Source organism: Nannobrachium achirus, assembly GCF_963921795.1.
Source record: "Nannobrachium achirus genome assembly, chromosome: 23".
NCBI lineage: Eukaryota > Metazoa > Chordata > Actinopteri > Myctophiformes > Myctophidae > Nannobrachium > Nannobrachium achirus.
In genome coordinates this window covers 11,999,261-12,143,439 of record NC_137830.1, presented here as the reverse complement: position 1 = coordinate 12,143,439, position 144,179 = coordinate 11,999,261, and the positions used below count along the sequence as shown (strand labels likewise).

Here is a 144,179-nt window from a genome sequence, read left to right as displayed (position 1 = left end):
CCGCGCGAGGTGCACCAAAACCCAATTATCATTGCGTTTATCGTGCGCTTTAAATAGAACGATTGCATTCACCACGGCTTCGTAACTCACACGGCGTTCCGCCGGCCGCGCGGCCCTGGCCCGCTCTTATTGTACTTTTACTCCACTACAGACTTTAGTTACTAGTTACTTTGCAGCCAGGTATAAATTATTATACTATAAAACATGCATTAACCACTTCAGCCCTATTTTATACCTAGGCCGTTTGAAAATAGCCGATCTACGAGGTCACAAGGCATCGCGACACGTTGTGAGCTTGTAGATCTGCTATTTTCAAACATTTTTGTACATTTACTTTTGGTACTGCAAGTACTTTTTGATGCCAATACTTTCAAACTTTTATTCAAGTACATTTTGAATTACAGACGATCTAAGCTCATAACGGGTTGCGACGCGACACGTTGTGAGCTTGTAGATCTGCTATTCTTTGGCAAATGTTCCACCCCAGGATAATGGATTTTGATTATCACGATAATATCGTAAATCGCGATTCCTTTTGTCACAATCATCGTGATATGACATTTTCATATCGTCCCATCCCTACTCCAGACTACGGTACCTCCCGAGGCGGTTCCGGGTATGTTGTGGTGATGCGTAACGGCGAACGGTACGCAGTGTTCACACTATCACAACATCTGCCGAGTGGTCTCGGGTGCGCACCTGGGACCGCAGTGGGAATCCGCGCTAAGAGGGAACAAATGGAACCAAATGAACCCACAAGGGTCCATTTGGTTCCATTTGTACACTCTACAACACACGACTGTAACAGAGTATTTCTGCGTTGTGGTATTGCTTTTACTTGTAAACAAAAAACAAGAATATCTGATTAAAACAGTCTACCTTGCAAAGTCTACCTTGCAAAGACACATCCAAGAGCACGCACACGCACGCACGCACGCTCGCACGCACGCACGCACGCACGCACGCACGCACGCACGCACACACGCACGCACACACACAGATTTACGACTCCATTATTCAAGTGGCTCTCATTTTATGGAGGACAACCTTCCCCTGAACCTGCTCTCCATTCACTCCTGCTTTAATGAGAATGTGCATGCCCACTACTGCATCATTCAGCTACATATTATATGGATATAGATATACGATCGATCGATCGATTGACACACACACACACACACACACACACACACACACACACACACACACACACACACACACACACACGCACACACACACACACACACACACACACACACACAGTACACTGCATTTATAAAATGCTACATGCAGACGTCTTACCATCTCATATTAAAAATGCAGTGCATGGCTATCTCTATAGCCAATAACAGATTGGTGGAATTGTTCCATTATTGGGAGGTGAAGCATTGTCACAGACTGATTACATTTTGTTTCGTGCGGCTACAACACAGTGACTCGGCAGTTTCCCTTTTCCTTTGTAAACAAAACGGTGCAGTTTAAGATGACACCGGGAGAGGAGACCCTCTTCTGTTTTTAATTTAGAGCAGTGGTTCTCAACCTTGTCAGGCCACGGCCCCCAAAATAATCATATTTTAACTGGGGACCCCCCCCCCACCCTGACAAGCACTAAGAGTTGAGACATTATATTTTGTTAAATGCAGTTCTATTGTGAAAATAGCAGATCTACATGCGCTGCGAGGCGTTGTGAGCAATTTGGCCGGTGTTTAATTTGTCATTTTAGAGATATTAGAAAGTCCTTAAATATTCACTTTAGAAATGTGCAGATACCCTCTACTTACACTTTATCTTGGTTTGTTTACTGTTGAGTGAGAAAACAATGTTGCACATTAAGTTAATCATCTGGGGACCCCCAACACATAATGTGGGGACCCCCCTGGGGGTCCCGACCCACAGGTCCTTTTGCCAATTAATTCCTCCCACACTTTTGACCTCTACTGGTGAGGACCCCGTCCGATACTCCAAATATCACAAGTAACTATACTGTAAGTACTTTTACTCAAGTACTGTGCTTATAAGTACAACTTTGAGGTATTTGTACTTCACTTGAGTATTTCCAATACTCCACTACATCTCGGATCCAAATATTGTACTTTTACTCCTCTACAATTATTTGAAATCTTTAGTTACAAGTTACTTTGCAGGTATAAATTATAATATTATAAAACATACATTAATCCACGTTAGCCCTATTTCATACCTTGGCTATTTGAAAATAGCAGATCTACAAGCTCACAACGCATCGCCATGCGACACGTTGTGAGCTTGTAGATAGGCTATTTTCAAACATTTTGTACATAAGTATATTTTTACGCCAATACTTTCGTATACTTTTACTCAAGAGGTGAGCTTGCTTTACCCCAGGGCTCTATTACATGTACCCTCTTTCCCATCTTCGCTCTGCAGTCTGCACTATAATGTCTTAGCCGAAAATAACCAGCCTGCAAGCATCGCAAGAAGAGGTTCTCGCTGTCTTATCTCAAGACTAGTCTCGCATAGCCAGATAACTATTCCACACTCTCTGAGTGCTAATATCGAGTCTGGAACTACACCCCCCGAAAAGCAGAGAACGGAAGATGTCATCTGTTCGTATTTTCCGATCATGAAAACATCTTAACATTTTATATTTGAATTTCCGTTTCTGATAAGCGGCAAGCTATATAATTTATGCTTTGATCCGCCTCCATTTTCAGAGCTTCCGTATACCAGACTGTATGACGGAAGCATTTGAAAATTACTTTCTCTCTCTACTTTAAAGGTATATTCAGTGATTGTATTTCATTCAAATAAAAATATAATTGGTACATTTTCCATTCATTCTCCTCACTAGAATGTGTGCTGACCATATAAGGACTTCCACCATGGCCTGTGTTACGAGCATAGCTAGATTTGGTTTTCAAAGGTGGCCAGGCAGTCCTCGACCAATCAGGGTAGAGTATGGCTGTAGTTATGTTATGATGTTTAGTTATGATGGTCAAAATAAAAGTTTTGAGAACCACAGTCGCTCTGAATTAAGAACGTCTGCTAAATGCCTAGATTGTAAACTACTGAAATGCCACAGTCTCGTAGTAAATCAGTATCATACATATCCCGAAACTGGAGACGTAGGCCTACCGATATTCAGTGATTGGGTCTAATGATCAAAACGAGAACATTATAATGGTGTAAAAAAAAAATCTATAAAAAAAATAAACATTTCCACGCTGTAAGGCCAGTAAGGGACAAGATGACCCCCGGCCACTTTCATTATCACTGAATACACCTTTAAGCCTCTCTCTTCCCAAAAAGCATAACCCTTCTAAATGAGCGACACGCTCATTCTCATGCCTACAAGTGGAGTTATTAAACACAATTGTTGCCAAGCATTAAAATCTTCAATGTCTTCCATTGCCAGAATCTTTAAAATCTTACCTTTTAATGTGCACGGGTCATGCACGGATGATGCACCACACGTGTGCATGCCATTCACAGCTTTCGAACAAAAAACATCGCTTGGAAATCCATTCAGGCAAAACATAGGCTATGGTGTTTTCTTCAAATGTAAACAAACATGGCTGCCATGGGAGCTGCCATGGGCTGTTCTGGGAGTCAAACATGCATTTCGCGATCGCGATCAAGCCAAAACCGGAAGTAGGAAGTAAGGAGAGTAGGGAGAGCAAAAAAAAGCTATACACAAACTCTGGAAACTCAGGGTTGGCACCATATGTGTTTGTGGCTAAGAGTTGCTTGTACAGCTCAACCCAACTTCCTTTGCCTTTTCACCAGGCATGTGCACACATTGACATCAAAGGGGGCTCTGCCCTTTTATCCGTCTGTAAAAAGTGCCCTCTCCAGATCATGAATGCAGTTTTTTTTACTATGGAGAAAAAAATGCAAATGCCCTCTTTCCATGCCATACCTGAATGCAGCATTCAAGAGAATTGCCTTTTCCAAACTCTCCTGAACTTGAAATCAGCTTCTTATGTTGAAAGAACTGTCCTCTCTGTGTAGAAATACATGCCGTTATGCCACATCTCCAGTATTGACTTGATTATGCTTTGTTCAGTGTGGTATCAAGCACCGAAAATAGCTTGGAGGTCAGCTATTTTCGATGTTTTCACCAAAAGGCCCTTTTAGAAATTTCAGACCCTGCCTCTGTAACATTCTCTGCACATCCCTGCTTTTCACTATTCATGCTCGCTCTCTCCCGGTCCTGCTTGTGAATGGTTTCAAGGGGGCCTTTCAGATCACCGGTTGGAGTGGCTGCTTTGCACGCACGCACAAGCACACGCACACGCAAACGCACTCATAAAAAGCAAACATCCCCAAAAAGTGCTGAGTCACGTCGTTTCATCAAAGCGCAGAGCAGAGGCGGAAGGCCTGACACGCGCAGAGCGAGGGAAGTGTGACGGCCGGCCGCTAAAAAGGGGCAAAACGGGCACTTTAATGATGTGGCGAGGCGAGGCGTTGCTCTGCAGCAGGAACGCTGCGATGTACTGGCTATCGGCGCATCCTCTCTCTCTCTCTCTCTCTCTCTCTCTCTCTCTCTCTCTCTCTCTCTCAATCTCTCTCTCTCCTTCAAAGCTTCAAAACATCAGGCAGCCTTGAGCACAGATTAGGAGGGAAAAAAAACAACTGTATAATATGTTGCTATTCTAGGAAAAACTGGCGATGCAGCTTCACACGATGAGGGTCCCCTTCACGGAGCCCCCCACATACCTCAGACTGCCACAGTTGTCTTTGAAATATCCCAGTTCATTTAAAAGATCATATATTTTTTACTTTGGTATACTAAGCATAATTGTGATGCCATTACGTTTGTATTTACACTCAAGTTAAATTACAATACAGGCCTTGTTTGTTTGCTTGTTTATTTTCACTTACAAGAAAAAAAAGAAAAAAAAAATCACAAAGATACAATAAAATGTGAAGGAAAATGCCTTAAAACCCTCCAGGGGCTTGCAAAGTGGCATTCATATTTGTACATTCATAAAATTCCATCAAAGTAGAATACACTGGACTTGAATGTGAGAGGCAGGGGCTGAAATTTCTAAAAGGGTCGTTTGGTGAAAATATCGAAAATAACTGACTCTCAAGCTCACAACTCTCACAATGCGACACATTGTGAGCTTGTAGATCAAATTGACGAAATATGTAGGGCTGATGTGGTTAATGTATGTTTGTCATAATAATAAAAATCTGCTGACAAAAAAAATAATATAGTGGAGTAAAAGTACAATATTTGGATTTGAGATGTACTGGACTAGAAGTAATAGTATTTACAATTGAAAATACTCCAGTAAGTTAAAATTACCTCAAAATTGTACTTAAAGTGTTAGTGAATACTTGCCATTAAAATAGTGGTTACAAATGTATTAATTCATTACCAGAGTCCCGTGGTCAGAGTTCTGGTCAGTTTTAGATGAATATAAAGTAGTTCCGGTTATTTGGCAGGGGCTCATGGCCCAATCATTAAAAATAGATGAATCCACAAAACTAGCGTCATTTGTATTGTTGACCTATTTCTACCAAATAGACCAAGTTTCGTTCAACTTTGACCCCTCTCTCACATGGTACTATTTTTTGTGTCCAGTATCACTACGCTGCTGCAACGTATTTCCCCAAAACAAGGTGCTTTGCAGTCAGCTGATCAGAACGAAACCTCGCTCTATATGGTAGAAATAGGCCAACAATACAAATGACGCTAGTTTTGTGGATTAATCTATTTTCAATGATTGGGCCACGCCAAATGGCCTCCACCCCATTGGAACTACTTAATATTCATTAGAAACTGACCAGAACTCTGACCACGGGACTCTGGTAATCAATTAATACATTTTTAACCACTGTTTTAATGGCAAGTATTTCACACAGCTTTATGTCAAAAATAGGTGAACTATCACTTTAAGTACAGCGCTTGAGTAAATATACTAACATCGACCATATTGCAGTAGCTACTTTTACAGTACTTAAATAAAAAGAAACGGGTTCGTTTTGACTTTCCTTCTCTGCCCATGCATGTCTGTGTGGAATGTCACGAGTCATGCCATGTAAGCCCTACAGCCACTCCCCCCCCCCACCCCCCTCCCCCCCTCCCCATCGCTATGGAAACGCTGATGGAAAGCTGATAAGAGTCAGGGTGCAGCGGTAACGCCTCCATCCCATAATGCCGTGGCATCCTGTCAGAGCCACCCACACCCCCATGGCGCTCCTAAGAGCCGGGGCTTTGATCGACGGCTTGCTGGCTGCGCGCCCTGCCCCTGCGGGCCGCGCCCGGAGACCCTGTGTCTCATGTCATCCATCCATCCATCCATCCAGGGGTGTCACAAGGGGGGGGGGGAGTGGGACTGAGTTACTACGGCCCATGGTGGAGGAGGGGCCTTAATTATTTTACACTTTAGCTCTTGAAAAATAGCAGATATACGACACGCTGCGAGCTTGTAGATTTGCTATTTTTGAAAACTCGTGAAAATGTGTGCCTATCTTTGAATATATGTATTTTTTGAACATTTGTAACTAAAATGTTGCTTTTGGGGGTCCCTGGAACTAAATATTTTGAGATGGGGGGGTTTGTGGCCAAATACATATCATTTTGGGGGTCCTTCACATGAAAAGGTTTGAGCACCACTGACATAGAAACATTTATGAGGATTTGAAATATTCAAAGACTTGCACCGATTTTCAAGATTTTTCAAAAATATCCTTGTACCCAGGGCCCAGAATTTGGTGCGACACCCCTGCATCCATCACCTTGTCTCCTTTCCCTGTCGCATTGGTGGACAGCAAGTGCAACTAACACCCACAAGGCCTATTTGATTGCGAAAACAGCAAAACTATACAAGCTCACAACGTGTCGCAGCGATATGCGCTGTGAGCTTGTAAGTTGGCTATTTTTCAAAAAAGTCAGTGATACTTCTCTTTCAGCACTGCTGACTGGCGCATATGGTCCTACCCCCCCCGACACACGCACACACACACACACACACACACACACACACACACACACACACACACACACACACACACACACACACACACACAGACCACCACCCTAGAGGAAGCCATTAGGCTCCATGCGGGCGTGCTCAACCCACAAGGTCCTGTGGTGAAGAGTTTCTCAGCAAATGGCACGTTATGTTTGCTATAAGACTTCTGTCCTCGTTGCTCCTAAGCCCCGTCAGGTGAGCGCCTGCAGTCCGTGCACGCTCACACCTCTGTGTTGCTATGTTTACGAGGACATCGACGTTCTTTCAACCCTAAAGCCGAAGATAGCCGATCTACTGTACAAGCTTGTAGATCTGCTGTCCTCGACACACATACTGTATACCCAGATGTCCTGTATAACTGTGTAAACCCTGAACCTAGCCTCTATATGTGTGAGCCTAACCTTAACCCCAACCTGAATCTTTTGAGCGGTGGTCACAACGCTCCTATACGTGGCCGTGTGTGTGGGTCTGTCTGTCTGTCTGTATGTATGTATGTCTGTCTGTCTGTCTGTCTGTCTGTCTGTCTCCGGGTCTGTAGCCTGCAGTAACCTTTTCTGACCACACATGTTAAGGGAGGGGCGCTGTTGCACACACACACACACACACACACACACACACACACACACACACACACACACACACACACACACACACACACACACACACACACACACACACCACCGCTCAGTTCACACGAGTGTGATTTTTTAACAACAAAATAACCGTTAACAGTAAGACGCCTAAGGGGCGAGAGGCGAGGTCGCGCCATGTCTTGGCCATCTGGCCAGTGATGTATATCGGATATCAGGGATCTCCATACAGTATATGGGCATAATAGGGATATGGTTCCCCTGGCATCACAGGGATCTCCATATATGGGCATAAAAGGGATTCGGTTCCCCTGGCATCACAGGGATCTCCATATATGGGCATAAAAGGGATTTGGTTCCCCTGACATCACAGTAATGTCAGAGCGTGAGAGTCAATCAACAAAAAAGACAAACGTTACCCATACAGATACGGTCAAGATGTGACGGTTCTGATACTAAACTGCGACCTACGGTCACAATAAGAAAGAGAGGTTGGACCACCAGACCCAAAGTTCAGTGTACATAAAAAGTACTCACATTTCCACTTTTTTATGGGCACACAGTACACACCAACAAATTAACGCTTATGCATTTCGGATATGAGCCTTCATCAGAGCAACCGTTACAGTATGTCCTCTGAAGACCAGGAAAATGGTCCTTCACTCACCAGTATTACACACACACACACACACACACACACACACACACACACACACACACACACACACACACACACACACACACACACACCCACACACACATGCTCGTTCTCTCCTTCCCGCTATCAGGCATAATTTGATTTTACCACTCCATTGTTTTCTCCCTGGTGGCAGTTGACATGGGGTAATGAAATTAAGCCCCCCGCCCACCCCCCACCCCTCCCATGAGCTGCAGCAGCTGCAGCCTGCCTTTCTTTTTTATTTCTGTTTTCTTTTTCTTCCTTTTTTTTTTTGTGTTACAGGACCACTGGCTTTTATAGCGGTGAAAAGTCAGCACTTCTCAGCGAGTCTCACAGAAGTTGTTCCTTTTTCTTTTTTTGCGTCTCTCGCCTCCTTGGATGGACGACGCACTGCTTTTTAAAATCGTCAGCGTTAATTTAACTAATGAGGTTGTACAAATGGAACCAAGCGGCAGTGGTGTAAAGTAACTAAGTACTTTTACTTAAGTACTGTACTTAAGTACAATTTTGAGGTATCTGTACTTTACTTGAGTATTTCCAATTTCTAATACTTTTACTTCTACTCCACTACATCTCGGATCCAAATATTGTACTTTTACTTCGCTACATTTTTTGAAAACCTTAGCTACTAGTTACTTTGCAGTTATACATTATAATATAAAAAAAAACATATATTAACCACTTTAGCCTTATTTTATCCCTTGGCTATTTGAAAATAGCCGATCTACAAGCTCACAACGCGTCGCGACGCGTCGTGAGCTTGTAGATCTGCTATTTTCAAACATGTTGTACTTTTACTTTTGGCACTTTAAGTACATTTTGATGCCAATACTTTCATACTTTTACTCAAGTACATTTTGAATTCAGGACTTTTACTTGTAATGGAGTGTTTCTATATTGCTGTATTGATACTTTTACTTAGGTATAAAATCATGTGAGTACTTTTTACAACACTGCCAAGCGGACCCCGTTCCATTTGTACGACCTCAGAGTTACAGACCCCTGGCGGTCCTCGGACCCCATGGTGAGAAACTGTAGTGTACAGATCTACAGTACAAAAAAACTGCTCAAAGCTCTTTGGCATTTCCCCCTCTATCTCTCTGACTGTGCAAAACATAACTTTACACACGCACAACACACACGCACACACACACACACACACACACACACACACACACACACACACACACACACACACACACACCAAAAGTAATTTCCATTTATTTTTTTTATTTTTTTTTATGAAATAGCTTTTTCATTGGGCCATTGGTCCTGGAGCGGAGGAAACTAAATTAAAAGGGAATTGCGGCACACGGTTGAACAATAGAAGCCATTAAGCAGGAGAGAATGGCTGACGAGGAGGGCTCTGTCTGTGTGCTGATACAGTAAACAAATGAGCACAGCCATTATCCCGCAGTTATGGCCGATTTTGACTTAGCCGCTCGCCAATGTCGAGCACACCGAACATAGCAGAGCTAATACTGTATACAAGGCCCAGTACGCGTCGCGAACGCAACGTGTTGTGGGCTTGTAGATCTAGCTAATTTCTGTTTGAATCTGAATTATTCTGAACACAGCCCTGGCACCATGATCTCTGTGTTGGAGCACGTTTCGGGGGGATTAACAGTGTTTATGATCATCTTTGACCTCTTGTGCTCAAATGATCGTCTCTTCTGTGCATTCTCCCCACGTTTGTGTGCATTTAGAGAGAGTATTGTTGTTCCGTTCAATGTTCTAGTTCGATGTATGGTTCTGCTCAATTTCACAACAGGTTGAAAACAACTCACAACTTGAATATAACTTTAGTTCTCAAGCGTGGTACTGTGGTGGGATTGTTGCGACCGTAAGGTCGCAGTTTAGTATGAAAACCTCCACCGGCCGTCCGTCCGTCCGTCCGTCCGTCCGTCCGTCACACACGTCACACCTTTGCCCTGCTCAATGTATACGTGTAACGCCTGATACTGAGGTGATGTGTCACTGTGACATCACAGATACTGAGGTGATGTGTCACTGTGACATCACAGGTGAGATCGCAGTGATGTCAGATACTCAGAGCAGGGATCTCCATATTTAGGCATAAACAGGTGACATCACAGTGATGTCAGATACTCAGAGCAGGTATCTCCATATATGGGCATAAAATGGATTCTGTTAGGGATCTCCATACTTTATATGGGCATAAAAGGGATTAGTGATGTCAGATACTCAGAGCAGGGATCTCCATATATGGGCATAAAAGGGATTAGTGATGTCAGATACTCAGAGCAGGGATCTCCATATATGGGCATAAAAGGGATTCAGATGGAGATTCAACTTCAATGAGTAACAATGGCAAACTGTCAACTGCCCGTATGTCTTGATAATTGGTAAAACAAACTTTTGGCCTATTTGTGGCTTATCATCACATCCAACCATCTTAAGATACTCAGCTAGTGGGGAATGCTCTCTTCCCTGGTGAGAATTGCCCCTTTATATAGGGCTTGTTTGTGTATTGTATGACATCACGCCACATCATCAGCTGTGGACTCTGTGATGTCATCGTATCTCCATATATGGCCATCTCCGTATATGGAGATATAAGTCGTCCATGCCCAGGTATGGGCTGGTGAGGTCAGACTTTGTGTGATGGGTAGGTTATCTCCATATATGGAGATTCAACATTCCAGGTGTAACTATGGCTGCCCGTATGACGTGAGAGGTGGAGGCTGTGATATTTGTGGAGATAAGCGACCAACGGTCGCTTATCTCCCATTTAGGGAGTCTTACTGGTATATAGGCCTATATAACATGTGGGCTGTCATCAACGTGATTGTTTTTTATAACTCTGATTAGATCTATCTGGCGCTGTATGCATTTGTGTGACAGATCTGTTCTTGCGATCTCAGCAATGCGATAGAGTGCGCAACCGAGTGTAAATCAGGCAATATTAACCTGGCAAAGACCTGCACCATGGATTGTCTGACAGTAGTGTAGCCATGTTGGGGGGGGGGGGGGGTGTACATGAGAATGATGAAAAATTAAACACCATCTTTTGGCACCATTTTGAGAGCCGTGGCTAATCACTGACACGTATGACCCTCGTCTGTTTGGATTAGCATACATTATGCATGTTGAGGTGAGCATGTGTATCATGGCTGAGCGGTGGCTAGCCTAACAGGAGGATAATAAGCAGAACATGTCTCACACAGACACCTTTCAAATAATAGCGAACGCGCGGCTCCAAGGCCCCCAAAGTTCAAAACAGACGATTGCATAAATGCATGCATAATGTCCTGTTTAATTCAGCCGTGCAGAGCACGCTCATATCAGCATTGAGACAACAGAGAGGGTAAGGCGTGCGTGCGTGCGTGCGTGCGTGCGTGCGTGCGTGCGTGCGTACGTGCGTGTAATGTACATATACTGCAACTGTCCTGTCCTAGTAAACAAGATTCCCAGTGAAGCTGCAAAGAAGCAATTAAATTCTGAAGCTTTTAAGTTTCCGTATTGAATGCAGATCTAAAAAGAGCAGTGGTGGTCTGGTGGAAGACATAGTCAGATCTTTTTTTTTTACTCAACTTTAAGTATCAATACCGTAGTATAAAAATACTCTGTTTTACAGAGTAGGTCTGCTATTTTTGAACGGCCAACGTATGAATGGATTGTGATGCCAGCTATGTTAACTGCTTTTACTGGGGACCCCCTGGAACGTCCCCTTAAGGACCCCCTTGGGGGTCCTCGGAGAATTGCCGCATTGCAGATCTACAAGTGTCACGATGTTACGCATTGTGAGCTTGTAGATTGGCAATTTATTTTCGAATAAGTAACAAACTATGGTGACTAAGGCTGTCAAATAATTGCAGTGGAATAAAAAGTACAATATTTGTCCCAGATATGCAGTGGATAAAGTATAAAAAATAAAAATACTCAAGTGATTGTACCTCAAACGTGTACCTACTTACTTGAGTGAAGTATGAGTAAATGTGTGTCCACCACTGAGGAAATCGTCCTCAGTAGAGCTGTTCTCCGCCATCTCCGGTATCTTATTTTTTCTCTCCTTCCTGGCAACACAGCGGGTTCATATAATTCTCAGTTAGTACATGTTTATGGCTTGCCGCCGACCTCAGGGAGCTGCCATGTTGGAAATTCATGCTGGGCCCGGCTCTCCCCATGCAGAGAGGAATCCATTTGGGTGAGTAATGGGTCAGAGCCATTGATTGTGGACACATAGCATTTCAAGCAGCCGGCCCACAACTTGTCAAAACGTGATGCTATTTCACCGGCGCCTTCGACAGCCTGTATACCAAGCTCATTTCTGCCTCTATGATCGCTTTACAGTTGTTTGTTTATTTCCGCTAATCAACGCCCTACTTCATATCAAACTGCAGCGTTATACAACAGCATCAAAAGTAGCAGATAAACAAGCTCGAAACGCGACGTGATTTGAGCTTGTTGTAGATCTGCTACTTTTGCCTTTTTTGTATTAGAATCCTGAAAAGTAACAGTTTTAGACTTGTCCAGAGCCAAAATCATTTGTTTCAATCTGACAGACAATTAGGCTAAGCGAACGGATTTCGCGGTCATGTGATACCCCGTTGCATTTTGGGAATTGCAGTGTTTCTCTTCACAGGCAGGTGGCTCGTACAGTAAACTTCAGCTTACTGTAGATTACTGTACCACGCGTCGAAGGCGTCGAGGGCACACAGAGACATCAAAGAGTTTGACGCGTTGGCACGTTGTTGACCTCCTGAGTTAACTGAATGACAGGAAGTGATGCCCACAATTGACACAACCCCTTTACCAGTAAGCTCCATGGGAATAGGTTTTGTATGAATGTGTGCAATGGTGTAAAGTAATCAAGTACATTTCCTTAAGTACTGTACTTAAGAACAATTTTGAGGTATTTGTACTTTTACTCAACTACATTTACTTGAAAGCTTTAGTTACTAGTTACTACAGGATTCTTATTACAAAACATACACCAGTAAGACTCCCTAATCAGGAGATAAGCGACCGTCAGGTCGCAGCGTGATTTTAGGGGAAAATGTGTAGGAGCAGTGTCCAAAAATGTGTTTGAAAAAATCGGCCTGATGGTGGCGCTATATGGGACAGATCCATGTTGATGAGATGAGTGTAGACATACTGTGTACCGATTTGCGTGATTTTAGGGCAAATCTGTAGGAGCAGTGTCCAAAAATGTGTTTTAAAAAAATCAGCCTGAAGGTGGCGCTAAATGGGACAGATCCATGTTGATGACATGAGTGTAGAGCAAGTGTGTACCGATTTGCGTGATTTTAGGTAAAAATGTGTAGGAGCAGTGTCGAAAAATGTGTTTTGCAAGAATCGGCCTCATGGTGGCGCTAGAAGAGGGCCATGTGATAATTGATGGGTGGAGGTTGTGGTTTGGCAGCCAAGGAGTGTGTGTGCAAAATTTGGCATGGATCGGGGCAACGGTGGCGGAGATATGAGCAGGGCAAAAGTGTGACGTGTGACGTGTGACTGACGGACAGTTGGTCGAGGTCCCCCTGTAGTACAGTTGTAGACAGTAGACAGTTGGTCGAGTTGGTGTGTGTGTCTGCATTATGTGAATGAGTTGATAGGCCTCCTGTACCGTACAGTAGGCCTACCGTATGTAGCCCCCTTGTGGCCATATGGTGGACGTCACGGAGAAATGCTGAATACAGTAGCTGCGGCACTTAGCCAGCATTCTGCCACCAGGGGCGTCACAAGGGGTAGGAAAGTGGGACTGAGTTACTAGGGCCCAAGGTGGTGCAGGGGCCTTAATTATTTTATACTTTAGCTATTGAAAAATAGCAGATATACAAGCTGCGAGCTTGTAGATCTACTATTTTTGAAAAGTCGTGAAAATGTGTGCAAATCTTTGAATATATGTATTTTTTAAGCGAACATTTGTAACTCAGATTTTGCTTCTGGGGGGTCCCTGGAACTAAATATTTTGAGATGGGGGTCCGTGGCCAAATACATATCATTTTGGGGGTCCTTCACATGAAAAGGTTTGAGCTCCACTGACATCGAAACATAGATTTGTCAAAAAACCTCAGAAGGATTTGAAATATTCAAAGATTTTCATGATTTTTCAAAAATAGCAGATCTACAAGCTCGCAGCGCGGCACTCGGTGCCGCGCTGTGAGCTTGTATATCTGCTATTTTTTCAGTAGTTAAAGCACAGGGGCCCCACAGTGAATCCTTGTACCCGGGGCCCAGAATTTGGTGCGACACCCCTCCCTGCCTGGCACACACAGCATTCTGCCACCCTCCCTGCCTGGCACACAGCATTCTGCCACCCTCCCTGCCTGGCACACAGCATTCTGCCACCCTCCCTGCCTGGCACACAGCATTCTGCCACCCTACCTGCCTGGCACACAGCATTCTGCCACCCTACCTGCCTGGCACACACAGCATGGTTGAAATGTGCTGGGAGCCTGCATGTCAATGTGATAAGGAACATTCCACAGCAGGGGGTCCTCAGAGGTACTACAGGGGGGCCGTGAATCTTTGTGTAGTTTTGTTTTTTCGTTTTTTCCCTCAACCACAAGCATCCCTATATTATGTCTGGGAACATTCAACCGAAAGTAGCCGATCTACAAGCTCACAGCGCATCACACTGCATGCGAGATCGGCTATTTTCGGTGCAGGGCTAAAGGTCAAGTTCACTAAAATATTGAGGGTTTTAAGTGGTTAAATGTCTGAAAATACATGTTAACATGGATCCAACACAACATTGATGATATTAGTGCAGTCAATCTGTGACACAATTTTATACAATAAGCCCCTGCTTTGTCTCTCTCTCTCTCAGCTTGGAAGTCCTTGACCTGAACAAAACATTGAAGACCCCTGCTCTATAGTGATACGCAACGCTTTTCATTTCAAGGACCCCCACTTGTGTTATCTCTGACCCCAATCTACAACCGCAAGATGCTCCCTGAGAGTGTACCGATGGAACCAAATGGAACCTCATGGGTCCATATTTGGTTCCTTGAAATGAAATGGGGACTGAGAATCACTGACCTAGATAGTGGATAACACCGTCATTTGATTGGTTGGAAAGCAATCTCAAGCTTATAGCTTGAAGCTGGCGGGGTGTTAGACACAGTTAAGTGTAGGCATGGGCTGGGTGTGGTTCGATTAATCTTCAGGGTAACTTGGGGAACTGGGGAGGGTTTCTACAGGGGCGTCACACCAAATTCTGGGCCCTGGGTACAAGGATTCACTGCGGGCCCCCCAAGAATGTTAACTATTGAAAAATAGCAGATATACAAGCTCACAGCGCGGCACCGAGTGCCGCGCTGCGAGCTTGTATATCTGCTATTTTTGAAAAATTGTGAAAATGTGTGCAAGAAACCTATGTCAAGGACCCCCAAGATGATATGTATTTGGCCACGGACCCCGATCTCAAAATATTTAGTTCCAGGGACCCCCAGAAGCAAAATTTGAGTTAGAAATGTTCGCTTAAAAAATACATATATTCAAAGATGTTCACACATTTTCACAACTTTTCAAAAATAGCAGATCTACAAGCTCGCAGCGCGGTACTCGGTGCCGCGCTGTGAGCTTGTATATCTGCTATTTTTCAATAGATAAAGTTATTAGGGCCCCTCCACCTTGGGCCCCAGTAACTCAGTCCCACTTTCCTACCCCTTGTAACGCCCCTGGGTGTCTTTAATAGAGATGGCAGCTTAATATCCCTGCATATCAGTCAATTTGTTGTGCGGGTGATTTATGTGCGTGACTGAGGCTGACAGGGTTTTCACCCACACATCCACACAGTGGACTATTATATTGGTGACAACGCTTTTTAGCTTTGCCCATGGAAGCTGGAAATTATTTACAATAAGCACCGCTGAGAGCACCAGAATTCAAGCAGCCCGTTAAGGTCAACGTGCCTGAAAACCAGACCGCCCGAAACAAACCGAAACAAAGATTCAACTTCACACATCGCACATTATAAAAGGCCTACGAGTTCCAACCCACCTGCAGCAAGCAATATGGAAATCAAGAGAGACAAACTTTACTCTTATGGCTGAACTATACACAACTACGTGCCGGTCTTGTGGACAGAAAATAGCCACAATACAAGTTGTGAAACGAATTCACAACGCAACATGCTTGTATCGGCAATTAACTGTGCGCGACACAAAAATAACATGTATCGCGTAGCAAGGCACGATGGCCCACATCAATTAAACGCAACAGAATAGCCTTTTTCATGGTGAAACTTAATTTCCACAGCGGTTGTTCTCAAGCTGAACTTGAGTGTCCATATAGTAACTGAAACAGCAATCTAGAACCTTGAGCATTTTGATAAGTCTATTGTTGTGGATGTAAAGTAACTAGAAAGTCGCGGCGCTAACGCGCCGCTCCTGTCTACCCACCCTCGCCTCGTTGTTAAAGCGAACGCAGTTAAATGTAAGCAGTTGAAATGATTGATTACCTGTGTGTTTCTGCTGAAGTGTTGTGTCCGGCGTGCAGATGAAGACTGAAGAACTAAAAGTCAGTGCGTCGAAAGCGAGCATCCATGCACGTCCGTATGAACACAGCAGCTGAGAGCGACATGGGTTCTGAAGGCAAAGGTGAATTCAGTGACGTAACGGCGGCTCCGGCAGAGAAGTATAGGTTCCACTTGCGCAAAGGCACGTCGCATCCGCATACGTCATGGACGTTTACTTGAGAGACACGAAAGAAGGAGAGACTGTAAAGGATAAGTTATTGTCGTCTCAGAAAGAAGGACAGACCTTTCAGGAAGAAGGATATGTGACGTAGCACCGTTCGCGGTTGAGGCAGAAAAGCGGAGCAAAGAAGGTAAAAGAATGCATAAAGAGTCAATAAATAGCGACGGTCCAAAAGCGAGAGTTATGATTGTGCTGTCGGTTTAATGGTTTTGGGAATTGGGCCGTGGGTGTGTGCTAACATAGCTGCAGTGTAGCAGCGGGATACAGTACAGGGGGCGTGATTAACTTCTCAGGGAGTGGCTAACTTCTAAGTTGTATATAAGGATAAGTAGTCAACAGTATATACCTAGCCTCGCATAGCCAGACAATATCACACTGCGTGGATATAGTCTGGTGCTCAGCCATTCAAAACATTATTCGGCGGGCGGTTACAAAAACGATTCAAGTGGACTCTATTGGATTAGACCTACTGTACAACCTATCAGAGTGGGAAAATCGCGCTCTTTCGAACGACCATCATTTCGACCGGAGGGTTAGCGACTCACTCCACGGAGCTTAGGGTTAGGGTGAGGGTTAGAGTCGGGTGTCGAAAAGATGACATGTAGTAACAGCGACACGCTCCCATCAGAGTAGCCCAAGAAAAACACTTTGGGACGATACAAACACAGTGGAAACAGCAAAGGTGATACGCCCTCCCCTACAACCAATCAGAGAAGTGCAAAGGTGATACACCCTCCCCTACAACCAATCAGAGAAGTGCAAAGGTGATACGCCCGACCGTACATTTGCATACTGGGCCCTGGTTGGTTCCTCGCGACTTGGGTGCTGAGAAAACATTACAGAGCAGAGCAGCCCTAGACCCTATCTGCTGCCTTGTGTTAGCAGCCCTAGACCCTATCTGCTGCCTTGTGTTAGCAGCCCTAGACCCTATCTGCTGCCTTGTGTTAGCAGCCCTAGACCCTATCTGCTGCCTTGTGTTAGCAGCCCTAGACCCTATCTGCTGCCTTGTGTTAGCAGCCCTAGACCCTATCTGCTGCCTTGTGTTAGCAGCCCTAGACCCTATCTGCTGCCTTGTGTTAGCAGCCCTAGACCCTATCTGCTGCCTTGTGTTAGCAGCCCTAGACCCTATCTGCTGCCTTGTGTTAGCAGCCCTAGACCCTATCTGCTGCCTTGTGTTAGCAGCCCTAGACCCTATCTGCTGCCTTGTGTTAGCAGCCCTAGACCCTATCTGCTGCCTTGTGTTAGCAGCCCTAGACCCTATCTGCTGCCTTGTGTTAGCAGCCCTAGACCCTATCTGCTGCCTTGTGTTAGCAACAGGGGCGTCACACCAAATTCTGGGCCCTAAAAACCAGACGCGGGCCCCCTATGAATGTTAACCATTGAAAAATAGCAGATATACAAGCTCACAGCGCGGCACCGAGTGCCGCGCTGCGAGCTTGTAGATCTGCTATTTCTGAAAAATCATGAAAATGTTTGCAAGAAACTTATGTTTCTATGTCAGTGGTGCTCAAACCTTTTCATGTGAAGGACCCCCAAAACTATGTGAATTTGGCCACGGACCCCCATCTCAAAATATTTAGTTCCAGGAACCCCCCAAGAAGCACAATTTGGGTTACAAAAATACATATATTCAAAGATTTGCGCACATTTTCACAACTTTTCAAAAATAGCAGATCTACAAGCTCGCAGCGCGGCACTCGGTGCCGCGCTGTGAGCTTGTATATCTGCTATTTTTCAATAGCTAAAGTTACTAGGGCCCCTCCACCTTGGGCCCATGGCACATAAGAGTCTAGCTGAGCTAGGCTATATAGTAATAGTATATAACCGAGTATGAATTCAACCAAATTCACCCCAGAGCATGATTGCATTCCCTCCCATGAGCAGCTGGCCATGCACCTGCAGATTAGAGAGCAGCAAGTGTGTGAGTGTGTGTGTGTGTGTGTGTGTGTGTGTGTGTGTGTGTGTGTGTGTGTGTGTGTGTGCGCGCGTGCGTGCGTGCGTGCGTGCGTGCGTGCGTGCGTGCGTGCGTGCGTGCGTGTATAACACACAAATGTTTAACTAAAACATAATACAGGTCCTTAACTGAAGCTGGAGCGCAGCCCACATCAAGGGCAGGTTGCAGACGTTTATTATAGAGGCTACAGCTCAAGGCAAGCCACGTTCATTTGTATACCTCATTTCATGCATACGGTACAAGCAAATTAAAAGTGCTTTATACACGGCATAAAAATGCATTGCGTTTTATTTTATTTTTTGTAATAACTTTAGAGAAGCCAATTATTTTTGACCCCTTTTTCTTCCCAGTTCAGTGGTTATGCCCATTCATTCCTCCCACTGCTTGCCACTGCTGCTCTACCTCCCTACTAGCCTGGTTAATAAACCAGACTGCACAACACCACCCCCTGTTGGTAGTGGTGGTGTTGTGTAGTCTGGCCCTTCACATTAAATAATCTTTTTCCACCAGCCCTCAGAGAGGGCGAGCCAATCAGGGCTGTAGGCTTGGGGCACGTGGTGGGTGGTGGCCTGGTTCAAAACCATTCAGCCAATCAGGCGAGTTCCCCCTCCACTCTTATTACAGACATCTAACAGATTGTAGTCTTTGATGCTTTCAGTGACTAACGAGCTATTGACACTTGCATGGCTCAATCAATTACAGCAGCTCACAAGCCCTTTGAAGTTCAGAGGGAGCAATTAAGAGCAAGTCAACTTAACATTTTTTTAAACCACCCCCTGCCCGCCCCCCCAGAAGTGGAATGTCTGCCCGAAATCTCAGACTCTCTTCCCAAAACGAAGTGTGTGATAGAGTCTGACGCTTGCAGTCAGGCTACCTCCCTACCGGCTCACCTGCCAGTGAGGAGCCCCCAGCGGGAAGATGCACTGCCTCCGTTATACTCCTTGTGTTTAATTAGAATTATTGAATGCTTTGAGTGATGATTTCATCACTTTTTTCTTATTTCCACTCAACGGTATATTAAAGGGCCACTTCACCTCTGGGACAACCCGATCTTATTTTATTGTTGTTTGGGACACGATCAACACAATCCTGAGTTATTTTTTGTGTTCAATCTGTTTTTTTTTAGATATTTTAGTATTTCAGCATGTACTAGTGATGTGTTTTGCATCATATGATGCAAAACGCAAAACTGATGATGCAAAATGCATCACTTGTCATGCTGAAATACTAAAATATCTAAAAACACAGACTGAACACAAAAATAGACGTAATTTCCAAATGGAAATGTAGTCGTTATGCAGAATGTTTTGTAAAAAATCGGTGGCAGATCGACAAGCTCGCGTCGTGTCGCAGCACGATGCGAGCTTGTAGATCGGCTGTTTTTCGAATGCACAAAGTTTAAAATGATGGCTTAATTGGTTAATGTTGTATGTTCTGGAATAATAATCTTAATCTACAAAGTAAATGGCAACAAACTTTTTCAGATAGCCGCAGTGGAGTGGAGTATAATATTTCCCTGATATGTAGAGCGGGGCAAAAGAAATAAACATTTTAGAAAAATGGACGTTCTCAGATTAAGTAAAAGCACCTCAACATCGTGCCAAAGTGCAGTACTTGAGTTGTTGTACTAAATTCCACCACCGCATGCAGGCTGACAGCTGGATCGACAAGCATCAAAAAACGCGCATGACATTTTTAAACAGTCATCAATTATAACGCGCAGTGGAAATACACTTAGCGTCTAACGACGTACATCCCATAATGTAATCAGCCCACGCTTCGCTTCCGTCTCCTGCCCCAAATGGCGGTTTAATTATTCAGCCCATGCCAACGTTGTGATTACACATCCAGAAGGATTGGATTGAAGCTCGGCACTTGTTTATCTGCCGACTTTGTGTCGGCACATAATTTGGCAGAGAAAAGTGAATTTAGTTGAAAAGTCCTCCGGCTGGCCTGCCTCCCGGCTGCAGTGCTGACTGACAACCCTTTTCTTTCCCTTCCTGCACGCTGCCTGGCTGAAGCTAAAGTCTATCTATGTGTCACAGAAGTGCTGACGCCCAGTTGGTGGAAGAAGTACTTCGATTGTTTCGTTTTCTTTTTTTTTCAACTTAAAGGAGGAATTCACCACTTTTGAACCTGTCTTCATTTAATAGGTCCTCACTAATGTTCATGATAAAATAGCACCATTTTTTTCTACTCTGGGTCTGGGTCTCATAGGAGAGCTGTGGGCGGGTCAAATGGGTGGGTATCCAAGCTAACAGAAACTGCAGGCTTTCTATTCCTGAAAAGTTACAATGTTAAAGTGGAAGCCATTGTTCTCGCGATAATAAAAATCAAAATATTTTGTTTAAAATAATTCTGTCAAACGATGATGTCACTGGTGAATGGATTTGACCCACCCACAGCTCGACCCAGACTGAGTAGAATTTTTTGCTATTTTATCATGAATATTTGTGAGGACCTATTATATGAAGACAGGTTGAAAGGTGGCGAAGTCCTTTAAGTAAAAGTAGCAATACCACAATGTATTGAACATTGCAAATACTCCAGTCAAGTACTTCTGCTGACGCCTCGTCGCTCACAATGTCTCAAACGCCTAGCCTCGCAACAGCCAGACTCTCCCAGGGGAGAGTCTGGGAGTCCTCCATAGACAACGCATTACACGATGACGTAGTTACTTACTTTGACTGACAGGTCCAGTCAGTAGCCACCAGCGCATCAAAACATCGTCGGCAGATCATCAATAACGTCTTTTCCAGACAGAAATTCCAAAGGTACAAACTTGTTGTTCGTTTTTAAGTTATGAGATGCCGTTGATTTCAGATAAAACTTCGCTTAATGCAGCTTTTATTTGCGATTTGTGAACTCGCGTCGGACATTGGGTCCGCCATGTTTGTTTACAAAATGCGAGAGCTGTAGCAGCCGCTCGACCAATCAGGAGCGCTGTGAGGCGGGTCGCTCCAAATGCAGCCATTTGATTGGAAATTAGAAACCCAAGTTCTAATAAAGAGGCTCTATGGGAGGACCACCAGACCGAGAAAGGAAGCACATTGGTGATGACGTAGCTCGGGATGGCCTGCGAGGCTATCAAACGCCTTCCTCTCCTCCTTTCCTCTCATCTGATATTGACTACAGGCCTTTTATTTGTAACAGAGTATTTTGTGCTTTTGCTACTTTTACTAACCCTGCTGAATCTGCTACTGACATCAATTCCATCTCTGTGTCTGTGTCTATGATTGTGTCATGCATTTTATCTATTTTGATCTATCATTTTTTGGGGAGACGTTTCTGGTGTGCCGTCGACCTGACATGACACGACAAAGTACAGAGGATGACATGTGTCAGGCGGGTTGTGAGGCAAGATTAAAACGTTGCGTTTGATCCGCACATTTGTGGCATACGCACAGCGACTGCTTGAGAGCGAACTGTGGCATCTGCCTTTTTCCCCTTTGGTCTGTGGCTTAACCCATTTAGGCCTAGAATTATTGAATGCTTTAACCAGTGAAAAATAGCAGATATACAAGCTCACAGCGCGGCACCGAGTGCCGCACTGCGAGCTTGTAGATCTGCTATTTTTGAAAAAGTCGTGAAAATGTGGGCAAATCTTTGAATATATGTATTTTCAAAGCGAACGTTTGTAACTCAAATTTTGCTTCTGGGTGGTCCCTTGAACTAGATATTTTCAAATGGGGGTCCGTCGCCAAATAAATATAATTTTGGGGGTCCTTCACATGAAAAGGTTTGAGCACCACTGACATAGCAGTCTCTCAAGAACAGACTAACTGAGCTCCAGTCAAGTGAAAAGGACCTTTTCTTTGACGATGGCTGGCCAGATTGCTGACATAGAAACATACGTTTTTTTCAAAAATCTTAGAAGGATTCAAAAGACACTTATAGAATCGGGTCAAAATTCTAATTTTCACGATTTTTCAAAAATAGCAGATCTACAAGCTCGCAGCGCGGCACTCGGTGCCGCGCTGTGAGCTTGTATATCTGCTATTTTTTTATATTTAAAGCTTAAAATATTGCGTCATAATGTGTTCAGGCCTAAATGGCAGTACGTCCTTGCGCTACATTCCCCACTGCTGCTTTGTCTTCATTAGCATATTGTCGCCGTCAGGGGGAAACCTTGTAGTCCTATGTCCAAAAACATTTCAGCAAATGGAAAAAATGTGTTCCATTGGTTCCGATGTAGCTTGTCTTTTAGTCAAAAGCTCCCGTTAATACTCTTCATTCGTTAAATATTTACAAAATGCTTCCTGGCGTCCCTATTATTTGAGCATGTCTGCATATGCTCACAAGCTCATTATACTGTATGTTTGTCCTTCGCTTGCGAAGATGACCAAGTGACTTCACAGTGTCTTGTGAGTGCGAAGATGGCTGGTGAGGCCGCTCCTCGCACGGAATGTGCTGTTGCAGTGCGGGCATGTTATGGTTGAGGGTCGGCTGGGCGAGAGGGAGGAACTGGCTCTGGTCTTGCGGAGCTGTCGCTTCTGTTTGGCTTCATGGATGCGACGCTTTTCAAACTCTGCCACACCATGCTTGACTGCAGAGCGCCAGTTGGAGAGGTGTTGTGCATCGGTCTCCCGCTGTCTCTGAATCCAGACCACAGCTTTTGAGACTGGCCTTTAGGGGTGTCCTTAGCGTTTCCGCTGGCCGCCGCGTGAGCTTGTAGAGCAGTTATGTTCACTACTTTGGCATGACATTGTCATAAGGTAAAGTATAAAATAGGCATTGGTTTATTAATCTTTTTAACGTTTTCTGCAGCAGCCATGTTAAGTGGGATCGCAAACACTTTTGAGATTTTTCAAGTGGGCCCTGATCCACAGCCACTGGCTTAGAGCAGGGGTTCTCAACCTGTGGGTCGGGACCCCCAGGGGCATCGCCAAATTATTTTGGTGGGTCCCCAGATGATTAAAGGAGTAGTTCACCCCCAAAATGACTTTTTTTCTATTGATTAGTCACGCCATGGAGAGTAGAGTTCAATAATATTTTTTGGTTTTTGTCACATTCCTAAGACAAAAATTTGATTCAAGTAAATTTACCCCCATTGATTCCGGATGGTGACCCGTTTCTAAACGGGTCACCATCCGGAACGAATGGGGGTAAATTTATTGTTATCACATTTTTGTCTTAGGAATGCGACAAAAAACTAAAACTATTATTGAACTCTACTCTCCATGGCGTGACTAATCAATAGAAAAAAAGTCATTTTGGGGGTGAACTACTCCTTTAACTTAATGTGAAACATTGTTTTCTCACTCAACAGTAAACAAACCAACATAATGTTTAAGTGTATAGAGGGTATCTGCACATTTCTAAAGTGACAATTTAAGGACTTTTTAATACCATAAGATGACAAATTACAGTAGTCATTGGCCAAATTGTCAAATATTAGAGGCTGAAATTGTGAAAATAGCAGATCTACATGCCTATTTTCACAATAGAACCGTGTTATACAAAATGTAATTCCTCAACTCTGATGAGAGTGGGGAGGTCCCCAGTTAAAATATGATTATTTTGGGGGTCACGGCCTGAAAAGGTTGAGAACCACTGGCATAGAGAACATCAGCACATGGGAGGCCTGCCGGGGAAGCACATGCACACTGCACCCAGGGGATGGAGAGAGAGGGAGGGCAAAGGGGAGGGCCGGTGCTCCTGCACCATGGAGGTTCTTGTTGCTTCGCTCCATTTGTCTTCTTCACAATGAGTACACACTTGTGAACATCCTCCACTACCTGTGGGAGCAGGCTGTCCTCGCTCGCACGCACGCACGCACGCACGCACGCACACATTGCATTGCATTGCTTCGCATCTCAAACATAGGCTTGAGTACACACTTGTGAACATCCGCCACTACCTGTGGGAGCATGCTGTCCTCACACGCACGCATGCACGCACGCACGCACGCACGCACACATTGCATTGCATTGCTTCGCATCTCAAACATAGGCTACATTGTGGGCTACAATGTAGACATGATCAGTCTACATTTTCCCAAAAGGAAATGGCATGTGTTAATTCAGTCTAACCAGAGGAATAAACCATATATCCCCACCGACTATAAAAAGGAATGACCAGTGGGGGGAACACAAGAACACACGCCCCAAAACACACTCACCCCAGGTCAAATCTGGTGACCTGAGATCTGCCGGACCCACGCATTTCGGGCCACCGTTTACCCCAGTCAAATCCGGCGACCTCGGAACGGTCAGACCCATTCGTCCAGGTATTTCTGGCCACCAGAACGTATTCTGCCACGTCTGGCTTCTGTCGGGAACAGAGAGAATACGGGACTTGGCGACGTTCGGCACGGTGACTCACTCGCCCCGTGCCTCTCGTGGCTCAAGTCTACTTCATGCAGCTTTTTCTTCCGCCTAACTACTTCTTAAAGGACAACTTTGTTTTTTTTTACAACAAGGGTTCATGTTTTAGATTGTAATTAGAGAAAAGATGAGTGTTAAAATGTTTTCATTTACTGCTTTCTATTGTTTAAGTGATTTTAGTATTTTGATTTCAAGTGGGTGGGGGGGCATGCATACAAGTGGCTAAATAGTCTTTTTAAAAATTCTTTGTTAACCCATTCTGTGCCCCAGAAATTAACGGATTAAAATGTCCAGAGTGCCTCTCGCTGGCTCCATTAACGGCCTGTCTCTTATTTTGAAGGCCAGAAGTCCATAGCGTTAACACTTCCGGTCTGACGTCATCGCGTCATGACGTCATGACGTCATGACGCTCGTCGTCCACGTGGTGTTGTGTAATGGCGGAACGGAGCTTTTCAACATGTGTTTTATTAGCGAGCATCTATTGCCATCCTCCCATTTGAAAGTGTTGTTTGGAGATAATGGACATTAAAGATGAGATTCCCCGTCTGCCTCAATGTTATGGGATTACTATTTTGTGCTCGTGGATCCGTGATGATGAGAAATCAGCGACGGAGATCGGCTCGGGACCTTCCGCCATTGTACCCGGTAGGATAACCGCCGTTACAGTAATATATTACTTTTCGCGAGTATACTCGGGATCGGCACTCTGGGTACTCGAGTACTTTTCACGAGTATTCTCGGGAATGGCACTAAATCGGTTAATATTTACACCAGCCCCCATAAGTCACATATGCCCATGAAAGATTGCGGTGCATCTTGGGAATGGGCTTATTGTGTCTAAAAATACATGCATGCAAATCAAAATGGTTAAAATCGCTAAAATCATAGAAAGAAGTAAGTGAAAACATTTTAACACTCATCTTTTCTTTTCTCTAAAAAACTATCTAAAATATGAACCCTTGTTGTAAAAAAAAACAAAGTTGTCCTTTAACGGGCCGAGTGGTCCGTCTCACCATGCGGGGGCCAGAGTTCTGCGCAAAAAAACGGGGAGTGTGTGTTGGGGGAGAGCGTTCCCGTTACCTGTGTTGGGAGAAAAGAGGAGAAACGTGAGCCAGAAGTCATCCCGGCCGTCATACACCCTGTCGGGGAGCACATAGTAAACATGACCGCTCGCCCAGCAAAGGACATTTTGCTGTCTTTCACAAACGAATGTCGCCGCTCGTCACTCGAGCGTGGGTCTCTCTCTCTCTCTCTCGCGCCTTCTGGGGTTTTTGATTGATTGATTGAAGAATTTATTAGAAGTTTGCAATAGAAAAAAGTACAGTTTCATGACAGTACAAATCACTGGTACAAGGTCAACTAAAAGGAGATCCTAGAAAGCCGAGGCTTATTTCCACAGGAACCACACTTTAAGTATCTCATATAACATTGAAAGACAGACGGATAGAACATAGTACTTTATCTAGGATAATATCAGTTTCAAAAGCATAACATCAAATACAAAAGGCAGAATACAAAGAAAAAGGGGGGGGGGGAGCATGGGGGCTTAGTCTATTTACAAGTCACGGGTAGCTGCTGTCTGAAGGTGACTTTTCATACCAATTTTGAAGGAGGCTAGGGATTTGCTCTCCTTTAGGGCTTGTGGAAGGGCGTTCCACATGTTGATGGTATAGCAGGAGAACGAGTTAGCGCCTTGTTTAGTGTTAAATCTACGCTGATGATGATTAGTGGAGCTGCCTCTGGTGTTATGATCGTGAACATCCTTGACCTTTAAGAAGTAGTTTGTCAGGTACATGGGAATCTTGGAGGTGTAGTGTATCTTGTACACCAGGCCCATTGCAAGATGCTGTACTCTGTCAGCTACTTTGAGCCACCCCACGCTTTCGTGGTGATGCTCGGTAAGGTGGGTCAGAGGAGGGAGACCAAGCACAACCCTAATTAGTTTGTTTTGGGCTGTTTGGAGCTTTAGCTTTAAGGCAGCTGGGGCGTCGCGATACCAGACAAGGACTCCGTAATCTATGAGGGGCCCAATAAGAGCACCTCCTAGTGTCTTTCGGGATTTAATATTGATCAGTGGGGCAACTCTTTGCAAGAAGCGAATTCGTTGATTGACTTTATTGATTACCTTGGTGGTCATTTTTTCACTGGATAGGTTAGCCTCCAGGATGCAACCCAGGTAGCAGATGTGTGACACTTCCGGACATCACCATGGCAGGACGTGTTTTTCGCTCACGCTCCGGAACCAAAACACCAAAGGCTTGGTTCATCCCACATTTTCTCCTATTTCTACTATGGATCACGGATTTATGCTATAAATCACCACAGATCCTAACACCAATGGAATACGAGAATCTTTTATGGGAAATGGACAAAACGGACGAAAAACACAGTGAGTTATATCTTCTTGCCAAAACGGTAGCTAAGCACCCGAGCTTTGGATCTCATGTTATTCAATCTTTGCTGGCTGCTAACCGGAACAAAAGGGACAAACCCCTGAATGGTTGTATGAGTCGATCTTTGATCTTCTTATTATTACTGCAATCAGGAGATTTAGAATTGAATCCAGGGCCTGTAACTACCAGACAGATGACCCGAAGACTAGCTGCTCTCGCTACTGCAGCTGGATTGACGACGGCAGATCCTTCTTTGTCTGTGATCAGCGAAGCTAACGATGCTAACTTAGCTAGCTCCTCACTGATGAATCCTGAGGGACTAACAACGGGCTACTCCAGATGTCCTGACCAGCCGACCTCCGACGATCACACGGCAGTCGCCTCCGCGGACTCACGGATCGTCGAAGGACCCCCTGGCTCACGGACCCCCGGTGAACCCTCGGCGATCGCCCCCGCATGACTAGCTCAGCACGAGACCAGCATCATCAACGCTAGTCACACAACACATCAACAAGCGTACTGGGGACGCTTGTGTTTGCTGATGCTCTGTCGTACAAGTCAGAGGTGACCGACGGTGACAGTGACGGATTGACAAGGCCCCTGACAGGCCGTTCCACTCCGGCTCCCTCCGGCTGCAACGGAGACGGACAATATCCGGCGTCACAAATCTGTCAGAAAGCGCTGTGCTTGCAGGGTGCGGCCGGCCCACCCCGGCCCGGCCCGGCACAGACAGAACGCCGTCAGGCTTGTTATTTTGTGAGCTACACTTTGAATTAAAACGCCAGGTTTTGTGCCTTATTTCATCTCCAGGCGTTGTTTTTTTTTTCTCTTCTTTTCATGTCGCTGGAAGAAAACGGCTGTCACTGTGACTGCAGCCTAGAGCGCTGGCTGCATCGGCAGAAGGATTTCTGTTGTTGTTGGTTTTCTGTCCAGGGGCGTCACAAGGGGTAGGAAAGTGGGACTGAGTTACTGGGGCCCAAGGTGGAGGGTCCCTAATAACTTTATCTATTGAAAAATAGCAGATATACAAGCTCACAGCGCGGCACCGAGTGCCGCGCTGCGAGCTTGTAGATCTGCTATTTTTGAAAAGTTGTGAAAATGTGTGAAAATCTTTGAATATATGTATTTTTTAAGCGAACATTTCTAACTAAAATTTGGCTTCTGGGGTCCCTGGAACTAAATATTTTGAGATCAGGGTCCCTGGCCAAATACATATCATCTTGGGGGTCCTTGACATAGGTTTCTTGCACACATTTTCAAGATTTTTCAAAAATGGCAGATCTACAAGCTCACAGCGCGGCACTCGGTGCCGCGCTGTGAGCTTGTATATCTGCTATTTTTCAATAGTTAACATTCATGGGGGGCCCGCAGTGAATCCTTGTACCCAGGGCCCAGAATTTGGTGTGACGCCCCTGTTTCTGTCACCGTGGTTTGAATTAATGATGGTCATCGTTGCTGTCGGGGTGGAAACCTCATTATGTCACAAAAATTCTAAAGTGGCAAAACAACAGCCGATCGACGAGCTCAAAACACAATGGGACGTAGATCGTAGATTGCCTATTTTCGCTGCTTTTGTGTGACACTGTTGTATGACGAAGTAGGGCGGGCTGCATGCTGTAAAAAGTAAAAATGTGGAGATGAGATGTTTGACAGCAACGTCCTGCTAGAACGCTGAGGTGTCCACTTCAGATTCACACAAAAGCTCCCCGTTCACATCATGAAAAGGAAATACTGTCTTTAACACACTCAGTAAAATGCTTCGTACATTTATCCATTTGTAACTGATATTCTGGTGGCTTGCATTCGGTGAAAATAACAGATCTATAAAGCTCACAACGTATCGGCTATTTTTGGTCGATGCCTCTGTGTTTCAAGGACTAATAGTGCCTTGCTCAGGGACCGGGGGCCGGGATGTGAACCGGCGGGGAACCTTCCGTTTTCCCATGGTGGTCTCTCTACTCCAAGGGTATTCAACAGGGGGACCGGGACCCCTTGGGGGTCCACTCAGAGTTACTACAGGGGGTCCTCCAAATCTTAACAACTTGAACCCTAGTGTCCATATTCTGAGAACTGTAGCCAAAAATAGCAAATCTACAAGCTCACAACGCCTCGCAGCGCGAGGCGTTTTGAGCTTGTGGATCGTCTATTTTCGGCAAAGAGGTTTGGTGTAGAGGTAAGGGGAAAACGAGCAGACTAAGTACAGAGTGAAAGTCAAGTTTATTAAGTAACGTTGAAGACCCCTGCTCTACTCATTAAGCTATGGCTGCCTCCGTCGTGCTTTCAAGGTCGTGGCAAATATTTTTGGGGGAGCCAGGGATCGAACTGGAAACCTTCCAGTTTCCAAGCCAAATTATTTTGCGAGATCCCCAGATGATTAGCTTAATGTGAAACATTGTTTTCTCACTCAACAGTAAGCAAACAAACATAATGTTTAAGTGTACAGAGGGTATCTGCACATTTCTCAAGTGACAATTTAAGAACTTTTTAATACCTCTAAAATAACAAATTGAAGATTGGTCAAATTGTCAATTATTAGAGGCAGACATTGTGAAAATAGCATATCTACATGCTCACAACGCCTCGCGCTTGAGCACGTAGATCCGCTATTTTCACAATAGAACCGTGTTACACAAAATGTAATGTCTCAACTCTTAGTGCTCGTCAGGGTGGGGGCTCCCAAGTAAAAAAACCGAGGGCGGTGTGGTTCCAACACTACTACTTCTTCCCTGCTAGCATGCAAAGCGCTGTTTCCGCTGTGCAGAACAAGTCTCGGGGAGAAAGCTCTCTCTGTTGTCTGTGTTTTTGCTCTCTGAGCAAATATTATGACCTTTTGTTCCTCTCGCTGCGTGGTCCCCTCTACCCCGAGCCTCTGTGCCAGCGCTCGCAGCGCCCCGTTCACACCATGCAGTGTCAGAACAGCTCACCCATGACATTAAGCCATTTAGAACGGGTACACATTTTGTGTATCATTATTTCTTTGCTTTAACTATTGAAAAATAGCAGATATACAAGCTCACAGCGCGGCACCGAGTGCCGCGCTGCGAGCTTGTAGATCTGCTATTTTTGAAAAATCGTGAAAATTTGAATTTTGACCCTATTCTATAAGTGTCTTTTGAATCCTTCTAAGACTTTTTGAAAAACCTATGTTTCTATATGTCAGCAATCTGGCCAGCCATCGTCAAAGAAAAGGTCCTTTTCACTTAACTGGAGCTCACTTAGTCTGTTCTTGAGGGACTACCATGTCAGTGGTGCTCAAACCTTTTCATTTGAAGGACCCCCAAAATGATATTTATTTGCCCACTGACCCCCATCTCAAAATATTTAGTTCCAGGCCCCCCCCCCCCCCCCCCCCCAGAAGCAAAATTTGAGTTACAAACGTTCGCTTTGAAAATACATATATTCAAAGATTTGCACAAATTTTCATGACTTTTTCAAAAATAGCAGATCTAGAAGCTCGCAGCGCGGCACTCGGTGCCGCGCTGTGAGCTTGTATATCTGCTATTTTTCACTGGTTAAAGCATTCAATAGTTCTTGGCCTAAATGGGTTAATATCTACACGGGAGGGGACGCGCTCCGAGCTCTCCTGCAGCCCGCTTCAACTATTACTTTTAATCTGATGTCGTTTTTTAACCTGAACTGGGAAATAAACTGCAAAATCAGTCATCCATGCCCTTTAACCCTGCAAGGCCCAGCGTTGCTTTTTGGCAACATTTTTTAAATCATTTTTAAAAAAATGTTATAATTAGTTTTCCTGTTCTTTTTTCACATTAACATCACCATTAAATCCTATTGTTTAGTATTACAATGCCATTGGCCACGCCCACGACATTTGCATATAAATACCCCCCACAGAGACTGACATTCACACCTCCCAGAGAAGTTGAAATTCCAGCGTCTGGATGAACAACATCTCACTTTTTAACTGAAGCAATTCCTCACTAAAACATAAGTAAAATGCCTGTAATATTTTTTTTTCATGATCATTAGAATGTATAGAACACGTATGTTAATATTGTGGAAAAACATTATTAATTTTTTTAAATTTAATTTTCCTGTGATTAGGACTCCTACAACACCATCTATTTTTTTTTTTTTTTTTTAATTTTGGCCAGTAGAAATTAATTCGGGTCTTGCAGGGTTAAAGGGGCCACACCATGCTTTTAACATTTTTTTTTAATATAAATATTGGTTCATAATACGGTTTTATACAGGTTTTAGCATAAACAACCACTTGGATATTGAAATGTCAGGTTCTGTCTGTCTCTATACTCTCTAATTCCAAGCCATTTCAGATACAATACCAAAATGTCCTTTGTTGGCAACGGGGCGCTGTCTTTGGGCTAAAATTGGAATGATATGTATCCAATTTTAGCATGGCACCCTAATCTTTCCCTGTATCGTTCCAATTTTAGCAACACTTTACCCCGCTCACCCCATAGTACCATAGTCTCAATAGAATCCACCCCAAAAGTACCGCCCCCTTCTCTTCAGTTGCCAGGAAACTGAAGTGGAGGGCCGGTACTATTAGTCGGTGGCCCCAGGGCAATAAAAGGACCGTCTGGTTCAGATTCTCGCAAATTCGCCAAATTTGGCACAGATGTTGTCCATAACATACTTAATCATTTTAAGATGGGTGCCAAGATGGGCACCCCATGGTACTGCCATAATTGAGCAATGCAATTGGTGTCCCATTAACTTTACATTACAGGGGAAAAAAGCAAAAAAATAATATGCTTTAAGTAGCATATAACTGGTCAAACTAGGGGGTTTTCATGATTCTGAATCCATTGCAAACGTCCGTTTTGCATTAAAAAAAAACATTCATAGGGCTAAAACGGCCACCACGAAAGTGTCAAAAGTGATGACTCATCACTTTTCATCACTAAACCATAGTCTTGTAGGGCAGTTTTTTAGCCCAAGGAATGTTTTTTGTGCAAAACGGATGCTTGCAATGGATTCAGAATCATGAAAACCCCCTAGTTTGACCAGTTATATGCTACTTAAAGCAGATTCTTTTTTAGCTTTTTTTCCCTGTAATGTAAAGTTAATGGCACACCAATTGCATTGCTCAATTATGGCAGTACCATGGGGTGCCCATCTTGGCACCCATCTTAAAATGATTAAGTATGTTATGGACAACATCTGTGCCAAATTTGGCGAATTTGCGAGAATCTGAACCAAAATATCCCTGGGGCCCCCAACTATATGGAAAATGGGCCCTGGTGTGATGTCACCCTTTTTAGGAGAGAACCATTCGGACACACCCACTCAGAAAATCTCAGAAACGAAAACCAAGGCTTAGAGTTAATGAATTGTATTTTTGGGGGGTGGAAAAACACACTGGGAATAATAAAATACATGAAAAAATATATTTTTTTGAATTTTATGGTGTGTCCCCTTTAACAACTTTCACTATATCAAAACATTTCTACAAGCTCACACTTCTGCTGTTTTTGCTGTGTGACAGGAAAAACAATCATAAACACTTGGAGATGAAAGATTTCTGCCCAACAACAGTGTTTTGCACCCTGCTGTCCCTGGCATTACTAGTGGAAGAAATATGTAACAAAAACAGGCTAATGTGTTCACTTCCGGCAGAAAGCGTGACAATTTGCACCTAGGGGTATTTTTATGTGCCGAATTCAAAAATTGACGGTCCCAAGCACTTTTCCCATGCGATCTGGTGGCTCTAATTCACTTACCATACTAGGGAAAAAAGACCCCCCCAAAAATCTTCTTTAAATAGCATGTGAGGGGTCTATCTAGGGGGTTTTCATGATTCTGAATCCATTGCAAGCATTTGTTTTGCACGAAAAACATTCCTTGGGCAAGAAATGGACCCTACACAACTGTGAAAAGTGATGACTCATCACTAAACCATAGTTTTGTGGGGTCCATTTCTTGCCCAAGGAATGTTTTTGTGCAAAACAAATGCTTGGAATGGATTCAGAATCATGAAAACCCCCTAGATAGACCCCTCACATGCTACTTAAAGAAGATTTTTGGGGGGTCTTTTTTTCCTAACCCTAACCCTATGGTAAGTGAATTAGAGAAAAGTGAATTTGAGAAAAGTGCTTGGGACCGTCAATTTTTTTATTCAGCGCACAAAAATACCCCTAGGTGCAAATTTTCACGCTTTCTGCCGGAAGTGAACACCTTTTTCACATATTTCTCCCACTATACCCTCTTCAAGTGAACAGGCGTGTCCTTGAGGCATTGGCACAGGGCGAGGCCTTTTTACTTGATTGCTCTCTGGCACCGCAGAGGCACCTTAACCTGTTATCAGTGGTGTAAAGTAACTAAATACATTTAGTACTGTACTTAAAGGAGTAGTTCACCCCCAAAAATGCCTTTTTTTCTATTGATTACTCATGCCATGGAGACTTGGAGTTCAGTAACAGTTTTAGTTTTTTGTCGCATTCCCTAGACAATAATTTGATTACAATAAATTTACCCCCATTGATTCCGGATGGGGACCCAAGTGCATTTGGGTAGATTTACTATAATAAATAAATTAATGTTTTGTCTTAGGAATGCGACAACAAAAATAAAAATACCATTGAACTCAAGTCTCCATGGCATGAGTAATCAATAGAAAAAACATTTGGGGGTAAACTACTCCTTTAAGTACAATTATGAGGTATTTGTGCTTTACTTGAGTATTTCCAATGTTCTATAATTTTACTTCCACCACTGACTATATATTGCTTGGCAGAAATTGGCGTATTTTATGTTCATACTGAGGTACTGGACTGTGTTGTTGTTGTTTTTTTGTCTCTAAGAAATAAAGGCCATTGTGTTGTGTATAACTCCAGTTGTGTTCTGGGGTGACTGCACCCTGTGAAGCATTTACACAACCCAACAGTTTTTACTCCAACCCACAGTGAAATGGGAGTCACTGACATACATTCTCTCTCCACAGTATAGTCTGTAGCAGGGATGTGCTGGCCATTGGGAAAAGCGGGACAACTCCCGAACGGCCGGTTCATTCCTGGCCAATAAAATGTTGGACTTTGTTCCGTTTTGGGGGCTGGGCGGCCAACAAAGTAAATCGTCACTGTCAGGCAGAAACCTTGTATCTCCAAGTTTCAAATGTGTAAATTTTTTCGCAAAGCAAAGCCCTGCTTCATCATACAAGGCCGTCGCACAAAAGTAGTGAAAACAGCAGATCTACAAGCACACAACGCCTCGCGGTGCGAGGCGTTGTGTGCTTGTAGATCGGCTGTTTTCACTAGTTTCTATCATTTTTTAAATGATAAATACAAAACAAAAGGTTTAAGACGTACAAGGTTTCCACCCGACAACGACAAAATATAACTCATGTAATTGGCCCACTGGCTTGTCACTTGTCATGATCTGAAATGGCAAATCTTTGAGTAGCAGCAGCGCTATAGAGAGAGATCTCTCTCTATAGCGCGCAATGAGGGCCTCTACAACTCTTTTCCCGGGCTGAATCAGGGGCCCAGCACGTCCCTGGTCTGTAGTTCATCTGATAGAGTTTACTAGATTGTTAAACTTTTATTTTGTTCAGAGTTAAGCCCTTTGAACACAGGCACGTTTATCCGCACGGATAAAACGGACAATTTCATTTTTTTTTAAAGAAAACAATGATTCTCTACGACCTCATGCACACCGGATCCGAATTAGCCGTGCGACGAGTGGCTGCGGCCGTGCGTTTCTTTCTCGATCGAACCCAGTTCGATTCGTGCGTCTTGTCGCATGCGGTAAAAAAACTCATCACTCCTTTTATGACTCCTTTTTGGATCCGCAGCGCCAATTTCGCACAGCCTTGCACACCAAATCCAAAGCCTTTTATTCATGCAGCAAACGAAAAAAACGCAACTGTACTGTGTGCAAAGGGCTTTAGTGTTAGGCTGTATGAGTTGCTGCACACACAGTACACTCAAAAAAATAATCTCTCAGTTGAACACATTTTAAATGTGTGAAACTTTTCCACCCATTTTATATGAGTAAATTTATATATGGGATATATGTAGTCCCAAGTCAAATCTACATTCAATGCAATGCATGTTGTTCAATTAGTCCAACTCATTTTCATTAACTTAAGCCAAGTTAATTATATGAACTTAATTAATTTACGTTTGTCCAACTCAAACAAATGTTAACGTAAATGTGTTGGTTCAACTCATTTTTATGGAATTAAGCTAAGATAAATAAAATACTTTTACATTTGCATAAGAAGAGTTCGGTTTCAGGTTTTCTTCCGGATGATTTGTTTCAAGTTTTACAATATCAACATACAGATGCATAATGGATATATGCAATAGCAGTGATTATTGAATAATCAGAACATTTAAGAGAAAACCAACGCAATAACCTCAAAGTTACCATGAGTTCTTCTCTTTTAGCCTAGCATGGGGAGGGAGCTCAAGCTTAAACTAGCAGCCTAGCAGTTAGGGTTAGGGTTTAGGCTCAAATACTGACAAATCAAATTCTGACATATGACAGTCATCTTGCCAAGGCAGACACATTGATATGATACATTTAGCATTTTTAGCTCCCGAAAGCTTAAACATTTCCCTGAAAACCTAGAAAAATGCTGTTCCCAGCATGCTTTGCATAACATGTGACCAACTTATTTGACCAATCAAGGGAAAGGGCTGGAGTCACTTCTCAGATCTGTAAAATGTACTTAATAAAATTGAGTTGGATTCAAACAATATTCTCAGAATGATTTCAGCCTTAAAAACTACTCAATAAAATTGGTGAGAGGCGTGGTTTATGGGACTCTGGGAGTTTTCATTGGAACTCATTTTCAATGTGTTTTTAAATTCCATTACTAAGATTTGAGTTACATGAATGTAATATAAATGTATAATGTTAAATGAATAGATTTTGTATAAGCACTATTAATTACATTTGAGTTGGAACAATTTAATAAAAATGCATATATTGTAAATGTATATATTTAAGGTAAGCACGATTAATATTTGTTCAGTTACATCAATTCAATACATTTGCATATATTATAATTAAATACATTTAAATAAAGCCAACATAATGTAAATGTATCACATCTGGCACTATTAATAATATTTGAGTTATATCAATTAAATGTATATGCTTATGCCTTGAAGTGAAGTAATTAAATAAAGCAAACATAATTTATATGTGTCACATTTATAGGGGGGTTGAATCAATTTTTTGAGTGTAGTGTAACAACTTTAAAACCTGAACATCACACAAACACTACCTTGTTTGTGTCTTTAATGGTGAAAACTAGTTTCTGTTGTACTCTGGAGTACATGAGGGTAAATGGCAGGGTTGAATTTTGGAAAACGAAGGGGGGAGGGGCATCTACTTAGGGATCGTTCACCCCCCAATTGACTTTTTTTCCCCCTATCGATTACTCACCCCATGGAGACTTGAATTCATGGATATTTTTCCGTTTTTTATCGCGTTCCTAAATCAATAATTTGAGGAGACTCTTTGTGTATCCATAGAGAACAAAGAAGGCTCTTTGTGTCTCCATAGGGAACCACTGCTGGTCATCAAATTGTTGGTTTAGGAATGAGACAAAAAAAAAAAAAGAACTCCACTGGGTGAGTAATCGAAAGGGGACAAAAAGGGTGAACTATCCCTTTAAGTCCTGTATACGTCTTCAAATACAGGAATGTTTTTGAACTAGGGATGCCAGGGTTAATATGGTTAAGATACATATTATAATTCTATAGTATACACTAGTCTACATTTCCCAAAATGAACTGCATGTACAGTATGTTATTCAGTCTGATCAGAAGCAGGGGTTAAAACATAAAACCATAAAGGTTTATGACGGCGGGGGGGTGGTTGGCCTGGGGTTCATCCAAAAGCAGAGGCATGGACCCCCGCCCCAGGAAATCCATCCCTATAGCAAATGGTATATAACAGGGGTCTTCAACGTTTTCAGGCCAAGAACCCCTTAATTGAGAGAAAGATGAACAACCTTTTTAGAAATTCCATGTAGTTTCATTGTTTGACAGCATATCCTCAGTATATTTTGGATTCATGTCAATTTCAGATATTTAACCACTTGAACTGTCAATATACAGTATAATTAACTTGACCTTTCACTCTGTACTTAGTCTGCTCTTTTTCCCCTCTACACGAGGCGTTGTGAGCTTGTAGATCGGCTATTTTCGGCTAAAGTTCTCGGAATATGGGTGCTAGGTTTCGAGTGGTTGATATAAAAAAAATAGGGAAAAAAAAGTTTCTATCACACAATGATTTGGAGGACCCCCTGTAGTAACTCTGAGGACCCCCTAGGGGTCCCGGACCCCCTGTTGAAGACCCCTGGTAGCCTATATAACATGTTTGTTTTGTTTCTGAATGACAAGCCCCGGGATGTGTATTCAAATATTCTCTAACTGCAGTGACAGTAGGGATGGGACAATATGAACGAATATCACGATTATTGTGACAAAATAAATCACGATTTACGATATTATCGCGATAATCAAAATCCATTATCCTGGGGCGGAACATGATTTGCCAAAAAATAGCAGATCTACAAGCTCACAACGCGTTGCAACGCAACGCGTTGTGAGCTTGTAGATCGGCAATTTTTTTGGCTAAGACATTTGATAGAGAGTGAGAAAAAGACTGTATCAAGTACGTATACGGTAAGTACCTTTTACCAATTATAGAGGGTTTATATGGTACCAGATATGCAGCTCGGCAAATAAAAGGTGAATTGATCCCAGTGCATGACGGATGATGATATCACGATAAATTAAATCTCCACGATACGATTATCGCGAATGTTTTTTTGTTGTTGTTTTTTTTCACGATAAACGATAATATCGCTTATCGTCCCATCCCTAAGTGACAGGTGTTGTTTTGGTCTCGTTTTCAAACGTGTCCTTGGTGTGTGTGTTGGCAGACTTGCGGCGGATGACAGCAGGCTTCATGGGCATGGCGGTGGCCATCATTCTGTTCGGCTGGATCATTGGAGTGCTGGGCTGCTGCTGGGACCGAGGCCTCATGCAGTACGTGGCCGGCCTGCTCTTCCTAATGGGAGGTGAGTCTCTGACACTGTTGGTTCTCAGACAGACTGGGAGTTCCGGGGACCCCCATGCAGGGGTCCTTGGAGGAGTTCCAGGGGGTCAGAAGCAGAACCGCTCCCCAGTGGCCAAATCTGTCACTATATAAAGTAAAAGAAAAAGTTTGATGCATACAATTCATAATTCTTTTTTTTTTTTTGCTCCCCTAAAACATGATGATCAGGTATTATGATTATACTAGGAGGAAGATTGTGTTTTTATGTGGCCACACCCACCAGTTCATTAAGTATGCCTGGTTGTGTGGTGGCTGGTGACCCAGCTGAGGTTAGCCACACCCACAGTGTTGAGTTTAAGGTAAAAGGGGAGGGGATGAGTTTATGATGTCATTAAATCTGTGTTTTTCGACTGGGCCTTTTGACTCAGAGGCTTTCAGCTTTCAGGAGGTAAACAAAAATACACGGGGGAGACAAATCTGCACATTATAACCCCACCCGGTGGCCTATTAGAGTAATGTTAACTTCATAGACACATACAAAACAGAAAAAGTACAAAACTATGGCACCACCTCTTTAAAACATTTTTCAAATGTATAAATGGTATGAAAATAGCAGATCTACAAGCTCACAATGCGTTGCATCGCGGGTGCGTCAATAGGTTCATTAGGTTGGTTCACGTGAACCTATAAACTAGACTTCTAGAGGCAGAAACTTTTACAGACATTTTACTCGTGGGACCAAACAAACGTGCAGGTGTACAGTAGTACATCATATCATGCTGTGTAGAACTAGAAAGTGGGACTGGTGTGCCGTCGTTGGAACTGCATATACAGTATATATATATAGCCGCAGTTACACGGCAAGCAAAGGGTACGGGGCAAATGCACGCATTCGTCTTTTTCACACATCTGGCTCGCGTTGCTTGTCGGTTGCATCTACAAACGGAAGCGCTGCCTGAGAGACCCTGGTGGCACAGCAGTGGGAGATCTCGTTAGTGTAGCGGGCAATGTTGATTAATGCATGAAGTCAGGTCGCGTTGCTCGCAGGGGTGTCGCATGGACTTCTGGGCCCTGGGTACAAGGATACACTGCGGGGGCCCCCCGTGAATGTTCTTCATAGGGGGAGGGGGTTTAACCCATTTAGACTGGGAACACATTATTTTGTGTTTTTTACTATTGAAAAATAGCAGATCTACAAGCTCGCAGCGCGGCACTGTAGATCTGCTATTTTTGAAAAATCATGAAAATCTTTGAATATCTCAAATCTTTCTAGTTTTTTGAAAAAGAAAACTATGTTTCTATGTCAGTAGTGCTCAAACTCTTTCATGTGAAGGACCCCTAAGATGAAATGTATTTGGCCACGGACCCCTCTCTCAAAATATTTAGTTCCATGGACCCCCCAGAAGCAAAATTTGAGTTTCAAATGTTTGCTTAAAAAATACATATTCAAAGATTTGCACACATTTTCACAACTTTTTCAAAAATAGCAGATCTACAAGCTCGCAGCACGAGGCTTCGTGAGCATGTCGATCTGCTATTTTCACAATAGAAACATGTTATACAAAATCCTCAACTCTTAATGCTCGTCAGGGTGAGGGTGGGGGGTTCCCAGTTGAAATATGATTATTTTGGGGGTCGTGGCATGAGAAGGTTGAGAACCACTGGTATACACAAACATACACGGAAACAGACTATTGTTCACACACTAATCTGGCTCTAACACACTTAATGTTCTCCCACTTCCCAGGCTCCGTCAGTATATCCTGCCCCATTCAGTTAGAGGAACGGGCTGACATTCTATGCACTGTACAACTTTTGCCACGGCAGGAGCCAAAGCACAGACTCAATTAAGATGGGGCCGGGGATTATTGCTGTGCCCTTCGGTTGCATAACGAGCAGGCAATTAAAAAGCCAATTAGGTTCGGCGGTAATAAAAGTGCAGGGGGGGAGGCCCGGTCCGATTACAGTGTCCAAATCCCAGCCAACACACGCAAAGGGGCACGAGGGGCTTGAAAATGAGGCCAAATTTAGCCTCTCTATCAACATTAAATCAGCTAAATGAGCACAGCCACCAAGCGGTGGATCTATTTGGACTGAACATACTGTGCAAATGATTCAAATGATACAAACAATGCCTTTGAAATACTGAACAGTCACTGAACAGAGCGGGCGTTATGGTGAACTGTGCTTTTTAAAGGCCAAGGGATATGTCATCAATATTCTTTTAGCCTTTAAAAGTTGCTGCAGTGATATTCTGGGGGGGGGTTAAAACAAAAAGGTTAAAGGTCTATATTCTGATAGTTATCATTGCAGAGTGTTTGTTCAGTAACAGGGGTCTCCCCATCTCAGGAGACCCCGGTTACTGAACAAACACTTTGCAATGATAACTATCAGAATATAGAGCTATTTAACACTTACTTTTAACAAAACAATGTATCACCACCTTTAATGTAATTAATTCCCAACATGGAATTTCCACATTCATTAAAAATGTACATACAGTGAGCGTAACACTATCGTTTTGACTTGAATTCCTAAATAGCACATGTAGTATTATAAAGAGCTTAAATTAAATGAACCTTTTGAAAGTTCCTTTCCCCCAGGCAGCACTGCAGTTGCTCTCGGTACGCCGTACAGCCTTACATGCTATGTTAACACACCATGGATTAAAATAATTTAAATTAAGATCACGTTTTAAACACTTTATAGGCTAGTTCAATGGGGGGCATAATGTGTGATAATATACAGTACGTACAATAAGCTGTGTTTGGATAAAATGTCTACTTGCGCTAACATAATACATTTTTAATGCTCTATTCCAGTGCCTGTGGTGGGAAAAGTACTCCCATTCTTTTTACTTAAAAGTATCAATACTAAGTAGAAATACTCTCTTACAAGTACACGTCCAGAATTCAAAAGTACTCATTATGGAGAACGTCCCATTTCACAAGTTCTCAAATAAATGAAAGATATTTGAAAATAGCCAATCTACAAGCTCACAATGCGTCGCATCGCAAGTTCGCAACGCATTGTGAGGTTGTAGATCGGCTATTTTCAAAAGGCTAAAATGTATATAGGGCTGAAGTGGTTAATGTACTGTAATGTAATGTTTTAATAATAATCCAAATTTGCAAAGTAACTAGTAACTAAAGTGCTCAAATAAGTGTAGTGGAGTAAAAGCGCAATATGTGGATCTGAGATGTAGTGGAGTAGAAGTAAAATTATTGGAAATTGAAAATACTAATTTAAAAGTACAAATACTTCAAAATTGTACTAAGGTCAACATTAAGCACCCCAGCAAGCACCGTCAGGACCTGGACCAATCAGTGACGTCTCAGTTGCGGCCAGATCAAGTCAAACCATGACTAGTCAGATCTGGCCCAGAATATCACCTGATTTCAACCAACATAAATCCTGCCCACAAAAACGGACGTCCTGGATTAATCAGAGAGGGTCGAATGAGGCCAGATAAATATCATAACTAGTCAGATATGTCCCAGAATATAACCTTATATGCTCATATTTCAACTAACATTACAAACAATAACAACTAGTAAGACACCTCAGGGCGTCAAGCGAGGTCGCGCCATGTCTTGGCCATCTGGCCAGTGATGTATATCGGACCAGTTACCCATGGAGACCCCTGGTACCCATATATGGAGATCCATGTACTGTATATGGAGATATGCTGAGAGAGCCCAAACATGCTTACTCAGTTATTCATTATGTGAAAGTCCTATGATGTCTATGACATCTGACATGCCCATACATGGAGATCCCTATCTGTAGAACCAGCCACACAGATATGGGTTAGGCCATATATGGCCATGTCTTGGCCATATATGGATTCTGTTGTGGTTTCTGTGGTATGTGGCCGATGTGGCCAGAGGCGTAATTTGACCAATATCTAGGGTGTTGCGGGCATGAGCAAAAAAGGTTTATTCCCCACACAACAGTCTAACAAGGAGCTGCACATTTTACAATGCAGTGAAAGACACATGTTTTTTTTGGTTTATTAGGTTCAAGCCACATTACATCAGCATCGACTTGAGTTCAATAATGTGTTTTTTCTTTTTTTTCCGCATTCCTAAATTTGATTACGATAAATGTACCCTCATTGATTCCGGATGGGGATCCAAATCCATCCGGAATCAATGGGGGTAAATTTACCTTAAGACATGTTTTGTCTTGGGAAAGTGACGAATACAACAAAATATTATTGAACTCAAGTCTCCATGGTGTGAGTAATCAATAGAAAAAAAGGTCAGTTGGGGGTGAACTCCTCTCCTTTAAGAGAAAATGTTTTCTAGGACTGCTTTTAAAAATATATATACATATTTCTTAACATCTTTCCCACTTTGTGGTTGCTTCCCGTACAGGAACATTCTGTATCATCTCCCTGTGCACCTGCGTGGCCGGCATCAACTTCGAGCTGTCCCGCTACCCACGCTACTTGTACGGCCTGCCCGACGACATCGGCCACGGCTACGGCTGGTCCATGTTCTGCGCCTGGGGGGGCCTGGGCCTCACCCTCATCGCCGGCTTCTTCTGCACGCTGGCGCCCTCCGTCCAGCCCATCCCCCGCTCAACCTGCCCCAAGTCCCGACAGGAGAACGGCACCGTGTGCTAAAAAGAAGAAAAAAAAAACACCTGGTTCTCGACGTCGGGTCCAACCGAAAGGCAGGAGGGGGGGTTCCAAATGGACCCCTTACTGGGTTTCTGTAACCTTCTGAGAAGGTTCAAATGGAAACAAACTTCGATTAGAGTTAAATTAACGCGGGAGGATTTTACGGTGTAGATTTGGGTCCCAAAAGAGAACATTTTGATTCCGTTTGTGCACTCTCAAGAGTTACAGACCCATAAGCGTCCATTTGGACCCCCTGGCGGTCCCCGGACCAGACGTTGAGAAACGGTGTTAAAAGGGGAGGGGGACAGGCTCGTTACCCCGACTCCTCCCACCTCGCCGACCTCGACCCCGGAGCACCGACCGGGGGCGGCCATGAAGAAGAGATTATTAACATCCCGACGACTCAAAACACAGATCCACCAACAAGACAAAACGGACCCCCGACAGTCTCCATGCGTTTCATCCATCAACTCATCTCCACTCTCTCCTGGTTGCAGATATAAAAAAATTAAAAAAAGTTTATTCTTTTTTTATTGTGTGTGTTCAAAATAACAATGGGTGTGTTCATGATCTGCCTATCTTGAAGACAACAGAAAAAAAAAGATTAACTAACTGATAGAAATATAATCAACAAATCGAAGTTGTGCTTGTTTTAATGTCGTGGAGCGGATGCTGAAATGGATGTACCGTGACATGGCCTTCTCCGTGGAGAAATGAGACGAACATGGCAAAGCGGGGAGGGAGGGGGACGACGACAATGTACCGGAGAGACACTGTAAACGGCGACATCTCGGATCGTGCGGTGGTCTCAAGAGGAACAGCGTGAGCAAAGAATCTGTCTGGCTGCAGTGCCAACCGTTTTCCTGGATGGGCGTTACCATAAACACTTAAACCTACTGTGAGTGTGTGAAAAAAACTAAAAACTAAAAATCAAACGTAAAAACAAACACAGTGCTGAAGTGTAAAACGTCCACGGTGTTTTAAAGAACGACTCGGTTCTCTCATGGAAAACGTGGCCCCCTGGAAGGCTCCCGAGGGACTCTGTGGATGAGGAATGTGACTTGCCAAAAAAAAAAGAAGAAAAAGGACAAAAGGCTTGGACTGAGTACCATCGGTTTACTGTACAGTATGCGGGGCCCCCTCTAGGTTGACTTGGGGAACGTGGGGGAGCGTGGGGACGCCCCACTGTTGTACATTGCTGTACAGAATAATTATCAAGAAATCACAACCAGGAAACTTTCATGTCAGAAAACATTTAATTTGATTCAATTTTTTCTTCGCGTAGAGCGCTCCTCTCCCTTCAAGATAACCCCCCCTCCCCCGATTCATCAAGCATTTTATACATGAATTCCGATTTCATTCCGAGTGCGATTTGTTTGTTAACGGCTGTATGAGAAGTGCGACTGACATTTGATTGATTTGTCCCCCCCCCCCCATTCTAGTCATAGAGATGTGTGTGTGTGTGTGCGTGCGTGTGTGTTTGTTTTGCAGTCTATATAGGGAGGGGGAAAAAGAAAAAAAAGAAAAGAAAAACTAAGTCAGTTGTAAAAATAATATGACAATAAAGTCAAGCTCTGCCTTGAGGATATATAAAAAGGTAAGGGCTTTTGGTGAACAGGAACAATGAAGAAATGGAAAGATGCAGTATCCTGTTTCAACTGCACACGCCCGCACTTCTGCCTTTGTCGACGCGATGGGGACTCACCCGGTAAACGAGGTTGACAAGGGTGGGCCGTTTGCAGTGGGGACTCCCTCTTTCCCAGGTGCTTCGACCAGGTGGGTGTGGTTTTGAGCTTAGGTTTAGGCATAAATCATTTCTGTTGGGGTGATAGTTTTACCGAGTTTAAGGTCAGTGAACTAGGTACATACTGTATACTGTACTTAAGTACTGTACTTAATTACATTTTTTGTTGAAGTTTGTACTTTACTTGAGTGTCCAATTTTCAATACTTTTACTTTCTACTCCACTATATGATATCTCAGAGGCAAATATTCTACTTTTACTCCACTAGACCACTACATTTGAAAACTTTAGTTATTAGTTAGTTACTTTGCAGATATAAATTAGAAATAACATTAACCACTTTAGCCCTATTTTAGAACTAGGGCTATAGGCTATTTGAAAATAGCTGAACTACAACGCAATTTTCAAACATGTTGTAGCCTACTCTTGGTACTTTTAAGTACATTTTGATGCCAATACCTTTGCACTTTTGCTCAAGTGTATTTTGACTTCCGAACATCTGCTTGTCACAGAGTATTTCTACTCTGCAGTATTGATTTACTCCTACTTAAGCTATATGAGGTTAGGGTTAGGAGGGTTAGGTTTAGGCATACAACCACGGCCACCTGGTCGAAACACCTGGGAAAGAGGGAGTCCCGTTTGCAGGGGTTGAGGGTGGGTGGGTGAGGTTCAACAGTGGAGCACGGCTGTCTTGAGCATGTCTGCGGAGGCTGGAGCTCAATGCATCTCATGGGTACACACAGGGGCGTCACAAGGGGGGGAAATGTGGGACTGGGTTACTTCAGTAGGGCCCAAGGTGGAGGGGCCTTCATTATTTTATGCTTTAACTATTGAAAAATAGCAGATATACAAGCTCACAGCGCGGCACCGAGCTTGTAGATCTGCTATTTTTGAAAAGTTGTGAAAAGGTGTGAAAATCTTTGAATATATTTATTTTTTAAGCGAACATTTGTAACTAAAATTTTGCCTCTGGGGGGGTCCCTGGAACTAAATATTTTGAAATGGTAAACATAGGTTTTTCAAAAAACCTTAGAAGGATTTGAAATATTCAAAGACTCGTACAAGTTTTCATGATTTAAAAAAAAATAGCAGATCTACAAGCTCGCAGCGCAGCAATCGGTGCCGCTCTGTGAGCTTGTATATCTGCTATTTTTCAATATTTAAAGCACAAAATAATGCGAAATAATGCGTTCCCAGTCTAAATGGGTCAAAACCCCTCCCCCTATGAAGAACATTCATGGGGGGCCCGCAGTGAGTCCTTGTACCCAGGGCCCAGGGTTTGGTGCGACGCCCCTGGGTACACAACACACAGCGGCGTTATTCCTGGAGAGTCTGTGTGCATCATCTCTGACCGTGGAAACTATGCCATCTCTCTTCAGCACAGCTTCCCTTTCCTCCGGCTCCCATTTCTTTTTTTTCTTTTTTTCTTTTAGAAGCCGGAACGTGGCAGAATTTTCCTCGTTTTTTTTTTTCACCTTTTGAGTGGAGGGGCAAAAAAGAGATGCAATGCAAGTGTATTTGTATTAACACATTTTATGCAGAAAAGGCTAATTCAAAGTGTTAGGACACAGCATGCGCTGTTAACAAAGAACAGGAAATAAAAGGCCATCATTCTTCCCGACCTAACTAACCCGAACCTGTCGAAGATGGGAGATCAAATATTGGAAAAAATCAGAGATTTCCTTGAGGCCCTCGCCTGACAATTTTGCATTAAAGCCAGCTCTGTCAGAGGACCAAAATCTCTGTCAGAGAATATTTAAAACGGAACGTTTCACTGCACATAATGCAAGGTCATCACAACATCATCCCACAACAGCAAGTAAAGTAAGGTTTGTGAGGCAACATTCTCGCAGAGATGCACATTTCCTGTTACTACTCAACCCAGACATCCATTGAGCAGCTAGTATTTCCATGTCCTGGCTGAGCGGATACGGAGCCTGTCCAGAACCCCATGTTGATGCATGCTGTCATGCTCATTTTGTCCTTCCCTGTGACCTCTGCAAAACATCACGTTAGCAGACCTGTGGGGACTAGAGTGGCAGTACTGTCTGTACGTCATATCTTAGGGGTGTCACAATTCTCGAAATCCACGATTCAATTTGATATTTGTTTCGATTACATTTTATTTTTTTACATTTGTATCCCACGACTTTTGTAACCCATTTTTCTCACCCAGTGTCTAATGTAATCCTGGGCGCTATACACTCCCTCTGCCAACCTGGAGAGAGCAACACGGGGAGAACATGCAAACTCAACACAGAAAGGCCCTTTCGCCAACCCCACTCGATTAAAAATTGTTAACCTCTTAAACTCTATGCTTAGTTGAATGGTGTCCCCCAGGGCCCCCTCCAGTTTGATGTGGTTCAACACACTGCTGAGAAAACAGTGTTGTAAAGGCAGGTACTATTCAAGCATTTGTTAGTAATGTGACTTCTGATTTCAAAGGTTTGATTCTTGCTCATTTCAGTCGATAATAGATTTCTTTGTGACACCCCTAATATAACTTTATATCAAAAGCCTAAAGACAAACAAGTGCAGTAGGAAAGTAAATGGGTTGACATTAATGTATTTTACACAGTCAAATCCTTAGTGTTAATTTAACTTTGAAGAGTGTACAGCTCTTTCCCAAATTAAATTAACACTGCAGATTTTCACTAGATAATAGATGTATCAATGCATATGATATGATGGAACTCTCCCACACACAAATCAATGGATTATAATGGGACCGATGGTCTCACGTTGCCAGCTGCCAACTGATAGATACATCTGTTGACATCAGAATCCAACATAGTTTCTAGAATAGTGGCAAGCACGGCGACAAGAATATAGAAATCACCTGCCCATTGTGAAGGACCACCCCCAAAGACTTTGTTTCTACGATCTTTTAAAGCGGTGGTCCTCAACCTTTTCAGGCCGCGATCATAATAATAAAATAATCATATTTCAACTGCGGACCCCCCCCACCCTACGAACACTAAGACTTGATGCATTACATTTTGTACAACACGGTTCTATTGAGAAAATAGCAGATCTACATGCTCACAACGCCTCGCAACTTAGTGATACTAGCGCTAATATTTGACAATTTGGCCAATGTTTAATTTGTCATTTTAGAGGTATTAAAAAGTCCTTAAATTGTAACTTAAGAAATGTGAAGATACCCTCTATATACACTTAAACTTATGTTGGTTTGTTTACTGTTGAGAGAGAAAACAATGTTGCACATTAAGTTAATTATCTGAGGACCCCCCAAAATAATGTGGGGACCCCCCTGGGGGTCCCGACCCACAGGTTGAGAACCACTGTTTTAAAGTATAGTGTACGATCAAAATTAGATGACAGGATTCCAGAGTGGGCAGCTTCTCCTATTGCCATTAGCATCAAATCTCACACACACACACACACACACACACACACACACACACACACACACACACACACACACACACACACACACACACACACACACACACACACACACACACACACACACACACACACACACACCCACCTCAATCATGCATTTGTTAATACAGTCGATAAAGTGATTATAAGGATGCATATAGGGAGCATTAAAAAACGTTTTGGAAGAAAGAAAAAAACGGGGCCTAGTTTAAACTTTGTGGTCAGCCTATACATTCCCCCCTTAATAAATGCTCCTTTGGACAAAAGCTGATAATGCAACTGACCGTGAAATTACTTGAAGTTCTTTGGACACGTTTCAAGAGCAGAGTCGTGAAAAAAATAAAGTTTAAACACTTCCCGGAAAAGAATAAACCCCTCCTCACTAGAGGAAACCTCCCAGAAAGCGCTGGCATGCAGAGGATTTGTGCTGTAAAGTTGATAACAGTATAGTCTTGGAAATAAACAGAACCTATTGGGTCCTTATAAGCACAAAACAACCTTGCATAAGATAGTGCTCCTTGACATACTTACCACCCGCAATTTATATCAGTCCACCAAGATTACACAACAAGACGTCCAGAAGGCCAGAAACTGCAGACATATGCACGCAGACACACAGACACAAAAGCACAGTTTCTCGACTCTTGGCTTTTCACAGAGAAATGCTCCATTCCACTCCCGAATGAAACGGAACAGCCTTGGTTAGAATGTGGGTGGGCTCCGAACACACTGCTGATGATTCTATACCATAGGCTACCACATACAGTACGTACGGCACACAAAAGCACATTATTGGAAGAATAAGCTGAAGCCGAGACACCTGCTGATGTATTTACACTATGGGATGATTTCAGCGCGCCACACCAAGCTAAAATCTCCAAAGAGTTCCCTACGTTTCTCCCGCTGTCTCGTTTGAAAAAGTCGCACGTCAAAATGGAGGAAGTCGAGTTGGCAAAAAAGGAAAAAATTACGAGTTTACAGAACAGAGGCTCTCATCATCAAAATAGCTTAGACTCTAGAATATAGATCCTCGACTCACCAAACTCACTCTAGGCATCACATACAGTACTGTACCGTAGCAACATATGGCAACTAAAAGTCTTGCCCCAGTAGTGCTGTAGGAACACTGTAGAACAGGGGTCTTCAACAGGGGGTCCGGGACCCCTAGGGGGTCCCCAGAGGTACTACAGGGGGTCCTCCAAATCTTTGAGTGATAGAAACTTCTTTTCCTCCTTTTTTTATATTAACCACTTGAACCCTAGCGTCCATATTCTGAGAACTTAAACAAAAATAGCAGATCTACAAGCTCACAACGCCTCGCGCTGCGAGGTGTTGTGAGCTTGTAGATCGGCTATTTTTGGCAAAGAGGTTTGGTGTAGAGGGGAAAAGGAGCAGACTAAGTACAGAGTGAAAGGTCAAGTTTATTAAGTATTGACCGTTCAAGTGGTTAAATATCTGAAAACACTGTCAAACGACGAAACTATATGGAATCTATGAACAGGATGTGGGGGTCCCTGCTTCATCTCTCTCTCAACTAAGGGGTCCTTGGCCTGAAAACGTTGAAGACCCCTGCTGTAGAAGAAGCCTCATCAGTGTTATTGAACTGCTCCATGAAAACAGGGAACTCGGGACCGTTGTTCTACAAAGGATCTGACCACAATTTCAAAAAATAACAGAAAAACAAAACAGAGATACTGCAACTTCCATTTTGGAACGGACATTAAAAACAAACAAGGATCTATCAAACCTTTAACATCAGTAACGTGTCTGTTGAGTAAACTTAAAAACAAAACAAAAAAAACGAAAGAACAAAAAAAAAAGAAAGAAAAAAGAAAACCTGGAAATGTTCAACTGTGGAATGTAAAATCATTACAAAATAAATCTCATTGGTGTGTTTACTAATGATGCTTGTTGTGATTATGTTTTAAATATTATGCACTGGGCTCTCTCTGGTAAAAAGGTATGCCGCCTGCATCAGTGGTTGGTTTCAAGTGGTTTCCGAACCTTCCCTAAATCATCGGGGACAATGCTCCCGTTCCAGACTCATCTCCCTTCTGGCTCCCAAACTGTGGAACAAACTTTCCTTTGCCGTTAGAACTGCAAACTCTCGCCTTGACGACCATGCAGTAGGCCTACTTATCCAATGGTGAGGAAAGACATTTACCATGAGAGGGAGTGGGTTGTTGGCTGATTTACCACTGTTTCAGGGTTGTGGCACGAGGCGAAGCCGATTGCCAAACAACCCTGAAACAACCCACAACCCTCGAATGGTAAATTGCTTTTCTACCACTTCTACCATATACATGAAAGAAAACACAGTTGTAACTTGCAAGGTTATTTAGTTACAATCATTAATTGTTTCAGAATACACATGTACGTCCGCCACAGCATATAGTCCCAATAAACAACAATGATTGCAGCCACATTCACTGGCCAAAAACAAACAAAACAAAACAAAAAATAAATCATAAGCTAGGCTACTTGTCATGATGTCGATTCAGTTATTGACACACTTGTTCCGAATCTGGTTGTTTGGAAGGCGCATTGATCTTGGAAATGTTACAACTGCAACAGGGTCCTGGGTCCATGAGCCAACTCAAGGTTGTTGACTGATTTACCACTGTTTTAAGCCAATCAGAATCCAGTATCTGAACATGTGACCACAAAAAGTGGTAGAAAATGTAATCTAGATAACATGTTTAGACAGATGCTATGTTCATTTATTTACCATTCCAATCCATAGTATCTATAGATTCGATGTACAGATTATATATATTTTTTTATATTGTTTAGACCAGGGTTTCTCAAATGCTGCGTCTCAAGTGGTTAAACATGAAGTATAACATTCATTTCAATCTGTCCTATAATGGAAAACGGATATTGTCTCAGGTTTTGAAAGAATTGCATGTTTACATACCGTAATATAATATGACATAAGATTCAAAACATTAACAGTGTAATAATAATTCAGGGGTTCAGTGAAAGTGAAATTGGAAGCGACCAAACAAACGAGAAGAGCAGACGATATTGGAATGGTATAAAATAGAAGCTGTTAAATGGATTCTCTCTCTGGAACACAGAAGGTTCTTTGATGAACCTCACAAGATCCTGGTGTGTTGGGTTCCTCCAAATAACACCCAATTTGAAAACCACTGCCCTACAGCCCTACACTACGCAATTATCGTTTCCGTAGTCGATGGGTTGTCAGCACTGGCTTGTGATTGGCTGAACCGGAGTTGGGAGCGTTCCGCTGTGTTCACTTGGACTGCGTGGAGGTGCTGAAAGTAGGGGGGGGAGGAGACTCAAAATTCTGTCCCTATTGGAACATAACTGATGGCGCGACACGGCGACACCGCAAACAAGCGCTCCCTTACCAGGCATTGACTACGGAAACAATAATAGCCTACAGTACAGCATGAGGCATGAATGCAAATCAGTGGGGTCAGGGGTCCTTGGGGGGGTTCCAGAGGGTCCTCAGCTAAATTGGGTGATAGTTAAAACCAAATTAACCATTACTGTATCTGGGGGTCCTTGAAATAAAAAAAAAAGCGAGCAGCATCAGTGATGTTAAGGATGTCCACGGCGTGCCAACGTGTCAAACTCTTTGATGTCTCCCGGTGCCCACGGCGCGTTCGGCGTGTTGTACAGTAAACTATATTAATCTGTAGCTACTGTACAAAGCTACCGCGGCGAAAAAGCTACCGGGATCACGTGACCGGGAAGCCCCGTCTCCCTGAATTCACATCAGTGTAACGCTGCTGCACAAATGTGCATTTTTCTCCTAATCTAGCTTTTAAATAACCTATGTTTAAAACACGGCCTTCTCTACCGGCCGTTACAAAAGCAACGAGGCCCGCGATCGTCATTATTCTGTCCTGAGTGAAATAAAATACTATGGTGAAAATAAACAGGACATACTCGGATTACATTTACTCTGATTACTTTTTTGCCAGCCCTTCAAAACAAGGTAAAATGGCGGGTTTCCAAGGCAACTGACGATTAAATGTTGAATGATCCTGGGCACCCGGTGTGTTAAGTTATGGGACAGTGTGGCCTGGTATCTCTGGTCCAGATAGTAGGCTACCACGCTGGAAGAAAGAACATGACTTGGAGGATTAAGCAGCAGGTGAGAGACTGAATGAAAAACCTTAAGTGAAAGACGTGCAATTAAACGAGGCTCGAACTCCCCCCCCCCCCCTCCCCTCCAGATTTTGATCGTCTCACATCCAGGCGGCAACGGGAGATAAAAGCAAATCGAAATGAAACACTCCGCCAACATCAGCCGCCATGCATTAAGCCTGAGGAGAAGAGCGGCGGGGACACACGAGCTGAAAAAAAGATATTAACGAGGGACGAATAACTATTTGTTGTTTTTTGCGGTGGCTTTGAGGTGAGATATTTTTAGAAGCCCCTTGGGAGTGTTCCGCCCCCCCCTTTTTTTTTGAATCTCTTGCAGAATTCGGTCATTTATTTAGCTATTTATCATTTTATCTTTTCTTCCTCCCCTCATTTAGCTTATATTTTTGTGCCGATGAACTTAACTAATCCGTCATTGTGTTCCACATGCAGAGCACTGCAGCTGTGCACTGCAGGATATCAAGAGAACTAATGGATTAATAAAAAAAAAAAACATATACACACATCTCGCTCTCCCTCTCCCTACATACACACTGTATATGTTATTTTATTATGTTCTTTTTTTTAGCTCCATGACAAATCGTCTATGCTCCTGTCCGAGTGCACCGACCCCTCAAAAAATACATCTGCCATTCTCCCATTTAGGAATATTATGTAAATAATACATTAGGACTTTTTTTTTATGACAGATCCATCCATTTATATTTCCAGTGTCAAGTAGAGCGAGATATACAGCTGCCATTATTTAACACAATATGCAGCAAATGTGTCCTGATCTCTGAACACTTTCAACCTGGTGTCCCTAGTTTCTAATAAACTAGACCTTACCCGTTCGAAGATATGTGCTCCAAAATATGTGCAGAGTGTGGGTTATGGGGAAAGTAACTGTAACTGGTGCATGCGTGAGAATATGTGGGAGCATCATAATGTAAGGAGCAGCCCAAGGAGGAGTGTATATTTATGATGGATACAAATAATTTAGGGGCAAAATTAGCTGAATAGAAGTATGGGGATGTATGCACTTGCTCCACATAGTTTTCCATACCCGTTGGAAGATAAGACAGTTACAACACATCAAAAGCACCCGGTGCATGCGTGACCCGCGCATGCATGCAACCCACGTACCCACGTGTGCGACCCAGGCTTTAGAGTTGAACAGAAGTGGTGAAGAAAATGCTAATAAAGAGCTTGAATTTGGGAAAAATGAAAATCGGGCTCTGTCACCTCTGTGTATAATGCTAATGGTCAATGCCATGTGAAAGTTTGGATCAGTCGCTGAAGCGGGTGAATAGATAAACGTGGAAATGTTAGAGCGTGACCTACTGACTGACTGACCTACTGAATTATATGAGATAGATGAATGCCAGTGTTGGATAAAAAAGTAGCTGAAAAAGCAGTTGAAAAAACTACAAGCGCACAACTGAACCTGCTGTGAGCTCGCAATTTGCCTTTTTTTACTTTTGAAAATGGTTACAGCAGTCTTTGGGTTTTATAAATATTTAACAAATGAAAAGTATTAACAAGGGCTTGTGACTAGTCATAACTAGATCCTTTTAATTGGAACACAGGTTGTTTTTCAGTTTCCTGATTTTTTTAAAAGCTGGTTTGCATATAGATTACATTGAATTACGAAGCTGATTAATAGCTTGGCTTTGTAGGTGTGAATGGGGCATAACAGTAAAAAACATTCTAGCTGCAAATACTTTGCCAGTGTGTTAGCCAACTATGCTTTGTCCTTTGATAAGTAATGGAAATCTTTTATTGTTTTTCTTTATGAAATAAATGTCATAAATGTATATGACTGTATACACACACACACACACACACACACACACACACACACACACAGTGACGTGCCTCGTTACAACACGCCACAGATCTGCAAATCTCTTATCAGAATCAACTTGTAGCCCGTATGCATTTGTGCAAGACAGTTTCAATTAAGAACTCAATAGACGTGTATTATTTCAATAATATGCGAAAAAGGAGGGGGAAAAAAAGCTGCCTGCCTAATTAAGGAGTTAAAATATATGTCCCGAAAATGTTTGATGTTTTCAGCTTCCTTGGCCAATTAGCAAAGAACAGCAGTCATTTCTGTCGATGAAAGGCTCGACAGTGTCACCGCTGAGTGGATAAGCGCGCATTTGCCAGGCACAGTATGAGCGCTTAATTCGCTCTTGACATTATCTACAAGCCACTGCCTCCACTGCAAGATAAAATTAATTGGCCCACACTGGAAGCATTTGATGTCTGTCCTTTCTAGATGTTTCCACAGGAAACCTTGGTTTGCGCCCGACGCCCATCCAAGCTTCACGACGTTATCATCAGGAAGCGCTAGAGCGCTGTTCGATGGTTGCTGGTCTTGACGGCGTACACGGAATGACGCCCTGATGCAGTGTTTCTCAAACTTTCATATTTCAAGGTCTCTCCTTAACTCTGACAGTGTTCAAATGGAACCAAATGAACCCATTAGGGTTCATTTTTGAACACTGTCAGAGTTACAGACTTATATGGGTAAATTTTGACCTCCCTAAAGGAACCCACAGAGTCTCTGGAATCCACTTTGAGAAACACTGCCCTTTCTGTGTGGAGTTTGCATGTTCTCCCCGTGTCTCCTAGGGTAGATACCCTCACAAAAACATGCAGTAATCCTGGTGTCAAGCCAGCCGGGGCGCCTGATGGACGGGAAAGGAACTGGTTGGAATAACGTGTTCCTTCCACGCGCTGTCCATACCGGGGAAATCCCCCCTGCCAGGTGAAAAGAAACAACTTGGTCTACCCATGCATTGAAGGAAGCATGAGGTCAGTCCGTTGTCTCCCCAGGCGCGGCAGAGGGAGAGCAGCACCCAGGATTGCATAGCTTATAGGCAATCGGCACTGGGTGAAAACATGGGTTAAAGAATTGTGGGATAAAAATTAAACTAAGTGAGAAAGACTTCCCTAATGAGCATCAATACAAGTTAAACACATGAAGCCTAGTGTCCCCATTCTGGAGTAAATGCTCAGCAAAAATAGCCAATCAACAAGCTCTTGGTGGAGAGGGAAAATAAATATTAATACAATTAAGCAGACCAAGCATAGATCTGTAGAATTTACTATATTTATACCAGTGCATAGTGCATACACTGTTAACATACTGTTAAGCAAGATTTCAGTAGATCTGGTACAATTCCCTAATGTAAAAACATCAAAGTGGCCGCATACACATAGCCCAAGTGCCAAAGTTTATTTAAGGACGCAGTGATAAAAGAACGTTTTGGACAGATGCAACTGCCTTCCTTCAGGGTATCATATTGGCTGTGGGTCGGTACCACAAAGCAGACTGGTGTGCATGGCATTTCTGTGAACTTGTTTCCTAATCCCCATGCATTACTACCCACTTACTCCATTATTTGTATCATTAGTATTCTTTGTTACTCACTCCTAGCTGTACGTTTTGTCTGCATCTGTCAAGCGTTTCATAATTTTGTACTAATATGACGACATGCTAAAATTCACCGGTGTGATCAATAAAGAAAGATCCATCTATCCAGCACCGTGGGACCACATTCAAATGAGTATATACTGTATAGGGTTAAGAGTATAAGTGGTTAAAGGACAACTTTGTTTTTTTTACAACAAGGGTTCATATTTTAGATTGCAATTAGAGAAAAGAAAAGATTAGTGTTGAAATGTTTTCATTTACTGCTTTCTATTAGTTTCAACGATTGTAGCGATTTTGATTTCAGTGGGTGGGGGCATGCGTACACGTGGCTAAATACTTTGTATTTGTAGACACAATAAGCCGGCGATTTCTTTATTACTATTTACAGTAACACTACTATCCCCATGAGTCACATCTGCCAATGAAAGATTGCAGTGCTTCTTGGGAATGGGCTTCTTGTGTCTAAAAATATATATTTAGCCACTTGTACGCATGCCCCCATCCACTGAAATGAAAATCATTAAAATCGCTGTAGTAAAAAACTAAAGTTGTCCAATAACCCTTCTCCACCTAAATTATGGTGTGAAGGTATTTCAGTGTACCACAGTTCATCCTGTACCAATGTCCTCCTGGAGCCCCTGCCTCCATTTCTGTGACTGTTTGACCCTGACACGTCATTTGCATAAGAGACAAGAATGGCTGACAAACACGAAAGCAAACAATGCAAATTGTCATGTTTTCTCTTTTATTTGAGATTTAGTCGTTTGTTTTTTTTTCCTTTTTCTTCCAGACCCGTAGGTGCGCAATTTCTCCAGCGCTTCATTTTAGACACGCGTATTTAGCAATGTGTAAAACCCTTTGTTAGACTGCATCAGTGGCTTAATTTTTAATAATAATAATACTGAATGAATACTGAAAAAAAAAAAAAAAAAAAAAGAAAAAAGAATAATGTCAGGGACCTTACACAACAGAAACAGAAAAAAACATAAGACCATTAAAATATCAATTTGTTTCATAAGTGTGTGGGGCGGGGGTCATGTCTGTAATTCATGTTAGTAATTGCTTGAGTTGCCCTGAAGAACCACTATCCCAGCGCACATGTAGTGTTATAAGGTCAAAGTTAAAAAGGAGTGGAGACATGTCACACATCCAACTGTAAAACTACCAGACATCATCTCCCAAACCTGATTTTGCACAACGGTGAGTATAAATTTGACTTGATAAGCGAGCGTCAAGCAGCTGCCAAAATCCATGTTAAAACGACCAAATATTCTTTTGAAGTTAAAAAAAGAAAAAAAGAACAACATTTGACAAAAAAACTCATTATTACTTTAATTTTCATTTACTTGCCCCGTCTGTGCCAACTCCGACCACCTGACCAGCGACATGCAGCGTACATTAAATATTTCTGGCATTCAGCCTAGCAGCCGAGCTACCCAGTGAGCTCTTTGTATTCAGGAGTCGAGCCTTTGAGCCGGAAGGTCAATCAGGACAGAGACTTTTTTTTCGTTTTTTCAAGCCGGTTGTCAGCAACTGTTAGTGCCACACAGTGGCGCCACATTCCTGCTATAATCCAGTGGTTCTCAAAGTGGATTTCAGGGACCTTTATGGGGTTCTAAATTGACCCTTACAAGTCTGTAACTTTGACAGTGTACAAATGGAACCAAATGGACCCTAAACGGGTCCATTTGGTTCCATTTGTACACTGTCAAAGTTAAGGGGAGACCTTTAAATTTGAAAGTTTGAGAACCACTGCTATAACATTTAACTCTGTGCTGAAATCCTTCCACATCTATTGATCGATCCGTTGTTTTCAGCATGCGACAACAAACGCACGACGAAGCGCAAATTCGGGCTCGTCTCTGGTCTTCTCATAGAGGCACCCCCTTTGAACTAGGAAAGGCACTACCCTCTGATACAGAGGCCTGGCCCGCCGCAACGGTGACCTGACCACCCCTCTCTCACCGCTAGTAAGACTAGAAGACAATGGGGACGGACCACCAACCCGTTAAGTACGGCCGAGGCGTCGTATCGCTTTCCGACGTACCGGCTCAGCAGGGGATTCGATTCTACTCTTCACTTCCCTTCCCATAAATCCTTTGATCCTGTGAAAAAAGAAAAGGAAAAAAAGTACTCAAGTACTCCTCCTGATCAAAGAATAACAAAGCTCCTTCCTCACGGGCAGCAGCACAGACCTGGACTGCCTCAAACGACAGACTGAAAAGTAGCTCGTCTGGAGAGTCGTTTTTGAAGGCAGAACGCGTTCAACTCTGCAACCTAATTTCGTTATTGCCATCAAAGATGGCCCTGATTTCTCAACGCTAAAGTGTATGTGCTGTATATATTTACTGGTCATCCAATTCTGCAGGATCTGGAACCCTCCCATTATTATCAAGATCTGGAACCCTCCCGTTATTATCTTTTAAGGTGTTAAAATTGTGCAAACCCTGGAAGTCCCTGGAAGTTCATATCATCAATAATGTTGTCGGACAATGTTTGGCTGGGATAGTGCGCTTCAGCCCCCCTGCCCCCCCCCCCCAAAATAGCTCAGAAATTGAGGGAGGAATAAAACAAAAACAAAAGCAAATACTCTTGTTATAACTGGTTAATAGTATTGTTGTCTGTATCGCTCATGGTTTGGTTGAATGTTTCTCTGGAGTTATGTGTAGGTTAAAGGGTGGCGTGTGTGTGTGTGTCTGTGTGTCGGTGCGCGCGCAAGGGTGTGTGTGTGTGTGTGTGCGTGCGTGCGTGACGGTTTCACAGTCCCTAGTGGCGGTCCATAGCAGCACTCTGTAGCAGGTCTGTCTGGCTCTGGCCTGGGGGTCTGAAGGTGCTCTGGAAGCCTGGGGGAGGGGAGTGGAACCGGCTGGCCGGGTTGGTCGCGGCCGGGGCCGGGTAGGAGGCCCAGGACGCTCTGTGGAGGAGGGGGATCTGGCCCCCGTAAGGGGGGCCACTGTGTGCCGGGTGCTGGGGGGGAGTTGTGGCGGAGCTGGGCGGCCCGTCCATCTCTGTGAGGGTCTGCAGGGACTTGAGCCAGTGTGGGGGATTGTCGTCGTGAAGAGAGTCCAGACTGTTGCCGGTGGCGGCTGGGATCCCTGGAGAACAGAGAGAGAGAGAGACAGACAGACAGACAGACAGACAGAGAGAGAGAGGCAGAGAGAGAGAGAGATAGAGAGAGAGAGCGAGAGAGAGAGAGAAAGAGAGAGAGAGTATTTACGGCTGTGTGTGCGGAGTTTGAAAACATGACCAATGATAAAAAGAAATCCCATATCTGCTGGAAGTACAACAATGTGCAAACACAGCAGCAAGCAATGTGAGCTGCTGTGATAGAGAATGATATCAAATGGAACACAATCACCTTAAAGACTACTAATCTTTGGGTACTGTATATATCCCTGCACTGTCTGCTGTTTGGTGCTGCCGAGATTTTGTGACTCACCTAACCGAAATGAATTCGGCTCTAAAAGTGGAGTTTGCATCGGCCCTTAGTCGCAGAGGATTCCAGCAGTAAAGCAAAGGCCTCACCTTCCCCTCGTATCAAAGTAGTTGTCAAATGTTTACAACTTGATGAGAGGACATGTAAAAAAGTATCCTTATGGACCCCAAGAGAGAGAGGCTTCATAAGCTACGACACATGATAATTTACAAATCAAGCACTGGATGGTACTAACTCTGAGTTGTGGGAAGTGCGAGGTCCACCATAGGCGGCGGAAATGTCCGTTCCATAACAAGGCAGCTTAAAGGAGAATTCCGGTTTTATTTTTTTTTAACCGTTATCTGATTCCATCCATTAACCAGTCGTAGAGTAGCTCTGACCAGGGTGGGATTTAGTGGTGGGGAGAAAAAAAACAGACTTGCGACCATTCACGATAATATCTCCTAGTTTTTACGCAAAATTGCAAAAATAAAAATAAAACAAACATTTTGCATTTCTTTGTTTGCTCGTTAGTTCAAACTGTTTGGCTACTCTCGCATGGAAATGAGCTCAACTCTAAATCGGGCATATTTACACATAATCAGTTGTGCGACTCCGAATCATGTTGAGTGTTGATCAGCGTGAACAGTTCCCGCCAAATAAACAGTAAGTAGTAAAGTAAAGTGCCGTTGCCCTGGATTGATCAAACTGAGGTGACAACACTGGAACCAAACACTATACCAGGGTTTCCCAAACTTCTTTTGTCTCAGGGCACCCCATAAATATACTATTTTAATCGGAGGCACCCCTACAACCTTAACACCTTATATTTATAGCATATCGTCGTTGTCGGGTGGAAACCTTGTATGACCAAAACCGTTCGTTTTGTATTTATCATCTATAAAATGTACTAAACAAGTGAAAACAGCAGATCTACAAGCACACAACGCCTCGCGACGCGAGGCGTTGTGTGCTTGTAGATCTGCTGTTTTGTGCAACAGTCTTGTATGATGAAGCAGGGCTTTGCTTTACCAAAAGCCGTACACATTTGAAACTTGGAGATACGAGGTTTCTGCCCGACAGTGATGATATTTTAGTGATTATGTTACGAGGAAAACGTTGAGATAATAGCCATTTTGGTTGAAACCGACTTTGTACTTCAAGTTTAAAATTATACTAAATAATCTTTCAAGTGTCCAAATAAATTCCAAATATTATCAAATGATCTCGCGGCACCCCTGGACTGCCGTCACGGCACCCCAGGGTGCCCCGTCACCCACTTTGAAAATCCCTGCGCTATAAGCAACAACACTGACTGTTTCAGGAAAATTTAAGATTGTGGTCACCCTTCGTTGAGGAGAAGAGCCAAGATTGAGGCGACATGCTTTACATACGTCTCCACTATCGCTTTTCCACAGGCCGACACGAGGAGTTCCACTCAGCAGACGTGTCTTTTGCGCCTGCAAGGTTAGATCACTTCCCTGCCATGCTAGACTGATCTTTTCACCACCGCCTCTGGTCCATAGCTGACAAGATCAGAGAGCGAGGGCGTCGGGCCATCTCCTGAGATCAACACTGACCACCACCAGTGTCTTCTGCTCCGCATACATCAACTGCTCCAGGTTGGGGCCCCAGATAAGAGAGAGACTGGCATCGCAGCAAAGTCGCTCAGACGGAGGGAGATCGATCGGGCCGCCGTTACGCCGCAGCGCGGTGGGATGGAACTGGCTCGGCGCCGCCGTAGGTCTCCAACTACAAAGGCTGCAGCCACCACTTTAGTGGTGAAACTCAATAGCATAATAAAGAGGAAATCCCCGAGCTGGCAGAGCAGCTGTTCTGAAATCCAGGCCATTCCTCCTCCTGGAGGAATGGCTTTTCAGCTTGACTCACACATTGGCCGATTTATTACTGGCCATTATTTGACGTTATTGACAACTTCGGTATAGGCGATTAGGCTGCTGATATGTCTCGATTTTTTTGCATCCCTGTTTTGGGCATTCAAGAATAGTCAATCTAGGTCGGCTATTTGTGATACCTTTTGAAAAGTTTTTAGAGGTTAACAAAAAGGTAAAGTTCAGTATAATCTTTATGACATGTTTTTTTCCTCACACACACACAGTTAAAAACATCAGTAATCAATTGTCTATTACACTCCTAAATCAAAATCGGATCTCATTTTTAGCCAGTCACGTGGTAGCAATACCGCTGAAGATACCCCTGCAACAGAAAAAAAAAAGAAAAAAAAAAGAAAAAGCCTTTCTGACTCTTCCTAATGTTGATGAACGAGGTGGGACCTCAATCACAGCGCATTGACTCTGTGCTCAGTATCCAATAATCACCATGGCCGCGAGAGATATAGAGCACATTACGGTTGCTCGTGAGCATTGGGAGAGCCATTTAGCTGCAGTGTTATCATATAGATACCAGCCTTGCGTTTCAGCTGAAGCTAGACTATTCTTAGCCTAAATGCCCTAGTGGTGCAAAGTAGGGCTGGGGTGGTATGGACTTTTTTGTTATCACGGCAATAAGTCACTGCTTACCGATGGTATGGCGGTATCGTGGCATCTCCCCCCAAAAAGTTGTTTTGAATGATAAAAAAAAAAAACTAAAAATACTGCAGTATGCATTACACAACTAGTTGCAACTCCTTGCAACAAAACTGTTGCATGCAACTCCTTGCAAAAGCCATTGGGGATGACGGTTGCAAGTGGTTGCATGCAACCGTTTTGTTGCAAGGAGTTGCGAACAGGCAGGGGCGTCAGTTCAATTTTGTTTTTCCTGAGATTGCCTTTTAATTTGTTAAAGGAGTAGTTCACCCCCAAAATGACTTTTTTTCTATTGATTAGTCACGCCATGGAGAGTAGAGTTAAATAATATTTTTTGTTTTTTGTCACATTCCTAAGACAAAAATGTGATAACAATAAATGTACCCCCATTGATTCCGGATGGTGACCCGTTTCGAAACGGGTCACCATCCTTTAGCTATTGAAAAATAGCAGATCTACAAGCTCACAGCACGGCACCGAGTGCTGCGCTGCGAGCTTGTAGATCTGCTATTTTTGAAAAGTCGTGAGAATGTGTGCAAATCTTTGAATGTATGAACATTTGTAACTCAAATGTTGCTTCTGGGGGGTCCATGGAACTAAATATTTTGAGATAATATGTATTTGAGCCAAATACATATTATTTTGGGGGTCCTTCACATGAAAAGGTTTGAGCACCACTGACATAGAGACATAGTTTTTTTTTCCAAAAATAGCAGATCTACAAGCTCGCAGTTCGGCACTCGGTGAATACAATTTTTAGGTACTTTTTTTTTAAATACTTGTCTTGATGCGTTTTTGTAAATCTCTATGGAGCCATAGATTTTTTTTGTGTGGTACCAGTAAACCACACCCACTGCCATACCTTATATTGTGGTATTGCTACCAATTAGGGATGTGCCGATCGGATCGGAAATCGGGGAGATCGGGGCCGATTTCAAAAGATCGGAATTGGGAGAGAAAGTATGTGATCGGGAGCAAAAAAACATGATCGGGACCCCTAATTGCCACTTTTAGGTTTAAATACTACTAGTACAGTACTTTCATCACCGGCCTGGTACCACCAACACAACACCAAACGCAGTGCCTTAGCCAAGCTTCAAGGGGCTGCTGCGTTGCATCGGGGGGCAATGAATGTTCTGCCGAGATGCTTGGGAGGAGGGTAGGGCGCTGTGTCTCTCATAGATGGGGTTAGATCAGGGGTCTTCAACGTTTTCAGGCCAAGGACCCCTTAGTTGAGAGAGAGATGAAGCAGGGACCCCCACAACCTTCTCAAAGATTCCATATAGCTTCATCGTTTGACAGCACAACCATCAGTGTATTTTGGATTCATGTCAATTTAGGTTTTCAGATATTTAACCACTTGAACGGACATTACCTAATAAACTTGACCTCACTCTGTACTTAGCCTGCTCTTTCCCCCCTCTACACCAAACCTCTTTGCCGAAAATAGCTGATCTACAAGCTCAAAGCGCCTCGCAGCGTGAGGCGTTGTGAGCTTGTATAGATCGGCAATTTTTTGGCTAAAGTTCTCAGAATAAGGACACTAGGGTTCAAGTGGTTAATATAAGAAAGAAGAAAATCACTACAACTCAAAGATATGGAGGACCCCCTGTAGTAACTCTGAGGACCCCCTAGGGGTCCCGGACCCCCTGTTGAAGACCCATGGATAGATTAAAAGCCATCATTACATAAACACACAAACTACAGGGCGAGAAGGGGGGTTTCCGCCGCTCCGTGCCTAATTGCCCCGGAGGCGGGGGGTTTATGAGCATCATTGCTTCCCCACTGGGAGGGCTGGTGCCCAAGGCCACCCCCTCAACCTCACAGACTAGATCAGTGGTTCTCAAAGTGGGGTCTGGGGACCCCCCAGGGGGTCCTTGAGGGGGTTCCCAAGCAAAATGGGTTAATACAGCATTATTAAAATCCGTTTAACCCACTTTAGCCTTGCTATGACACATTTGTGAGCTTGTAGATCAGCTATTTTCGGGGTTAAGACGTTTGGTGCCTGGTACAAAGCCCATGGGAATCCGGTCGACTAAAGCTGGTTGCACACTGCTGCGTTTTTCGTTGCGAAATGCGTTTTTCAGGGCAAGGAGAGAGAGAGAGATAGAGAGAGCAAGGGACCGAGTGGTGCGCGAAACGGGCGGCAGTGTGCAAACGTGACTGACATAACGTGAGGTTGATTTTTTTATTCACCCGCTCCGAAATTCACCCCGATATTCGGCCCGAAAAACGCAGCAGTGTGCAACCACCTTTAGTCTAGGGTTTAAGGGGCTAAGTGATAGCTAGCCTGGGTTCCAGGCGCTAGGGGTGTAACGATATAGTAACTGAATCGAAACATCGTTTTTAATTGTGGGCTCGCCTAAAGGCGAGCACACTTTAGATATTGTCATTATTTATTTATTTATTTATATACTATATCAAGTTTTCCTTTGGCACCTTTCAACTCCTACATACTTAGTGAGAAAATGAAAATAAAAACATCAATGTGTTCAGTTTACAGTGGCGAAGTGTGCTATTATTTTTTATAGCAATCGGCCAAATGGTGGCGCTGTAGGAAGCCTTCGAAAGTGCGATCTTTGAACAGGTATAGCTCATGCTGTGTTATACATACAGCCATGAAACCTGTATACACTTATGCGTCTCCTCATGCCGAACAACTTTTACCCTCTAACTTTTGACCTCTGACCTTTAGGTCTCCCACAATTCGGAATTATATGAAAAACAGTAAAAATCTATCTCCTCCTGGGATTTTTGCGTCAAGTGCACGAAACTTTTTTCACATGAACTTTGGACCAATACGGTCAGATTGATCAACCAGATTTTTTTTAAAGTGAAATATAATTTTTTAATAATTTAATCAATATTGCGGTTTTATGCAAATTATTCTTTGGCCTCTAAATCATACATGCAAAGTTACACGTTCATGGCATTTGGCAAAGATGTGGAGGGTTAGTCAAAGTATCACTGAAACCAATTTTATTCCAATCGGCCAAAGGGGGGCGCTATACGAAGCGTTTGAAAATTCAAACTTCAAACGGGCATAAGTCATGACTCGTTTCGTTTGAAGACATGCAACTTGTTACACGCGTGCTTTGACTCAAGCGGAAGACATCTGTGTCGTTGTTAAGTAAGCTCCGCCCTTCGATTTTCCGCCAATTTGAGCAGTTTGTAAAACGCGTAAACCCGCTTTTAATCTGGAATTTTCGCGTCACGTGCACAAAACTTTTTTTACGTGAACTTTGGACCGATATCTAAAGATCTGTCAGATCGGATTTCTTTAACATTGAAACATGCTTTTTTAAATAATTCAAACAATATTGCATTTTTATGCAAATTATTCTTCTGCCTCTAAAACATACATGCAAAGTCACATTTTCATGACAAAATAGTGTAGAGGGTTAGTTCAAATATCACTGAAACTAATCTTACCCCAAATGGCCAAAGGGGGACGCTATATAATTTTGAGCAGTTTGTAAAACACTTAAACCCGTTTTTATTCTAGGATTTTTTTTGCAATTTGCATGAAACATTCTACACGCAATCTAAGGACCTTTATCTAACATGCCTATGAAGTGCACACAAACAAATTATAAAATAATAATAATAAATATAGCTGCAAGCAGCGATAAAGTATCCAAAGCCAAAAACACCTCAAATCATGAACACAGCCTGGGATGTGCGTGAAATCTTGCAAGCACATTCCCAATAGGTCAAGGAACAGATACCAACCTTCTCACATTGGCCTGTTATAGCGCCACCAGCGGGTCAACTTTTGCATAACACATTTTTGGAACAAAATGGACCAATCTTTGACGTCAGTAACGTCAAAGAGAGCACTGCCTGCGATCTTGACATTTTGTGCTTTTATAGCCATTGTTTTCTGGCTTGAAGCGAGCCCACAATTGTTTCGAAGGAACAATATTTTTCTAGTTTGCAATGATCTACTATATCGATATGCAAAAGCATGTATCGTACCGTTTGGCTCCGTATATCGTATCATATCGTTTTACAATGCAAATAATCGATTGTATGAAAACTAAGTATTTGTGCCTTGTATTTAGCAATTTTGAGAGGGAAAATTAAAAAGAGGGGTCTAATTACTTTTCCATTCCATATAGCTACTCTTGGTCTGTCGATAAATGTGTTTAATCTCTGTGTTCATGTCAAGGTGCGGGTTTGTCCATGTGTTGTAATATAATGTCCATGTATTTGCTAAAGAATCACACCTCTATTGACACATTTCACACAGATTTTATGTCTTTGCTAAATAGTTACTATATCGATTTTAAATCATTGAATCGAATCGCATCGTATCCCCATGAATGAACCAATATTGTCCATGTATCGTATCGGCACCCATGTATCGTGATGCGTACCGAATCGTTGTTCAAATGTATCGTTACACCCCTACCAGGCGTCCTGCCCTCCCCACCCCCACCGCAGTGCCAGGGAAACCCTGCGACGGCCTCACTGGAACGGAGCCTACGACAGTGTTGTTAGAGAAGGGGGAGGGAGGGGCAGGTGTTGGCTCAGGTTTCGGAAGGAGCTGGATTCTGGACTCTGGAACAGGATGCGCCATCGATCTGAACCCGAGCTTCCCTCCTTGTCATTCATAAGGCTGTGGATACGTTGCCATTTTAACGGCCTCCTACCTTTGCCATACGTATTACGTACGCATGTACAGGTTTACATGTCTTCCACTTAGGGTTGGGCGATATGGAAAGATACAATATCACGATATTTTCCCAAGCTGTATCACGATACATGATTTTATCACGATTCTTTTTCACGTTGGTTTTGATGGTTATTTTTCAAGTTACTTGACAAAAACTAGACTCTCTGGGTTCCTTTTGGGAGGTCTACATTGAACTTTACAAGTATGTAACTCTGACAGTATACAAATGAAACCAAATGGACCCTTACGGGTCCATTTGGTTTCATTTGTATACTGTCAGAGTTAAGTGGAGACCTTGCCATTTTAAAGTTTGAGAACTACTGATTTAGACCAAAATGCAGGTTTAAATTGAATTCTGCAATGAATCTCTGTATTAACGATTAAACAGGATTTATATATATAATTTATACTAGTAGAGTATGAAAATATAATGCACATTAGATGCACAATGCAGGTGAACCATTGGTAAAATCATTGATTGAACACTAGTGTCAACAACAACGTATAAGCTAATCCTTTATATACAGCATATGCACGTATAGATCATGTATTGATGGAATGTGCAGTTATACAGGTTATTCAACTACATAATCCCTATACTTAGTTGACCCGGGGTCCCCCAGGGGTCTGTAATAGGCCCTCTTCATGGAAAATAGCAGCTATAGCTGCATGTCGTGAGCTTGTAGGTCTGCTATTTTCGCCACATAATATGACACTAGGATTTCAATCTTTTTATTTTAATTCGTTTAGCTTAACACCAATGCCCCCCCCCCCTTTATTATTTCACAGTGTCACCACAAATGTATGCTCCTCACCTTTCACAAGTACGTGATTAAATAAATGATTTAGTAAATGGGTTCGTGGGCCAATGGAGCCTGTAAACTTTGTGTAAAGTAACTGTCTAAATACCATTAAAGTGTCAAAACAAGGTGCATTAACCTGACACTCAAGCCTGAACGTTCATTTAGTTTCACTCCATTATTCAGTCTCAAAGCCCTCTCAGTGCAGCCGTTCTATGAGATGGGGGCGTGTTCAAAGTGGGCCTCTTTGGCAATTGGTTCATATTGGATCGTCCCCATCCCCATTGGGCCGCTTAGATTTTCAACCGAGAAAACTCCCACTTTCAACAGCGTCACCAGACACCTGAACGCGAGGCTAGCGATTCATGGGCCGGAGCCAGGCTAAAAAGGTACATTGCTTTACCATCACTAATTCTACACTAAGAAAGCCTGGTCTATCTTCAGCTAGAAGCAAATCCTCTGCCAAATCTCCATTCTAGTTTACCATAGGCGCAAGCATGGCATTGGCCTGCAAAACACCTTTTTCTAAAATAATCTACTAAATAGATTAGTTTGTGTTGCACCCCTATAACGCATCGAATCCTGCTCGACACCCTGACCTTTGACCTCTGGCCTCTGAGGGCCCCTAGGGGCCACACCAAAGTGGCTATATTTCTCACTTATGACACAATCACATGGACGTTATCTATTATTACATTGTTCTTATTGCCGCATCCCACTTCCACGCCCGTCCACGCCCCCTTTACATCCACTCCAACTCATAGGTAGTCGCATAGGTAGTCGTCGCATAGGTAGTCGGTAGTCGTCAGGACGTAAGGAATACCGCCCATAACCCTATGCCGTCCGCTCATTCGCTAAGCACGAGAGAGAGGAGGCAACAGGGGAGGGGGGGCGGCCAAGCGAGAGAGAGAGAGAGAGAGACCGCGGCACATTTCTGAGAAATCTCCGCACAGTTGTATCGGACTGACTGTGTGTGATGTGCGTTTGTGTGTGTGTGCGCTCATTTGCTCAAACACATACACAGTAGGCCTGGGGCGGTATGGACATTTTGTTACCGCGATTACCGTCTTCCCATTTACCGCCGGTACTGCGGTAATTACCGCACCCCCGTATCTATTAATTAAGGTTCGGCGATAAGCCAAAATATTGCAATCATCTTCCCAAAAGTCGCCTCTCCACAGTGGAGAGGCGACACAGCCTGACTGCCCGAGATATACTTCTCCGTACAGCACAGCGGGTCTGGCTTTCAAAGGAGCAGATCTACAAGCTCACACCACATCGCATCCGCGATGCGTTCTGAGCTTTTAGATCTGCACTGTCGGGTTACCATAGTAACGTAGGCTAGCTACTTGGGCTTTTCAGACACAAACAGCTATGTGAACAAACCAGAAGAGGAAGGGTAGTCAGATCGTGTACAGTGATTCTGTAAACTCACGTCACGTCTCAACTCTCAAATCACAGTGATTGAGTGCTGCTATATACAGGTTTTAGTTACAAGACTTGACAGAAAAGGTTATAAAATCGCCGACGCGCCGCTGGACGGAGCACAACGTGCGACGCGGTGGAGCTGGAGAAAGTAAAATAGTTTCATTTTCGGTTTTGTCCACGCGGCCCGCGCTCCGCCAGTAATCCGTATGAATAAAAAAAGATATGCCACAACACAAGGCGTGTATTAACATCCTTGTGTCGAGTGGATTACAGAGAAAGTATATGCTGCATTGCTGCTCCGTCATAGAGTTGTGCTCCGTACTCTACTGCCCTGCGTGCACTGTGTGTGTGTGAGTGACGTATGTGGGCGGCTTCCAACGTGTGGTACGCGGCCCAGAGCAGAGCGGCATGGAGCGCATGCGGTCCTCGCTTCTCCCCCGTTTTAAAACTCGCTCGTTCTCAATAAAAATAGCCTATTTTTTTGTCTTTTTTGACCGCGGTAAGGACCCTGACACCGCGGTAGGCCGCGGTATACCGCGATACGGCGGTACGGCGGTTACCGAACCCAGCCCTAATACACAGGCTCACAAGACACACCCCTCCGCCAATTTGCAAGCCCACAAAGCGTCGCGGATGCAACGTGCTGTGGCCTTGCAGATCAAAGGTTTTCCTCCCCTCCGACGCAGTCTGCTCTCCATGCTGCTGCGCCCCCCTCCCCTCCCCTCTCCACACACTCATGCCTCCATGCCGCTGAGCCGCTCGCTGCCCGAAAAAAGTTGCTAAAACCTCTTGGAAACCATTGCTCCCACTGGATTAATAACTAGATATCTTCTACCTTTGGCTGTTCAATTGGAGAGGACAACAGCAACACATTAAAATCCACGATGTAAGGCTCCAACTGCTTGCATAGACGAGAAATGGTGGCGATGCGTGATCATGCGTCTTTAACAATGTGATCGTCACATTAAAATCCACGATGTAAGGCTCCAACTGCTTGCATAGACGAGAAATGGTGGCGATGCGTGATCATGCGTCTTTAACAATGTGATCGTCGCATATTATCGCCAGCTATCCTAGGCTGTGTTAGGTTAATAACTATGACTCGTTGACCCTCATTTGACCGGTCATTTGACAGGCAATCCAGCACAGTCTGGCTTGTGCAGTACGTGTGTCAACTGAATGTCAAGTAATCCTCTCCCCCTCACGCTAAGTTCCACTTTATTTTCCATTCTGAACGACAAGCCTAATATTGCATTTAGGCTCTTTAGTTTCCAATAATTAAACTATAAGCCAGTGTTTTATTGCTACACAATAAATGGTAAATAATGTAGCCTACTCTACATGCATAAATAATTAGCCATCCATCCATCCATTCATCTTCAACCGCTTATCCAGCATCGGGTAGCAGGGGTAACAGTTCCAACTGAGATTTCCAAAGTTCCTTAATAATAATAATAATAATCAAAATAAACAATTCTAATGATTATAAGAAACATACATACATACAGTACATACTGTATAAATGTATCCGCCTTATTTCGCCTTCGCCTTTTTTCCGGACCCGGACCCCTTTCAAAAAAATATTTCTGGACCTTCAAGATTTGTATTTGAGGACCCCTGCCCTATGGGCATAACAGTCACTTCTCTCCAGTGCGTCCGCCGGTCAAATATGTCCGACCGGAAACGTGCGCTGCGGCACAATAGTTCCGCCACAATAGTTCCCCCCCAAAACATTTTTTTTTTTTTTTTTTTTTTTAACTTTTTTTAAAAAACCTTTTTTTTAGAAAAAACATTTTTTTTTAGTAAAGAAGCGGGCGTGGACTCTAGATGTGAGCGGCCGAAGGCCGCGAACCTCTAGTGTTCAACATTTGCCTCGGTTACAGTCTGACCTTGCTGCACGCCCCATGGGAGAAGCCCCTTTGGGACAAAACAATGGCTTAAAAAAAAAGGAGAAGTCAACTGGGCAATTGGGATGCCTTGCTAGACTGCGACGAGCAACCATGCCGCACACACAACAGCCACCCAATTACATTTTCAAAATGTCACACCAGATGCAAATTAGCTGGGTTACATCTTAGTTTAAGCAAGCAACATCTGCCTCCCCTCCCCCAACAAGTGTTAGTGGTTAAATAGTTAAAATCCATGCATATGATGAACAACAACTGTATTTTTCCAACGGGTTTTAAAATTGTTGTCAAACCATGTAAGCAAATCTATTAATAAATTAGAGAGAGGGATATTGTGCAAACTGTTTGCACACCTGTCAGAACATCCTGCCAGTCCCAATCTACATAATAAAAACCCAGAGTACAAATGGGTCCATTTGGTTCATTTTGTACACTCTGAGTTACAGAGGTGTCCGTTTATGTGTGATTAGAGCAGCACCATATACTGTGCATGCGTGCGTGTATATGCACATTTTACTGCATTTAGGAATAACCACATCACTGACGATACTTCTTGCACTTCAAAAATTCTACTTAACCCATTTAGGCCTAGAATTAGAAGGATTCAAAAAGACACTTATAGAATCGGGTCAAAATTCTAATGTTCACGACTTTTCAAAAATAGCAGATCTACGAGCTCGCAGCGCGGCACTCGGTGCCGCGCTGTGAGCTTGTATATCTGCTATTTTTCAATAGTTAAAGCATAAAATAATGATACACAAAATGTGTACCCGTTCTAAATGGGTTAAAGAACCGCGAAAGCAACAATTTTGGGAACACACTGGTTTTCCTTTTATCTCACTTCCTTCCATCTTTGCCCTTCTGTTCACCCCAGCCATGCAAGTGCAACTTCCCTCCCCTCTGAGACGGAGATGCAGTTACTGGCTGCAAACACTAAATGTTAACTAAAGGAATACTTGACTTATTTGCCATCAATTACGCACCCGATGACGCCTCGAATGGAGTTTATTTTTTGAGTCACGTTCTTTTCTGAACCAGTAATGCAATATGTTTGACTGATCGAAGTTGATAGGAGACCAATGTTAACAGGTGCAAAACTGGAGTATATTCAAAAGGTTCTCTTTGAACCTGGATCATCAGTAGGCCTCTCAGTGATTACACTGCGAGTGGTTTTGGATTTTTCTTTCTTTTTTTATTTAATATATAAAGTTGCTTTCGTCTCCTACCACAGCAGCATCGGCATTTATCGCCACTTTCGCCTGTCGGGCGGAAACCTCTCATCTCAAAGTTTCGAATGTATCAATTCTTTCGTAAAAGTAAAGCCCTGTCTCCATCATACAAGACTGTCGCACAACAAACTCGTGAAAATAGCTGATCTAGAAGCACACAACGCCTCACGATGCGAGGGGTTGTATGCCTGTAGATCGGCTTTTTTAAATGATAAATACAAAACTAACAGTTTTTGGACACTGAATTATTGGCTCAGGAATGCGACGAAAACAAAACAATCTCCATGCGTTCAAGGCTTCATGGGGGGGAGGGGGGGGGGAGGGAGAGTAGGCGAAGTATCCCTTCCAACGTGGTGGAAACTAGCATTGGCCGACACGTGTTATACAAGGCCCTACCTGTAATGATTGCTGGGTCCATCCAGCTGGCCGTGCCATCCCAGCTGAGGCTGTGGGCGACGCCCCCGGGGCCCAGCGCTGCCCCCGTGTGGTGGTGGTGGGAGGCGCCGGACGTGGATGAGGAGGAGGATGAGGAGGAGGAGGAGGGAGACGAGGAGTGAGGAGCCAGCCCCCCGAAGTTAATGTTGATGTTGGGTAAGAGCGCTCGGAGGCCATCCTGCCACTCTTTCACGTTTACGCTCTCTACGGAGTTCTCTGCACAGGAGACAGACAACCAACGCGTATAACAGGGGTTTTCAAAGTGGGTGACTGATGGGGCACCCTGGGGTGCCGCGGCGGCAGTCCAGGGGTGCCGCGAGATCATTTGATAATATTTGGAATTTATTTGGACACTTGAAAAAATATTTAGTATAATTTTAAACTTGAAGTACAACGTTATTTTCAGTCAGTTCTAACCAAAATGGCTATTATCTCAACGTTTTCCTCGCATCATAATATCTAAAATATCGTCACTGTCGGGCAGAAACCTTGTATCTCCATGTTTCAAATGTGTATGTCTTTTGGTAAAGCAAAGCCCTGCTTCATCAAACAAGACTGTCGCACAAAACTAGTGAAAACAGCAGATCTACAAGCACACAACGCCTCGCATCTTGTAGATCGTCTGTTTTCACTAGTTTAGTACATTTTATAGATAAATATAAAACGAACGGTTTTGGACATACAAGGTTTCTACCCGACAACGACGATATGCTATAAATATATATATTTTTCGTACTGCGACAGGGTCGCGTGCCGCGAATGGCCGCCCGACCGATGAGCTCGCCAACCCTGGCGGCTATTCTCAGCGCGCGACCCCCTCGTACAACGAGGGCTGTCACGCTTATGAGATTTCACTGGTGATTAATTGTCGCTCAAATAATTGCGATTAACAATTTGATTTCGTTTCTGTAGTTGAACAGTGGAACGTCGTCAACAATAAAAATTACATTTCCTTTGGCTTGTAGCCTTTGTAAACGAAACGTGCACAGAGCAGATATGAAAATAACTTAAATAATTTAATAACTTAAATATATAAATATGAAGTGGAAATAAATATGAAGTGGAAATAGCCGATCTACAAGCTCAAAATGCGTCACAATGTTTTGAACCTGTAAATCGGCTATTTCAAATATTTTTGAAAATGTTTGAAAAAAGGGGGGGGGGGGGGGAAACATGGTAATGATTATGACTTTGCAAAATACAATTATCTAAAAAGATATATAAGGACCAGCCTTAGCCTTAGGACACCTCTGTAACTCAGAGTGTCCTGTCAGGACCAGCCACATTTGTTGTGACAAAACCTGAGCTTTCCACTGCCAAAGTCTCCATGTACAACAGCCAGAATAAACACATCTGAAAAGCTATTTCCAAATAGCTCAAGTAGGGTTAAAGTGGTTAAATAGATTTTGATGCTACAGCAACACATTTTGCTAAGGACCGCCTGGAACCCCCATCAAGGACACCTAGCGGGTCCTCCGGACAACGCTTTGAGAACCACTGATCCAATCCAATAAACATCCAATCCAATTCCTACCTCTCGAACGGTGGAGAATCAATGAACAACAAACAAACGGCAGCTCTTCCAACATTAGACAACCTCTGAGCCCCATGTTTGCCGGTCCCGATTAGAAAGGTCAGCGTGGTGCTGGAAGCACGCCACTGCCTCGCGGGAGGGGCCACAGCCTTTTAAATAATACACCACTTCATTTTGTGGAGACGCTCCAAAATAAACAAGAATGAGACGGACTTCTTTCATCTTCCAGTCCTAGTTTAGGAAGTGTCTGTATGAGCACGCGTGTGTGCAACGTGCGTTTGGGTTTGATCAAAGGGCTGGGGTTTACTTTGCAAAAGGGATGATAAGGAGGGATAAGGGAAGGACAGAAGGAAGGACGGACGGACGGACGGAATGAATGGAGGAAGGAAGGACAGAAGGGCGGTTGGAAGGAAGGAGATGAATGGATAGGGAGTTGGGAATGTGACAAAAACAAAAGAATCTCCATCAGTTCATGGATTCATGGGGTGTGTAATGGAAAACTAGAAAAAGTGATCCTCGGAGCACAGGTCTCCACCACGTCAGGTAGGTTATTGTGGTTCCAGCAATGTTCGGAATTCGCCAGGCAATTAGGATGGAATATGAAAAATATGACGGGTCCATCTTGATCCCACGAATAGAGATACTGTGTACCGATTTGCGTAAAAGTTGGATTAAATCTGAGGGAGTAATATAACTTTTTTTTTTACATAAGCCGGCCTCAAGGTGGCGCTATAAATGGCAGATGTGAACAATGCAGGGCAAAGGTTTTTCCTTGGCATCTAGGGAGTGTGAGTTTACACACAGTTTCACGCAGATCGATGCAGTTATAGGTAAAACACAAATCGGCCGGTTATAGCACCACCATGAGGCTGATTTCAACATTTTCAAGTGGCATTTCTTTCTCGGCTTAGTGGGAATGTGCGTGGAAAACGAAACTCACACAATGTGTTTGTGATTTGAGGCATTTTGTTAAAAACTGAGTACTCCTGCAAACTTTAGAAGTCAATCTTAGTCAATCAGGATAGAATCTGAAAAAGTTGAAAGACCAGTTTCATTTAATGACTACAAAGATACTGTGACCCGTTTTGCGTTATATTTGGACAAAATGTGTAGGAGTACTGTCAAGAAATTGTTTCGCAAAAAATCGCTCTAACAGACCAATCTGAACAATTCAGGCAGAGGTTCTGCTCTGGCATCCAGGGAACGTGTGTGCACAGTTCTGCTGCGAACGGCATTAACAGTGCCGGAGATGTGCTCTTCACAGACGCACACAGACAGACACATGTACACACGGACACAAGGATGGACTGACGGACGGACAGACAGACAGACTGCAAAACAGTCTTGGCTATGCCTTTCGGCCTGGTGGAGACAAGTCATTTTTGGGCGAACTACTCCTTTACCATCATGTGCATCATCGTGTGTATCATTTTCATCCATCCATGAGCGCGCGCGCGTGCGTGCGTGCGTGCGTGCGTGCGTGTAGTATCTGGAGAGAATGAGAGAGTGAGCAAGAAATGGAGAGAAATCACCCTCAAAAAAAGAAGGAAAAAAAAAACATGAGGCTTTAGCTTCCACCGACAGGTACTCTCCTGAGACGCCTCAAAATGGAGTTGAGCAGACAGCGCACCGGGACAGCCCCCGAAGGTAATTGTACCCTCTGCGACAGGCGTCCGTAAACACATGCCGGCCAGACCTTTAATAACGTCCCGCTGTACCCGTCTGCTGCACGCCGAGACCGCTAGCTGGAGCAATCCTCATGTGCCTCGTCAACGGCCTTTGTAGTGTCGCGTCATGTCTCTGCACTCCGACTACGCCATGACATCGTCTGTCACAGAGATTAGAAGGCCTGACTGTCCTGAGCTCTGACACTGAAGTTGACTGACAGGGTACAGAAATAGAAATATATTGCAATATTGATGCTTGCGGCGACGCGCGAGCAGCCACCCAATAAACCGTTTTCACACAGTTCACTATAACTTGCTCATTTAACAAAGGCTAAGATCGAGTCGCAAAGTTATGGGTTGGAATGCGGCTAGAGACTCTTCCCCCCCCCACTTCCTTACCACCATGCAGTCTAATAGAACGCAGAAATGCATTTACAATATAATATAATAATGAGTGGTAATTAGTGAAATGAATTGTTTTCTTGGAAGGACAAGTTTCCATGTCCCTACACATCATCATAAATACTAACTGACAGGATGAGTTTGTCGTCTAAATAGGTAATTTTACCCATGTTTTTAACCTTTTGTTAATAAACCACTGTATCTTGGACTTTTTAAACTGGTGTTGATGTCATTGTTTTGGGACTGGGTAGGAGGGAGTCTAGTTTTTTGTTGCGGCCCTAGGCTCCCCTAGGCTGGGCTGTAACACAGCCACACAGAATTATTGCAATATATACAGAAGTCTAAAGTTATTCTTTAATTTACTATGTCAGTACTTTGTGCACACTCATACCCCAATGCAGATAGGCTAATTCTATCCCCTAAATATTCTAATTTAAACATTTTACTGTAAACCTAGCATCCCTATTATTGGCATGTCATACTGTAGGTGAAACTTAGGTTTAGTATGACATTTAACAATATTACATTATGAAATCCCAAGAGCCAATTCATTTGATCAAGCTAATGTATAGAGGGTATGCGTGTGACATCACTGTTGCTGGAAGTTATGTGGGAACACGCCTACTGAGTGGCAAAAAACTAATTTCTGCCATTGACAGCCATACATCCAAACAGAAAAGTCCTATCTGATTGCATTAAACAAAGTTAAACTCACCAACATTGCGGCCGTACTGAAAGCTTGAATTATCCTCTTTCTATCTGCAGTGTTTTTGTTTCATAAAAATCCACCATAGGCATGTTATGAGCTACTTTCTGTCAAGACATTCTGTGCAGGTGATTATTATTTTTCCAAGTGTCAGAGTTTGGAAGCACTCGTTTTCAACAACACAACATCCTGCTGCCTCCTGCATTATGTGCAATTTAGAAACAGGTGGTATGCAGGACTGTTGATTGATTTGCAACTAGCACTTCTAAACTTCAATGCTCCATGCTGCTCAATGTTTTGCCACTCAGTCTAGATTAGGGGGCGGGTCCCAGTAGACGTGCATACCCTCTATTAACTCATTAAAAGCCAACCCCGCGATGTCGCGGGAAAAGTAATAGAGTATCTATAGTGCCATCCACGCGATGTCGCGGGAAAAGTAATATATTACTGTAACGGCGAGTAAAAATACCTAGTACAATGGCCGACGCTCCGGAGACGAAATCCGCGCTGATTTGTCATCATCACGGCTCCACGAGCACACAATAGTCATCCCATAACATTGAGGTGGACGGCCGATCTCATCTTTAATGTCCATTATCTCAAAACTACACTTTAGAAGCTAGGATGGAGGCAGATGCTCGCTTATTTTACACAGTTATAAAAGCTCCCGGTCGGCCATTACACAACTCCACGTGGACACGCATCGGTTCCGGCGCACGATCCGATGACGTCAGACCGGAAGTACTTCCGGTCTAGACTTCTGGCCTTCAAAATAAGACAGCGGCCGTTAATGGGGCCGGGAGGGGGCACTCTGGACCCCCTAATCCGTTAATGTCCTGGGCTCAGAATGAGTTAAAAAGGTGACAAATAACCCCAAGAAAGAGACATTATTGTTCAACAAGTACTCAGGATTCCCCTGTGATTTTCAGCCAAGCTTTGCCAAGACCCTTCTTTTTATTTGAATGGGCAAGCTGCGAAGAGAAGCACGGCTGACATTAACATCATCACCTGTGTTTCCATTTGCATTCGCAGATAAACAAGTGCCTCCATGTTTAATTCATAACAAGGACACTGGCTTCAAAATCAATTTGAGCAAAGTTATAGAATGACACTCCTCTAGTAGGCGGAATTATTTAAAAATTAAACGGTCCGGACGTCTTTTATGATGGAGCCATTAGGGAAAGGTCGCCTGCCAATGTAGCCTCATCTTGTTTAATTGCCTCCCATTTAAAATCCACAACTTATGCGTGGACACTGTGTGGTTGATTTGCGTAAAACTGTTAATGAGGGAGACTGCAGTTCCCGGACACAGGGCGTTTGTGAGAAGCAGAACGACCGAACGACATGCAGTCTTGCGATCTCAGGCGAGCAACGTGTGTTGCAGTGCATGATTTGGTCTAGCCCATTTCTGCACGGCGATCTCAGTCTTGTCCAGTCTCATCAATAATACAGCCGAGCACAGTGGGCCCGGTGCTGCTGAGTCGATGCGACAATCTGACAAAATACTACCTTTTTCATTTGGTGTTCATCTATCTGGGCCCCCGTCTCTCTGCTGGCAGGACAGCAGGAGTAGGTGGGGAGGAAAACAGGCCTGCCGGCGCGGCCTGCCGTGCTAGAGGTCGCGAGAGGTTGAATAAAGATGAAGAGGGTGCTGGACCGGTGCAAAATTAAATTAGCATCCGTCAGAGACTTGCTGCCGAGGTAGAGAGAAAGGGGGGAAAAAAAAGAAATCTAAAAACGGAAGCGGTACTGGCACAGTTCCTAGCCTCTGTTATTAATCGCTCCCCCCCTCCCCCCAAAAGTGAGGCTATTGGGGCAGGGGAAAATAAATGGCCAGTGGGAATAGTGCTGTGTCTGCGCGCGGCTAACCAGAGGAGAATGATCAGCAGCTGACAGCCACACACTCATCTCCTGGACAAAATGGGTGAAGGAGGAGGATCTGTAACTGTATATATATTTTTTTGCCATCCTTGCGGGACACATTATTTTGAGGTCGATTATACAGCCTGGGGAGCGATTCCTGACCAGGCCGAGCGCCCGGCGTGCCGTCATGTTCCCTTGGAGAGCTTTAGGTCGATGGCTAGTCTCGCCAGCGGACAAGGACATGACATCATCGACTCGCGAGGGTTCTCGCCGCTCTCGCCCCAGCCTGCCAGAGAAATCTCAGGCGAGGAAAACTGTGTCATCTGTTAACCAGGGATGGGACACTAAGCGATATTATCGTTTATCGTGATAAAAAACACTCACGATAATCGTATAGTGGAAATGTAATTCATCGTGATATCGTCCTCCGTCATGCACTGGGATCAATTCACCTTTTATTTGCTGAGCTGCATATCCAATAGGGGTGCCACGGTTCACGGTATAAAACCGAACCGTACGGTACGCCCTGCACGGTACCCGGTTCAATACGCCTGTTATGAACCGCGGTCTTTTTGTGTTTGCAAATTAATTAATTTCTTACAGCTGGACAGCCACTGTGCATCATGCACAAGACAATCTCCACTAAACCCCGCTCCGCAAGTAAACACGCACTAATGTCCCATCATCGTAGCCCTCACCCCCACCTACTCTGTAACAAGAGCCGACATTCACACTCGCAGCAGAGCAAAGCAGTTGAGTCCTCACAGAGACAGTAAAACAAAACGAAGCAGCTAGTCGCTAAGCTGTGCAGTGCGGAGCGCACGCATTGTAGTTGTTGTAACATGGAGAACAAGTCCAGGAGAAATCTGCTTGTTGTTGCAGTTAGTCCCAAACATCATTACAGTCTGTTTTTAGACTGACCATAGCAGGCAGCGTTAGCAAGCAACAAAGCCAAACGTAGCGTAGCCCCCAGCCAGAGTATCAGACACCCGCTAGTCTCACTCACTGACTGACTGGAGGAACAACAACGCATGGTGAGTGTTGTTGCCATGTCTGATTATTATAAGCCACGTTGAGCTTGTTTTTATGTAAAGTAGCTTGTAGGCTAAATAATGGTGGATGCGGTGGTGAGCTGGTAGATCGGCTCGGCCACTTTCAAATAGCCGACGTGTATAGGTTTAAAGACTTCACGTGGCCTATATTCACTTATTTAAGCCTTGTTTTCATAGATCTGGTTGCTTATTCCTCTCGCAAAGTTTGGCAACACAGTGAACACACCGTCTATTTTGGTTATAGTAATGAAAACTTACAGAGGCTATTTGCTCAAGCTTGTAGCCTACTATAGTATCTCTTGTTGTGTGCAAAACAATTTGTTCATAAATAAAGCACTTTGAAACTGAAGACGATGGCCAATATTGATGATAATGCAGACATGCAAACAGCCCCAAGGTGAAAAAGGTGACACATTTTCCAGGGGATAAAATGTGCGCCGCGCGCGAAATTTTGGACCTTTCTTTACTGAATTTGCACGTTTCTAACTCGGTTAAACAGTGACTTACTCATACATATCATACATATGCAGCAAAATTGGACTTGTTGCCTACCACCAATTGTTCTAGATATAATAAAGAAAATTAAATCTACAATAATATAGCCTACAGATATACAGATAGGCCCGACCAGGCAAAATGCATTGCCTACGTCATTACTGCATGCGACGAACAGTGCAATGGCTCCCCCCAGGGGTTGAACATATCACTTTTTTTCTCTCAAAGGAATATATTCCAAGTGTTTTAAAAGGTATATTTCGGTTAAAGAGGGTTATTATAACATATTAAGGCCTACATGGCTTACAAATCAGGGATCACTTTAAGGCTAAGAGGCACTGTCATAATTCAATTATCTTAGAAGCAAAATAAAAATAGATTTTTGGAAAGTCATTTTTTTATTTTATTTTTTTTATTTTTATGCAAAACACGTACCGAACCGTACCGAAACCGTGACCCCAAAACCGAGGTACGAACCGAACCGTGGGCTAAACGAACCGTGGCACCCCTAATATCCAATAACACTTAAACCCTCTATAATTGGTAAAAGGTTCTTATAATATACGTACTTGAGTCTTTTTTTCACTCTATATGTCTTTGCCCAAAAATAGCCGATCTACAAGCTCACAACGCGTCACAACTGCTATTTTTTGGCTAATGTTCCGCCCCAGGATAATGGGTTTTGATTATCGCGATATTGTAAATCGCGATTTATTTTGTCACAATAATCGTGATATGAAATTTTCATATTGTCCCATCTCTACTGTTAACCACTTAACCCTATATATTTCATATATACTAGGCCCCTTAATCGTTTTCCATCTACACCAAATATCGTTTTAAAATATGCGATTCACAACGTGGCACAACACGTCGAGAGCTAATGGATTGCCTATTTTTGCCGAAAGTTCCCTCCAGAATAGGGAAGCTAAGCTTAACTCAGTCGGTGCCATATTTAAAGTGGGACCTCTTATATTGCCGGTTCGCCAACAAAGGGTTAAAAAAATAGTGTGCACGCTGGTGCACATATTCGTGCACAGATCATGCACTATTAGTCCAGTCATTTTAGGCCAAAATTAGGCTAAACCTCAAACAAATTGCAATAGTAGCAAACTCAACTGATTTTGTATCCTCAATATGTCCTTAGTGAGGGAAAAAAAGTCCCAAGGAATCCCACCAGGGCAAAGTTTTGAAAACGACCTACCTATGGCTCGAGTTGAGTCTTGAGTTTTTTGGCAGGGTATGAGTTAAGTGGATCGTTTTGTATGCAATTGTTAAATTCATACACCTGTTGTGATTGTGTATTCTTCCATGTTTCTTAATTCCATTCATACTGTGTTAGGGACCAGTCATCACCCAAAACAATGATAAATAATAATCATAATGAAATATTATAATTCATCCTCACTAAAAAGGCAATAATGTTTTCCTTTGCAAAGCGCTTAACCAAGAGTCAGTCTATCTTTATAAGGGTTTTACATTAATAAAAGGCTTGTGACATCTTTAATGATACATTGATGAATGGACACTCAACATTTATAGTTGCTTCATTGCCCATTTCTATGATTAACATATAATCGCATGCAAATTAAAAGAGGGTTCATTTCCTTGTATGCCAGCACGTACTTGGGCCAATAAACCATTTTTGATTATTCCAGTCACATAATGCTCAACGTTACATGAATGTGCGGTGATGCTTTTTGCCAATTAAACATTCTTGTATAATAGTGCTTTATGAAATCACTGTGAATCAGTGATGCCAGATTTTTCAAGAGAAACAAAAGTTATACAAAAACAAGCCCAAGAGAAGCATCTAGGCTACATGAGCACACACAGTGTCACACACACAGCAAAATGAGTTAATATAAAGTAAAGTAGCAACAAGATTAGTTAAGCACTTTAAATCAATACGTAGACCGGCCATTTGAAAATAGCCTAGTTCAAAATGCTTGTAGATCTGCCATTTTCAGAAGAAAAAGAAATATATGTATATGTATATATATATATATATATATATATATATATATATATATATATATATATATATATATATATTTGAATCATTTTAAATACACAAATCTTGTATGGGGGTCCCTAGAAGAATAAATTAGGGTTTAAGTGGTTAATGATCAATGATTATAGTCCAATAACATGATTGTCAAATACACCGTTAGCATAATGACTAACTTTTGCTACTTTATGTATATTTTGTGCCAAAACTATTATGCAACTATTACTTGTAACAGAGCACCTTTTCTACCACTGGTGGTTGCGCTCTTCTTTTTATTTACAGACTGTGATGCTTGTAGATCTGCTCTTTTCACAAGTTTGGGTCCAGGGCAAACATTTAATTTCTCTTTTGTGGCACAAGCTAAAAAGTTTGGGAACCACTGCTCTACAGTGGTGTAGCTGTAGCAGACTGCTTACTCAACATTTTTTACATTTACATAAAAGAAATGCTCTTAACTCATTGAGTGCCTATCCCGAATTAGTTCGGGATATATGATCGTATCACAGGGTGCCTATCCCGAACAAGTTCGGGATATAAAAAAAAAAAAAAAAAAAAAAATTTTTTTTTTTTTTGAAAAAAATTTTTTTGATTTTTTTTTTTTTTTGGACCCCATCAAATCTGGTGAACATGATTTCAATCGCGATTTTGCATGTTCCACCCCCATACAACCCCATCTAACATACAGGGCAGCCATGTTTGTTTACATAACATGTAAAACATAATGGCGATTATCTCAAGAATGCCTGAACGGATTTCCAATCGGATTTTTTTGTTTGAAAGCTGTGAACAAACTGCACAAATCCACTCCAATGCAATCCAGGATTGCATTGGATTTTTCAGAGCTCATTCTTCTCTGTTTTTTTCCCATGCATGAGGTGTGCAAGGTTTAATCATGGCTAAGTTGACGAAAATAAGGCTTCTAAAATGCTTGGTAGCCAATAGCTAACTTCAAGCTAACTTCATCCTCTTCCTGTACATGCAGTCATGCACAAAGGAAAGTGTTCAGGCAAGTCATGGCTGCAGGGCTTCTGCATATACCAGCATATCTCTATGGGATTTTCTCTGGCCACTGGGCGCCCTCTAGTGGTGAAAGGGGTGGCACTAAATGAGTTAACTTACCAGTGAAAAGGACTCTGATGGTAGTCGATAAAAAACGGTCCCACACGGGGAAATAACAATAGGACCGATCAATAACTTCCCCCTACCGCTTGCAAGAAATGACTGCAGCAACCTTTGTAACCATTAAAATAAAATAAAAAATGTGTAATATCTTATCAGAGGAGGAACATCATTAACCCATTTAGGGCCTAGAATTATTGAATGCTTTAAACAGTGGAAAATAGCAGATATACAAGCTCGCAGCGCGGCACTCGAGAAAGTCGTGAAAATGTGTGCAAATCTTTGAATATATATGTATTTTTAAAGCGAACGTTTGTAACTCAAATTTTGCTTCTGGGTGGTCCCTGGAACTAGATATTTTGAAATGGGGGTCCGTAGCCAAATAAATATCATTATTACATGAAAAGGTTTGAGAACCAGTAGTCACTCAAGAACAGACTAACTGAGGTCCAGTTAAGTGAAAAGGACCTTTTCCTTGACGATGGCTGGCCAGATTGCTGACATCTTAGAAGGATTCAAAAGACACGTATAGAATCGGGTCAAAATTCTAAGGCCATGGCTACACGGAGCTGGATATTTCTGAAGCTAGACATTTTTTTGTGCTGTTGGGGCTTGCAGCCACATGAAGCTGGATATTTTGGCCGCGAAGCTGGATATTTTTTAAACCGGATAAATAAGTGGAGAGATTGAAAAATATCCGATTCACTGGATCCGTGTAGACAGGGAACCTGGATATCTCTGAAGACTTTACTGTGTGTGTGCTTGTTAGACCTAGATATCTTTGTCGTGTGGACCTAGATATTTTTCTATGTGGATATCTGAAAAACCGGGATATATGAAAAATCCAGCTCCGTGTAGCCATGGCCTAATTTTCACGATTTTTCAAAAATAGCAGATCTACAAGCTCGAGCTTGTATATCTGCTATTTTTTTTATATTTAAAGCATAAAATATTGCGTCATAATGTGTTTAGGCCTAAATGGGTTAACGACAACGTACATTATGTGGCCTTGCTTTAAGACAGACAGAAAAAAAGGACCATCTGCCCGGTCCATTGTCTGGTTAGACAAAATGAATGATTTTTTTCCACCGCTAAATTAGAACACCTGCCTAAAGGGCTTTTAGGTTAGTCCATGTTCTGTAGTTGCTGCCAAGCTCGCACAGCTTCAAAGAGATTCCTTCACTTTTTCCTATCTCCTAAATCGAGACACCTCATTTACTGTAAAAGTGTCAGACTTTATCAACTAATTTACTGATATTAATAAACTCGGGGTTCACCGCCACGATTCTCTTACCTTTTAAAACTCACTGAATGCCTGCCTTTACATTATTTAATGGGCCTTGATGCCAGCCATTTTGTTTAATTTCGGCTAAACGGCTGCACGAGTGTGCACGGCCGGGCTATAAACATAGAACGGTTGGGTCGGCGATTTTTTTCTGTCTACATAGCAAAAAAAAGTAAGACGATCCGATAAACGGTTATGGAGATAATGGCCAAAACATTTATAATATAATCTGGTGTGAAAATAGAGGAAATATGTCATATTTGAAATACGCACAAAATTGATATGACATGATATGATATCATATTATATCAAGTTTGCGCTCATTTCCTGAATATATACACCTATATAAGTGACAATTTTTAATTTGAGTTGTTTTAAAACCAAAAACTAGCCAGCTAGTAGGCAGTGGGACAGGTGAACATGTTGTCCCGGCCACCCCCCCAAAAAAGCATATCCGTAGTGTAGTGTCTTTCGGGCACTTAGAAAAGGCTGATCGGCGATCCGATTTTTGATTGTTTTATATAAACGAAATCAAATTAAATTCCCAGGTTTCTCGGGCACGGCGGCCTGGACCAACGTTTTTTTCTCAGGGTTCTCGGGTAGGGGCAGACATAATCGTTTCAGTCGGGCAGAAAACTTGTATCTCCAAAAGTGTTACTTTTCAGGAAATGGGGGCAGGGGATAACCCTTGTTCCAATGGATCCAATATAGCTATTATTTTAGTTCTTTATAATAGTTTTCATTGGTTCAATATTTATAAAACCCACAGACAAACTTGTTCTGAAGTGTGTCTCTAAAACATACACTTTCACTCATTCACCGCCAAGAATATTTATTCAAACTACTAAACAAGTGCCTGCTATTTTTCGTTTTTCCTTATAAGTAGTAGTCACAGAATAAGTTCCTATTTTTCGATCGATTGCCCGAAAGGTTTTGCTACTTTTGTGTGACACAGTAGTATGACAAAGTAGGACATTAGATTTTGAAAAAAAAAACATGGAGACACAAGGTTTTTCAAAGAGATTCCTTCACTTTTATGACAGCAACGCTATGCTTGGGGCAAACTCGGTGGGCTCAATAAATGGAGGATGGAAGTGAGGATTAAGAGCAGTTTGGATCCTGCCTGCAGGTCTCTTAAGTCTTCATTTGGAAGGTAATTTGTGAGTACAGCAGGCACTCGCCTCAACCAAGCCCCATGTTTAGCTGAAACTGGGACTGTGATTGAGGCACGAAGACAGATGTCTAGTGGTTTCTAAACCCTTTTTTTTTCCCAGCCGAGGGGAGTCCTTTTGACCCCCTGGTGGTCCCCTAGACCCCACTTTGAGAACTAGTGATCTAAATGGTTGTATGCCTCTGCCAACCAGTTTGAATTATACAAACTAGCCCTTACCCGTTCAAAGATATGAGCTCCAAAATGATGTGCAGTGTGTGGGTTATGGGATGTGCACTGTGCACACAGTATATGAGGGATGGAAAGTAACTTTAACTAGTGCTTGCATGATGTACTGTAGGAGCATCAATGTAAGAAACCCGTTTCGTTTAATGGCTACAGAGATACTGTCCCCCCCCCAGCCCCCCCCCCCCACACACACACACACACACACACACACACACACACACACACACACACACACACACACACACACACACACACACACACACACACACACACACACAGAGAGAGAGCTGGTTAAACATTTTGCCTCATGCTAGATGCAGAATAGATGTGCCTCAAGCTAGATGCAGAATAGATAGTAGCTACACCATAAAAATGCTAATATACAGCATATGATTTGTGAAAGTGACAAACGGGCTTCACAGTTATGTCAGGTGTGTTCATATGCTGATGGTGATGCGATTTCAGATCAATTGCTCCAGCCACCGAGGAGAAACGCTGTGACAGACAGACACTCACTCACTCACTCACTCAGACATTCGCAAAATTATAGTATAGATCAGGGATGTCAAACATACGGCCCAATCCGGCCCCCCAGGCTAGAGCATACATTTCTGAGCATTTAGAAAAAAAAAGTAAGTCTCTAGCCCATAGCCCATTCCTGTCAAGAGTTATGATTGTTTTAAGAATTAACCTAACTAATGTCTGTACACTGCAGGCTAGGTTTCTCCCACCTGGCAGTGATTGAGTTGATTGATTGGAATGTTAAGTGACCAGCTCTCTCTCTCTCTTTGAAGATGACAGCATTGCTAGGAATAGGGTGGTTGGTCTGGCTATGAATAATACCTGAACATACCTACAATATTCGAACTGTACTCAAAGATTACACATATTAGACATGGAAATTAATGTTGTTAAAAAAAATAACTTATTTAAAAAATATAATAATAATAAAAATGTAAAAGTTTTATTATTCCGATATTTTCTGAATATGCCATTATTGTTCATTACTTTTATTTTTTTTATTATAAAATACAATAAAAATAATTATTGTCCTGCATCAATAATATTTTTTTTAGCCATTTACAAATTATAGCGTACTGGAGACTATCAGGAATTGAATTATTCTATTATCAAATGGTTTATTCTTATTGGCACTTCTTAAAGGAGTAGTTCACCCCCAAAATGCCATGGAGCCAATGTAGACTCATTCCTAAAACAGAAATTTGATTACAATAAATGCATGCCTATTGATTCCGGATCCGGAATCAATGGGGGGGAAGTGTACTATTATCAAATTTTTGTCTTAGTAATGCGACAAATAAAATAAAAATATATTATTGAACTCAATTCTCCATGGCGTGAGTAATCAAAGAAAAAAAAGTCATTTTGGGGATGAACTACTCCTTTAAACAAATAGCATCTCTCGTACCTAACTGCAACTGTAATACCAATAATGAAAGTAGCTATTTTACTTAACTCATTGAGTGCCAGCCTATCACCACTAGAGGGCGCCCAGTGACCAGAGAATAATAGAGATATGCTGGTAATGCATGCCCAAGCCCTGGAGCCATGACTTTTTTTACAAAGGAAAGGACACTTTCCTTTGTGCATGTACAGGAAGAGGATGAAGTTAGCTTGAAGTTAGCTATTGGCTACCAAGCATTTTAGAAGCCTTATTTTCGTCAACTTAGCCATGATTAAACCTTGCACACCTCATGCATGGGAAAAAAACAGAGAAGAATGAGCTCTAAAAAATCCAATGCAATCCTGGATTGCATTGGAGTGGATTTGTGCAGTTTGTTCACAGCTTTCAAACAAAAAAATCCGATTGGAAATCCGTTCAGGCATTCTTGAGATAATCGCCATTATGTTTTACATGTAATGTAAACAAAAATGGCTGCCCTGTATGTTAGATGGGGTTGTATGGGGTGGAACATGCAAAATCGCGATTGAAATCATGTTCACCAGATTTGATGGGGTCCAAAAAAAAAAAAAAAAAATTCAAAAAAATTTTTTTCAAAAAAAAAAAATTTTTTTTTTTTTTTTTTTTTTTTTAAAAGCCGAACTTGTTCGGGATCGGCACCCTACGATACGCTAATAAAGCCGAACTAGTTCGGGATTGGCACTCAATGAGTTAATAATGAACACAATTTGTAAAATGATATACTGCTATACTGCTAGCTACAGCAGTGGCTGAGACGACAGGAAGAAAAACAGAGCGAACATGTGCGTGAGTGTGCATGCCATCTGATCCGCGACTGGTTCGGCCCTCATCAAGTCGCCTTTCATCCAATGCGGCCCTCACCCCAAAATGAGTTCGACACCCCTGGTATAGATAGTGAGGAATGACTTCTATTTTGATGAAATGTAAGTTATCACTATGTTGACATGTTCGAAATGTCTTGTGAGTTCACAGTGACCTTGATCTGACTACGGCTGGGTGATTCTTTTTTTTTTTTTTTTTAACCAAATACCTCGATATTGTGATGATAAATTCTTCTTACTGAATTAAAAATGGCAAATTGATGTGTTATGATCTTGGGGTGATTAAAAAAACAACAAACTGTCATCATGCTGATATCCAATGCCCAGATTGTCTCATATCACGATATAATGCCTCTGGTCATGGCTGTGTAGGCATACAAATTTAAACGAGGGGCATCAGAATCGTTCAACATAGTTCCTGCCACGTTACAGACCTGTTCAGACTAGGCCAGTGATCCTCAACCTGTGGGCTGTGTCCCACCGGTGGGCCATGAGGATATTGCAAGTGGTCCGCCAAATAAGTGGCAAAACAATACGATCTTATATAACATCCATATTTAAGAGATTTTTAAGAGATTTATATTTATATATTTTTTCTTCTTGAAAAATGAGTTGTGATACCGATCACAACTTAAAATATCATCACTGCCAGGCAGAAACGTTTGTATGTTTTTTCGTAAAAGTAAAGTCCTGCTTCATCATATAAGACTCTTGCACAAAACTAGTGAAAATAGCAGATCTACAAGCACACAGCGCTTCGCGGCGTGAGGCGTTGTGTGCTTGTATTGTCACCATTTAAAAAAATTAAAATACAAAACGAACGGTTTTGGACATACAAGGTTGAAACCCGACAACAACAATATACTATGTCAGTTTCTCTGATCCAAGCCTTTTGACAGCAAATTTTGATTTAGTTTTAGTCATAGTCTTATGAATCAAATGTCATTTCATTTTAGTCATAATTTAGTCACCCGAAAAGTTTTAGTTTTAGTCTAATTTTAGTCGACTAAATATCGTACGTTTTTAGGCGACTAAATCTACAGTTGATTTAGTCAACTAAAATGTATTTTGGCAGGCCTTGATGGCATCGTAATGACTGATTTTACACTTGGTTGTGTGCTGCTGAAAATAGCAGATCTACAAGCTCGCAACGCGTTGTGAGCTTGTAGATCGGCTATTTTCAGCACGCAACACCTGAGAGCAAGGGGAACTGCCCATAAGTCCGAAGGTTCATTAGTCCGAAGGTTCATTAGTCCGAATTTAGTTAGGGTTACTGAGGTTAAGGTTAGGATTGTCAATATATTTAGTCTTAGTTTTAGTCATCACAGCTTAGTTTTTTTAAACATTTTTCGTCATAGTCTTAGTCGATAAAATCAACACTGCGTAACACAATTGGTTAATCATTATAAATGAAAAAGCATGCGGCTCACGATCCAGAAAAGGTTGAGAGAGAACTACAGACAGTACTAGGCACACCACCAAGACTATACTGGTCAGCACTCAACACTGAGACTAATCGGCAGAAACAGACCACAATGGCATAATGTAGTTTTGTTTTCCATCATATACTTATGTGACACCAACCCATCATACTCATTATTCCCCCACAGGAGTGTGGACTGAACTAAACATATTGAACTAAAAGGATATTTCCTTTTCAGTGCTTTCTACACTTAAAATTACCAGTGTGAATCCATAGTCATCCATAGTGTATTGTACCGCTATTGAGATATCTGGCATAAATATTGAGCTATGAACTGTGTCCATATGGCGCAGCCCCAGTGAGTGAGTGCACCTAGACCAGGGATTCCCAAACTTTTTTGTCTCAGGGCACCCCATAAATATTGTTTTAATCCGAGGCACCCCTACATTATAATTTTAACTCCCAGCACCTTATATTTATAGCATATCGTTGTTGTCAGGTGGAAATGTATGTCCAAGACCGTTTGTTTTGTATCATCTATAAAATGTACTAAACTAGTGAAAACAGCTGATCTACAAGCACACAACGCCTCGTAGATCAGCTGTTTTCACTAGTTTAGTGCGACAGTCTTGTATGATGATACCAAAAGACGTACACATTTGAAACTTGGAGATACGAGGCTTCTGCCCGACAGTGACGATATTTTAGTGATTATGTTGCGAGGAAATCGTTGAGACAATAGCCATTTTGGTTAGAACTGACTGAAAATAGCTTTGTAGTTCCAAGTTTAAAATGATACTAAATATTTTTTCAAGTGTCCAAATAAATTCAAAATATTATCAAATGATCTCGCGGCACCCCTGGACTGCCATCGCGGCACCCCAGGGTGCCCCATCAGTCACTCACTTTGAAAACCCCTGCCTTAGTGTATTGTACCGCTATTGAGATACCTGGCATGAATATTGAGCTATGAACTGTGTCCATATGGCGCAGCCACAGTGCGCCTAGACTACGTTCTTACTGCAGGAAACCCTGCATGACATATCAGTTGAGGCGCTGATGTAAAAGGCCATCTCTCTCCTCTTCACTGTGGTTGGGTTCAGCCAGGATGCTAGATGAAATGCTGCCACCCAGTGGTTTGGTCAAAGTGAGCTCCCTGCTTACCCACAATGCAATTGACAGAATGATGTCATAACTGTATTCCCCCCCCCCCCCCCCCCCCAACCCTTTTTGCACTAACAAACAAACCAGAGATGTTCATAACTTCTCAGGAAACTGAGAAGTTTCTATCTCCTGCCATAATGATATTAAGATCATAGTCAACATTGAGACATGATTCTGAATAAGAAACGACCAGAGACAATGAGAAAAGCTTAGGTTGATTCCCTCAAACTGTGTCACATGTTTAGGAGACAAGGCGGTGCATTCGGATATACGCTTGCCGATTGCTGAGAATCTGCGATAATCAAACCTGGCCACTCTGAATTTCAGAGATCAACTGGCGTGTACTCCAGTGCTCTCAAGAGACTGAGGCACGCGCGACACACGTCGCGCACACCATATTTTGGTAGATTAAGGATCTTTGTCTTAACCCCATGAGCGCTACCATCCCCATTTCTGGGGGTGAACATATCAGCAAAGGTAGAGCTCACAATGCGACACGGACCTAGTACAGAGCCCTCCAGGAACCCAGTCAACACTATATAAGAATTACAGTAAGTGGCTAGAATAAGGTTTAAGACGAGTGGAGTATTTTGGTCTGATTTTTAAATTGCATCTTAGACGGGACAACAGAGCCGCAGTCGCAAGGTTCCCGGTTTGATCCGGGCTCCTCCGCGCATCATGGAGGTCAGCAAGCGCCGTCCTTGTTGGAAAAGCCATGGTGGACGGAGCAGGTGATCACGTGAATCTAAGCAAGCACTCTCTACATGTGTCTCAGCCATTCACAATGCCGAGGCGGGCTTTTGAGGACGACTGGTTTGAGACGTGCATTCCATTCACGTGTGACAGTAAAAATACAGTGCACCTTCAGTATCAAGAAAAAAGAAATGGACTTGGAAATATAAAATGTCGATTTAGAGGTGGTCATCTTTTAAGAACACAAACCCTTTTTCTTATTTCCACACAACTAGAACGGTATATTAATGACATAGTTCAATGTTGAAAATGGGCGGTTCTCCCCTTTAATCATATGATTGTTCTGCCGGCTCAATGCATTCCGTGAAACTATTTGTGCCTAGCGGAATACTGACAAATCTGCAAGCTGGAATCGCAGAACCAAGTTACGCATCCTTTCTGCCCTTTCCTCCTTTTATATAATCCTCCTCCAGCCAAGGATTCAAATAGTTAGAGCAGCCACAGAGAGGGCAGAATACCTGGGTTCCATGGTGCACTCTTACCTGTGATGTGAACGCCTCCTAACCCAGTACTGTGATGGCCCGGCAGCAGACTGAAGTCCATGAAGCTGTTGTGCGAGGCGGGCCCCGCTGTGTGGTTCAAATGCACAAAGTTACTGCTGCGTGTCGAGGCCATGCCGCCGCCGTCCCCCATCCAGGGCTGTCGCGTGGCGGCGGAGGAGGACGAGGAGTTGGCGGAGGAAGAGGACGAAGAAGGGTGCCCCGGGAAGCCGAAGGACGTGTAGACGGTGGAGCGGTGGTGGAGGGGGGGGTGCTGTTGTTGGGGATGCTGGGTGGTGTTGAAGCGGTGGTGGAGATGCTGGGGGTGCGGGGGGAAGGGGTTGGGGGGCAGGAGGCCCGCGGGGGGTCCGAGAGCACCGTTGGCGGGTAGCGAGGGCGGAAGGGAGTGGCTGTTGTTGTTGAGGTGGTTGTGGTGGTTGCTGCTGGGCGCGAACAGAGAGGAGGGGAAGGGGTCCTGCACCGAGAGCTCCTTCTCGATGAGGTCGGCCAGCGCCTTGCGGGTGATGTCGAACGGGTCGAAGCCCAGGTCGTCGTCCTGCGCCTGCTGCTGCTGCTGCGCCGACGAGCCGAAGCCGAACGCCGCCTGCCAGTCTGTGGAGGATGACACCGGGATGGAGTCTGGGAGACGGAAGGAGAGAACGGTCACATTTTGATTTAGTTTTAGTCAGTTTACAGTTTAGGCATTTAGCAGACGCTTTTAATCCAAAGCGACTTACAATAAGCAGATACAACATCACAATAATAAACAAGATAATAGGTCAGTACATTAACAGCAATATAACAATGTAAATGGATATCTATCTAGAGAAAACACAATATAATCAAAGTTCTAAAGAAACCTAAAAAGACAAATGCTAACTAGCTTTAGTCATAATCTTTTGAAGAAAAAGTCATCTTAAATGTTTTGCTTTTGGTCTAGTTTTAGTTGAAATCTACAGTTGTTTAGTCGGAAGGTTATTTTGGCGGGCCTTGACGGCGTCTTAATGCCCAAAGATTTCTCAAGTGGATGCCACAGGATAATTTGATAATATTTGGAATTCATCAATATAACTTCAGTTTAATCACTTGTCGTAGGCCCTCTATACTGAGTACAATGGGCCGAGTTGCACTGTACTTCAGTACTGACGTGTAATCTTTCTAAATCTCTTCGCCCAAAATAGCAGATATACAAGCTTACGTGTCACGTGTTGTATGTTTGTAGATCTGCTATTTTTGGTGAATATTCTGGCGACACTACAGATACTGGGTGGTCAAACATCAAGTATATAGTCATTTTCAATTTGTCCTAAGGAAACGGATATTCTCTCAAGTTTTCCTCATGACATACTGCATCTTATTAGCCTGGTTTCAGCCCCTAAATCGCTAGCAACGGCCATTAAAAAAACATCAGGCGATTCAGGGGTCTGGTGATGCTCTCAATGAGAGGCTAGCTGTACGGCAAATCAGCGTCGTTTCAACTCGATGACGTCAAACAACAGCGTCGGACCAGATGTTCCCAAACATAAACAAACATGGCTTCGCCCACTGCGGTAACTTGTTATCATATCGATCTCCCTATGAAACAACAGTAGCAGACATATTTGAATGTGTTTGATTACTAGTTTGTAGCGCTCCTATTCTGACAGTTTCATTGGTTAGCAAGGAGCAACAGGTTAGACAGCCACATAACATGAATAAGGGTCGCTTAACAATGACGTGATCTGCTTTGCTACTACTGCGATTGATTGGGCTTGCATCTTATAGTCTAGTAAATCTAGGGAGAAAATACACTCAGGTTGGACAAAATTGTATTATTTAGTTTTTCAACTGATTCTGACAGGAAATTATTCTACTAGCCAGGATAAAAAAATCTACCCTGATCTGCTCACGGCAAATACCCACAGTGGCCAAATCAAGTTGGGCTCCCGTCGACTTTCTATACAGGAGGAAAATACCCAGGAAAAAAATGGAACCAAATGAACGTGTTCATTTGGTTCCATTTGTACACTGTCGGAGTTAAGCCTGTATCAGAGTCGGGTCCGCGGTGGAAGGCTGTCCACCGCGGTGTAGTGCAGTGTAGTCTTTTTGAGCGTTAACGTTGTAGTTTTATGACTCAAAAAGACTACACCGCACTACACCGCGGTGGACAGCCTTCCACCGCGGACCCGACTCTGATACGGGCTTAAAGGGGAGACCTTGACATTTGAAAGTCTTGTGAACCACTGTTCCAAAGGTCTCACCTGAGGTGAAGAGGCTCTGTGGTTCTGGAGTGGTGGGCCAGTCGGAGGAGTTGTTCTGTGGGGAGGAGCTGCCGGCCAGGCCACTGGGGATGGGGTTGGGGTGCCTGAAGCTGCTGTTGTCCGAGAACAGCGACTGGGACTCGGCAGCCGCGCCCTCGAAGGGGGAGCGAGCTGTGAGGCCTGCTACACTGATGGGCACCACCAAGGTGGGCTTGGTGAGGCCAGGAGGGGGCGATGGGGAGTCCCTGCCCAGGAGCTGGAGGAGAGCGGAGAGCAGAGATTAAAGGAGTAGTTCACCCCCAAAATGACTTTTTTTTCCTATTGATTACTCATGCCATGGAGACTTGAGTTCAATAATATTTTTGTTGTATTTGTCGCATTCCTAAGATTATAGTAAATTTACCACCCATTGATTCCGGATGGGGACCCGAATGAATTTGGGTCCCCATCCGGAATCAATGGGGGTAAATGAATTGTAATCAAATTATTGTCTTAGGAATGCGACAAAAAACAAAAAAATGTTATTGAACTCAAGTCTCCATGGCGTAAGTAGTTAAAAGAAAAGAAAAAAATATTTTGGGGGTGAACTACTCCTTTAAAAACTAGAAAGATGCAATTTTGGAAATTGCGAGTGTGGTTGCCCTGACGGGAGTCACATTTGGAAAGTGAATTCTGCAATTCTATTATCAGAACAGAATTTCCCAGAATTCTGGGAAATTGCCAGTGGTTGCCGTTTTTGCATTTCCCCATTCAAGTCAATGAGGTCATTTTATTGAGTATCTTTTAGCCAATAAGGAAGCAACAAAACATTTTTAGAGTAGCTTTTAGCCAATGAGGAAACAGCAAAAATGTCATGAAGCTTGATCAATCCTCTGGTCCTCACGGAGTAACATTTAGTCCCAAAATGTGAATTGATGTTCCTGCTGTACCCAACTAGTAAAAAAAAAACACACACACACTTTACAGGCTTTAACCTTTGCATTCATGAAATAGACAATCAGGGTTTTATGAAAGATTCCTCACGTGTTTGGTTGCTAATTTGGTTATACATCACATCGCTTAGGCTTTAAGGTTATGCCTCTTTTCCAACTTGGTTGTGTGCTGTGTCATGCACCAAAATAAATAGCAAATAAATAGCTCTCAACATACATACGGTGCGACACGTTCTGAATTTGTAGATTGGCTATTTTCAGTGTGTGAAAGCGGTGCGCCACCAAGTATTTAGCATCCTTTAGTTTAGACCACTGTGCCCCAAACAGTGGGTCAGGGCCCCTTTGTGGGTCACCACTCAAGTAAAAATCCCATTTTCTTTTCCTACAAAAAATAAAATATACATTTAACAAATTATCCCCTATTTTATTTTTAGAGATAAAATAAAAATGAGAATTTCATACATTTTCAAACAGAAACAAACACATCTAAGAAATTCAATAAATACATTATAATAATAAAGTAGTGAAAATAGTCGATCTACAAGCTCACAACGCGTCGCTTCGCGCAGCATTGTGAGCTTGTAGATCGGCTATTTTCACTACTTTGGGTCCCGGCCAAATGGCTAATCTCTCTTTTGGGTCACGGGGTAAAATGTTTGGGAACCACTGCTTCAGACTACTAGAGAAAGCCGTGAGTTAGCCCAGAGAGAGAGACGTTGGACTCTATGGAACCCAAAAGACTAAAATCATTTGTGGAGACTGATACTTTAATCCATGAGTGAGGGAGACAAAAGGTGACAGGTTATCACTAAGGGAATTAATCGACTAAACAAGAACATAACATTTTTTGCCTCCAGTAAGGACCATTGATCGGGGGGGAATAAGAAACTGACGAGGGCTTTGTTGCGGTCTAACTGAAAATCGAGTACATTTCTCAAAAAGAGTTCTTACCAGATGTGAGGTTTCGCCGTTGCCTATACTGATGATGTCTGGCAGTTTGTCACTCGGGCTGAAAGGGGACGAAGAGGAGGAAACGCAGTGAACGGGTGTGACATGCTACACTGTCACAATACCCTGTGGTTCTCAAAGTGGGGTCCAGAAACCCCCAGAGGTTCCAATATTATATAATACAAGCAACACACTGTAAGGGCGGGTAGCGACCGCAAGGTCACCTGAAACAACAGAGCCTTGTGTGGCGCGTCGCTGATTGCCCACAGCTGGGGCGCTACTAGCGTGACACATTCACTGACGGACATGAGCTGCAGGTTTTCATTGTAACTGGGACCGCAAAATAATACAAAATTATATAAATGGATAGGGGCAACGGTTCCGGAGATAAGAGTAGGGCCAAAAGTGTGACGTGACTTGGCGGACAGACGGAGGGACAGACAGACAGACAGACAGCCGGTGGAGGTTTTTGCTTGATTATTCTAAAAATCATGCTTATGTATTCCACTAATGTTGAATGTTGAAAAATGTAAATCATCATCATCATCATCAGGGTTACCCGGTGGAGTCACAGTTTGTTGAGAAGGGGGACATTGCTACTCTGTTACCTGGTAGGATCACAGTTTATTGAGAAGGGGACATGGCTACTTTGTTACCTGGTAGGATCACAGTTTATTGAGAAGGGGACATGGCTACTTTGTTACCTGGTGGAGTCACAGTTTGCTGAGAAGGGGACATGGCTACTTTGTTACCTGGTGGAGTCACAGTTTGCTGAGAAGGGGACATGGCTACTTTGTTACCTGGTAGTAGGGCTGTCACGATATGACATTTTACAGGACGATTAATTGTCACTCAAATAATTGGCGATTAACGATTTAATTGTGTTTTTGTCGTTGATAATTACATTTCTGTTTGGCTTTTAGGCTTTGAAGTTGCACATGGTAGATATGACACATAACCTAAATATACAAATACATTACTGACATATTTGACAACTTACTACTTAAAAAATAACTACTTAAAAAATAACGTGGAAATAGTCGATCTACAAGCTCACAACGCGTCGCGATGCGACGCGTTGTGAGCTTGTAGATCTGCTATTTCCACTATTTCGGAATTTTTTCAACATTCACGATTATGACGATTATGACAAAATAATTGCAATAATGTCAAATAATCACGATTAGACGATTATGTAATAATTGTGACAGCCCTACCTGGTAGGGTCACAGTTTGCTGAGAAGGGGGACATGGCTACTCTACCTGGTGGGGTCACAGCTTGTTGAGAAGGGGGACATGGCTACTCTGGGACCCAGCAGCTCAGAGTCGGGCCCGTCAGGCGTCATGTGGTCAGAGTCTGAGCTGCCGTCCGTGGGCGGGCTCTTCCTGTGCTCTGACGACAGCCCATTGGCTGTCTTGCCCGGAGGCTGTAACGAGGGCCACGCCTCCTTGTTAGTGCTGTTGGATCTGTAGGAGAAGAGAGCGAGGCAGTTCACAAATCATACCGGTGCACTCACATCCTAGTCAGTTTGGGGACTACGAAGGGAAATTAGCATTCTTAAAATAAAATATATAATCCAGCAGGGTGCGGGAAATCCCAGGTTTCCCTAATCTGTCAGATCAATGAACTTTTGAATACGTCCAAGCATTTTTAACTAATTTCTTCCCAAAAACGGAGATCTCCGTCTTTTCAAAAGACGGCACTTTTGTGCCATAGACGGAGATATCCGTCTATTGGTCTTTATTAATTAATACCGTCCGAGCTATGAGACGAATGCATGCAGAGATAACCCGGAAGTGAAAATCACTGCTCCATAGACCTTATTCACACCGCGGCCATCTTTGATCACATGACCACGTCGGGTGGCAAGCAGCCAATCAGAAGCTTCTGCGGGTGGGTCTTGCCTTACCCAAAATGCTGTTTTGAGCTTCTGATTGGCGGCTTGCTACCCGACGTGGTCATGTGATCAAAGATGGCCGCGGTGTGAATAAGGTCTATAGGGTTCAATTCTTCTTCTGCAGAATAAAACGAGCTTTCCTCTGGTTCTCGCTTTCCACTGCGCCACATGCTCCCATCCACACACTGTGTAGTGGTCCCTGGGCGGAGCTACAACAACAGGATGGAAACACGTTCTCCTCGCTCACACAGACCACAGCCATGCTCGGCAACGGAGCATGGAGCACAAGGGCGCGTGACAGCCGTTGGAAAACACGGTAAAAACACACAAAAAAATGGCAGTAAACCATTGGATTAATTCGAAATAGCTGGCACGGATTGTGTTCAAAGCCAGTGCTCCAGTACTTTCATTCAAGGACGAATTGACCAGGTCGACTTTCACTTGACCAGGGGTATCTATACTTTTACTGGGGTTGAACACTGCCGACTGTGACATTAGAGCTTAATGTCTGTCCTATGAATCAGTGTTGAATAAAACTGACGAAAATACTTTTGTCAACTACCTTTTTTCACTAACAAAAACAAAATAAAAACGGACTGGTGGAGAAGAGATGTCGTGCTCCGAAAATAGGCAATCTACAAGAGCACCAGTTGTCGCACTGTGACGCATTGCGAGCTTGTATACATTAGGCATTGTTGTAAATCAGGTCCTTTTCTAGACCATTAAATTGGTGTTTCTAAGGTTGCGGCTCACTACAGCCTACAGCAGTGTGGTTCTCAACGAAGTGGGGTGACGGAAACCCCAGGGGTCCCCGGGAGGGTCCCCAGCAAAATGAGCAGTGACTATTTAGATCATAGGTTTCACTCAACCCACTATTATAAATACAGGAGCACCGTGTTCAAAGGAAATATGTCATGGTTAAACCATTGAGCAAAATGATAAATACATATAATTCTTTAAGATCAGAATAAACAACAGACAGTACCTTTGTAAAGAGTTGGATTTGCCCTTTGGTTTGTCCCCTCCTGTGGCCGACATCTGTAGGTACGCTGGGTTCTGTTCTTGTAATAGTTTTTGCTCATACTCTTGGTGCTTATTTGCCTGCAGGCGAACGGGAGACTCCCGGTTAATAAGCAGACAAGCCCCCGCAACCCCAGTTCCATGCCGTTACACTGGGGACAGATAGAGCTTACCTGCATCTCTTCTTTTGTAAAACTAGCAGCTTCATCCCCGAGCTCATGTAGATACATGCAGTCTGGCTTAGGACACTGCATGCTCTTTAAAAAGTAACTGCAGTATTTCGTCGTCCCTAAAGAAGCCTGCCGAAACAACGGAAAAGTAGTTAAGTGAACGATCAAAGCTTGGAACACCCATGTAAAAGCCCTGTAAGGCCTGATGTATGTATAATTAGGCTTGCACACACACACACACACACACACACACACACACACACACACACACACACACACACACACACACACACACACACACACACACACACACACACACACACACACACACACACACACACACACACACAGAGTGTGTCAAGGCTTACCTTAAGTGTTCTTCCATCTACTACTACGTTGTTGACCAACCCGATTGCTCTGAGTGCATCTTCATTCCGAATGTAGGTTACATATGCACTGGCACTAGGTCCCTAGTAGCAGAATAAAAAGGTCATTTAAAATATGACATTAAATATCAACATCCAAAACTAAATGGGTGGAGTTTGTTATTCAGAAGCAAAGGGTTGTTTCAGATTCTCACCTGTGAGCCGGCGTATGACGTGCTGTTGTTAATCACCACCTTGTGAATTTTCCCAAACTTCCCGAAATAATCTGGCCTCTTTAGTATCTGACAGACACATCAAAGAAAAGTTTTGTTTAATTTCACGTTCACTTAGTTCCATAACTCCAGGGGTTCTCAAAGTGGGGTCCCCCAGGGGTCCTTGGAGCTCACAGCGCACACTGCAAGATTGCACAAAACATTTTCAGATGGGGGTCCGTGGCCAAGTAAATATCAATTTGGGAGCCTTTACAAGAAAAGCTTTAAGAACCACTGCATTGCACAGCAACATGATTTAAAAAAAAATGCGACTTAACCTTTTTTGAACCAAAAGTTAAATCATCTCCTTGGGGCAGCCTACTGATCATTCCCAATGAAATATTTTTACTTTTTATCATCTACCAATTTGGTCATTATTACACCTGTGTACTGTGGTCCCTTCTACTGCCGACCCACGCTACGCTATTTAAGCTTAGTACGGCGACGGCAGATGACAACAGCAACCGGAAATGATCAGCGCTCGATAGATCAACCTGCCAGGCTGCCGCCGTAGCAGCCGTCTGTACTACGCCAGAAGGTCCCTTTCCACGTTGCGCCTACAACGCCTGCTGTGTAGACGCGTCGCCATGGGAACCAAAGCGTTCAGTAAAAGAGGCTCTTTGCTTAACAATTTGGACAGCAACGGCGATTGCGTCATAGCAGCCGTAGTCCCGCTTCACGTTGCCGTAGTAGAAACTGGGAACTTATATTCCCCAATGTTGGCCTGGGGAGGGAGTAGGCGAAGCAGTGTCCCCTTTTAGTTGTTGAAGGGGTATTTTCGATCAAGTACATTTGCACATAGCTGAAATTCATCCTCTGCCATTTGCCCATCGTAACTAATTATTAGGAGCAGCAGTGGGCGACTCTTTTTAAACGGCGCCCAGGGAGCAGTTAGTGGTAAAGTATCTTGCTCGGGGACACAGACTGGGCAAGCAAAGGGTCAAACCAGTGACCTTCCGATTCCCAGAAGGCCTCTCTCCACCCAGACAGCTACTGCCGCAAAGCCAGCCACTTCTTTTCACCATACAGCCAATGAGGAGTGTCACCTTGTAGCGCAAGTGGAGGTTAGCCACTACTGTCACCAATGCATTGGCAAAGGAAGGACACAGTCCCCTGCATCCCACCTGCAAACACTGACAGTTGTATGCGCTGGAAGTAGGGATGTGCCGAAAGCAAAATTCTTGGCCGAAACCAAATACCGAATATTGGAAACATTTGGCCGAAAACCGAATACCGAATAGCCGAATAATACATGTATATAATTTATTTTGTATTACTAATTTTTGCACCATTGCTGTACCTTTGTTGTAAAGCTACCTGATTATGGCAAAAGACATGATTATGGCAAAACCTAACTTAAATAATAATCACTATATGGTTCCATAAAACATTTATTTCTCACTTTTGAATGCACACATAACATATTTATTTTTGTATAGAATTATTTATTTACTATTGTGTAGTAAATTTGTAATAAAAGACAAATTATGTCTCAAAATATTAACATTCCATATAGTTGAATTATTGCATCATAAAGAAATATCAATGTAATTATTGTTATAAAAAAAAAATATATATATATATATATATATATATTATGGGTGCAACATATCGAACCGAATATCGAAAATCGAATCGAACCGAGAAATATCGAACCGAATGACCCTGTACCGAACAATACAATACCACTGCACATCCACATTCCCCTGGAACCCCCTCAAGGACCCCTAGGAGTCTGCAGAGCCCACTTAGAGAACCACTACCCTATAGGTTGGGTACCGTATTGTTGAAAGTTAAAAAAATACATTTATAAATCAAGGAGATTTTTGTTTATTTTTTGTATCGAAAAAGTATCGAACCGTGACACCAAAATATTGAACCGAACCGAACCGTGAATTTTGTGTATCGTTGCACCCCTAATATATATATATATATATATATATATATATATATATATATATATATATATATATATATATATATATATATATATATAGAATATCCTATACATTATTCGGTAGTATTCGGTATTCAGTATTCGGTAATATTCGGTATTTGGTACTATTTGGTAATAATTAATCGGCTGTAAAATCAAACCGAACCAAAACCGAATATGCGTTTTTTGGCACTATTCGGCCAAAAGTTTTCGGCGCCGAATATTCGGTCACATCTCTAGCTGGAAGCGACCGGCCAAAGGCACCGATGCCGGGAATTGAACCTGGGTCTCTGCACTACTGCTGGGTCAATGAGAACATTGACCATACTGCAAGTTCTAATCTAGCGCAGTAGTTCTCAAACCTTTTCATGTCAAGCACCCCCATAACTCTTGAGTGTGCAAATTGAACCAAATGTAGTTTTCATTTGCACACACTCAAGAGTTACAGACCTGCAAGGGTCCATTTGGAATCCCCTGAGGGTCCCTGGACCCCACTTTGAGAACCACTGTTCTAGAGTTATTTTGGTCACTGACATGACACATGGGCAGGAGTGATAGCGCTGCCATGCGTCACAGCATGCATGCATCATGCTGTTCTCACTTGTGCTGTTAATTTGAGCCATGTATATTCTTTTAATAGAACCGTATAAAAGTTAGAATAGTGAGCAGAATGTCAAGATACTCATTTTCAGAATAATTATTATGCTGATGAGTTGTTCTCTCTTCAAAACACTGCAGGGTGCACGGCATAATGAAAAGTGCGGCGGATGAATTGAAAGAGTGCCAAATGTACCGTCTCTGTAAGAGATGTGTGTGCTCAAAGCTCAACACTCCTTTTTATTCACCAAGATATCAGACAAATGGGGGAATATTTTGATGCCAAGAGGAGCAGGAAACAAAAAGGAAGATAACAGAACTACATAGAAAATCACTAGGATTAGTTAAGACAATCGTGTCATCCAATTCATTCAAAATAATGGCCATGTTGCTGGGCAGTCATTTCAAAAGAAACTATGTTTAACCACTTAAACCCTCTACTTAGTTGTCCGCATTCCCAAGGGCTCTTCCTCTATATTGTTTTTGCTCTACACAATATTTTTGCTGAAAATAGCCAATCTACGAGCTCACAGCACTAGAACGTTAGCCCCAGAGCATGGATGCTAGCATTCGAAGTGGTTCATAATAAATTGTATTATCTATAATAACATTTTATTTAATAGTAACAGATCTTCAGGTTTCAGGGCCCGGAACAATAGCAGCCGCCGGAGGAAGTTTATTTGGAGGAGCTGTGCGGTGAGATTCAATGTTTGTCCGTGTCCAGCCCTGAGCTGGGATTGGCAGGAAACTGCTTTTTTGACATTCTGCTCACTGACTGAGGACTCAGACCGGGATGATTGGCTGCCTCTTTGTGGCCTTTGTTCAGCCAGAACTCACCTCTCCCTCTCCCCTGGTCATTGCACGTCTCCCACTGAGACTTACAGCAAAACAACGTATCACTGCGGTCGGGCGGAAAGAAATGTCCATATTTCTCCATATTTGCACTACCTCGTCCTACAAGAAGGTCACGCCAGCGTAGCGAAAATAGCTGATGGACAAGCTCACATCAGGACAGGTAGGGACAGATGGGTTTAACTCTCAAATACCTGGAACGCGCCCGAGTCGCGTTAGATTTTAACCACTTTAACCATTATAGTATGCTTTAAACCACTTTAACCATTATAGTATGCTTTAACTTTGGAAAAATAGCAGATATACAAGCTCACAGCGCGGCACCGAGTGCCGCGCTGCGAGCTTGTAGATCTGCTATTTTTGAAAAATCGTGAAAATGTGTGCAAGTCTTTGAATATCTTTGACCCGATCTTTGACCCGACTTCTAAATCCTTCTTCTAAATCATGTTGTTCTCAAACTTTTTCATGTCAAGGACCCCCAAAATTACAGGTATTTGGCCGCGGACCACCATCTCAAAATATTTGTTCCAGGGACCCCCCAGAAGCAAATATTTGAGTTACAAATGTTTGCTTTTAAATAGATATATTCAAAGACTTGCAAAGAAAAATCATGATTTTTCAAAAATAGCAGATCTACAAGCTCGCAGCGCGGCACGCGGTGCCGCGCTGTGAGCTTGTATATCTGCTATTTTTCAATAGTTAAAGCGGTCAATAATCCTAGGCCTAAATGGGTTTAAAGGCGGAGATCCTTTCAATCACAGGGCAGTCTCTTTTTCGAGTCAGAAAACAGAGATGTGATATAATCTCTGAAGTAAAGAAGAGGCCTAATTTCTTTACAATATATGGCTGCTGTTCGTAGAGCCCGTTTGATCGATATGTCTTGTCTATCTCTGTCTCTGTGTGTGAGAAATCCCCTCACCTCGGGGTCGGCCAGCCTCTGCGACAGCCCCACCACAAACACCAGGTTCCTCTGGACCACGCGCACGCTGCCCAGGTGCTTGCGGTTCTCCGTGATCTTCTGCTTCTTCTCGCTCTGCTTCTGCCTCTTCTCGTTCTTGATCCTCTGCAGCTCCTCCTGTGTGAGCGGCTTGTACACCGCAGGGTCCTCCGGGTAGGGCTGAGGAGGAATAAAGTACATCGTACTTTAGTGCTGTACTTGACCACTTTTAAAACCTTATACGTTACACACACACACACACACACACACACACACACACACACACACACACACACACACACACACACACACACACACACACACACACACACACACACACACACACACACACACACACACACACACACACACACACACACACACTTTAAGAGTGTGACATTGTAGGAGGAACTGGCGTGAGCTTGTGGACCTGCTAGTTTGACTGTTGAAAATGTCCATGGAGAATATTTGAATTCTTGTGGAAAACATCAAATGTACTAATGCACATTTGATTACATCTATTCTATAATTTTCCGAATGTCTGTCTGAGTGAGTGAGTGAGTGAGTGTCTGTCACAGCATTTCTCCTCAGTGGCTGGAGCAATTGATCTGAAATCGCATCACCATTAGCATATGAACACACCTGACATAACTGTGAAGCCCGTTTGTCACTTTCACAAATCATATGCTGTATATTAGCATTTTTATGGTGTATCTACTATCTATTCTGCATCTAGCATGAGGCATATCTATTCTGCATCTAGCATGAGGCAAAATGTTTAACCAGCAGTGTGTGTGTGTGTGTGTGTGTGTGTGTGTGTGTGTGTGTGTGTGTGTGCAGATCGGTACACAGTATCTCTGTAGCCATTAAACGAAACGGGTATTTCTTACATTGATGCTCCTACATATTATCATGCAAGCACCAGTTAAAGTTACTTTCCATCCCTCATATACACTGCACATCTTTTCGGAGCTCATATCTTTGAACGGGTAAGGACTAGTTGTAGTAATCAAGTGTGTTTTGAAAAGCAAGTACTCACTTTAACTTATGTACACATTTGGCAGAGCAGCTTTCATTTGCAGTCAAGTAATGTTTGACAAGGAGCATCTACTGCATACTTTGACTCGAGTACTGGGGTAGAGTCACTTTGTCAAGCACTGATGGTGAGTTACTGTAGCAAGCCTCACTTCCCAGCGCAAAACCAACCGAACACAGCTTTAAATGACTACATGAACACTTTAAACACACACAGCTAAACTATTCATTTAAGTTGCTGTGTAGTGTAAAGCGATTAAATGTTGAATTTCATTATACATTTTAATAATATATACTGTAAATTAATATTAATACACGTTACAGGATACTAAAAAGGAAATGCAAGAGACCAAATGTGCTGCTAGCAGGAAAGGTTGCATGCATTTGCATGTCATAACAAGGCTCAAAGCTTCCATCTACATCATTTTCAACTAGTAGTTTACGTACATTAATGCCCTACTTTGGTATCTAGAGGCGTTTTATAAATGTGCATGGTATTGGTATTTTTTACAAAGCCATTAGTGTATGAAAATGTTTCATGAAATATTATATTATTTATGTACATTGTTGGTTATATCCAGGCGTTACCCCTGAAAAAGTGTACTGCAATGACATAGCTTAAACTTGAACAGTACAGTGAATGTAAATTAATTTCTTAAGAAAAATACTGGCTTTGCCACTTGACACCCGACTATACTGTAGATGAGGATTCGAAATTAACAGTGGAGACCACTGAACTCAGCACCATTGTATTGCAAACTATCATTTTGCAATAAAATGCAGTGCAATTCAGAGGCAATCCACATCGATCCATTAACGTCCATATTCTGGCCATTTCATACTAGGCTAAACATTCAGCAAAAATAAAAAAATATACACATTTTCTTTTCTGGGTGATAAAACAAAATGTGGTTTTCGTTTACATCCTGGTCACATGGTGCGTTCCTGTTGCCGGCAGAAATAAGGTAAAAAAACACTGAAAAATCCTGGCAGAGGTGGATGAATTAACCCATTTAGGCCTAGAAATTATTGAATGCTTTAACTATTGAAAATAGCCGCGCTGTAAGCTTGTAGATCTGCTATTTTTGAACAAGTCGTGAAAATATGTGCAAATCTTTGAATATATGTATTTTCAAAGCGAACGTTTGTAACTCAAATTTTGCTTCTGGGTGGTCCCTGGAACTAAATATTTTGAGATGGGGTCCGTGGCCAAATAAATATCATTTTGGGGGTCCTTCACATGAAAACGTTTGAGAACCACTGACATTGTAGTCTCTCAAGAACAGACTAACTGAGCTCCATTTAAGTGAAAAGGACCTTTTCTTTGACAATGGCAGATCTACAAGCTCGCAGCGCAGCACTCGGTGCCGCGCTGTGAGCTTGTATATCTGCTATTTTTCAATAGTTAAAGCATAAAATAATGCTACACAATAATGTGTACCCGTTCTAGTTGCTTACCTTCCTGCAGGCGGGACAGAGGCCGTTCTCGTCTGTGCGGATGCGGTGCCAGCAGAAGCGGCAGATCTGGTAGCCGCAGGTGCAAGGGAAGAAGTTGACGTCGTCAATCTCCAGGGGTTCCATACACAGCGGGCACTCCATGGGATCCTGACTGCCCTCGGGGCTTCGGGACATCCTACGACACGGAGACGCGGCGACGCGCAGAGCCTGAGGCAGGGACGTTGGCGAGGGCAGGGCGGGGTCCTCTAAGAGAGCAGCAGCGCCATCACAAGGGGGGGAAAAGTGGGACTGAGTTACTAGGGCCCAAGGTCGAGGGGGGGCCTTCGTTATTTTATCTGCTACTGAAAAATAGCAGATATACAAGCTCACAGCGCGGCACCGAGTGCCGCGCTGCGAGATTGTAGATCTGCTATTTTTGAAAAGTCGTGAAAATGTGTGCAAATCTTTGAATATATGTATTTTTTTAAGCGAACATTTTTAAATCAAATTTTGCTTCTGGGGGGTCCCTGGAACGAAATATTTTGAGATGGGGGTCCGTGGCCAAATATAAGTCATTTTGGGGGTCCTTCACATGAAAAGGTTTGAGCACCACCGACATAGAAACATAGGTTTAAAAAAAAGAAAAAAAAAATTGTATTTGAAATATTCAAAGACTTTTTTCACGATTTCTCAAAAATAGCAGCTTTTCACGATTTCTCAAAAATAGCAGATCTATATCTGCTATTTTTCAATAGTTAAAGTACTCAGAGCCCAGAATTTGGTGCGACAACCCTGGAGAGCAGAGTCCAGTGTTGATTTCGTTGACTAAAACTGACGAAAGATGTTCGTCAAACTAGCTTATTTCACTGACAAAAACTACATAAAAACAAAGCTGTGATGACTACAACTAGGACTAAATATATTGACAATTTCGTCAACAAATAAAAACTAGACTAAAATGTTAGGGAGGGACTAGTGGGGGAAGCCGAGATCCAGTAGAACTAAAAGACAAGTCATTTTACGTTTGGCTGCGCTCGGGTATTGCACTTTGGAAATAGCAGATCTACAAGCTCACAACGCATTGCAGCGCGACGCGTTGTGAGCTTGTAGATCGGCTATTTTCAGAACGCAACCGAGTATAAAATGAGGCATGACGACGCCATCAAGGCCCGGCAAAATACATGTTCGTTCCGTCTTACCTAATTATATTATATTGTGATGTCAACGTGAAGCTTGACCAATCCTCAAATCCATTATATTGTCCATCAGAAAATGGACATACGGATAGGGACGTACATACACACAGTGATAGGAAGAATAATAATAAAGTCAGATAAGTACTATAGTCTGGCAACCACACTAATGATTCTAAGCATTATGTAGGATCATGTTATTAGGGCTGTCACGATTAGGATATTTTACATGACGATTAATTGTCACTCAAATAATTGCGATTAACGATTTAATTGTGTTTTTGTCGTTGACAATTACATTTCTGTTTGGCTTATAGGCTTTGAAGTTGCACATGGTAGATATGACACAACCTAAATATACAAAGAAATTACTGACATTTTTGACAACTTTATACTTAAAAAAGAACATTGGTAGTGATCGCGACGCGTTGTGAGCTTGTAGATCGGCTATTTCCACTATTTTTATCATATATAAAATATATATATGATAGTCGGGGAGCCACAGGCCCAAAAGCTCAAAGAATAGGGTTTTACCTGTGACGTCACGACATACTTTTTATTTTAGTTTTTTCTATTCATTTGGTCATTAAGGTACACAGAATGAGAGGCCTGCTCTGCTGGAAACATTGCGAAAAAAGGTTATGGCCAATAAAATAAAATCTCAAAACTGTGATTTTTGATGACTCATCACTTTTCACCGTTTTGTGAGGCTGAAATCTAGCCTAAGGAATATTTTTCATGCAAAACAAATGCTTGCAATGGATTCAGAATCATGAAGAACACCTAGTTTGACCGCTCACATGCTACTTAAAACAGATTTTTTTTTTGTATTCTTTTCCTGTTTCGTGACGTCGATGGGACTTTTTTTTCTCGCAATGTTTCCGGCAGAGCAGGCCTCTCATTCTGTGTACCTTATTGACCAAATTAATAGAAAAAACAAAAATAAAAAGTATGTTATGACATCACAGGTGAACATTTTTCAAAATGGAAACGATTATGACGATTATGAAAAATGATCGCGATTGGGTCAAATAATTGCGATTAGACGATTATGTAATAATTGTGACAGCCCTACATGTTATGTAATAACAATTGTGACAGGCCTTACCTAGGTGGGGTTGGCGAGCGCAGGGTGTCAGCTTCTATGAGAGCAGATTGATGACGAGGCGGCTGGGGGGAGGGGGGCTGGGGGGGGGGGGAGAGAGACAGTCAAGTAAGGTCAGGCTTTATCTTGTATGGTACCTTTTTAAAATGCAGGGAAATTCAACACTTTTCACAGGAAACATGATAATACCAGGGGCGTCAATTGGGTATGGCAGGGGTATGCAGCTGCCATACCCTGGGTCCAGGGGGGAAAATAAAAGTTACTTTTAAATATAAATCCACAAATGTCTCTTTGTGTATCTGTGATGGTTATTATGTTGTTAAATTACAGTAAAATAACTACAAATGCAAAATTTCATAAAATGGTCACTTTAACAATACAATAATTATACAATACAATAATTATATTCTCCATACTTTTATTCTCCCCATCTTGACAGAAAGTTTAGCTGCACTTAAACAACCGTTCCAGGCTGCCATATCCAGCCCAAGAAACCGTAGAAACCTGTGTAAAAAACTAACAAAACTAAAAAAAAATTCAGACATTGTGAAAATAGCAGATCTACATGCTCACAACGGGCGTTGTGAGCATGTAGATCTGCTATTTTCACAATAGAACCGTGTCATACAAAATGTAATGCCTATTTTCCATGAAGACTCCCATCTTTGCCATACCCTAGCTTTTGCTGAACTGACGCCACTGGATAATACGTACGGTGTACAACAAGAGGAGAATGGGGCAGATTTCCATAGAAATTAAAACCTCTTATTAAAACCCATTCAGAACGGGTACACACTATTGTGTATCATTATTTTATGCTTTGACTATTGAAAAATAGCAGATATACAAGCTCGCAGAGCTCACAGTGCGGCACCGAGTGCCGCCCTGCGAGCTTGTAGATCTGCTATTTTTTTTTTTTATCGTGAAAATTAGAATTTTGACCCGATTTTATAAGTGTCTTTTGAATCCTTTGAATGTTTGTATGTCAGCAATCTGGCTAGCCATCGTCAAAGAAAAGGTCCTTTTCACTTAACTCAGTCTGTTCTTGAGAGACTACTATGTCAGTGGTTCTCAAACCTTTTCATGTGAAGGACCCCCAAAATGATATTTATTTGGCCACGGACCCCCCATCTCAAAATATTTAGTTCCAGGGACCACCCAGAAGCAAAATTTGAGTAACAAACGTTCGCTTTGAAAATACATATATTCAAAGATTTGAACACATTTTCACGACTTTTTCAAAAATAGCAGATCTACTGCTATTTTTCAACAGTTAAAGCAGTCAATAATTCTAGGCCTAAATGGGTTAACATCCAATGCATGAGAATGAAAATGTGACATCCGAGCTCAGGGAGGGCACAATCCATGCGTATCGGATGCCACAATTTGTTACGAGACATAATTTTTAAAAGGTTATTTTAGACTATGGCTGAGCAATATTATATAGATTGATATAGGGATACGGACTAAATATCGTACTGTCGTGATATGACATTAAGCATCGTCTTTCCCTGGTTTTTAATCACTTAGGAGTAAATCTTGCTAATGTTTCATGGCCTAAGGTTACATATTCTAGCTCACAAGAAATAGCACATAATATAACCGAATTGGCGGAAAAGTCTCTAAAAAGTATTAAATTCCAATTCAAGGTGCACCGTTTCTGCTGAGGTGGAGGGTTAGGTAATCTGGACTATATTACTTAACTGAATCCAATATTATTCACCCATTACCTTAATCATGAAAAAAACACAAGGTTTCTGGAATGGAGGCATTACTTACTACTAAACCCAGTATATTATATCACGAGAGTTACTTATTTAAAATCATTATTATTATTAAAATAATCTGGATGACAGAGGTATATTCTTTTTTTTTTTTCCATAATTTTTACCCCACAATTTTGCAACCCATTTTTCATCCAGTGCTCTCCCTCTGCCGCGCCTGGGGAGACAACGGACTGACCTCATGCTTTCTTCAATGCATGAGGAGTCCAAGTTGTTTCTTTTCACTTGACAGGGGGGCTTTCCCCGGGATGGACGTAGCACGTGGAAGGAACACGTTATTCCAACCAGTTCCTTTCCCCTCCATCAAGCGCCCCGGCTGGCCAGGGGGAGGCATTATTGAGACCAGGATTACCGCATGTTTTTGTGAGGGCATCAACCCTAGGAGACACGGGGAGAACATGCAAACTCCACACAGAAAGGCCCTATCGCCGACCCCACCTAGGGTGTGGGTACTGATGACGCGGAGGCAGAAACACGCCCCCAGCAGTGCTGGGGCCCAGCACCCACAGCGTCCCCCGGCGGGAATCGAACCCAGGACCTTCTAGCTGACAGAGGTATATTCTGAACCCCATCTATACTATAATTTTGCGAATGTCTGTCTGTCTGAGTGAGTGAGTGAGTGTCTGTCACAGCGTTTCGCCTCAGTGGCTGGAGCAATTGATCTGAAATCGCATCACCAGCAGCCATTAAACGAAACGGGTATTTCTTACATTGATGCTCCTACATATTATCATGCAAGCACCAGTTACAGTTACTTTCCATCCCTCATATACTGTATGCACAGTGCACATCCCATAACCCACACACTGCACATCATTTTGGAGCTCATATCTTTGAACGGGTAAGGGCTAGTTTTATACTAATCCAGAATACTCCTAGGGTATAAACAACAGGCTAGCCCACTTTAACCCCAGGTATAGCTTGGCGCACTCAAACTCTAAAAAGATAAAGACTGGGCTTTTCTGCATGTGATTGTGTGGACCTTTGTTACTGCAGTGCAGAGGAAAGATGCGTTTCAGTTTCGGGGAGTGCGGATCAACGCTCCCGTTTCAGGCGGAGTTGTGGATGGAGGAACAGGTGGACCGGGGTTAAGTGTAAAGGATTGGGGGTGAGATTGGAATTGACCGGTGTGTGCCTGGCTCTACGTTCCTGTACAGCACAACGTAATGGACCAAAACCAAACGGAGCGAGGCCAGAGCACAGGAGCAAACTGTTAATACCTGCTGAACCAGCAAGGTGGACTGTAGCATATCGTCGCCGTCAGGTGGAGAAACCTTGTATGTCCAAAGAAAATCTTAACTTTTCAGGAAATGTAAAGAACAAAAAAAGAAATGTCCATGTGTTCCAATGGATCAAATGTAGTCATATAGTCACAAGCCCTTCTTGGTAATAATTTTCATTGGTTAAATATCTATAAAATCCCACAGAAAGACATTCTACTTTCAAAACAATTTACTATTAACTTGCGTAAAAAAATGCATGGTTCGGCAAGTCAGAGACACTGAAGCGGAGTGTAGAAACTGATCGAGGGCTTGGAACACTACTGCGGACTGCTATTATTATTGTTGTTTTACTATATGGAACCAAATACTATATGGAAATTATTTCTGGGGTTCCCTAGACATCACCTGACTTGTCAATGATGTAACGGGAACAAAAAAAGCTTTTCCTTTTCTTCTCTTTTTTTAAAGAAAACACAGCGTGTGTGTATGTATAGTGTGTGTGTGTGTGTGTGTGTGTGTGTATGTGTCGATGGGCTGACGCGGAAGCCTCCATCTTTCAAATGGATGGGGTCGCATATGGACAAGGATTGTTTTCCAATTCTAGCAAACCCGTGGGCGTCTTTTGAATGCTCCCGTGGGCGGATCGGAGCAAATATTCAGCAATTTTTCAAAAGGTTGGTGAAAAACAATCCTGGCAGTCAATGATTTAAAGAGGGAATCGTTAAGGAACCAGAATCGTTAAAATCCTAAAGGATCCAAACCCTTTAGTGTTTAGTAGTTACTCTTTGTTGTTGCTTGCATCTCTCATCACCAACCTACAGTACATATTGTGTGGTTAAAAGGCCAACCAAGACTGCCAGCAAACTGAACTAAAGAAGCCAATGACTCAAACACAAATGATGTGTGGAGGAAGAAAGAAAAAAGGAGAAAAAAAAAGACAGATCCCAGGGCTGGAATACCAACTCACAAGCCAGTCTTGATATAATCAGCCAGTCATAGACCCATAGGGGAAGAAATCTTCAAATAAAAGTGTCACGAAATCACAGCAGGAAAGACGGCTCAGCTAATGAGCTTATTAAGGGCAATTCAATCCGTTCAGGCATTCATGAGATAGAAGCCTTCAAAGTCTTCAAATGTAAACAAAGATGGCTGCCATTTTGAAAGATGTGTTTGTTATGGGGCTAAACATGCAATTCCGCGATTGCGATCATGCCTAATACATTTTAGGCATTTTATAAACGGGGAAACTCGGGCCTGGCATTTAATGAGTTCTTAACTGCTAATGAGTCACAAAGAACGCTTTGGACCAGTCAGAGAGGAGATGAGACAAAAGAAAACACTTGGAAGTAGGCACGTGCACAGTCTGCACACATAGACATCAAAGGGGGCTTGAGCCGCTGCCCTTGTATCTGTCTGTAAAAACTGCCCTTTCCAGACCATAAATGCAATTTTTACTATGGTGAAAGAAATGCAAATGCCCTCTTTCCATGCCATACCTGAAGGCAGTATTCAATAGAATTGCCTTGTCAAAACTCTCCTGAACTTGAATGCAGCATCTTATGTTGGGAGAATTGCCATCTCTGTGTAGAAATCCATGCCGTTACGCCACATCTCCAGTATTGACTTGGTTATGCTTAGTTCAGTGTGGTTTCACACAACGAAAATAGCCGACCTCCAAGCTCACAACGCGTCGCACGAGGTCTGCTATTTTCGGTGCTTCCACCAAAAGGCTCTTTTGGAAATGCCAGCCCCTGCCTCTCTAACATTCCCTGCACGTCCCTGCTTGGAGGTAAGCATCGGAGGCTCTGGTTTCCAGAATGTTTGTGCCCAAGGCGAACCAATGAGCAAGTGAAAATCTCCAAGCACACCTGTATTCAATAGCTGATCTTCTACTTAAACTTTGTATTTGGAAAAAAGTAAAATTAAAACGCATTAAAATACGATTTAGAGTTTATAACACAATTCATAACGTACACCTGGACTTGCCTCATGGCACACCTGTTTAATATTAATGTATACTAGTAAGATGCCGTAAGGTCGAGAAGCATCTGCCTGGGAGACAGCAGACTGTTGGGCGAGCGCTGGCGCTTTGGCATGGGATCTAGGGTTGGGGACGGTAACCGCGTACCGCGGTATACTGAGGTCTACCGCGGTGTCAGTGTGCTTACCGCGGTAAAAAAATACAAAAAAAAAGTATTTTTTTTTTATTGGAAAACAAGCGAGTTTTAAAACAGGGGAGAAGCGAGGACCGCATGCGCTCCATACCGCTCTGCTCTGGGCCGTGTACCACATGTTTGGAAGCCACATACGTCACTAAGAGACAGACCTGCAAAGCCTGGGCAGGCAAGCCTCGTAGAGGAGTACAGAGCAGCGTAAACTTCCTCTGTAATCCACACGACACAAGGATGTTAATACATACCTTGTGTTGTGGCATATCTTTTTTTATTCATACGGATTACTGGCGGAGCACGGGCCGCGTGGACTAAAACCGAAAATGAAACTATTTTACTTTTTCCGCGATTTTATAACCTTTTCTGTCAAGTCTTGTAACTAAAACCTGTATATAGCAGCACTCAATCACTGTGATTTGGGAGTTGAGACGTGACGTGAGTTTACAGAATCACTGTACACGATCTCTCTTCTGGTTTGCTCACACACAGCTGTTTGTGTCTGAAAAGCCCAAGTAGCTAGCCTACGTTACTATGGTACAGATCTAAAAGCTCAGAACGTGTCGCGGATGCGATGTGTTGTGAGCTTGTAGATCTGCTCCTTTCAAAGCCAGACCCGCTGTGCTGTACGGAGAAGTATAACTCGGGCAGTCAGGCTGTGGAGAGGCGACTTTTGGGACGATGATTGCAATATTTTGGCTTATCGCCGAACCTTAATTAATAGATACGGGGGTGCGGTAATTACCGCAGTACCGGCGGTAAATGGGAAGACGGTAATCGCGGTAACAAAATGTCGATACCGCCCCAGGCCTAATGGGATCAACTTTGAGCCAAAACATGCACTGGTTGTTTAAGTTGGACAAAATGTGGCCATATTTTCCCAAATATGGAGATAACTGACGTCTGTCCAAATATGGGCATTCCCAGATATGGACCATGTCCATATATGGGCATTCATCTCCATATATGGGCATACAAGGGATTTTATTAGTGTGGTTGCTTTAACGGAATCATCTGGGAATGCCCATATATGGACTTAATATTGATGTTTTCGGGCCAGGTAGGCGTAAAATGTATGCTAAATAGTAAGGCTAGACAGGGCCCAGGGACTGCCCAGTTAGGGCCAGGCCTTAATTGTCTGGACCGTTGAGAACACTGAGCTGGTCGAGTCATCATTGTGATGTCAGAACAGGTCAGCTATATCCTTCTGCTGAGCTGGTCAAGTCATCATTGTGATGTCAGAACAGGTCAGTGCATTTTCAACATCATTGTGATGTCAGAAGAGCATGAGGTGTGACAGAGACAGATGGACGGACATGAGCTGAAAGTTTTCATACTAAATATGGTCGCAAATAATTGTGGGCTCCAGTATGTTATACCAAATCTTTATAGGTCAAGTTTATTCTTCTAAAAAAAATGACCGACAGTACAAAGGCAGGGCAAAGGCAGGGCCCTTAGCCAATGAGGAGCAGCGTTCTTGGTGAGAGTGACCTGATATAAATAACAACACGTGGGCTCGAGACCAGTATGTTATACCAAAACGTTAGACCAAGGTTATTCTCCCAAAAGAAATGACCGAAAGTACAAAAGGCAGGGCCCTTAGTCAATGAGGAGCAGCCAAAGGGTAGATCTTTGTGCCCATACGAGCCCACACTGTTTCGTAGGAACAGTATTTCTAGTTATTGTTTGTTCCTCTGCGAAATATCTGCAGTATTTTGTCAATGTCCCTAAATATTTGCATTACATGTAGTAGTATCTTCTACTGTACATTTAACCCATCCCAAGTATCAGCAGCAGTGGGCGCAATGAGGGCAGCTCTCTGAGGAGCAGTTAGGGGTCAAGTGTCTTGCTCAGGGACACGTCTTGGTCCGGGAATTGAACCCGGGGCCGCTCCCTAGCGCTTCGGCACACTGTTGTTTGGGAACCACTTAATTATATGGACCGTTAATACAACAAGGGCCAGCCCTGACCTTTAATTGGTAGTAAAACGGGAATTGCAATGTGATTTACATTAATGCATGGGTAGGCATTCGGTTAATGGACAGAGAAAATGTCCAATATTCCCATAGAGACCCATTTCTGCCATTTTGTGCTGGGAGGTGCACTTTGTCTTGGCTTTGTTGAGACAAAGTGTCGGTCAGCAACACTGGTTCAACTTCAGATGCACAATGCTCACAGTTTTGCCTCCGTTTACGTTTTAAAGAAGGGCTTAGTCTTAGTGGTTTGATGGAATGTCCTGTAAATGGACCAAATCAAATATCACAAAATTTTTCACCAAATACATACATTTTTATATAGTCATGTTAACGTATTGCGTCTTTGTGTGATGATACATTTTCTTTTAATTAAAAACAATTGTAAAATAATCAAACTCATAATGCACGTCAATGTGACATGTTGAGCTTTCTTTCGCTATTTGACGATTTTTAAATATAAGTACCGTATAAAATAACTGAGGCTTCAGTGATAAAACCAGGAAAATACATGCCATATCACAATGTTACGATACCCTAATTTCCAGACAATATCTAGTCTCTTCTCACATCACAATATTGATATATTAATCAACATACTGCCCGGCCCTATCGGAATGTTACAAGTTTGAAACCATAACCTAAGTAGCAATATAAACATTGGTAACTAAGTATAAATAGGCATCCTCATCCTGACCTGTATGCAGTGTTACAGTAACACACAACTGAAAATTACAAGCAGAATGCCCTGGCTAGACAGCTGTTTTTTCCCCACAAACTAACAAATCTACAAGGGCCAATATTGGCCAAGCGATATATCGGTCAAACTGATAGTAATGTATGGTAGTACACTGCATCATGGTTACCATACTTAGGTGACGTCCAATGTGGACTCATTTGCTTGCTCTCTGTCCAAATGTGCCAACTACACATGACACAGTCCTTGTTTTCATGTTTAGGGCTGTGTGTTGATGATGCATGTCTGCAAACCAACTTCCTGTATGCCTCTTTACTGCACTGACTCAGTTCTGACTGATTATCGATATGGGTCCTGAGCTTCACCACAGGGCCATGTCAGGAAGAGAAGCCAGTGGAGAGGGGAGGAGGAGGGGGAGATAGAGAGGAGGAGAGACGGCTAAAAATATCACAGCCCTGTCCTGAACTTGGGAAAGGAGGGGTGGAGCCAGCCCGGTGTTGCGTCTCTTTTAAAGGAAGTCCAGGCGGAAAGCGTAAGGGTCTTCGGCCCTTCCCCGCCACTGCCTGATAGACATGTATGGTCACCCAGTCCTTCCTGCTGGGCTCAAGTTGGGCCACGACCAGGGGCGTCACAAGGGGGGGGAAGTGGGACTGAGTTACTACTAGGGCCCAAGGTGGAGGGGCCTTAATTATTTATTTTATACTTTAGCTATTGAAAAATAGCAGATATACAAGCTCACCAAGTGCTGCACTGCGAGCTTGTAGATCTGCCATTTTTGAAAAGTCGTGAAAATGTGTGCAAATCTTTGAATATAATTATGTATTTTTTAAGCGAACATTTTTAAACTCAAAGTTTTGCTTCTGGGCATCCCTGGAGGGCTGGAACTAAATATTTTGAGATGGGGGTCCGTGGCCAAATACATATCATTTTTTTGAAAATAGCAGATCTACAAGCTCGCAGTGCCCCGCTGTGAGCTTAAGAGCACAAAATAATGTGTAATGATGCGTTCCAGTCTAAATGGGTTAAACCCCCTCCCCCTATGAAGAACATTCATGGGGGGCCCGCAGTGAATCCTTGTACCCAGGGCCCAGAATTAGGTGGGACACCCCTGGCCACGACACAGCGGATCTGCACTGGGGGAGGACCATAAGCATGGGACAGCCACCAACATGGCAGGAAACATTCCATGGGTTAGTTATGCCTTAACTTTCATCATCGACAAATACTGAAGATATGATCTTCAAGAAGCTCACAAGGCTTGTAGATCTGCTCAAACAAGCTGCTGCAACGTAGACATTTAGCAATTTTCAGAGGGGGTTGCATTTAAGAATAATGCTGCTTTTTTTTTTTTTACAACTAGCAGTTTACACAAAGTGACTCTCGCCACTCTGCAATTATCGATTGGATTAGTTCTACAAGCATCTATGACTATTACCTATAAAATAATTGCCCGTCAGAACAGGTCATGGCCACTTGCCCGAAAAGTAAACCGTCCATTATAAAATGTAAGGTAAAATTTGCCGAGCACTTGCCAGGTCGGGGAACCTGAAAGCAAACTACCCCTGCCTGAAGGTTTAATTTACCTGCCAGGGGCAGGTGGGCAACCCTTAGGGCTCCATTTTGATTATCTTAAGTACCCGCTCTTATGCCTTAACTTTAAGGCCAGTCTATACTGTCTCCGACCACCGAACTTTTCGAAAGGTCTGTTCAACTACAAAATGACATCACTCGCATCTTCTGAATAGCATTACCCTGAATTAGAGTTCGGAAAGCTGCACGTCGGAAAGTCTGAACTGTCCGATGAAAAGTTTGGTGGTCGGAAAAGTATGGACAGGCCTTAAAGTTAAGGCATAAGAGCTGGTACTTAAGACAATCAAAATAGAGCCCTTTGTGTCAACGCCTGTGAGACCTTATGCCCCTTTTCCACTGACATGGCCCAACACAACACCACTCCAGTCCACACCGCCCACTTGTGCCAGGTTTTCCACTACAAGGACCTGGATAGAGTGGTGTGAAAGTGGTACTAAACGTGGTACTAAAAAGTATCCATTCCAAAGTAGGGCTGAGCTAGGCCAAACAGGGCCAAAAACTTCATAATGACTGATCACTCACTGACTTCATTTAGACGACCAGGATATAGTTGTAATACATGAGAGATTCTATTGTGTTATAACCACTATTATAATCTATTATAGTGTATTATAGTTATCATAGTAACATATTAAAACTTTATAGTGTATTATAATCACAGTTATAATCCATTATAGTGTATTATAATTAGGATAGTTGTTTAACAAATGTATATTGTATTATAGTCACAGTTAAAATGGTCAATTTGTTTCTTACCGATAGGGGTACCTTTGTGTAATGGAAAATGTAGGTGTCTAGTGTGGTGCTAAAGCTGCAGTCGAAAAGGGTCTTTAGTGTCAACCCCTGTAATGCTACGCAGGGCTTGACATTTTTGTGGCACTTGTCCTTTGGACAATTAAATTTCCCATCCACTTGTCCAGGCACAAAAGTCACTTGTCTGGATTTAGCCATTTCACACTCAGTTTTTTATTTTTATTTGACAAATAAATAAGGGGCCCCTCCACCCCATAGTATCAGCAGTCCATAATATTCTGCATACAGCACAAAGCTCCTAGGCAAGGAGTACAATATAGATTTTTATCATTTTTTCTCTAGGCTTTTCTAGCCTACACTTGGAACAATACTTTGTTGAGTTACTGTATGGAAATCTACAGCTTTGTTTACATGTTACATGTTTTTAAGAGACATTATGGCTCCATAAAGATTTATTAGTTGTCCCGGACAACAGGATAAGCCTTAATGTCATGCCCTGCTATGCAATGACTTTGGAGAGACCTGCCTCAGCTACTGATCCAATATCAGCTCCATATTAATATCCTCGCCTCTGCCTAAACCATGTGCAGCTCGAGTGCATGAAAAGAAAAGGCATACATGTCAATGTGTGATGAAAACATGGCACAAATATGAGGCAATAAAGACCACTGAACTTTGAGCTGACATGGTGAGGAATAGGCTTTTCTCAAGATAGAAGGGTCACAAACTGTAATCAATTCTATCCCTGGGTGGGGAGAGGAAGTCACAAGTAGTAATACAACCTACAGTCGATGTCTATAAGGAAGTGGAGTTCCAGATAAAAGGAGTCTGTTTGTTTAGTGCAGTCATTGTCCTCTCAAAAATGCATTTCCATAAAGCTTTTCTGACCCTCCGAATGCTATATTGCAGAAGCAAATGCAAAATGTATTTTTTTAATTTATTTATCCCACGATTTTGTAACACATTTTTCACCCAGTGCCAATTGTCTAAGCTGCAAACCTGGGCGCTGCTCTCCCTCTGACAACGTGGGGAGAGCTCCGAACTGAGCTCATGCTTCCTTCAGTGTATGAGGAGTGAGCAGGCCACTTCTTATCACCCGACACGACAGGGGGGAGCTTCCCCAGTTGAACGTAGCGTGTGGAAGGAACACGTTATTCCAACCAGTTCCTTTCCCCTCCATCAGGCACCCCGACTGGCCAGTGGGAGGCATTATAGAGACCAGGATTACTGCATGTTTTTGAGAGGGTACCTACCCTAGGTGACACGGGGAGAACATGCAAACTCCACACAGACAGGCCCTTTCGCTAACCCCACCTAGGGTGTAGGCGCTGATGACACGGAGGAGAGAACACGCCCCCAGCATCCCCCGGTGGGAATCGAACCCAGGACTTTCTAGCTGTGAGGTGACAATGCTATCGACTTGGCCACCGTGCCCCCTAGGTCTTCAGCACATTTGAATTAAGTTTTCATATTTTGTCTGATCAGTGATCACACCAACTGATAATCAGAATCAACTTGAGGTGCAACTATCGCTTATTGGTTCAAGAAAAGTGATTATAGTGGGTATGCACTATGCATCATATGCCACTCATCTAGACTGAGTGGCAAAACATAAAGCAGCATGAAGCATTGGAGTTTGGAAGCACTCGTTAGGAAACTCCTCCTGACTCCTCCTCACTCCTGCTGACTCCACATGACTCCTGCTGTTTTTTGCCACTCAGTAGGCGTTCCTGCATAACTTCTGGGTATGATGATGTCTATAATACTGATTACTTTTGTTTTAATTGATATAATAATCAGGAAGCACAACTTTTTTTAATACATTGATTAACTGTTCCAAGAAGTCCAAGATGTGCATTGTCTAACAGAGCCCTTGAAATCTTTCCAAATTGTATTACCCATTTCAGAATCACAAACACTTTAGTCTCACCATGTACAATATCCTGAAAACAAATATGGAAACACATGTGAACATGAAACCTGATTTCTGGTTCACATCTGCTGCAGAGCCAAACAAAGCTATGGGAAACTGAACAGGAACCTGGACCTGGTATGACACCTTCTGGAAACCCAGGACTACCATTATGTTATGCACAAAGTGACCATGTTGCCAGTAGTGACGACCGATAGACTTTTTTGTGATCCGATACGATTCTAGAGAGGGGGGCCATCACCGATACCGATATATACATATATAAAACAGGCCTTTTACTCTTAATAAGTGGATTGTGTAAAGATTTTGCACCAATATGATTATGAAAAGGTACAGTCAGTGACATACTACAGATTCAGACAGCTGCTTTCTTAAACCGACGTCTTTATTAAAAGAGCCACAGACCTCCAATCTGCAGTGCTCTAACTGGACTGGAGTCTCATTTCTCTCCAAAAGCTCTTGAATATGATGGAATATGATTAAGGATTACTGTGATTATGGTAAGATCACATTTCATATCACACAAACCACACTTGTAACTTTCAATAGCCCCTAAAAAAATAAGTTATATCGGTTATATCGGTCACATATCAGAGCATATCGGTGCATACCGATATGGCAAAAAAGGCCATATCGGTGGCCGATATATCAGTCGGTCAATAGTTGCCAATACACAACCAACGACACACAGGGCAAAGAACAAGAGGGACATCGATATGTACGTGGACAAAGGACAGTGAGCTTCTCAATTAGAATATGATACAATGTGACGCTAGGCCTGTCACAATTATTGCATAATCCCCTGATCAATTATTTGAGCTAATAACAATTATTTTGCATAAACTTTTCCATTCGTCTGTAGAAAAACAGAATTGCTATAAAATTCCAATAGGGTGATTCTCATAATTTTATATTTCAAGGACCACCATAAATCTGAGAGAGTACAAATGGAACCAAATGGACCTGTAAGGGTCTCTAAGAGTCTCTCAGAGTTGCTCTCAGAGTTACTCTCAGAGTTACAGACCTGTAAAGGTCCATTTGGACGCCCCTAAGGATTGTTAAAGGGAACCGATAAGGAATCGTTTGTTAAGGAACCGGAATCGTTAAAATCCTAAAGAATCCCAACCCTAGGCATAAATAGTACAGTTGTGCTAGCTAGTAATAGTGCATTGCATTGTATAATCCTGCAATCCTCATCCTGCTCGAATACCCCGTCATCGGCATTATTAGCACAAATAGCTTAGGTGAAACAATGTAAACAAGGGCTTCTTATGGTTGTGGTAAGATTCAACTTTATGTCGTAAAAAGAATTACAGAGTTGTCAGACAGCCAGCAGGGTCAAAGGAGCATGCAGCAGCGGCAGCATGCTCCTCTCCAAAAGTTATATTACGTCACATGCATATAGAGCACATAACACACACTGTATCCTCGGGTATGGATTACTTTAAGTTATTTGTTACATCTGCTCTGTGCAATTTTCATATACAAAGCCCAATTACTCACCCCATGGAGACTTGAGTTCAATAATATGTTTTTGCATTTGTCGCATTCCTAAGCCAACAATTTGATTACAATAAATTGAACCTCATTGATTCCGGATGGGGAGCCAAATGCATTTGGGTCTCTCAATACGGAATCAATGGGGTAAGTCTACTATAATAAGATTTTGATTATAGTAAATTTACCCCCATTGATTCCGGATCAATGGGGTACATCTACAATAATACGATTTTTGTCTTAGGAATGCAACAAAATATTTTTTAAAAAAAGAACTCAAGTCTCCATGGCGTGAGTAATCAATAGAAAAAAAATCATTTTAGATCCAGTTCTGGAGGGCAGCAAGTAAGCCAAATCAGGGATGCTGAGGAAGAGGCATTGCGAGCTGACAGACAGCCTTCCAATGCCATCTTTGCTTGGTTATTCAGAGAAGGGTGAAGTGAGGACAGCAAACAGCTCTCTCCCACCCTGCGTCACGGCACACAGCCAGGCACAACCAAGGGTGTCGCACCAAATTCTGGGCCCTGGGTACAAGGATTCACTGCGGGGCCCCTGTGCTTTAACTATTGAAAAATAGCAGATATACAAGCTCACAGCGCGGCACCGAGTGCCGCGCTGCGAGCTTGTAGATCTGCTATTTTTGAAAAATCATGAAAATCTTTGAATATTTCAAATCCTTCTGAGGTTTTTTGGAAAAAACCTATGTTTCTATGTCAGTGGAGCTCAAACCTTTTCATGTGAAGGACCCCCAAAATGGTATGTATTTGGCCACGGAACCCCATCTCAAAATATTGAGTTCCAGGGACCCCCCCAGAAGCAAAATTTGAGTTACAAATGTTTGCATAAAAAATACATATATTCAAAGATTTGCACACATTTTCACGACTTTTCAAAAAGAGCAGATCTACAAGCTCGCAGCGCGGCACTCGGTGCCGCGCTGTGAGCTTGTATATCTGCTATTTTTCAATAGCTAAAGTATAAAATAATTAAGGCCCCTCCACCACCTTGGGCCCTAGTAACTCAGTCCCACTTTCCTACCCCTTGTGACGCCCCTGGGCACACCACTGCCTACTCATCCATGGACACTCAACCTCACCTGACTAGGCATGCCAGCAGCCTTATTCCGTGACACAGGTAGCCTATGTTCACCGACGGAACAAAACTCTGCGAACTACAGTGACAGCATACGATATCTAGGAATGTCACGATGATGACATTTTACATGGCGATTAATTGTCACTTAAATAATTGCGATTAACAATTTAATTGTGTTTTTGTCGTTGACAATTACATTTCTGTTTGGCTTTTAGGCTTTTAAGTTGCACATGGCAGATATGACACATAACCTAAATATACAAAGAAATGAAGGACATATTTGACAACTTTACATTTTACAACATTGATAGTGGAAATAGCCAATCTACAAGCTCACAACGCGACACATCGCAACGCGTTGTGAGCTTGTAGATCTGCTATTTCCACTATTTTTTAAATGTTTGAACATATATAAACATTTTTCAACATGTAAACGATTATGACGATTATCATAAAAGAATTGCGATTATGTCAAATTATTGAGATTGTGTCAAATAATTGAGATTATGTCAAATAATTGCGATTAGACAATTATGTAATAATTGTGAGAGCCCTAACCAGTGCCAGCATACGATATCCAAGGGCTTACTTATTGTCTGGGCCTGTAACAGTAACACCTCTTTCTGCAGCGAAAGTTATTACATTCTTTACACCCCCCCACACACACACGTATTCTTTTCAACCCTTCTTTGATCAACAGATGCGTGTTAGCGAGTAACGACACACAGAAATAGTCTCTGGTAAAGCAAACAAGAAAACTACTAGCAACTCAAGTCATACTTCATAAATTATGCTATTGGCTACTGCATATACTCCATCAGTGTTGGGTCAAGCCTGAATCAACACATTCTGAGATTAGCCAATCAGTATGTTGTTGCCTCGTCCTGCAATACAATTTACCTACTGAACTGTCAAGTGTACACAGGCGAATAAAAGGCCTAAGCAAACAAGGTCTTGTTCCTTGTGTAAGAGAATTTCCAGGACACCTAAGCAGGATAAGCGGTAAAGACAAAGAGGAAAGAAAAACAAGGCAATCAAGATGAGATGCCAATTATACGTGCTGCCCGTACAGCAATTTGCCATGTACAATTGTGCACTAAACAGAAATGTAGTGCAAATGAGTTATGCTTCCAGAACATCCCTCTCGAGTCCCTGTAACGTCATCATGAAGTGAAGTCCAAGAGCCATGTGACAATGTCACAAGTCATTAAGTGAAAAACAAACAAACATCGATAATGCTGTGAATGAGCTGGAGACAGATACGTGGAAAACACTAGGCCGTTAAATAGAACCGAATGTCTACATATGGCTACATGACATACATATGGCCTCACACGCGTTAGTGAGGACACAAAAAACACCATGACAGAATAACAATAAGCCATAATGTCTCTTAAAAAAATTAACACGTAAACAAAGCTGTAGATTTCCATACATTAACTCAACAAAGTATTGTTCCAAGTAGGCTATAAAAGCCTAGAGACAAAAAAATATATCAAAATATATCTATATCCACACACACATTTTCCCATTGTGACAAGCCAAAAGAAGAGGAGTCCAATAATACAGGCCAAAGAGAACAGAGTACCACAGGGGAGCTGAGAGAAGTGACGATTATGTAAAACTATTGGGCCAAGTCAGCCTCCACCACATTAAACCATGGTTGCAATACAAGTTCATAAAAAGAAATGTAATCTGCAAGTTATGCGCCTTTGGTGTAATGCGTCTTTAGTGTAAGCCACAAAAGGTGTTGTTTAAAGCCACGTCACAACAGTAGCTTGCTGTTAGGGCCCGTTCACATTGAGCCGATCCCGGGGCCGAGGATCCCCGACCAGATTTCGGGAGGACCCCCCGGGAAAATCGTTTGGTCGGCCCCGGAATCGGTCTTGGGCTTGAACAGTACCCCGACACGATCGGATTATGTTAATTAGCTTTTTTATGACCTCGGGACTCGTCGGGAGCACTCACGATAATATCAAAAAAGCTTGATATTTTCGGGTCATCGGGTAGGAATCCTTTACAATTATTGTCGTCTGAATGAGCTCACGGGATTGCATCAGATTATATGAAGCCAGCTCCTCCTTTTTTTAGGCTGCGCAGAGTGTAGGCTATTCTGTCACAGCCTACACTTTTATTATTATTATTAGCCTACTTACTTTTTACTTTAGCCTACTCTCTCCCTTGTTGTAATCACTTGTTCAAAAACGTTATAGCCTATAGCGTTCTTTCTTCTTTTTTCTTCTTCTGCGCAGTCATTTGGCAACAAGGCAGTGTCTTTTTTTTTGCTGCGCAGATTTGGCTAGGGCAGTGCTGTTCTATCCGTGTATTATAAGGGCTCTAAATTGACCTTGTGCAACTTGACAGACAGACACCCTATATATAATATCCTATTCATATAATGTAATACTCAAAGTCAGAGACATTCCATTGCATTCCTTTTTTTTTTAACTTTTACGCGCGGGCTGCAGGTAGGCTACATCATTGCGCCTCTCGTTCTGTCAGTTTGTTCATTGGTCCTCAAAGAGGACCGCCAGTCCTTGGGGAGTTCCAGGGGGTCCCCAGCTAAATGATATTGAGGAACCTAGGCCTGTCCCTATTCTATATGCTTGGATGTTGGTGGGACAGTAAAAAAAAAAAAAAAGCGAGAGGTTAAACTTTTTTTTTTCCTGCGACTGCACGCCCACAACGGCGAGGTTTGGACATTCATAATTGCTATTAGCTGATTAAGCTCATGTCTGTTTAATGTCTGGCTGGTTGCCGTTAAAATGCTGGTTGATGCTTTTTAGGAGTGGACACTGGTCAATCAATGATATTGGAGATGCGACACTCTCAGCCGTGTCTTGCTGGATGCGCATCACATCTCGCGTCTCGCTTGCCAAAAACATAACTGAATATATAATTATAATATCTATAAAGTGAGCAGTGGCCAGTGTGCGCACAGTAGCCTACCTAGAAGACTACCAACCTACCTTTGTTTTTATAATGTTTTGTCATGATGGCGCAGTTATCACTTGTGTGCAAAGGACGATGATACACGAAAGAAGAATGTAACACCAACTTCTACCAATTAATCCATTGCTGTGACAGACAGACAGGGTGAGACAGCCAACGTGCTTCCTTGTAGACTACATAATCCACTGGGTCCAGCTTGGTTCAGATCAATCATATCAACATAACAGTAATAACACCAACCAAAGTCAGAATAAAAAGAGTCCACGAATAGGCCTGCACACTCGCTCATAATGTCCTCCTCCTCCGGCTGCCAGCAGCGTCAGTTCTGCAAATGCTAAGGTATGGTAACATGGCTGTTGTCTGTTGTCTTGGCTGTTGTGTGAAGGCATGCATGCAATACACTAGTCATGTTGCCAATACCTACTTTTTAGCAACAAGCACAAGCATGATGAATTCATTTTAAGAAGTACATTTTATTATTTTCTCCTGTAATCAAGGTACGTTATACCATACCCATGTGCGCCTCTGTAGTCTAATTTGCGCAGTGATGGAAAAAGTATACTCCCATTCTTTACATAAGTAAAAGTATCAATACTGCATTATTAGCTACAAATATGGCACAGACAGAGAGAGAGAGAGAGAGAGAGACTCTTTGTTATAGGCTATAGCGAATATATTTGTTTAATTTCGCTGTTTTAATATTTAATTAGGTAATAAAATGGATTTTGGAGCATAGCGAGTCAGAACACCGCAGCTGCAGGACTTCTGCGCTAATTGGGTCGTTGGCTCGTTGACTTTGCTGGCATGCGGTAGGCCTAATTGATTATTTTGGAGAAAGATTCCCTTTAGTATAAATAATAGTCCTTTTGGTTACCATTTGGTCTCCATCCTAAGCTGGGGATCACCTGGAACACCCTCATTGTCAAAACATTAAACAAATGGCAATTAAACTGACGTGAAGAGAGAGAGAGAAAAACACTCTTGAGGGGGCGGAATCTTCATCTAGTCACGTCTCTCATGGCACCACCCCCCCGAGATCGTGGGTGGCTAGAATCGCGAGACGTCGGTCTCATTTGTAATGGTCTGAGATATTTCACTTGGCACAGCGGGATATACCGGGCCCGGTCGCAAGACAGAGGATCGCTGTCGTTTGAAATGAACACCGATAAACCCCGGGCACGAGATCTGATCTGACCCAACATCGGCCTCTCATCTGTGAGGCCCTTTAAGGCAGGGAACATATCCTATGGGAATAGTATCAGGTATCAAATACAGACTTTTGCCCAAGGAGGAATACGTTATCTATGCCACAATACACTACAGACAGTGGAATATTCACCCTCACAAACTGCTGTGACAACCTTTGGCACTTTCTCATGCATTGTTGAGATTCAAAGCCAGTTACCAACTAGTCTAGTACAATAAGAATGTGTCAAGAATGCACAGCACTGCAAAACTAAAGCGACAGATGAAAACACATGAAAAGATATTTGCACTGACTGTGGGAATTGGGTTAATTTCTTTGACAAAACCAGGAGCTGGAACAACAACCATATTTTGACCAACCTATCAACTTAAGTTCAAGATAAGTACAGAAAATGTTCAAGCATTTAAAACACAATTCCAAACATAAAAAAAAGAAAGGTGTTAACCAACAAACAAATAAAAACATTATGAGAGGGGAGACAACAATAGAAGTAAATTCTGCCCTTATCTTGTGCATGATGTTGTGCACTCAAGCGTTTTTTTCTTCCTTCTTCAAATTATTGACATTTAAAAGCTATAGGTTAAGGAATGCTGCAGAAACCTAACATTACTTAAAATCGCAAGTCAATGTCAGGTGCTTTGGGTGACGCGAGTGGATGCTGCAGCTGGCTGGTGAGCCACTGGCCAACTAGTGAGCTCGTTACACCGACATTGGTGACAAATACACATTTTGTGACTCCGGGATTTGCTATTAATTTAACCAACGTTAACGAATACACTTATCCCTTCATTTAGTAAATTAACCTTTTCACGGGAAAACAATAAGAAATCTAACTTCATTCATTGGCATGAGTCTGAGATCCATTGTAACATCACACATACACAGTCACTGTCATGATGATATTTTAGGTGTACGCCATCGGATGAAATAAAAATGCTACATAGTAGACCTATGTCCAAAGGTAATGTACATGGCTGTAATTCTAACTTCAACCCACAATCTCCAACCCAAATAATCTCAATAGCGAATACAGCGATCGCTTGAGTCACCTTATTCGATGCGTCACGAATTTCAGTGTGACTGTGACACTGCTGTTGGCTTTTGCTAGCTCCTTTCGGAACCTGTCCCTCCGTGATGAGGTTCCTCGGCGTAATGTTCGCCACGCTTACATGATTCTTACCTTTACCGCACATCGTATCCAGAAAGTAAATATCGTTTTATCTCCTCTCAGATGTTAAATGTTTGAGCGGAGGAGAAAATCTAAGCGATTGGTTGAAACAAGCGTTTAAATCGCTGTTTTAGTCAGCCTGTGGACAGTTTTTCCCCTATGCAATTTTACGGAAGCAGTAATGCGCATGCGTGACTTGCCATTGATATGTGTTCCCAGAAATGTTTCGCCACCAAGCCATCGGGGCGAGAGAAATGGCCACAAGCTCACTAAAACAGCGATTTAAACGCTTGTTTCAACCCGTTGTTTAGATTTTCTCCACCGCTCAAAAAGTATACACCTGAAAGACGCTAAAACGATCTTTAGTTTTTGACTACAATGTGCGGTAAAGGTAAGAATCGTGTAAGCGTGGCGAACATTCGCCGGAGGAATCTCATTTGGGCAGCTGATGCCGAGGAACCTCATCTCGGAGCTTTAAACTATATACCGGAGGGAGAAGTTCCAAAAGGAGCTAGGCGTTTGCTAACGTTAGCTGGCAAGCTAAGCCCGTACTTGTGCTGTTAGCAGCTCATAGTCATGACATTAAAACACGTACGAAATGAAGCCATCACTGCCCCTGCGGCCCATGGCACCCAAACAACCATGGCGTTAAGCAGACAGGACCTCCACTAAAGGCTGTCACCACCGTTCCATGTACACTGCGGCCGGTGAAGCCTGGGACTGTGTTTACCCAGAGAGCCGACGCCGACACCCAAATGAACGGTCACTTCTCTTCCCAGACATGACCTGGGTGTGTAACTGAATAGAAAATAGCTTCGAAAATGTCGAAGGATGTGTTCGAAATGTCAGGTATTTGCTCGCTTGTCTTGATTTAAAAATATGTTAATGTATATATTAAAAAACAAAACAAAAAAACATAACATAAGCTAAATGATGATAGTTTGGTGGGATACTCACCCTGCCTATATCTTGCTGGGAATTCCTCTCCGGGATAATGACACCCAATGGGCGGGGAGGGATATGTCGTTATCTATCTAAACTAATTATGACACCTGTTATTAGATAGGGATCAAATACAGCTTGGTCTCAAGAAAACACCTGCAGGCTTCAGCCTTTTCTTTGAGCTTTATGTGGCTGCTGCTGGCTACCTAGTTCTACCAGAAACCACCATCTTACATTAGGGGAGAAGGTAGGGGGCCCAACTACTCTAGCCTAGTAAACTGACTCCTCCCATCTTCAGTTCGAATCTGCAGAGGAGTCTAGCCTCCAAGCAACACAAGCCATTCGGGCGGAAGCAAGCGCTCTTCCTCGCCAATCAGCATTCGAGCTCAGGAGCTCTGTGATTGACAGTGCGCTTTGGCCAATCAGGGAATTCTATGACGTCGCTTCGGTGCGGAAGCGATCTGTTTGTTTTTCTCTGCAGTCTGCAGTCACCGTTAACACAGTAGCTTTTTTGATACACTCGGACTGAACGACCTGCAAAAAACACTCTCCCGTTTTTCTCTATGGATGTTTTTCTTCAGATGAAAGGCAACTGCAACAACGTTTAATTTCGAAAGGTACAGTAGACTAATAATATGTATGGCTTTGCAATCTCGGTTCTCTTGCTAATGTTTTCGGTCTGAAAATGATTTAATGGGACAGACTGTGCTAACATAGGTAGCCTAGCTATTCTCCTGTGTACTCGTTGTATTTTTGTGGAAGGAACTAATCATATCATTTTTTGCACTCACCATAGCTTTGGCTTAATCTAAACCATTTCCATATAGAGACAGTCATTCTGGCAGGAATATCGCCTGTGACTTGTGCTGTTTGTCCTTAAATATATCTGTAACATACATCTAGCCCTGAAGCATGGTCACTCATGACCGTCATGTTTCAGGGCTACTTTATATCAAACCTAGTTTTTAAGCCACTATACTGTTTGCATAATGGTGGATGTTCAGTTTCTGTTGTTGAATACTAATTGATTGGGCAATAGGTCCTGACACATCTGTGATCTAAATGCACGTATTCACAACTTAAATCACACCAAGAACTAGGCTACAAGTTAAATTTAAAAGACCATTGTCTGTTATTTTTGTTGTGATTGGGCCGTTCTTTGTAGATGAAAATACATGAATTGACCCATACAACTAATTAAATGTATCCTTTAGCAATGTAAAACATTTGTGATAGAATTGTAACTTTTGTGATACATCATTACCAAAAACGTATGACAATCAATCTTGTCTCTTTCTCCTCTAGGAAATGGAAGCTGGCGGATGACTGCATCAATGGACAGAGTTTGATCCACACATGCATTGGCTGTCATCAACAAGTTTATTGACAATATTTGTATGGTCTCAATAAAATAATAAATACAATTACAGAAATCAATTATAGGAATCATTCGTTCCTCTTAGGAATACACAGAGATGATGTCTACTTTCTAATTTCATAAGAAGTTGACTGTATCTTTGCTTTAGTGTCATTTATTAAACACTTTTTTATAATATCACAGTATTAGAGGAAAAGAACATCAACACAGTAGTCAGTCTTCTAAAGAAATTATTCTGTTTTGTTTAATTAATTTTCTCAGTTATATCTAAAGTATTCATCACTTTTCTGCTACTTCTCTTCAGCATGTACATGTACAAACCAGTATACATTGTATACACTTATTATCTGAATACCCACTGATGGACTGTAAACATGTGTAAATATGCTGCTAACCTTATATCATGGTTGACAAGGTTTAAATGATTATTTTGATCAGCTGAACATTAAATGTATATGTAATGATCCTGTAGTGTTTACTACACAATTACTTTGTCCTCGGCGTGTGAAACATTTACATTAGAGGAACCATAACTATTTAAAAGAAATGCAATAAGGGAGATGTTGCACGGAGGTCTGGAGTCTTCAAGTACAGCAAGAGGATGAGCCATTAAGATGGACGACAGACAGCAAGGAGATGTGTGCTCTCTCCAGTTCCATGTATTGTGTTGACCTGTTAGAAAAATAAATAACAATGGGTGTTGTTACTCTTAAGGCAAAACCATTTTCTTAGATCGGTCATGTTGGCAGGCATTTCGCCTGTTGCTTAGGCTTTGTTATTCGTGTCCTTTATATCAATCTATAACAAACCATTATATAATTATAACCATTATAGATTTTTAAACCACTGCTGTGTTTATATTGGTGGACAATGGACATACAGTAAGTAGCCTCGTAAACCTAGACATACAGTTTCTGTTGAGCAGTAAAGGAGTTGCATAAAACACAGTGGTTGATATGACTAGTTAGTTATTTTACATTGATAAAAATAGAAAAGGAAACCCGCACACTCTGCTCCAAATGACGAGCGTTTATTGACGACATTTCGAGCTACAAGCTCTTCATCTGGTCTGGATGAAGAGCTTGTAGCTCGAAACGTTGTCAATAAATATTCAGTCATTTGGAGCAGAGTGTGCGGGTTTCCTTTTCTATTGTGATATTTCTCACCTCATTAAGAGATGTGCGTAATATTTTCTACTTTTGATCACATTGATACAAATGACATGGTTAACAAAGCGAAGTATACACAGGGAAGTTAGCAATATTAGCATTGCTAGATTCCATTAGCCACATCTTGTTGTAAAATGCAAAAGACATAACCTCAGCAAGGCAAAAGATCGCAAAGTTACTGTCTCTTGACTATACCTTTTGAAATGATGTTGCCTTGGTTTCATCTGGAGAAGTCCATGGGTCCATGCCGGTCAAACAATATAAACATTAAAACGAAATGGAGGCGCAGGAGGGAGAAAGCAGTGCTTCAGCGTCTTCTTGCAAATATATCCGGCTAAACTAAGCAGACAAACACCAGGCGTCCCTGATTGGCTGAAGGGGTTGTCTGTCAACGCTCTACTCCCGCCCATGCTCCCGCCCAGCCCAATCGCTCTGACACTGCTGGGGGCCAGTCTCTCCTGCTCGCATTCGAATGAAGGCAGGAAGGGAGACTGGTTTACGAGGCTACAACTACTCTACTCACTGAGTCGGCGCGTACCATGGTCACAATAATGTTACAGATGGGTGTTGTAGTCCAAAACGAACACTTTGAACTACAATGTTACAGATGGGTGTTGTAGTCCAAAACTAACACTTTGAACTACAATGTTACAGATGGGTCTTGTAGTCCAAAACACTTAGAACAGTCGGGTCACAAGGACAGCAGCTCCAGCAGAGAGCTCCAAACTTTCCTTTCCTGAGCAACATTAGCAACTTAATCTCGTTCCCAGGCCAGTGAGGAGATGTAAACCTCTGTGAAGTTGGCACCATAATGATGAAAACCTATATAAAAATGGTGTCATTCTTTAGTGCTGGATTTGTGCTTAATTGTGCCGTAAATGGTATAATTTGTGCTGGTATCATCTTTAGTTACAAACCATATATACATATATATAAAAACACAGTTGATGATTTCAACGGCACAAATTAGAGCACATCCAGCACTAAAGAATGACACCATTTTGGGGGGATTTTTAGAGCCAAAAAAATTGGGGGTGCAAGGCTCAGCAAAACTTATAACTTAAAATATCTAAAAAATAACAGCACAAATTATAAAATTTACAGCACAATTCCAGCACTAAAGAATTACACAATTGTTATGTATGTTTTCATCATATGGGGTGCCAACTTCATAGAGGTGAGATACAATCACCCCATTTGGCCCTTGGTCTGCACCGGGGTCTCTTCCCAACAGATGAACAGTTGCTTATTTGATTGACACAACTTTCTACATGGCCAAGGAACATTGGCATTGCTGTATGTATATTTTTGACCCAGCTGATTTGGTCACATTTCATATCAGCTTTGCTGTATGTATATTTTCAACCTAGCAGATTCGGTCATATTTTAAGAAGACCCATAATAAATTCATGAAAATAAACTTAACTTCATCATTTTTGTGTGTGTGACAAAGAAGTATTTGCTCTAATCAAAAAATAAACTTTTGATCGCAACTATATAAAATATATAAAAATGTCAAAATCAATCAAATACATCTAGTGTTGATGGGCTATACACACAAGTCAAATCTTCAGTGTTAAGGCTGCAATCCGAACTTTATCTTAATGAATAAAACATTGTAAAGAATCTGTATGGTAGAGCAATGATTTTTTTAATGGTGCCACTGTTTTCTCACTCAACAGTAAAAAACAAACATACAAGTCAGTGTACAAAGCGACTTTTAAGACGCATTTAAAATCTAAAAAAAAATATATACAAATACAAATGCAAAAGGGCAAAACAATTTTAAAATACTATACAAGATGGTCAAACCGAGGACTCAACTCCAACTAAGTGCCTTTCACAAGGCCAGGATGAAGTCAGAGTACAATTTTGAGGTACTGAGGAGTATTTCACATTTTCAATACTTTTACTTCCATTCCACCACATCAGAGACAAATATTGTACTATTACTCCACTACAATTATTTGAAAACTTCAGGTACTAGTTACTTTTAGGTTTTGATTATTATTACAAAACATACCTTAAAGGTGATACACCATGCATTTAAAAAGTATTTATGTCATATTGTTTATGTCCCAAAAACGTTTTTCAAAAGGTTTGAGGCTAAATTACCCCTCCTGAATAGAGAGCCTCTCAGAGCATTTTCAGCTGCAGTACCACGTTTGGCCTGAACTGCGGGGAAGACGACTCAGCCAAAGAAAAAGAAAAATAAAGAACGGTGCCATCCTAGAAGGACGGGGGACGCGCTGATGCTTATAATCATAATATTATGTCTCAGATCATAATACAATAATAGAAATTTCTGGCTTGTCCACGACAAGCCATTCTGGCCAGGCTGGGAAAGTGTTAAGTAAAACATTTGCACTGTGTAGCTGGAACAGCTTCACATTCATAATAGTCCTTGAGTGGGGCAAACAGATGTCGGATGACTGGGACGCTCCAAGAACGACCCAGAACCATTTGCCTCTCTTTCTTCCCCATGTTGTTAACATCTGTGTAGTGCTTGGGGAAACCGAAAATCCTAAAAAAAAAAACACACACAAAAAGTAAGCATCTTATTTAGACAAACTTTAAAACAGTGTTTTTCAACATTTTCATTTCAAGAACCTCCAGTTTGATATGCATTTAGGTCATGGACCCCCCACAATTGATGCATACTTATTTTTTCTCATCTCTGGGACCCCAATCAGAATGTACAAATGGAACCAAATAGGCCTGTAATGGTCCATTTGGTTCCATTTGTACACTTTCAGAGTTGTGCTTACACTTTCAAAGCACTTGAGAAACAATTTATTTTATAATTAAATGTCGCTTGATACAGTAATACACAGTTATTCGTAGGCCACTTGGAATATAACATTTGGCTGTATTTTGACTCGTCCCTGTTCTCTATCGTGTCAAGACCGTCTCGCCACCCTCGACCCTCTATATCAGGGGTTTTCAAAGTGGGTGACGGGGCCTCGCTATCTAATGGGCTTTATGGTAAGGTGCCCCTTTATCCGAGATCTGTACAACGTCCTCTTGATCAACGCTGTCCACATTTATCAGGTTCTACTGCATGAAGGTGACATACTAGCATAATGTACAGGGGGTGTACTTATACATCAGCTGCCTCACGCTACAGAAACAGGAGATGGTCTGCTGTAGGGATGGAGCTCGTTCATTTTTATTGATAATGAGCACCTTATCGATCCTGCTTATTGAGCCGGGCTTTTATCGAGCCCACTATTGAGCCTTTTCTAATATTTCGTGGAAAGACGTGACGCGACAAATTCTGAACAGAACCTGTATATTTGTTGTGACTGAGTTTGTGGCTGACCACCATCTATGAAGATGACAATTGACAAAAGTAAAAAACAACCATTCATTAATGTGCAATAGGTGTTAAATCTCTTTATATTATGAATACAGGGGTTAAAGCCAAAAGAAAATCCCAAGACTGAAATTCATTTTCAGACCATGTCCCAATATATGATTTTCGAAACATGGTGCGCACAGCGCACACCAATATTTAGGTTGTTTCCCTGAAGTTCTGAACTGCCTTCACTGAATGTGTGTGCCAATCCATGCTTCATTTTATAGAAGTATCTTCTGAAGTTCTGTTGTATTCTATTGCTAGTCTGGCCAATTCAAATGCTCATATCTTGATATTATAACTGCTTTTTAGTTTGGAGATCACCGGACTAGCGTTTTGACCACTGTTATTCACGCCGCGGCCATCACTACCTCCCCTTATGTATTTTTTTTGCGGATCTGCACTGATCTCAGAAATAGCCCCTATGGAATCCTCAAGACTGAAATCAGTCCCCAGGACTGAGAACTTTAACCCCTGTGAATAGTACTGTAATCATTTCTTGATCACCTCTTGTCTTGATAGTTTAAACATGACTGCTCGATAACAAGCTTGATAAGCCCAAAGCTTATTGATAGCGGGTACTCAATAAATGTGTTATCGAGTTTGTACCGGGCCCTTGTTTTGAGCTCCATCCCTAGTCCTATGGGCCACAAGGCGTATACTACTACTGCATGAATGCAGCCAGCACTCCATTCATAAATGGTAAATGGTGCATTTATATAGCGCTTTTATCCAAAGCGCTTTACAGAGATTGTGCATTACATTCACCCATTCACGCACACATTAATACACCGGTGGCGGAGGAAACCATGCATGATGCAAGGCACCAACCTGCTCACCGGGAGCAACTAGGGGTTCAGAGTCTTGCCCAAGGACCCTTCGACATTCACTCAGGGGGAGCCCGGATTCGAACTGGGAACCCTTCGTGCTCTAATAACGGTTTCTCTACCCCTGAGCTATGGAGCATGTGCTGGGCAGCAGGACATGGCCAGAGGGACCACAACTCCATGAAGGAAGGACCTTGGCTTCAAGGATTCTGTTCTTTCTGTCTGTTAAAATGCCCCTAGATACTTACTTTAAGATTGGTTGTCTAATGTCTACTGTAAATGGTCATGACATAAGGAGAAAGACTTACTGTTCAATTTCGGTTAGCCAGAGGTGGTCGGTTTCATTGTTCCAGGTCACTGGAGTGAAGGTGCATTTGGTGGTGATGGTCTTCACTTTGGTCACCTGTGAGAAATAGATGAAGAGTTTGTAGCCATGTTTTCCAATCAGTGGTCCTAAAACCTTTACATGTCATACCAGTTTGGTATGCATTATGCCATGATGGGACCCACAACTCTCTTGGAGCTACAGATCTGTAAGGGTCCAACTCCATTTGGTTCCCAACTATCAATAATTTAGCCAATACAATAACTAACACTTCTGCAGTGGTAGTAGGTCTACCCCATTGCCTATTGAGAAACGTAGATCCTGTGGTCAGGTAGGACACCTACTGGTTGATAAGTGGTACTGCATGACTGTCAACAACAGGCTTCAAACTGCTTAGAGACCTTTTCATGTCAAGGACCCCCAAATTGATATGTATTTGGTAGCAGACCCCCACCTGAAAAGGAGTCATGATGCTTCATGCTGCTTTATGTTTTGCCACTCAGTCTAAATGAGTGGCATAATCACTATATTCAAAAACTAAAAAAAAGAAAAACACACAAAAATGGCAGATGTACAAGCTCACAAAGTGATGCGATGTGAGCTTGTACATCTGTTATTTTTGAATAGCCAACATATAAATGGACAAAGTGGTTAAAATGATTGTGATGCTATATTAACTCCTTTAGCTGGCAACTGGAACCCCAGGGGGTCCCTGGACCCCACTTTGAGAACCGCTGGCTTAGAGCTCAACAGTAAGAAATGTTGGTGCTCGGCAAGGGACCCAGGTTCAAAAACCAGGTAGGACAGAATAATTTCCAATGTAATTACAAATTGATATCTAGTTACTCGGAATACCAAACGGATCTCTGCCTCAGTTAGTTTCTTTCATTTTCTTCTGACAAGGTGTTGCAGTTCTTTCCAGGAAATCGTTTTAGAAGTTAAGTCAATTCCACCAAACTGACCTATTTCTTTATGTAACTATTCCTATTTTCATGGTTCTAACAACTCAAATAATAGTTATAGCTATCAGTACATAGATATATGATCCTTTATATGAATCATTTATACTTGATATAACTCATTAGGAAATTATTATTATAACTTATTAGGAAATTAAAGGACTCTGGAACTAATGTGAGACCAATTGTTTCCTCTCCGGTTTTAGTTGGTCTTGTAGATCTGTTCTTTTCATGAAATATATGGGGGACAGGTCCCTGGCATGAAATCTTTTCAGATGGGGGTCCAAGGCCAAATACATATTAATTTGGCGGTCCTTGACATTAAAATGTTTGAGAACAGTGATGTATCATACTCATGAGGTCAGCATAGCTTCGCTGTTACCTGAAGGACTGCAATATACGAATATCAACATTTGTGAAATCTTAGTTCTTACATTGGCAACCCGTCCTTTCTCCAAACAATCCTGGACGTTCACCTTGTCCTCCAGAGTCGTTGTCAAGGCTCTAAGGAGAAGATCAAATGTGAAAACACATTATTTTAACAGGATCTCTGAGACGAGTGTGCAAGTACATGTCACTATCAGATGTAAACTGTCCAAAACAGTTTATTTTCAGTAATTCAGTAGCCTTGATACAAGACTTTCATATACTAGTAATTTAAAGTTTGCATGGTTTAATTAACTAATTAAAAACTCGGGACAATGGAAAAACAGGATTATGATAAGCTATAGTATTGAAATTGGAAATCCTCCAGTAAAAAAAAATTGTACTTAAGTACAGTACTTGAGTAAATGTACTGAGTTACTTAACCCATTTAGGCCTGAACACAATATGACGCAATATTTTATGCTTTAAATATAAAAAAATAGCAGATATACAAGCTCACAGCGCGGCACCGAGTGCCGCGCTGCGAGCTTGTAGATCTGCTATTTTTGAAAAATCGTGAAAGATTGAATTTTGACCCGATTCTATAAGTGTCTTTTGAATCCTTCTAAGATTTTTTGAAAAACCCAATGTTTCTATGTCAGCAATCTGGCCAGCCATCGTCAAAGAAAAGGTCCTTTTCACTTCAACTGGAGCTCAGTTAGTCTGTTCTTGTGTCAGTGGTTCTCAAACCTTTTCATGTGAAGGACCCCCAAAATGATATTTATTTGGCCACGGACCCCCATCTCAAAATATCTAGTTCCAGGGACCGCCCAGAAGCAAAATTTGAGTTACAAACGTTCCTTTGAAAATACCTATATTCAAAGATTTGCACACATTTTCACGACTTTTTCAAAAATAGCAGATCTACAAGCTCGCAGCGCGGCACTCGGTGCCACGCTGTGAGCTTGTATATCTGCTATTTTTCACTGGTTAAAGCAGTCAATAGTTTTAGGCCTAAATGGGTTAACGCCACTTTGTGTACCTGTTCATGCCTGGCACATTTCCCCAAAAATATCTTGGTCTGTGGGCGGGGCTGACCTCCACCGCATCATGCAGAACAGGATTGCACTGAAAATAAATATAAGAATAAAGCGGTTAAAAAAACACAACCAGTGAATGAATGCAATCAGGCCTGGAATTTCATCATTTTTCCAGGCCTGTAATTTCATCATTGGCTTTGAAAACCCACCCGTTTCAAATCGCCTTCCCCAGTTGATATTTTCTTTAACTCTTGTTTTATTGTTGTATGTTTTATCTCTTTTGTACTCTTTTCTTAATTATTTTTCCTAATAAAGTTGTTGCTCTTAGTTTTCCCTCCCCCTAGCCCCGTAGGCCCAAATGTAAAGCGTCTTTGAGTACTCAGAAAAGCGCTATATAAGTCCCAGATATTATTATCGTAAATCGTGATTTCACAATAATCGTGATATGACATTTTCATATCGTCCCATCCCTAGTGGGGGGTCCTTGAAATGAAAAGGGCTGACAAACCACTGGTGGATACACCGGCACAATAATCCCAAATAATCAACACACCTTTAAGTATTTGCAGATGTCTGCCTTGGTTCTGAGTTCCATGTTCACCACGTTCTCAAAGAGCCAAAAGAACGGCCGGTCTTCATCCTCTCTGGGCCTCAGCTTGTTGAGGATCCTTTCAAACTCAAAGAAGAGCATTCCTGTTCCCCCTGAAAGCAAAGCAGAGAACGTTACAAACACACAGACAATATGGTCAGTCTGGCAGAAACCATGCACGTCCAAATCAAGTGGTAGAAAAAGTACTCAAAGTAAAAGTATCAATACAGCGATTTAGAAATGCTCCGTTACAAGTGAAGGTCCTGTGAATTCTAAATTTACTTGAGTAAAAGTACAAAAGTATTTGGCATCAAAATGTACTTAAAGTACAGAAAGTACTCATTATGCAGAATGTCCCATTTCTAGTTTTCAAATGTATATCTTTTGATAATAGCTGATCTACAAGCTCGGCTATATTTCCAAGACATGTCCTTTTTTCCCTACCGTTTCGCCCCCTTCTTTTCCTTTCAGTTAAGGAAAAACAACAAAAGCAAAGGCTCATGGACAAAACATTAATTTGACCTACTTCTTTACACCTGTGGTTTAAAGATTTGACAGTTAAATAAGCTGAGTAACTCCTTACCATATAAACCTTTCCTGTTAGGGTTGACCGTGCAGAGGTCCTGGCAGGGACTTCCTCCTATCAGGAGGTCAAATGGACCCCATTCTGCCAACTGCAACATGACAGCAGAGGTTCAACATTAACATTGAGCCGCTCTATTGTTATAACTAGAAGTTGAATAAATTGGGGAAACTTAGGAGAGAGTATATAGTATAACATGTTAGCATCGTCTATGGGAAACTATGTTAAACAGTTTGCGCTAGCAAGCTAATAACACAAACAGGAGTCATTTCACGACTAGAACGTGGCTAATAATGTTTTCTTTGGGATGTACATACACAAACCATCTATGACAATAGGCAGAGGGCAGAGCTTTTTCTGTGCATTTTTTAATACATTTTTTGGAACATTTTAGTGCTGTTAAGTCCCAGACATGCTTGACTCTGAACCCCATGGTGCCTCTTCTGTATAGTGCCTCTTCTGAAGTAGGACATAAATTACGGTAAAACATAAAAAGAAAAATGGAGATACAAGGGTTCTGCGCGCCAGTAACAAAATAGTTTCCACAATGTCTTTCCATAATGGCGTTATTTTTAACACATGGCACACCGTTTAAGCACGCACTTAAAACTGTAATCCCTATTTACTGAAGTCACATAGGGCTTTATTCTAGGTCCAGTAGTATTTCCCCAATACATTTTTTTCAACAAATGTTCGCCACCCAGAACAGTAATGCAATAGGGTTGAAGTGGTTAAACTCAAAGGACCACAATGGAAACAATCTTTTAGCTTTATTGTGTTTCATCCCTTTCACAGATTATGTTCACATATATGCATATGCATTTTGCCAATAGAGATGACAATCAATTTAGTCAGATTCAGGGCAAATACTATATATACTGTATATATATTTTTTTATGAACAACTGAGTAGAAAAAAAAACATTAAAGATGTTACTACAAACTGTAGTTACCTGTTTGCTGGTAATGTTACACACGTCGCCCACGTACTGAATTAGGCCGTCATGTTTGACCTTTCCTACGTTGATGGAGTACTGACAGACCTCTGAGGCGACGTAACACTCAATCTTGAATCCCAGCTGTTTGAGTGCAACGCATCCTGTCATAACAAACCCATCACACACATTAACCACACATAAAGTCTACCTGTGTGCAATCTTTAGACAATGAAGCCTCATTTTATACTTTCATACAGCACTGTTGTGCGTCAAAGATCGCTACATGACACCGGCATATGACAGAGTAAGCCATTTTGAGAATAATGTGCCTAAAATCTTTAGTGGTGAGCCCATTTGGAACGTGAGATCCACATGTACATAATGAATCTTTTATATACGGTAATTATGCAATGACATGTCAGGTGTCTGCACTCTGCATACTATATATTTTCCGATTGACACTAATTTACTTTCATTGATACTTCAATGCTGATATGTACACCTGGCATATTAACACCAAAATAACAAATGTACCAACCTGCTGATATGCCATCAAACAGAGACAACACCCTCAGCGGCCTGCGCTGTTGAGCAGGGATGGATGGATATACTCTGTGGGGCTCCTTAAAGTTAAACAAATAGAAAGATCATTAGAATGATTAAACTTAAACATTCAATTCAATATGTTTTAATGCAACGCAAAAATAAATGAAATAAAAGTAAGCCCGTGCTTACATAGCATGGTACATGCTCCACATGTACCATGCTATGTAAGCACGGGCCATTTCCTCTCCACAACATCCTAGCAAGGCCGGAAAAGCAGACGCAAAGAAATGTTCATCTCTCTGCGCTGCAGGAACGATTGTTTCTTTTAACCCAATTGTGTTGTGAAGTATCTATCCATCAATCTACAGTATCTGTTGATCAACCGACCGCGACCAACCAACCAACCAATATATCAGGAACACCTCGACACTTTGCAGAGGCATGTGTCGAGGTGGGGAATCGTACCTGGGACCTTATGCTTAGTTCCCAGGTGGGCTCTCTGCCCATTCAACCATAGCTGAATCACATGACCCCATAGACCTTCATATGGTATCAAATGGGGACCCATGTCCTAAAGCACAAACTGGGGGTCCTTGAAGTTAAAAAGCTTGAGAATCACTGCTATGTGGCTGTGAGAGAAGAATTAGAATTTTAGGTCACTCACAAACGCCCAACCACTTTCGTTGGTGAACAGCTGTTGGACCTTGATGGACCAGTCGTCTCTGAGTTTCAGGTGTCCTGCGTGGCACTGGGTGGGATCACACATAAAACAGCTCCATGGATCTATCTCTTTAATCTTGTTAAAGGTTTCTGGAGCCACCAGGATGTCAACGCAGTCCTTACAAAAACACCTGAGAGAGGGGACACAAAACATACAATGAGCTGAATTGGACTGATAGACACCGGGTATGCAATTTACAATTTAGCAGACACCAGTGATGTTTTGGTCATTGAACCACGGCGTGTGGCCGTGTACGATACGGATGTGCACTCTAGAACGCATGTCCCTCTGAGACCCCTCGATTCATGAGCCAAGTAAATGGTAACACCAAATGGCTACTTTGCATAACAGGTTTAGTGTGCAAATGCTTCCTCACACCTCACCTAGACGCATATAATTCAATTCAATTTTCAATTCAAAGGGCTTTATTGGCATGACGCATATGCATAGACGCATACAATTCAATTCATACACTAAGCATACACTAAGCAACACAGCATGTTGGCTTCAATAGGGCTGCTGCTAGTATCTTATCTGCGCGTAACAATGCCTCAGCCACCATCAAAGCAGAAGAGGGTAATACTCGTTTCAAAGCAAACTTTTAGTTTCAGCTCCTATAATTTAATACATTCATTGACAAGATTTTCAAAGACTAAAACTATGCTAAAAACTAGTAATTTACTATACAAACATGTTTTCTACTACTATTTATACACCGGCAAAAGTTAATTTTATATTAATCGCATAAATATAGGCACGCGTGTTTTAGCCCCTCCTGAGGTTTAATTGATACAAATATTTTTGTAAATCTCTATGGGAAAAATTAAGGGACAATTTTTTTTGTAGCACCAGAAAACCACGGGTGCTACTATGCCCTATACTTTTGTACTTTTACTCAAGACACATTTTTTAAAAGTCTACTCTACATTGTAAGTCCTTGTGACTTGCATTTTCCGCCAGTGAGTTAGCAGTATGTTTACCTGCAGCAGCTGACGGTGCCACAGAGAATGACCTCCTGTCCTGCACAACACACAGAACAATAGGCCGGGGATCCGTCCTCATCGTAGCGATACAGATTCTCAACCATGTTGTCCTAAAAACAATGAGAAAGCATTAGTACAGCATTTTAGTTTATGATCGCTGTCGGGCAGAAACTCCAAAACATTTACTTTACAGGACATTTGAAATTTCCTGTGCATCCAATGTAGTCATTATTTAGTCTAGTTACTTTACTTTGAATTGGATCAATCCTTCTAGAAATGACTCAAATCTCTGCATGTGCGCGTCTACTCGCAAAGTTTGCCATAGCCAGTTAGAATGGAACCTGCTAAATCTGCCTGATACATCTTTTCTTGATCACATAATAAAACATAATCCCTTGCCTTTGGCCATTCCAGCCTCCTGGCGGGAATAAATAGAGGCGATACAAGGTTTCTGCTTGATAGCGATGATATACTCAACTAAAAGTATCAATGCAATGCAAAATGCAAAAATAC

The 144,179-nt window shown here is 42.5% G+C and overlaps 2 protein-coding genes across 3 annotated transcripts in view; one reads left to right on the top strand and one right to left on the bottom strand.

Annotated features, from left to right (window-relative positions):
- Nucleotides 1-43,201, top strand: part of tmem178bb (transmembrane protein 178Bb) — a gene marked incomplete at both ends in the record, with an annotated part of 232,420 nt that extends 189,219 nt beyond the window's left edge. Inside the window, 2 exons of the mRNA XM_080754527.1 lie at nt 38,456-38,593; nt 42,951-43,201. Coding sequence (XP_080610653.1) covers nt 38,456-38,593; nt 42,951-43,201 — 389 coding nt within the window. The remainder of the gene's footprint in view (nt 1-38,455; nt 38,594-42,950) is intronic.
- Nucleotides 43,202-58,476: 15,275 nt separating this feature from the next.
- cnot4b (CCR4-NOT transcription complex, subunit 4b) lies at nt 58,477-130,072 on the bottom strand. 2 transcript variants are annotated; one of them, XM_080754519.1, is made up of 14 exons: nt 129,901-130,072; nt 108,907-108,983; nt 106,627-106,871; nt 104,116-104,313; nt 99,755-99,841; nt 99,543-99,644; nt 99,178-99,303; nt 98,970-99,085; nt 97,350-97,553; nt 96,090-96,147; nt 94,207-94,462; nt 91,970-92,605; nt 72,311-72,565; nt 58,477-59,006 (listed from the first exon to the last, which is right to left on the bottom strand). In XM_080754519.1, exons 3-14 carry the CDS (start codon nt 106,798-106,800, stop codon nt 58,678-58,680), a joined length of 2,541 nt encoding a protein of 846 aa, XP_080610645.1. In that variant the 5' UTR covers nt 106,801-106,871; nt 108,907-108,983; nt 129,901-130,072; the 3' UTR covers nt 58,477-58,677. The 2 variants fall into 2 exon arrangements, with proteins under 2 accessions (XP_080610645.1, XP_080610646.1); XM_080754520.1 differs by lacking the exon at nt 72,311-72,565.
- Nucleotides 130,073-144,179: the final 14,107 nt, after the last annotated feature.

Bases quoted from the DNA above. Each gene is read 5' to 3' on its own strand.
- cnot4b (XM_080754519.1), bottom strand. From the start codon at position 106,800: ATGTCCCGAAGCCCCGAGGGCAGTCAGGATCCCATGGAGTGCCCGCTG. The intron at 104,314-106,626 runs GTAAGCAACTAG...ATTCCTCCTCAG, and splicing joins TCTGTCCCGCCTGCAGGAAG to CCCTACCCGGAGGACCCTGC. The intron at 99,086-99,177 runs GTAAGCTCTATC...GTTCGCCTGCAG, and splicing joins TTACAAAAGAAGAGATGCAG to GCAAATAAGCACCAAGAGTA.